Raw genomic sequence first — 144179 nt, forward strand, 5'->3', positions numbered from 1 at the left:
ATGGAAGTTAGGGGTCTATGCAGTGTTGTCTGGTGCAAATGCTCTTGCACAAGCAGACTGCTGAGTTTTAATATTGCACAGCGGGGAAATCCAGAACAACAGTTGCTGTGCAACAGGTAGCAGCACCTGCCTGCCTATGAGTTGAGGCAAGGCAGCAACAAAGTTGGGGGAATTCCAGGTTGGCAGCAGACCTGCAGCTGCCTACACATCTGCATAGCCACACTGCCACAAATCTGGAGCTCCCCTGATCTCATCTCTGCCCTATGGCAACCAATCCCCATCCTGGGAAGTAATAGAACCATTTTTGGAGGGTGTCTCTGCTCCTGCTCTGCCATTCCACCCACCCCTCTCACTGCTGATTTCTTGCAAATTTATTCCGAAAAGGGACAAAACTGAGTTATAGGTGAACACATGAGGAAATGAAAGATATATATAAAAAACTAATTCTCCCATCAGTTTTCTAGAGAATGGGTTCTCTATTTTGGACTACAATTTGCAGCATGATACAAACTGTAGAATTGGAAGAGATCCTACTCTAACCCACTGTAATGCAGGAATCTCAATGGCAATATCCGTGACAGATGGCCATCCAACCTCTGCTTAAAAACCTCAGCTGAAGGAGAGTCCACCACCTTCTGGTTGAGTCTGTTCCACTGTCAAACAGCTCTCACCATCATAAAGTTCTTCCTGATGTTTAGCCAGAATATCCTTCCTTGTAACCTGAAGCCAATGTTTGGGTCCTACCCTGTGAGGCAACTTCTTATGTGCAACCTCTTGTTGTAAAGCAACTTCTTATGTGCCTGAGGGAAAAGAACAAAAAGAACAAAAAAGAACAAAAGCTGTCCTCCTCCAGTTATGGTGCATGGGACCCAAGACTGACATCCAGGGCAGAAAATCCCACAAATACCCCTCTCTAGAAGTATTATAAATTGGGAAAGGAGTACGGCAAGGCTGTATATTGTCTCCCTGCTTATTTAACTTATATGCAGAATTCATCATGCGAAAGGCTGGGCTGGATGAATCCCTAGCCGGAATTAAGATTACCGGAAGAAATATCAACAACCTCAGATATGCAGATGACACAACCTTGATGGCAGAAAGTGAGGAGGAATTAAAGAACCTTTTATTGAGGGTTAAAGAGGAGAGCGCAAAATATGGTCTGAATCTCAACATCAAAAAAATGAAGATCATGGCCACTGGGCCCATCACCTCCTGGCAAATAGAAGGAGAAGAAATGGAGGCAGTGAGAGATTTTACTTTCTTGGGTTCCATGATCACTGCAGATGGTGACAGCAGTCACGAAATTAAAAGACTCTTGCTCCTTGGGAGAAAGGCAATGGCAAACCTAGACCGCATCTTAAAAAGCAGAGATATCACCTTGCCAACAAAGGTCCGTATAGTTAAAGCCATGGTTTTCCCAGTAGTGATGTATGGAAGTGAGAGCTGGACCATCAAGAAGGCTGATTGCCGAAGAATTGATGCTTTTGAATTATGGTGCTGGAGGAGACTCTTGAGAGTCCCATGGACTGCAAGAAGATCAAACCTATCCATTCTGAAGGAAATCAGCCCTGAATGCTCACTGGAAGGACAGATCGTGAAGCTGAGGCTCCAATACTTTGGCCACCTCATGAGAAGAGAAGACTCCCTGGAAAAGACCCTGATGTTGGGAAAGATGGAGGGTACAAGGAGAAGGGGACGACAGAGGAAAGATGGTTGGACAGTGTTCTCGAAGCTACTAGCATGAGTTTGACCAAACTGTGGGAGGCAGTGGAAGACAGAAGTGTCTGGCGTGCTCTGGTCCATGGGGTCACGAAGAGTCGGATACGACTAAACGACTAAACAACAAAAGAAGTATTATTGATACAAGAATAATAAATTCAATAACTAGTCATTTGCTGTTGTTTTATGACACCAATTGTCAGCTGCCTGAAACAGGTGCCTCACCATACCTCATAGTAGGGCTGGACCTGTGCCTAGGTTTTCCCACCCACCCCCAGCCCTCTTGGTATCACTATGCAGCTAGCAAGAAAGAAAGAAACACTAAAGAACATATTCCCATTCATCCCTTAATTAAACTGCAGTAGCACATATGTAAATGTGACAGAGTGAAAGGAGTTTGGTAAATTATTAAGACAAGCATATTTTCAGCTCTGGTAATTGGGATACATGTTCGTTAATAATGATCTAATTGCCATAAAGTCAACAAATCATGCCCAAGTACTACTTTTGTTTGCTTTGCTTTTCTGTTTTATGGGGTTTGTTTATTAAGATCACTGGCTGTTATCAGGCTTGCCCTTCATTTGCTCGTTGGGTCATTCATAGACATTGCAGTTCTCTGTGGAAGCCCAAACTCCACCCAGCAGAGATTAACACACAGTCACTTTCAGATCTAGTTGCAAGCCGGGGAAGCATCTGAACTAGGCCTAAGGATATAGCAATAACAAGGAACTCCTATGTGTAGCAAGCCAACCAGCATTCATTAGGGCAGGGCTGAGGAACATTCTTCACAAATAAGTTAACTGAGTTAGATTTCTAGGAATTGCAACTACTTTCCCAAGTTCATACAAAAGCACATTGTGAATACTTTGTTCCCATGGGGACCTGGGGCATATAGCTCCCCCATGTGCATCATCAAGAGAATTCTGACTCCCTAGGTCCTGTTTTGGCTCCAGTCTCAGAATGAGCAGGAGGTAAGTGAGCTTAGTTCAGAGATGCAACGGTGTTAGCTCAAGAGTTGGATTGGGTTCCTGCTACGGAACCTCTAACTTGCAGTCAGAAGAATGTGGAATCCAAGTCAGGACCATTTTGTAGGCCTTCCCAAGCCTAGTTAGTGTGTGGAGTCAAATAGCTTCTGTGCCACTGCAGCTGGCATGTGAGTCACCACCAAAAGGAGGCAAAGCACTTGCTCACAGACTAGGAATTTAGTCTTTTAAGTCAGGGGTGGGGAACCTGTGGTTCTCCATCCACTCCCAGACTACTGCACCCATGATCACTTCCCATTGGCCATGTTGGTTGGGGGCTGATGGGAGTTGCAGTCCAATAGCATATGGAAAGCCACAGGCCCCATCCTGGTTTTACACATTCACACTCTTCATCATCATCATTTATTTATTTATACCCCACCCATCTGGCTGGTTTTCCCCAGCCACTCTGGGCAGCTTCCAAAAAAGATTAAAAATACATTAAAACATCAGTCATTAAAAACTTCCCTAAACAAGGCTGCCTTCAGATGTCTTCTAAACATCAGATAGTTGTTTATTTCTTTGACATCTGATGGCAGGGCGTCCCACAGGGCGGGTGCCACTTCAGGCAGGGAAGTGAAGCTTAGGAGATGGGGTCTGTAGTAAAGTTGGTACTGTTTAGAAATTATTCTTTGGTCAAGTGAAAGGAGTGAAGCCTTGTGGGAATTTCATCGGCCACAAGGACCCTGGGAAAGAGGTTGTGTATCTTTAAACTCCAGACTAGCAGGCTCCTTGGCGTGAAAGGTTTATTGGGATGCAGGAAGCCTTGATTTAATGAAAGGACTGACACCTGGGTCTGAGAGTGTGAACATCCCCCCCCCCCAACGATGTTATCTGTCCTTGAATTGCTTGGGAATGTGTATCTGGATCATTTCCGCGGAAGGGAGGAACCCCTTTGATTTGAGTTCTGAATTCTAAATTGACCCAGCTGCCAAGGGGTAGATTGATTGACTAGCAAGCCGGTCATTGGTGAATTCAAATATTAATTAAGACTTATGATTGGCTTGAGAGTTACGACGCCAAATGCGAAATGTGAATAAAAGATCAGGGGATTGTCTGAGAAGTTGCTCTTTGCCATTGCTCACTGCAATCCGCATGGATGCCCGGCTGTCGTCACCTAATAGCCGTCGTTTCGTCTTTTGAAATGGAGATCTACAAAAGCCTTTAATTTGCGGATTCTTGAAAGGACTTCAACTATCCTATTTGTGTTAGGCTTTGTGAGTATCTAAGTTAGCTATACTATGCAACGTCTGTGTCTTTCAAAAGATGTGCCTGCTGTTTTAGCATGTTCTTTATGTTATTTTAAAATAAACTTTTAAGAAAGAAACTGTTTCAGTTTGTGTGCCTTCCCGGGGGAATAGCTAAGTCCTAGCCTTACGTTTGGTTACGCTTTACCGTAGAATTTCTGTCTGCAAGTCTGTGGAAACAACTTGTGGAGTGGGGGATAGCCAGGATAACGGGTCACAGCCTTCTCCCTGGGTTGTGATTCTGGGTCCCCTGGAACAGAGGGAGTGGTGGTAGCCCTACCGGGTCGTTTTCGTTCTGTTTTGCAAAAAGTAATGTACCTGCCAACCCTGCCCTAGGAGGTCTGGTCTGGCCGGAGAGCAGAGACAGGCAAGGGAGGGGCAAGCGGTTGGGGGACCACACGTTACTATAGGGTCCAAATGGATGGACACTTAAAGCTTCAGCCCACATCCAATCTCTATTGCAGTATGTTACTCACTTGGAACAATCCATGGTGTCACCTTGCCTCATGGGTATCTGCTGCAGATGGATCAGAACAGGTCTATTCAGCTTGGATGGCATACCAGATGACAGGCTGTCACCCCAGTCAACAGTACTTTAAACAGTTGTGCCATTTATTCATTGCTGTTAGAGACTTGGATGCAAATGTCACCAAGAGCAACACTGAATTATGCAGATTTCAACAGGCTAAAGTTGGTACTATACAGATGTATTCAGAAGTCATTCCAATCTAGTTCGTTGGTACGTTTGCATTGGACTATAAGCTCTCTCCTTTAGCACAGTGCTACATTTTTGAAAGATATTCATTGGTACAGTATGGGCAGGAAGACAACAGCCGTTCTTACAAATGGCACCAATGTGGGGCTAATTATCATTGCTAATTACGATTAACAATGCCACTGATTTTGATGGCATGGCACGTATGCATAAAACATCTCTGCAAATATGCCCTTCGTTCTCAAGACATAAAGCTTGATTGGGCAATTCATACTTGTCACTTTGTCCACTAAAAACCAAGTCCCTGGATAAAAATGAAACAGAGGCTCGAAGGATCATGGATTCTGGAAGGAACAAAACCCTACAGAGTGGAGGGTGAAAAGAGGCTTCATGGAGCAAAGGATATGTCCATTAAATGGATAGCAGCAAACTGTAGTTTCATCCTCTGTAGTTAGCAAAGTATTTTATAGTATTGGGTATAGTTAAATGTTTTTTCAATGCTCTGAGAAAATCGACACCATCCAGATTGCTATGAGAAAAGTTACATAAGGGCAGCACATTTTGTAATGTATGCAAAGGCAAGGGCAGCAGTACACAATCCAAACTGTGTGAATTTGAATCTTCTCTCCCCCATACACACATTTGTCTCCCTTGCCTGTCACAGTCAAGTCCTACATTTTCAGGCAACTGTGTTTGTGCCCTGCATGATGATGAAATACTTATCACATATGGTTATAGACTTGCATACAATGCAGTGTTAAGTAAATGTCCCATCCATGCAAGAACTTCCACTTGTGCAATAGGACTTTCTCCCCTCTCCTCCCCCTATGCGACCTCTAAAACTGTTCTGGGGGTTCTCACAGCCCTCCAGAGCAGATTTGGGAAGGGTGTGGGGTGTGCATGGGAGGTAGAAGAGGAAGAAAGTCCCATAACATAAGCAGAAATTATTGTGCTAGCAGGACGCTTACTTAGTACTTCATTGGATGCATGCCTTGAATTCTAATACAGCTTTTTGGCCCAGCTCTTTGCAATCAGGTGCATTTTCAGCTTACTGCGTAGTTTTCTTGTTATGTAAAGTTGCCATATTCTGAAGAACAAAAAATAGGACAAATTTGCCAACTTCTACTGTTCCCTTAACAGCAGTTTAAGAGCACAAGAACAGCCTTCCAGGTCAGGGCAGCAGCCCAACTAGTCCAGCATCCCGTTCTCACAGCAGCCAACAAAATGCCCCAAAGCAAAGCCCACAAGCAGGATCTGAGGAGGAGAGCCCTCTCCGCTCTTGCACTTTCCAGCAACTAGTGATCACCATTACGCTGCCATCATGGCTGGTAGCCATTGAGCACCTTCTCCTCCATGAATTAGTCCATGAATGCCAGCTTGGAAAGTCCCATATATATCTGTACAGTTTGAATGTCCCATGCATGGGTATTTTTAGAAGAGTTTCTTTAATAGACAATAATCAGAAAATGCTTTTATTTCTAACCATATTTTTCTAGCGTAAAATCATAAACTGAATTCTTCTCAAGCCATCTATATACAACAGTAGGAAGAATGGAAAATTATTCTGTAAAACACTGTCCCAAAACATGGCACTATAAAACCTATCAATGTGCACAAATGTTCTCATACCACTATTATTTGACCAGTTGATGCTAGAGAGAATCTAGATAAGATTTCCAGGTCTTCCATGACAAGACCAATATAAGTAGTTCTAGCTCTTGTCTGTCATATTGACCTTCCTCTCTCAATTTGCATTTATCAATACCTAACAGCCGTCTTCCATGTAGCTACAGGTTCTTTTTTCATCCAGGAATATAAAGATCACAGAAGTAAGCATGCAGTTTGAAGATGCAATTCTTCTGCATACTAGGGCAACAGCCTGTCATCTGGTATGACATCCAAGCATAATGGATCGAGAGGCTGCAATGTGTTCTTTTCTGATGCATGGTGAGTTACCATATGTGCCAAGTACACATGGGAATGTATAGTGTCCAACATGCTACAGTCTGAAATCTGAAGAGTAAACGTTTCCCAATCACAGTGAACTGAAGTAGCGCAGTTCAAGAAATACAGTGTAACATTCTGTTCTGGTTCTAAGGAATTTATGGTGTCCAATTAATTTCTGTTAGAGTTCAGATAAAGAAATATGAGCACACAGTTTAACTTAAGTCCTTGCAAATTAACATGACACAATTTGCAAGTGAAAAGTTTACAATAATACATACTTACTAATGACACTGTAGAAGAGGGTCAGATTCTCCAAAAGTATACAATCAGAGAGACATGGGAAGATGGCTTATACTGACTATTGGTCTATCCTTCTCTGATTGGCAGTAGCTCTAAACTAACCTCACAAGCCCTGGGGTTTGAACCAGGAAACCCAACAAAAGGCTGTATCCTTGCCTTCTGTGGTAGGTGGGACAGTGAGAGAATGTGTGCAACATCAGTGTGTTACTGGCAAACTATATACATAAACTTTGGGTTTGGCTTTCCTAGTACAGTATAAATACTTAGATATTGGCCTTAAGACTTTGTCTGATCAATAGAACAGTACTTTCTTCCTGCTGTACTTAAGCATATTCAAAATAGATGGAATGCATCACCAAAAGAAGACAAAAAAGAACAGGTTTTCAAAAGATTTGCATGTGCCAATTTGCATGTATAGCTGATTTTTTTGAAATAATTACTATATTGTAAATAAAAAATATAATCCATAGCACTGTAATGGGGGGAGGGGTACATGACTAGGTGACCTGTGTGGGCTGCAGTCCAGGTGCTAACTATGGATAGACAACATCAGGCCTCTGCTCTCCCTTCTTACAAGGGAAAGTCATAGCTCAGTGGTAGAGCATCCTGCTTTCCATGCAGAAGGTCCTAGATTCAATCCCCAGCATCTCCAGGTAGTGCTGGGAAAGGTGTCTACTGGAAACCCCAGCAAGCTGCTGCCAGTCAGTGTACTGAGTGAGCCAAATGGACCATTTGGTCTGGCTCAGTACAAGGCATCTTTCTATGTTCTGGATGACTGTTCTTGAACCAGAATTCTTCAAGCAAAGAATTATCCTTGTAATGTGGAACATCTTAGACAGCATCTTAAAAAGTAGAGACATCACCTTGCCAACAAAGGTCCATATAGTAAAAGCTATGGTTTTCCCAGTAGTGATGTATGGAAGTGAGAGCTGGACCATCAAGAAGGCTGATTGCCGAAGAATTGATGCTTTTGAATTATGGTGCTGGAGGAGACTCTTGAGAGTCCCATGGACTGCAAGAAGAACAAACCTACCCATTCTGAAGGAAATCAGCCCTGAGTGCTCACTGGAAGGACTGACCATGAAGCTGAGGCTCCAATATTTTGGCCACCTCATGAGAAGAGAACACTCCCTGGAAAAGACCCTGATGTTGGGAAAGATAGAGGGCACAAGGAGAAGAGGACGATAGAGGACGAGATGGTTGGATAGTGTTCTCGAAGCTACTAGCATGAGTTTGACCAAACTGCGGGAGGCAGTGGAAGACAGGAGTGCCTGGCGTGCTCTGGTCCATGGGGTCACGAAGAGTCGGACACGACTAAAGGACTAAACAACAACAATGTGGAATATGTGGAACATCTGATCAGGCTTGAAGAAAAATGTGCACTCTGTAGGTTTGCCACCCACAGCTCAGGCACTGCCCAAACACACTGCACCATATCATAAGGATAATCGGAGGGCAGCCAACAACAGAGCACCATCAATAAATGGTTATGATTTGGGAACTGGTGGCACTCCACTATAATTAGTATATACTTAGCATCTCTTTGAGTCTAAAGCTTGCCAACCTTTTAGCTCTGAGGTGTAGACTGTTAGCCAAGACGGACTTTATTTTTTTGGGGATAGTCAATTGATCCATTCTTGCGAGATCCCACCAGAAATCAGCACCAATGCCAATGCTGCTTCTCCACCAGTGGCAGAGGCAGCAGAGTGGGTGGGGCACCCGCAGGGCCACTGCCTCAAAGTGGCTGCTTACCCGGCCTCATTGGAGGACATTATCTCAGTATAACTGACATCTTTCAACTACTTCCCAAAGTTTTTGGTGTGATACCCACCTAGGATATCTTTTCTATTTCTTCTTTCTTCTGCAGTTTTTTTTTTTTGTGTGTGTGTGTGTGTGTGTGGTCTTTCAGACTGATGGAAACTTAATCCCCAAATAGCTTTAATTAGGAGTTTACATATGCAATTTTTGCAGAGATTTTGAACCACTAGTGGAAGAGTTCTACCATGGAAAGCAGACAGAACAGTGAGAATAACCTCATAATTTCGAAAGGCCACAAGGTTTTTTAAATCATTTCAGATTGTTTCCCATGTTTATATATAGATTTATACACACAGTGTTGCATGTCTGCACATTATCCTAAAATAGGATAATCCTCCTCATTATGCTAAAATAGTTTTATTAACATTTCCAACAAATCAATTGGAGCACACACACACATAAACAAACAGAAAAAGAGACATCTTTTTTTAAAAAAAAATAAGGTAGTCAATGTTATACACACTTCAGAACATGCAGCATAATAATTTGGATTATTGCTTGCAAGCCTGAGGATCTTTGAAAAGCTCAAAGGCACTGATGGGCCTCAGAAAACAACCTCTAGAGTTTGGTCAGGTTATTATTGCAATTACTTTTTTCTGATCACCTGGGCACTTCAGACAGCTCAAGCAAAACTAGAAATCTGTTACACATTTCTATATGCTGGATACTTAATAAGTGGGGTTTTTTTTGTTTTGTTTTTTAAAGCAAACACCCAAGAGAACTGAATTGCGTGATTTACTAAATTGCAAAATTCGTCTCCCCCCCCCCAAACTCTTTAGTATCTCAGGTACAGCTTTTTAAAACTTACTATAATTTATTTTTTTAATATGCTTATGTCCTACTTTTCAAGTGACCTCCATAATTAAACTCAGCAAGCCTACCCAGGCATGTAATCTGAGCATGCAGTAATTTTAACGTGTTAGTTTAGTAAATATAATAGCTTTAAAATAACTAACACACACACACACACACACACACACACACACACACGTTTTAAATATTTGTTTTCATTGGTAATTTTAAACTCTAAAGACTGTCTTTTGATAAAAGCCTGGAAGTAGTTCTTCAGCTATTTGGGACCTAAGTCATTTGCCTGGGAGCAGTGAAACACAGTTACAACTGCAAAATAGAACAAAAATCTAGGAAATAACAGCTGAAACCATAAAACTAGGAAATGACTCATATGTTCTTCCTAATGAAGGAGAAGGGCTTCGTGGTAGGTCACATGCTTTTCATGCAAAAGATCCAAATTTCAAATCCTGGCATCATCTGGTAGAGTAGGAATTGGGGTTGATGGGAGTTGCAGACCAGACCATATGGAGGGCACTAGGTTGATGAAGGTTGTTTATTGTACCTACTGTGGAATCAAGTGCCACCTTGCCAAAGCCTCCAGATGCAGGAATGAGGTCAGGTCTGTAAAAGTGGGAGGGAGTAAAAGGCAAAGGTATGTGTGGAAAGGAGAGCTGCAGGAGGAAGCAGCAGCAGGCCTGAAAGATAGGAAACTCCACTCTACCAATCAATCCATTCCCTTGACCCTGAGAGAGACTTCTTGAGTAAATAGCCTACCGAAGAGTGAGGGGTGGGTCATGGTAAGGGTCCACTGAAGAGCAGGTAAATGTGCTTGGGTAACAACATATAACAGACCAGTAGTGAGGAACCTTTTTCCATTTGAGAGCTGCATTCCCCCTTGGACAGTTTTCCAGGGACCACATGCCAGTAGGTAATATGCCAGAAGTGGGTGTGGTCAAACACACATCACTCTCTATCCTCCATCAAGGCAGGATACTTCACACATTCCAACCAACTGCTCAAGAGTTAAGGTTGGCAGAGGGAATTCTCTTGGTAGTTCCATAATCTTTGGGAGTTCAGGGGTGGAAGTCTGAAAAAGGGGTTTTTTTTCTGCAGCAAGTCTTAAGCTGTGAAAGTGCCTCCCCACAAAGTTGTATCTGCCCTAGAAAGAGGAGGGGTTCCATTAGGAAAGGAAAAGGAGTGCTTTTGGGGACGCGGGTGGCTCTATGGGTTAAACCACAGAGCCTAGGACTTGCTGATCAGAATGTCGGTGGTTCGAATCCCTGCAATGGGGCGAGCTCCCGTTGCTCGGTCCCTGCTCCTGCCAACCTAGCAGTTCGAAAGCATGTCAAAGTGCAAGTAGATAAATAGGTACCACTCCGGCGGGAAGGTAAATGGCTTTTCCGTGTGCTGCTCTGGTTCACCAGAAGCAGCTTAGTCATGCTGGCCACATGACCCAGAAGCTGTACGCCGGCTCCCTCGGCCAGTAAAGTGAGATGAGCGCTGCAATCCAGAGTCGGCCACAACTGGACCTAATGGTCAGGTGTCCCTTTACCTTTTATCTAGGGTTTTGAAAACTAAATATTGTTGAGCTGAGATGTTCAAATGTAGTCTGTGGTTATCCTCTACCTAGGAAACTGAACTAGGAAACTTTCTGCTCCACTTTCCCCCATTCCAAATCTAAACTGCATCACTTGCTTTCTAGTCAATTCTGGCCAGTATGTATTGAATTCAAACAATTCATTGTGTAGGATTATATGCACTTGGGTTGGTGCAACAGAAAACTACCTGTTGTACTCTATGCAGTATTTTATAAAACATTTTTTTAAAAAAACGATGACCAGGTAAAGGACAAAGACAAGCTCCTCTTGAAAGAAGCTGACTTTTTATATTTTTTCCTTAACCATCAGATCTTTACAGCCTTTTATATCAGAGCAAATACAACCTTAAAAGGAGAGATGGAAACCTTGCATTGTCTGTTGATGCACCATACAAGTGGTCCCAGACGTGCCACTACCAGTTCTGAGGAGTCCTGCAAGCAAGAAAAGAAAAGTCTCTTCTTTCAGCAATTCCTTCAGTATAACAGGTACTTAGGGGGTTATTTTATCCCTTCTTCTTCTTTAAAGCCACAAAGGGATTGTTCTCTGGGACATTTGTCCTGCTTAGTTTGTGCCAGCAGCATTAAAATAGGTGGCTGTTGTACATTATTTTGCATTCGTTGGGACACGTGCTTTTCTTGACACAGCTGTGTCGTATTTAATACATTAACTGTTCTCTGACATCCCGATTAAGGCATTATATTAAACATCAATCCAGGACTTCAGAAGGGAAAGAAGAATTGCTGGCCACTGTTTGCACACCACTTCATCCAGTTAAAGCCTATTGCTTCTCCAGATTTAGTGATTGCCACACACTCAGAGCCTGAACCCTAAAAGCCTCACTTCTCTACTTGACTGTTGTGTTTTAGATGTCCTGAAAATAGGAGTCCGTTTCTCCATATTGGGTTCAGTTGGCTCCCTCCTTCAGTTCACATTGGCTCACTCGGCCTTCCTCCAAAGGAGCCCAAGGTGGCAAATATGCCCATATTAAAACTATATAATTAGAACTTTTTTAAAAAAAGTTTGAAAACTGCAAAAAGCAATCACCTGCTCTCAAAGCTAATGATTTCTGAGTGGTCAGCCATCAAATAGAAATTCTCCTGATAGTTAATAATGAGTGCAAATGATGCACTGGCCAAGGGATAATGTTCCACAAACAAGGAACCACCAGCAAGAAGCCTCTGTTGTGAATTACCACAAGCCAGGCAACTCCCAGTGGTGTCACCACAAACACTGCCTCCCCTGCTGATCATAGAAGCCCAATATGGTTGATACTGGGGAACATGTGTTGTTGTTTTTTAGGTACTTGTATCCCAAGTACCTGGGGACATGGGTGGCGCTGTGGGTAAAACCTCAGTGCCTAGGGCTTGCCGATCACATGGTCGGCGGTTCGAATCCCCGCGGCGGGGTGAGCTCCCTTCGTTCAGTCCCAGCTCCTGCCCACCTAGCAGTTCGAAAGCACCCCTAAGTGCAAGTAGATAAATAGCTACCGCTTTATAGCGGGAAGGTAAACGGCGTTTCCGTGTGCTGCGCTGGTGCTGGCTTGCCAGAGCAGCTTCGTCACGCTGGCCACGTGACCCGGAAATGTCTCCGGACAGTGCTGGCCCCCGGCCTCTTAAGTGAGATGGGTGCACAACCCTAGAGTCGGACACGACTGGCCCGTACGGGCAGGGGTACCTTTACCTTTACCTTTTATCCCAAGTACCTAAAAAAGCATACTCCTCCTCCTGAGAATCAGCTGACTGGGAGCTTCTCCAGATTTACTTTCATAGCATTGTCCTATTCATTTTGGGTTTATAATTTGTATTTATTTTATTTTTTTACTGAGGGCAATGTGACATTGTCATTGTTGTGTTGTTCTTCTAGTTTCTTTCCCATACAATCCTATTTTTCCTCCTACCACAAAAGAATCTGACATTTCTGAATTATCTGTATTCATGGTATGTAACTGTCCTGCTGTAGATGTTATTTGATTTTTCCACAATACTGTTGTTGTGGGAGGGCTGCATGCCTGAGTCCCTTCCAATTCCTGAACCCAACAAGGATTCAATTGCTGGACTAGCCAGGCCAGCTTCTTGATAATGGCATAAGTATGGGTCATTAAGGTAAAAAACCCAGAAGCTACTCTGCCAGAGGACAAATGGGTGGACCCCTCTCCCTCACCTGGCTGTTAGTTAGAAGAACAAAATCCAGAGTTGTGTGAGAGAGTTAGAAGCTAGAAGCAGGCTGCAGGCTGGGCACATGAGAGAGTCAGGCCTGATTTCGACTGGAACACAAGGCTGTGGCTATGGAAAAAGCAAGACCTTCTTAGGCCATTAATGTTATGAGTCTTCCACTGTAGGCTCAGGTTGCATATGTGTGTAAATAAACCATATAACAGAAAACAGTCTCCACTGTCGCTCATTCCAAGGAAACTGATTCCTAGGTAAGCACCTGGAACCCCTGAAATCTCACACTACTTGGGGTAGCATGCAACAATCCTCTACATTTAGTGATCTAGTGTTTGAGTCACTGTGGTGATAGGTGACATTTTCTGCAAGATCCAGTAGGTGCCTTTTTCCAGGGTGATACTGAGGTCCCTCTGCAGCAGTTGTCACAACTGTGTCCCAATCATTGCCTACTCATCAATCAGCAACTCCAGGTAGAATCTGAGTAGAACAAATCCTCCACTGTTCAGTATGGTGAATGCTTCTTTCTTCCATCTGATCTTCGGGAGGACCTGGTGGGACAGATTTTCAGAATAAAACTCTGAGTAAAACTTAGTTGGATATGACCCCTTTTTTTAAATAAAGTGGTATCTCGGTTGTTGAATATAATCCATTCCAGAAGACCATTTGACTTCTGAAACGTTCAACAACCGAGGCACAATGGGCAGTCAGCAAATTCCATTGAGAAAATGGAGAAACACGCTTCAGAAGCCATTTGACTTCTGAGGCATGTTCGAAAACAGAAGCATTCACTTCTAGGTTTTTGGCATTCAAAAACTGAAACGTTCAGCTTCCGAGATGCTAAAAAACCAAGGTTCCACTGGCAGAGGAGGGGGGTGCGGCCCGCCCCAGGTGTCATCCGTGAGGGGGGGGTGACATTGCTCCCCCACCCGTATGGGCAGATCACCCCACCCCTGGGTGCACAGCATGTGCATCGCTCTGGGTGCCAGAGCAGCTAGCTCTGCCTCTGCGAGGTTCCACTCTAAATGCAAATATCTGTCAATAACTCAGGTGCACACCAGTAAATATGAATTTTACTAGTGGAAGGAAAATACAGTGGGAGAGGTGTGATGTAAGAAGCCTCATTCCAGACACATTCCATCACTAGTATGAACAAGAAGGAGTGCAATCACACCCTCAAAAAACAATTAAAGATCTCTAGAGCAAGCATGGGAAACCTTGGACCCAGAGGCTGAATGTGATCTTCCAGACCTCTACACCTGGCTATCAAACATTTGCTCAGGCCACACCCCTCAATGTCCCTGCTTCACATGTCATTGAACTCTGATAATGCCTCTTGCTTGTCAGGATGGTGACAGACAGGGCTGGGTGAACATGTGTGGAATCTAGACTACCTGCCAATGGTAATTTTACATTTGTTGCTCTGTCCAGTTTTGGCCCAGCACCGCCCAGATGGTTAGGTTGCATATTGAAAGCAAGTATCTCAAAGAACCATTTCATACATTTCAAACCATTAGCTCAGGTTGCCTTTAACACATTGAAATTCTCACTAGCCAATAGAATTCCCTCCTGGCACTTTAATTTGCTAATCCGTTCGGAGCTGCAGAGAGGCAGAAGTCACGAATCAGGTCTATTTTTGTGCAGTGTTCCTGCTGCCAGTACAGGGCAGAGAGCAGACTTTCCTGTAATTTCACACTGATTAATTCTGCATGGGATCCAAGAACCTTAATCAAGGGAATTGCCTTGAGTTCCCTGGGAGAATAATTTTCACCAAGACAAACATGGCTGTGTCCCCAACCCTAAAATATAGTGGAGTTCTCTTTGGAGGGTAGAATTTCAATAAACGTTATTTTGGAATATACAAGCTGCCTTTCCATATCCCAAAAAATCATCTTTTTTTAGCTTGTTTCTAGATGAGATGTTTATTGTTGTGAGAAGCTCAGTTAACACTGTTTCTGATTTGTTACCTGGGAGGTTACACAATGTTGCATCAAGCAATTGTTTTTCACCACTTTCTACTGCATTTTCCTGTAACTTTCCTTCTTGCAAAAATTCTTATTTCTTTTCATGGGCATGTGGCATAGCTGTCAAGTGTCCCTTATTTGAAGGGACAGTCCCTTATTCCAGCGCCATGTCCCGCTGCTGTCCCTCATTGATGGATGTCCCTTAAATGTCTCTTAAATGATGTCCCTTAAATTTCAAAGGAAGCACTCTCCCTCCCTCCCTGCCGGCCAGGGAGGAGGGAGGCTCCAACTGTGTTGCTTGGCTGTGTTGCTCACCCAATAAGAAGTCTAAGAATGACTGGGGGGGTGGAGCTTGCATGCCTTGTGTGTGGCTAGTTAATGCAAGCTGAGGGGGTTTTTGAATGCTGGACGCCATTTTGTTGCACATGCTGCTGCAAACTTTGCAGTGCAAAGCCAGGCCATCTTAAGTTGAGGCTGCATAGGCCTTGTAGTGCATGTGATTCAGATTCTATTGAACCTCTGGTTACAAAGTTGGTTGGACAGTGTTCTCGAAGCTACCAGCATGAGTTTGACCAGAGTGCAGGAGGACAGGAAGACTGGAGTGCCTGGAACAGGTGAGGCTGCAGGTCCCTTATTTTGGCTGCTGGTCCCTTATTTTCAAGGCTGCTGGTCCCTTATTTTCAAATCTGTAAGTTGACAGCTATGGCATGTGGAGCAGGCTCATTGTGCAAGAACACATATTTGAGCATATTATGCCACTACTGGCCTGACTCCACTGGCTGCCAATTAGTTGCCAGGCCCAATTCAAAGTTCTGGATTTGATCTATTAAGCCTTATATGGCTCAGGACTGCAATACCTCAAGGGCTGCTTCTCCCCACATGATACAACCCAGACTGTGATCATCATCTGATTCCCTTCATTGTGTGCCCCCTCCATGAGAGGTCCAGAGGGTGGCAATACGAGAACAGTGGCTCCCCATTTGTGGACTGCTCTCCCTAGGGAGCCTCACCTGGCGCCTTCGCTAAACATCTTTAGGCACCAGACAAAAACCTTCTTCTTCTCCCAGACCTTTGGCTTATTAAACAATCTAAGGCCTTTTAAACTGTTGAGGGGTATTGTTTTGGTTTGTTCCTATGTTTATGCAGTGGTGTGCGGGGAACAGGAGAACAGTTAGGGGCAGAGGACCAGCTTGCAAGGGAGATTGTGTGGTGGGGATGATGATGTTGCATGCATGAGAATTGTACCTCCCTCCTTAAGCCAGGCAGAAACTTCACGGGCTTTGGGAAGGAGAACCCAGACCTCTGACAGGATGCTGCAGCCCCCCTGCCTCCTTCCCAAAACCAGAAGGAAGCTTCCTTGGCTTTGGGAAGGAGATGTCAGGCGAACATTTAGGGGCCTAGTGGACCCCAGTGTACTGACCACACGCCACTGATGTTATGTATGTTTGTGCTTTTAAATTGTAAATTGTAAACTGCCCTGTATCCTTGGATGAAGAGCAGAATAGAAATTGTTGCCATTGTTGTTGCTGCTGCTGCTGTTGTCATGTGGAAGGAGGGAGTATTGGTTTGCACAACTCCCTCTCTCCTCACCCCCTGCCCATGGCTGGGGAGGGAGAGCTTGCTTTAGGTATCTCTCTGCTTTAGATATCTCCCTGGTTGTGGGCGTGCAGCCCACTTTGAGGTTGTCCATGGTGGAAAGGCACAAGTGTAGAGGAAATATGAAGTGGTGGTGGCTGGGGCGGTGGCCAGAACATGTTGCCCTTGTCAGCTCTAGCTCTTAGCAAAAGTATTGCAGGAATGCAATGGAAACAAATGCCTTTTCTTCCTTTGTATTCTGAGAGCAGAGTGATTTCTGGAATACCTTTATGCTGACACTATACACACACACACACACACACACACACATGCACACACACGCACACGCACACGCACACACACACCTCTTCTGCTTTTTTGTGGGGGTGGGGTTGCTTTTGCTTCACAAGTTAGATCTTTCATTTCCCCTGACTTTCTCAGTAATGGAGTGCACAATCAAGTTCATGCTGTGGGCAACGCAGGAGACATGAACAGTGCTATTCCTCCATGCTGGAGCCTTTATCGACAACAATAAAACAGACATGCCCAGCAAAATAATCCAATACTGTATCTCACAGCTGAAATCATCCAGGAATTTGTATTAGGTAAGATCCACAGGGAAGTGCTGTATTCAAAGGGAAAGCCATTTGGAAGGGTTTTTCATCTGTGTCCAATACCGAGCTACAGAGGCTCAATGTGCTGCTAATAGCATATTCAGCGCTTGCCTCTGATGCAGAGAGAAATCTGGCGTGATTGTTCAGTCCAGCTGCCTGTGGTCAGCTATGTAACACTTAGCAAATGAATTTTTAAAGTCATTTGCAGTAGGGGACAAAAAGCAGAATTAATTCAAAGCTTCGCAGGCTCAGCGAGCTGATGTTTATCATTATTTGTAAAATGTGTTATAAGTTGCCTCTTCCACTACAGCAACAACATGAAAAGTGCCTGAAGCAATGTATAAACTATTAAAGGCAAGTTTGAAAGTTTATTTGGGCAAGGGGAAGGGGTGTCATGCAAATGCAGGCGCTTGTAATTACACTACTTGTTTCATACACAAACATTGGCACGTTTATTTATTACATTTCTATAGCTCATGTTGCGCTATGTATACATGTACTGGGAAGCCAGAATAGGCTTGAGTATGCTACAAGTGTGTGTATAAATGTGTGTGTGTACACACACACACATGTTGTGGTGCAATGGGTTAGTGTGCCTGGCTGTTAACCAGAAAGTTGGTGGTTTGAGCCCAGGGACAGCTATGGGCAGGATTTCTGCATTGCAGATGGTTGGACCAGATGATCCCCAGGGTCCCTTCCAACTATACATTTCTATGATTCACACACACACACACACACACACAGAGAGAGAGAGAGAGAGAGAGAGAGAGAGAGAGATGTGATTGTGAATCATGATTGCCTGCAAGTGAGTGACTTTTGACCTATTCAGGCTCCCAAGGCCAAATACCATGTTGTGTGAAGCTGCCTTCGTAATGTCCTCCTTGGAATTATTATTTTTTCATACATGCAAACCTATTCCATGTTTACTAAGAATTATTTCCCAGGGATTTCAAGAGGACGTACTCCCAAGTAAGTGTGCATGGTCAGTGCAAGCATTATTTAAGAAGAATTACAATGCAGATTTCTAACTTAAGACCTTGGCTTCATGTTGAGTGTTCCCTCAGGTGGGAAGGCTATCTTCTATACAACTCCTAGGTCTCAGTTCCCTCTAGGAAATCACAAAGCTGCCCTTCTCTACATACAACCAGTCTGCCCCCTTTCTAACCACCTTGCTGGTTGATTCTCTCATCTACCCTAGAGGATCCACAAGGCTGTGCCAGATTTGCAGTGCTGAGCTGCTCCTATGTTTGGGCTCAAAACACCAACTGGGTCCATTTCTTTGTGTTCCAGATACTTGCAGCCTCTGCAGCCATTGGAATTTGAACTCAAAACTGGGCAACTGCCATTCAGATTTTAAAAAACACACAAAACCCTAAATGACTGGAAACAAAGTCTAGCATGCTTGCCACTGTCCCTTGAAAATTCATTCATTCATTTGTTCATTCTTTGAATTTCTATACCACCTTTCATCCAAGGATCACAGGGTGGTTTACAATATAAATACACAAAAATTCACAATATAGAAACAAGCAGAAATACACACACACACACATACACACACAGTTTAAAAGGCCATAGATTATTTAATTAGCCTAAAATTACCTAATTTTGCTAAAGATTATAAGATCAGCAATCTTTTCAAAGGAGGAAGCAAAAAGAATAAGTGAGCAACAGAAAAGATTGTGGAGCAGATTAAATCTGCTGAAAGATCTGCAACGCACACAAGAGTGGTGGATATAATTAATTCCATAAGGAAGCAGAGGAAAACATATAAGAGAAATGCCCTACATTTTTCACGGTCAATTGCTGTGAGAGACAGGTGTTGTCTTTTGGCTACTTTAAGGAAGGAAAGTTAACACAACTGGGGGTTATTATGTATGAGAGAGGATTTATTTTAGGACAAAATGGAGCCTTACATGGTGACAGCAGGATTGGAAACTTTGAAAACAAACGAAAAGACACACATAAGCCAACCTAGAATTCACCTCTTATTATCTTAAAGAAATTCCAAGGTTTTTGGTTTTCAAAGTTAAATTAGTGGGTAGGAAGTCTCACTAGCCGGGTGTGTGGTGTATTCTTCAACATATTGATGCAATAATACTGCATTAGTGATGCATTTATACTGGACTGTCCAAACATCATTCCACTTTACAAGTTGTTCTGCAATGGTTCCCCAATGTTACCACATTATTTCCATCTGCAGAGGCAATCTAGCAGTATAGAACAACAAAGGAAGGATCAAGATTAATGACTGAGCTGGAACATTTGTGACATGAAGAGTTACAGAATTTCAGCAGGAAGATATGGAAAATGAACTAATTGGAAACAAAGCAGTATGTTCGCCCCAAAACCTATGCAGTTGCAAACAGTATTAATAGCAGGGGCCATGCCATTATATCAGCACGTCATCATGAATGGACAATAAAAAGAACATTTGGAGGGACCCTAGAATATTGAATTAATGACCACCCCGTACATAAAAGAGCCAGTTTCTAGTGCCACACTCTCATATAAATGAATGTCCATCATTCATTAATATTGGTAACAAGCTCGTAGCCAGCAGTTTTGTGATAACAGAGCCAGAGGGAACACAGGGAAGGTGGAATAAGTGCATGAGATCAAAGAACCTGAATACAGGAGGTCTGAACAGGATGCTGAACTAAATGTCCCTTTGGAATGATCCATCAAGGCTTTACTTATGTTCCTATTGCAGTTAACAGAGCTGTAGAACCAGGATGAGGTGGTTGGAAACAAGGGTCATGTCCTAAAAAGAATTCAGTTTTAGAGCTAGGTTCTGAACCTATTCCGCGTGGTTGTTGTGACAGAGCAACTATATATGGCACCCTGAGTTCCTTGGAAGAATGGTGGTATAAAATTGCAAAGAATATATAAAAAAAAAAAAGCCCTTCCACCGTTTCTCTCTCTATATAAAACTCAGAACAATGCTTTTTCTAAAGAGTAATTAATAGAGCTGTAAAATTTACAAAGGAAAGAGGCTGTTGGTTGGGTGAAAACCCACGTTGCTTATGTAAACGCATTCATAGTTTAAAATCATAATTAAGAAAACAAATTTGTGAAGAGCATTTTAACGATTTCATACCTTGCTGTGCTACTTTCTACTATATTTTGTATGCACTGCTTCATTCTCTTATTCAGTGGCTTTTATTCCACAGAGCTTTTTCTCTCCCCCCCCCCCATTTGTTTCAAATTCCTAATGAGCAGCTATGACAACAAGGAACCAGCACATGAAAGTTAAATAGGATTTAAAATTGACAGGTTTTTTTTATTAATACCTGACATTTAAACAGTTCTTATTTTTAAGAGGCCCTTCTTCCAAGCAAGATTTGTAATTGGTTTAAAGTTTTCCTTTGCTTGCATAAGACTGCTGTAATTCCTAGGCACGTTTTAAGGGAGTTCGGCAGCCTGGCTTCCCCTTACATCATATTTTAAGCATCCCTGCTAACAAATGACAGTGCTGCGTGAATGTGCATATTTTCTGAACATCAGCTCTGCATGATTTGGGGCCTCAGCAATTTTAGCGACGTTCTCTCTCTTGCACGTTGTAATCTATGTGACTGATTTTCAGAAAGGAATTAAAGGGAAGTGGAAAGCCACAGTGCCATGGAAACTGCATGCAGCCAGGTCCGGGTGAAAGGAGATGGGATCTATCCCTTGAATGGAGTAGAATGGTGCAATCTGTACCCTTTTACTTTGCTTACATTGAACTGTGGGTTCCATTTTACTGCCCATTCACCCAGTTTGGAGCAATCCTCTTGGAGATCATTTTGTTTTAACTGACTGGACAATCTGGTATCATCAGAAAGCATGGCTGCCACACTGCTCATCCCAAACTATATTATTTATGAACAAGTTAATGTTTTGTATGTGGGTGCTGTGAATGAGTACCTCTGGTTACATACTTAATTCGTTCTGGAGGTCCGTTCCTTACCTGAAACTGTTTTTAACCTGAAGCACCACTTTAGCTAATGGGGCCTCCTGCTGCTGCCGCGCCACCACCGCACGATTTCTGTTCTCATCCTGAAGCAAAGTTCTTAACCCGAGGTACTATTTCTGGGTTAGCGGAGTCTGTAACCTGAAGCGTATGTAACCCAAGGTACCACTGTACAAACACACACAAACACATTATATGTAAGTGGCTACAATTATTGCTAGGAGATATGGCTAGCAAGGCCGATCTTACACTTTAATAACTGTAGATATGTACTACTGTTGTACTGTGTATTTTGGGTCTATGGACTGCAATAAAGCTCTCTCTGTGTGTGTGTGTGCATAGCAGAGAAAGGGGCCATGGAGGAGATGATGGGAGCTGGAAGGAAGCAGGTTTTCAGCAGTCCGTACAGAGATTCAGCAGGCCTACAGCCCACAGCCCACCTATTCAGAAAAGGGACAGAACAATACAATACAAGGACTTTGCTGCGCCAAAAAGGGATTTGAACAAAATACAGGTAAAATTTCCAGGGAAAATCAAAAGCACACTGGCCAACAGAGCGCGCATTTTTTGTTTTCGGCAATAACAAAAGTGGAATCAAAAGATAAAAGACTGAAAACGGGCAAGTGGTCTAAAAGGAGTAAAAGTTGAAGAAGCCTAAGATTCTAAGACAGAATTGGTCCTCCAGATGTGGCTGGGATACAAGTCACATCATCCCTGGCATGGACTGATGAGAGTTGTAGTTCAGTACCATCGTGGGGGGGGGGACTGGCTCCCCTCCCCTCCTCTAAGAGGAGCAGATGATAAAGAGGAAAGGAGCCACAGCAGTAGCAGCCCAAAGGTCCCCTCCAGGTGTCCTTTCTATTGAAGAATCATGATTATTTGTGCTCAGGATGTTATCATTAAATTTACAGTGGTACCTCGGGATGCAAACGGGATCCATTCCGGAGCCCCGTTCGCATCCCGAATGGAATGCAAGACTTGACGGTGCGTCTACGTGTGCGCGTGACGCCATTTTGATGGTCTGCGCATGCGCGCGTGACGAAACCCGGAAGTAACGCGCTCCATTACTTCCGGGTCGCCGCAGAGCGCAACCCGAATTTGCCTAACCCGAAGCATATTCTTCCTGAGGTATGACTGTATAGGCGATCATACTTTGCTCTTGTAAAAAAATGAAGCTCTTGCTTCATTTGCATCAGATGCATGTCTTATAATTTCTTGCTAAAATCCTGTAACTTTTTAGACTACAAACCACTTTTTTGTTCCACTTTTGTTGTGCTATAGTACAAGAGTACCCCTCCAAATGGGGGATAATATGGTAACATAGGGGAACCATCGCAGAACAACTAAGAAAGTGAAATGATGTGTGGACAATCCAGTATAAATCCACCATTAATGCACTATTATTGCGTGAGTGGCATGTTGCATCATACACCTACATTGTCTGTCCATCCGCCGCGCCCCCCCCCCAAAAAAACCAGTCTGGACGGACCCTAATGAAGAATTCCCAAAGCTGGCATGCCCAGTGGCAGAGCTTCATGCTCCGGCACTGGGGGGCGGAGAGCAGGCGGGGCCAGGGCTGGCACGCATCCTGGGGGTGTGAGGCACTGCCCATAGGGGCATGGTGTGTGTCCTGGGGGCATGGTGCCCAGCGCGGGCAGGGGGGCAGCCACGATGGCACCCCACCGGGATCGTGCTTCTAGGGGTGGTGCACTCCCCCTGCACTCCTCTTCCTCTGCCAGTGGGCATGCCACCACAGGGGGAGGGGAAAGTAATCATTTACTCATATACTCTGGAGGTAGAGAAGACTTGAAAAGATACTCTGACGATAACCTTAACTGACAAACAGGTTCATGACAGAAAGAGTAAGCAAATGAAGGGGGGAATACATTTTCAAACTGTCAAATTATATTGCTGTAACCTTTTCCTTTCTAAACTTGTTGCTGAAGTTAGTAAATATTTGGACTCTTGCTTTCTGGCCCAGCTTCCATCTGCTTCAAGGCAAAAGGAAATGAGTTTCATTCCAACATATTAATTGCAGCTGACATTAATATTCGCCATGAACTTTCAATTTGATTAATTTCACAATTTGCGCAACACCAGTTCAAACTGAGGTATTTGTCCAGGAAAATAAAATAATTGAACTTGGTTTGCAAACAAGAAAAGTACTGTTAATTCCGATGGTTTTTACATGCTTTAATTAAATTTAATAATAATGTTCTTCACTGAGAGTTGTGTGACCAAAGAATGATGCTTATTTACTGCTGAATGTGATGATTCTGTTCTGAAGACAATCACATCTCTTGCATTAGCTGCAGAAGAAATTGGCAGCAGTTTTGACAAGTTTTCCTTGAAAGTATTTGTGGCAGAATGACTGCACTCCGATGCACCAGTGTCTACATCTGCCAAAATTTGTGAGAATTAGAGTTTGTCTGTATGATCTATTGAGACAGCATATTTTTCAAGGTGGTTTTGATTCACCCTTCATGATTGTCAGCAGCCAAACAAGCCACAACTCTTTTGACTCCAGATTGAAAATATTCAAGCAACATTCCAAAGAGAACTTAAAGAAAAATACAACTGTATCCTAATCGTAACACTTTCAGCTGTAATTATTGTTATCATTATTTGAGCTTACAGCCGCTTGCTATATAGAAATGTATCCAAGAGACTTATAACATATTTAAATCCACAAGCATAAGTAAAATCATAATTACTCCAACAGCTCTCCAAAAATTCAGGCAGCAGACATTCCCATCCCTGTCTGGAGGTGTCAGAAATTGGACCTGTGACCTTCTGTATAACAAGCAGGTATTCTACCACTAAGCTCTGGCCTTCCCCATTTGTAACATCTCAAAGTTGCACTGAGGAAAGCAGTGACATGCCAATTGATTAAGTCACCAGTTGGCATCCAAATTTCAAAATGAATGCAGCTTCAAGACACAACATAGGTGATGCAGATATAGATTTAGATTGATAATGGATTATTTAAAAAAAAACAACTTGATAAAACAAACAAGCAAGAAAACATTTCCTTTATTGATTGTGAATATTCCAGTACCTCTTGGCTGTTTGGCCTGCAGTAGAGCTGTTTCAATGATGGCACCATCTCTTCAGTTGTTGTTCAAGTATGGTTCCTATAATCTCTGACTATTTGGCCATGCTGGCTGCAACTGATATAAGTTAGAGTCTTGCAACATTTGCTGGGCCACAGATTCCTTCTCCCTTTTTAAACTTGTTTCCAATGGTGATCTGCTGTGAAGGTCTTTAGACATATACTTAAAGCAATCATCTATCCTGAACCTTTTTCATTCAATATGAACCACCATTGCCAGACCCAAAATACAAAATTTGAGGGAGTCAATAACAAAGGAATTAGGGATGCTTTACTTCAGAGGCTCAGATATCATTGCTATTACCCTAGTTCATAATAGACTGCCAAATGATTGGTAAAGATTCATTGTTTAGATCTTGAAAAGATTCATTGTTCCCTATCTCTGTGAAAATAATGATAAAATAAAAGGGCATGTATAAGGCAATACAGAGTTGAAGATCACAGTGTAACTTACTTATACGACAGAAACACCTTCAGTGGTTATCATTATTTTGAATTCAAAAACCTGCTTGAAAAGCCAAACACGTACATCATTTCCAGAGCACCATATGGATACTGTCAAAGATTAGACTAATAGTACAATCATCTATCTAGTATTATGCCCATTAAAGCTTTGGAATATGAAATTAAGTGGCTCAAAGTGTTACATTAAATATTAGGCATTAAACTGCTTCAACTGAATTACAAAGCCTGAATATTTAAGAGGTCTAAGAAAAGAAGCCAGATTTATGTGTGTGAGAGAGTGTGTGCATTGTGTGTGTGTGTGTGTGTGTGCATGCGCGCATGCGCCTAGGTCATAATCCCTTAATGTGTTTTTTCCTTCTTTCTGTGTGTTCTTTTACCTATTAATTGCAGTACTGAACGACATCTAATTTACAGCAGGAGATAAATGTGTATAATATCATGGCAGCCTAGGTTCCTTCTTTTTTACTACTCCCTTTTATCACTTATTCACACAATAAGAAGTGCAGCTTATTCAAGGTATGATATAAAGATGGCTGTTAAAACACTCCACTGACATAGACATTATGCACACACTGAACAATTTATTTCTACCATGAAAAAGTATATCAAGAAGAGTGCCCCCTGCACCAGCAGCCCTCTGGGAACTAGGACTTAACAGAAGGATGGAAAAACTCAGGCCCAGGTGCAAAATGCAGCTCCTCCAGTATCTGGTCCTCAGGACTCTCCTCAAATCACCCCTCCTCTGCCTTGCATGCTCTTTGAGTGTTTTTGCCTGGCTTGAATATGTTCATGAACTATGGTCATGCTTTTCTTGCTTGCCTGGCTGTAAGGCAGAACAGAGTATGTGAGTTTGTGTGCAAGCTAGTCTTCTATACAAAGGAAGAATCATAGAATTATAGAGTTGGAAAGGACCACGAGGGCCATTTATAGTCCAGCCCCCTGCAATGCAGGAATATTTTGCCCAACATGGGGCTCACACCCAAGACCCTGATATTAAGAGTCTGAGCTACACACATCAAGATTCATATTTTCTTGCTACGGCCTTATTTACCACAGGCATGTGTGTCCGGCCTGGCCCTGCCCCCCCCCATAGGCGGCCCAGAAGTGAATGTGATTCTCAAGCAGAAAAAGCTTCTCCACACCTTTTCTTTTTCATGAATTTTTATTAAGGCTTTTTCATAATACAATAAGAAACAAAGTAATCTAAATGAAAACAGAAAGAGTGAGAAAAGGAAAAAATGCACTTGGGCAAAGTCCTCTCTCAAAGATAGAGCTGAACCCTTGCCTCACACAGAAGGGGGACGCAGGTGGTGCTGTGGTCTAAACCACTGAGCCTAGGGCTTGCCGATCAGAAGGTCGGCAGTTCAAATCCCCGCAACGGGGTGAGTGCCCGTTGCTTGGTCCCTGCTCCTGCCAACCTAGCAGTTCAAAAGCACATCAAAGTGCAAGTAGATAAATAGGTACCGCTACGGCGGGAAGGTAAACGGCATTTCCATGCGCTACTCTGGTTTCACCAGAAGCGGCTTAGTCATGCTGGCCACATGACCCCAAAAAACTGTATGCAGACAAACGTCGGCTCCCTCGGCCAGAAAAGTGAGATGAGCGCTGCAACCCCAGAGTCGTTTGTGACTGGACTTAACTTCAGGGGTCATTTACCTTTAAAATAGGGTTTTAAAACAGGGTTGAGAGGGGGTGATGAACAGGAACTGGGTTCTTCTGCTTAAGGTGGAGAATCTGATTCTATGCAGTGCTGGTCACTGTTCCTTCATGAAAAGCTTCCCTTGTGTTTTGGTCTGTTTATGGTCCATATGATTGCAATAGGATAGACAGGGATGGGAACATGTGGGCCTCCAGGCGCACTAAATCATGACCTATGAATCTCCCATTCTAATATAGGTGGAGTCAGAGAAAAAATAAATTGAAACACTCAATGGTACACATCTATGTGAAACAATTCTAAAAATTCAGATGCGATAACCATAGTAAGTGTGGTTCAATAATGTAATGATATAAAAATAGTAGATGCAGGCTTATTATGATATGCATTCCTCATCTGGCAAATCAAAGCAGCATTAGGACTTTAAGAAGCCGTTTCCTTTAGTATGGATTATTTTCTCCCCAAGTAAAACATACAGTGATGCATTCTCATTGCATGGAAATCAGGTACCAATGTTTAACATCCTCAAACCCACTTTCAACTCCCCCATTACATTGACTATTCTGCCACTGCAATTCATTTCCACCAATGTGCCTCCCAGGAGTCTTGCAAGATTCTTTCTCAAGTGCCACCAAGCATGTATTTTGGTCTCCATTCCTTCATTCATGAACTGTTTTCAATGTAACACAGAAAGCTAAAAAGGAATACTCTTTATACGGAACATACATTTCAATCAAGGCACCTCAGTCATTCGATTTATAAATGTTGCAAATTCCAATGCAGTCCTCTTGAAAAAATACCACGTGGAGCTAAAGCAACCATTTCAGCAGCAATTCAGGAAGTTAAAAAAATTTATGTTACTCCTGGATTCTGCTACGTGTGGGCAGAGTTGTTCATGTGGCATTCGGCATAGCTGGCTAGACTGCCATACTATTCTCTGAATGAAAAGTGGCATATAAATTATTCAAATAAAATAAATGATGGAAGTTGTATTCCAGCAACACTAGTCATGGGTCAGCCAGAAGAGCCACATAGGCTTGAAGTGGAGAGGAGCAACTCCTAGGGGAATATTGGATAGCTTAAAGCAGCCTTCCTCAACCCTGCAGTCATTTTGGACAACAGCAAGGATTAGGGTTAATTGCAGCAATAAAACTACCAGCATATTTGCAAAGCTAAGCAGCGTCCGGTATGGTTTCAAATTGTAAGGGGGACTGTGTGTTAAGAGATTCCTGCATTTCAGGGAGTTGGACTAGCTGACCCTTCCAACTTTATTATTCTATGATTCCAACTCCCATCAGCCTCAGTCAGAATAGCCAATGCCCAGTGATGATGGGTATCACAGCCCAAAACATCTGTAGGGCACCAAGTTGAGACTTAAGGAAACAGAATATCCAGGGAAGAGTTTATCAAGCTCATTGAGAGTTTTGCACAAGCCTCTGCAAGGCATCTGGTAAGCATAGCAAAGCAAATGTTTCATGCAGTGTAGATTGCATTATCAGCTTTTGATTATGATTGGGATGATTTATCACTGCCGCCACCACTAACACAATGTATTTCTAACATACCTTTTAGGTTATACACCTTCCCAAAGTGGGTTACAAATAATTAATAAAATACAACATTAAAATGTCAAGATTTGAAATAACAGTCGAAGCAATTAACAACATGAAAACAGTAACTAGATAAAATTTACCGGTAAGTTCTTAAGAGGAAACAACAATAACCATAAAGCTACCCAAATGTAAACCAGAATAAAAAAGTCTTTTTTCCAATCTTCTAAGGGACAGTGGTACCTCGGGTTACATACGCTTCAGGTTACATACGCTTCAGGTTACAGACTTTGCTAACCCAGAAATAGTGCTTCAGGTTAAGAACTTTGCTTCAGGATGAGAACAGAAATCGGGCTCCGGTGGCGCGGCAGCAGCAGGAGGCCCCATTAGCTAAAGTGGTGCTTCAGGTTAAGAACAGTATCAGGTTAAGTACGGACCTCCGGAACAAATTAAGTACTTAACCCAAGGTACCACTGTATATGGATATTCCAAGGGAGGGTATTATAGAGGTATAGGGCCACCACTGAAAAGGGGGCCGAGAACAACTGCCACAGGTTAACTATGCCTACTAGCGACAATGACTATGTTTTATGGTTGGAGGAAGTATGCCTCTGAATAATCCTTGCTGGGAATACCAAGTGGGGAAAGAGCTATTAGACCGAGGTCCTGCTTTCAGAATTCCAGTGAGCATTTGGTTGGCAACAGAGTAAATAGGATGATGGATTAGATCCAGCCTGGCCTTGTCCAGCAGACTTTTATTTTGTTCTTGTGATCATTCAGCAACTGTGGCTTAACCGGCATTTTGCAGTTCTCAGAAATGGAGACCTACCTTAACCATAAAAGCTTTTTAAAAAATATATTAACTTCAGAAATCGTTTTTTTTCCCTTAAAAAAATCAAAGGTTAAGAATAGGTCACCCCCTGCTTTGAGATACAACCCACCGTTCAGTCTGTGGGCATGACTCTCAATGAGTGAGGCAGACAAATATGTAAGGAACAAGCTAACTTCCCTTCTTGATCATTTAGGACAGAGGTTACTCCTTGTCAAGAAGCTTTTAAAGGTGGGTGGGCTGTAGTTCAGCAGCTGAGTATGTACTTTGACTGTATAGGAAGCCAGATTCGCTAGCCAGTACATATAGTTTAAAAGATCTCTGGTAGAGGAGCTAGAAAATTCCCCCTGGATTGTTGCTGCAAGCCAGAACAGACCATAGATGGACCAATGGCTTGAATATATGTCTGTGCCTTGTCACATAATCTGCTCTGGCCAATTGATGCTCAAGAGATTTTTTGTGGAGAGGCCAAACTTGATACCTTGTAGCTCCCATTTTTGGCCAGAGCATGGCAAGGATTCTGGATCCCTGCCTGACATCCTCCCAAGGTCATGACCTGTAGTAAGCTTGACCCTTTGTCCTACAAGAATAATGCTTATGCCTAAAGCATTCCTGGACAGGTCTGCTGAAACTCTTCTGGATCCTGCAAGTAAAGAGGCTCTTCTCTCTGGGCGTCTTGTTTTATTTTTGAATTGCTGTAAGGATTTCCCTCCACCCACCCTAACTACCTCCTTGAGGAGTTATTGCAGCTTTTAGAGGGTGATAAATTAGATACAGCCCTTTAAAGCCTACAACTGGCAGTGGAATTTTTCTTTCATCTCCTAAAGTTGAAAATCATCTGCCTTCAGATTTCCAGTCTTTTGGCAACGGGCTGTGGTAAATTAATATGCTGAGTCAACAAGCCATCTTCCAATTCTGGTTGCTCTGCACTTGGGAAAATGCTGGTGTGTGTGTGTGGTCTTGCATGCATGCATGCGCGCACGCACGTGCACACGCGCACACACACACACACACACAAACTGCTTTGTGACAGATCTGGCTGGCTTTCTCCACTAATGAAAGTCATTGTTTTGGATCCAATGGTTTAGAAATTCTTTCACCAAGGACAATCTGTCCCCATTAGATAGACATAACTTGCTTAGGCTGCCTGCCTGCCTGCCAGGCTATTACTTTTCCATTGTTATCTGACTACAGCCATCAACTGTATAGACACTGGAGTGATAAAAATGTGTCCAGCTGACACACAAGCTGATATCCAGCTGCCTGCAAGCTCCATAAATCTCTCTCCCCCTCGTTTTTTATAAGCAAAGCTAGCACTCAGATTCCAGGGGCCTTTGGACAAGTATCCTGTTTCTGCCAACCCTGAGTGGTGTGGCTTAAGTTCCTCTTTATTAACAAGTCGGGTTGGGGAGCTGTCCAGCACTGTAAGGGGCAGCTCCTTGGGAAGTTTTGCTGTAGCAGGAAAGGAGCTGTCCAGTCAAGAAGCCACGTTGTACCAGCTGAGCTGGGAATTCAAGCTGAGTTTCTCCACCCGACATCCAACATTTTCTCACTAGAAAACACTATCAATTCCTATAGACTTGGGGGAGTGCACATGTCAATAAAACTTCTGCCGAGATTGCCATCAACTCCCGTATGCTGTCACAGCCATATTCTGCGAAGAGCCATAATGCTTCTACATGCAGAGTCATAGAAAAATAGGGTTGGCAAGGGTCCAGAAGCCCATCTGCTTGATGCCAGTAATTCAGAGCTACAGCATCCCACAACAGATGGCTGTCCAGCCTCTACTTGAAAACCTCTGTTGTGGGAGAGTGAACACACACAGTAACTGGTTCCATTGCTGAACTGCTTGGACAGTTCCAAGCTTAGTCAGTATCATAGATAAGCTAGCTCTCTGGACTAGCTCCAGAAGGTGGGCCCCACTCAGCCATGAAGCTCACTAGATGACCTTGGGGAGGTCACCATCTCTCAGATTAACCTACTTCATGGGGTTGCCATGAAGATGGAAGAAAATGGAAGAGGGGTGGAGTAAAAAGTTAGTTTCACAAATAGGAGGTAGATTTTTCAGGACTGTGTTTATAATTTGAATCTGTGGCAGGTAAGAAACTGCATAAAATGTGACCTTGGGCACATAATTCAGTTACCCAAGAGCACCATATTTCAGTTTCCTTTAAATGAAGTTTAAAATAAAGGCATACAGGTAGGTGGTGGGTTCAATGCTTCATCTCAGAAGCCAAAAGACTTGTTGAATATGGTATCTGGGGGTTGGGGAAGGGGCTTAGTGTTCTTAAAAAATATTATTTTCCCTGCCAGTGAATAACAGTAGAATATGCTATTCATTCAGATTGGCTTTGAGCATGCCACTACCTCAGGTGTGTATCCTTCATAAGAGAAGAAAAGCTACAGTCTTCCACCTTCTACCTGGTCCCCTCTCTCAGAGCAAAGCAATTGGCTGGCTGCCTCCCTCTCTTACATTTGCACAACTAGCAGGGCAGGTGAAACAGAGATTCTGTATCCTGAAAGGAATCTAGATCTTGTAGGAGAGCTAGCTGAATCACCATAACTGAATGAAGAAATCTGAAGCTTGCATCAGAAGCTGGGACGTGGGATGACAGTTGCATGGTCCAGAATCTAGGAGGGAACATGGGCATTTTCTCATTTCACATGGATCTGTCATGACTCCAGCAATGACTCCAGCATTGAATCCAAGGCTACAGTGTTGCCAGCTAAGGAATGAGCTCCTGGGTCTCACCCTAAGGCTGCCAATCAGAGGGCCATTCAACCTGGTAGGCAGGAGTCTGCTGAACCACATATCATAGTATAGTGGTACCTCTGGTTGCGAACGGGATCCATTCCAGAGCCCCATTCGCAACCTGAGCAGAATGCAACCTGCGTCTGTGTGTTTGCAGGTCGCGACTTGCTGCTTCTGTGCATGCGCGTGATGTCATTTTGAGCATCTGTGTATGCGCGAGTGGCGAAACCCGGAAGTAACCCATTCCGTTACTTCCAGGTCGCCATGGGACACAACCTGAAAAGATTTAACCTGAAGCAAATGTAACAAGAGGTATGACTGTATTTCTGGTATGCTGACCGTAATAAATTGATGAGACGCTAGTGATAATGATATCTCATACCCCAAGGCCTATAGATATGGAGCCAGGAGCCTCTTGAGCATCTTCTTCTTGGCCCAATGAATCAAGTGCCTTACATGCTACCTTATCACTTCAGTGGTGCAGAGAGCACACCAGGTAAGAAGTCATAGAGCACAGGAGCAATACAATATTCAGACCAGAGAGCTGGCTCTTTAAGAGACACCATTTCTCCCATAAGGGGGTACAGCATGTTGCTTACTAGGACCTCTCCTTGCTTTTGTAGCACCCAACTTGCATTGCCCTAGGCTGTCCTCAGCAGGATAAGACCAGACCAGACAGCAACAGGACAGAATAGATCAAATTGCAGCTTTCAGTTTTTCGTCTCGTGATTTAGATTGCCTGGGTACAAATATTTCATGTGCTTTTCTACAGCACACTTGCCTAAAAGAACAAAGATGGATAATCTTATGCTTGATTGTCCCTAGGAATGTGATACATTCTTTGCCCCCTTTTCCCACCCTCCCTTCTATTACGGTTTCATTACATCTTCCTTCAAGTGCTGCAAGCTTCACTACATAACTGATTTATTTCTTAAAAACAAAATATAGATGATTTCTTCCCCAGCACCGCTTGGCAATATTGTTATTTTCTGTACATCTGGCTTATCATTTGCTTGGCTTGTTATCATAAACAGCTCTAATTCCCATCTAAATCTTTCTCAATCCTCAGCAGCATAATTTGCTAAATTCCACATGCAAGGAGCTTTTTAAATACTCAAGCTGCTTAGAATTCTTTATATTGTTCTTTAATCTCTTCAGCATACTTTTCACTCCTGATATCATGCTCTAAAACTCTGGCTCCGTTCTGCCATATCAATAGAGGGGTGGGGGACCTGTGGCCCTCCAGACATCTTTGGACTACAACTCCCATTATCTCTTGCCATTGGTTATGCTCTCTGGGATTGATGGGAGGCAAATTCTAACAACATCTGGACGGCCACAGGTTTCCCATCCCCAAAGTAATAGGAAAGCCAAGATAAATTAATTCATCCTGCAGTAAGAGATTTCCATCATGTATACTTCTTACCTTATTACATGTCTAATCTGGAACTCCTAAACACCAATTCCAGCAAATACTACAAGATGTAAGTTCTGAAGTGCACCCAGATGCAAATGGAAAAGAATGTGGGGAAAGTTGTGAAAAAGGAGAGGTGGAGAAGTTGCTATCAAATCCACTGCTGGTAAATTTAGGGGCATAGAAAATTACAGTTGTCCACCAGTCATACCCGTGGTCCATCAAGCTCAGTGTATTTTACACAGACTGACAACCACTTTCCAGGTTTCAGGAAGAATGCTCACCTAGCACTACTTGGAGATGTCAGGGATTGAACCTAGGATCTTCTGCATGCAAAGCAGATACTATTCAACTATGTTATGTCTTTCCCTTTTCCCTGGAAACAGGGGGCGTCCTACTTTTTGGAATCAATCAGTATTAGAATCTACGGAATCAAAAACATGGCCTGCAGGGTCTGATCCACTAGCCAGATCCAATTCCCCACCCCTGCCATAACTATACCTGGGGAAACCTCCAGTATCAAGGACTCCCTCCATATCCTCAATGTTACCTTTTGGATAGGAACCTATTCACAGTTCAACTTGCTCTCCCTGGACAAATGCACACTCTATCTTAGGGTGCAGCTTGATCTACATGTAACCTAATAGGGAGAAAGCCCCACAGAATATAGTGCATCTTCAAATAAGACACAGCTAATATTCAAATAAGACAATGAAAAATGATTCAAAAACTGGCACTTTATTCCAGGAGTAAGGAACCTTTGAACTGTTGTGAGAATACAACTCTCATTATCCCTGACTATTGACCAGGCTGTGACTGATGGGAGTTCAGAGTCGAACAATATCTGAAGGGCCACAGGTTCCCCATCATTTATTTATTCCATTAAAAAACTAAAAACCTGTACAGTGGTACCTCGGGTTAAGTACTTAATTCGTTCTGGAGGTCCGTTCTTAACCTGAAACTGTTCTTAACCTGAAGCACCACTTTAGCTAATGGGGCCTCCTGCTGCTGCCACGCTGCTGGAGCACAATTTCTGTTCTCATCCTGAAGCAAAGTTCTTAACCTGAAGCACTATTTCTGGGTTAGCAGAGTCTGTAACCTGAAGCGTATGTAACCTGAAGCATATGTAACCTGAGGTACAACTGTACAAACAAACAAAATAGATTAGCTTAGCTCTCTATTACACAGTACCTGTTAAACTCACAAAAGGGAGGTGAAAGAGTAAAGTAAAAAACAGAACCAGGGGGTGTTAGATTATTCTGAATTAATAATAATCATGGATCCTGGGTATTTGGCTGAAAATAGGCATATAGGGTTTTTTCTTCCATGTTGGCCCCATTTCAGAAGAAAACATAATTAGGGAAGAAAAAATAGAAGGTAGACATTTTCTCCCTCTTTTAAGGTGTTTGAAAAAGCAAATTTTATTGCACATGAGGAGAATGAAAAATTAAGTAAGATTAAAAATGTTAAACGAAAATGTGTTAAAAGAACCAATTACATCCAATTATTTCACACAGGTAAAAAGGCACCCACTTGTCTGTAATCACTCTTTAGAGGGGAGGGTTTTTTGTAGCTTGTTTTACTCATTTAAATCCTAAAATAAACAAGTTATAGCTAATATATTTATTTATTTTACAGTCCATTTTATTATTAGGAAATTTTATTTATCATTTTTATTTCATTTATTAAGAAAATGGCTCAGCATCTCAAGTCTGATTCATATATTACCAGCAATGCCACATTACACAGCAACATCATTGCCAGTGTCTGAAGAGAGCTGATTGTGTGGTTACAGTGTGGTTCCCAGGCCAATGTCAGTTGCCTCCAGATGCTGGTATATTTCTGTTGTGTCCCACCATCTTCCTGGTAGTACCAGTCCTGAATTAAACAAAACCTCGGAAGAAGAGAGGGACTATATGGGTAGCCTTGGTACATATGGGACACAAGAAGCATAAACTGCTCAAGGAAGCCATGAGTTCAAAAGAAAAAAACAGAACCCACCCAGTGCAGAAGCAGCACCTTATCTTACCGGGATCCCTGCAAGATAGCTATCTGAGACTGCTCTGTAAACAGTGCCAGATTTATGTATAAGCTAAACAAGTTATAGCTTCGGGTCCCACTCCCTTGGGGCCTCCCAAAAAATTTAAAGGAAAAAACCTGGATGTACATTTCCAAAATATAAGATAAAGAATAAATAAAGTGTACATACAGCAACAGTGTTTTGTGTTGTGTAGGCTCCTATGATGTAAGTAATGTGCCTGGCCTGCTAGCCTGCTCCCTAAAATATCACATATTTTGTTACATGCAAATGGCTTTAGATACCTATTAGGTCCATAAATTACCATATAGCATATATTCAACACACAAAAAACTGCAACAAGTTGTTGTTGACAAAGGACAGCTGGACATATAAAGGGCCCCATTACGTTCAGTAGCTTAGGGCCTCACCTCATCAGACCTAAATCTGGTCCTGTCTGTAAACCCACCAAACAGTTCCATGGCCTCTCTAGAAAGGCATAATAATGAACCATGTGGCAGATTCAGCACTAATACAGAGAAATGTATATAGAAACCAAGTTTCTGGCTTAAGACTGTGGGAGGGGACCTGTATTAAGAGTAACAACCTAACAGGCAGGGAAGAATTGCAAAGGAGAATAATTAACCCTCTATTTTCCTCCCTTTAGTTCTGTCAGCAGTGGTGGCAGAGGGGGCAAATAGGTTCCATGATTTTTGCCCCAAGAATAATGAAGTGAAAGACATTCTCACACTGAGATATGCTCTGCAATATTGATATTTTAGTGGCCTGCAAAAAAAAAAAAAAAAAATCCATGTCAATTCGCTTGCTGTAGAAATCACCTTTCCCTCCAGTATCTTGTAGCTGCCAGAAAATTTCAAGGTGAAACTAACAAAAAAACAAAAAAACACCAGTCCACAATTCCCTAGATATCTTATGTGGTGTGGCAACAGCAGATGATATTATCAGATCCAGGAACAACTCAGTTAAGCCCATTCTCAGCTGAAACCCCAACTTTATAGCATATAGTAATAAAATATGTTCCTGTTACCACTGAGAATCTTTTTTTATTATTATTCTTTCAAGCATTTTGAGTAAAATATGTACAATTCCGCTCTTTAGAAGGGAGATATATGTAAGTAACCAATGAGTGAGAGCACAGTGTTCTCCTTGTGCTGCTCCTCCACAAATCATTTCCCTAACTTGATAACTCTCTTGCAATCAATATTAAAGCATGCTTCCTGATTGAAGATCAAGGTTACAATTCAATCTTACATTTCCATTACACAACCAAGTTCTCTATGATTTATGAGTGGAATGGATAAACCTGATTGGAGTATATATTATTATTTTATACACTGCTGACAACAAGATATTGAAGTTTATATGGCTAATGCTGAGGACTGAATTAAATCATAATATTGTGTATAAGGCTATATTAATTCAGGTCACAGTCCTAAACATATTTACTAGGGAGTGCCGATCAGAAGGTTGGCGGTTCAAATCCCCATGAGCTCCCGTTGCTCGGTCCCTGCTCCTGCCAACCTAGCAGTTCGAAAGCACGTCAAAGTGCAAGTAGATAAATAGGTACCACTCCGACGGGAAGGTAAACGGCATTTCCGTGCGCTGCTCTGGTTTGCCAGAAGCGGCTTAGTCATGCTGGCCACATGACCCAGAAGCTGTACGCCAGCCCCCTTGGCCAATAAAGCGAGATGAGTGCCGCAACCCCAGAGTCGGCCAAGACTGGACCTAACGGTCAGGGGTCCCTTTACCTTTAAGGCCCACAGTGAGATTTACTTCTGAGTAAATGTACACAGAATTGTACTCTTCATTCTCAGCATTAGCTTTAGAATGCTTTCTTCTCCATTCCCCACAAAAGTTAAGTATTGTTCTCCACCACACAACTACTGGTTTTATGCAATGTGGTCTGCAAACAAGTTGGCAAGATGCAGTCTGATTTCAGCACCACAGCATTCTGGATAGCTCCCTACACTCAAATCTTTAAAGGAAAACATACTCTGTTATTCTTCTTGCATCTACTTTCCTTATTTATGCTTAAAAACAAACAACTTGCTTTTATCCTGTCTACAAGCAGGCCACACATCCTTCCTGAGTTGAGAAGGGCATAACCTGCTTATCTTTTTCAGACCTAGTGCTGTCTCATAGACTCTTACTGCATGTGATCTTTCTTGCTTTGTTAAGAATTTCACCCTCCTAACTACTTGGACCATGGAACCATAACCTGACCCTAAGTTTATCTCTGATCTCAGTGCTGTGGTGCTTAGCACTAAGATCAAAGAGAACTGTCTCTTATTTTAGCACTGAGATTTGAGATAGCAGATCTCTGCCTCCTGATGTCCTAGAATGTCAGGTGATTGACAGGTGGGCATGGTTTGCCTAAAATGGCCTCACCGGGGCCAACAATATGGCAACACTGCTTTACAGCAGCTATATGAAGATGTGCGGCTGAGGACCCCCCCCCCCCCGAAAATGTTAAGCTGTGGAATAAGTCCTAGTCTTAAGAAACCACATGATATCCCTCGCCATGTTGAGGGGGTTAACTGCTATGAATCTATTTCGGTCAAAAAAAAAAATATCTGCATGTCAATCTGTCACTTTTCCAAATGGGGTGATCAAAGACTGGCATTTCCTTGTGAGCTTGTGATGAATCCCATTGCTAACCAAGACTATCATATGCATACCTAACAATTATCTTCAGGTGCCAACTGCCAAAAATAGTTGAAAGGAAATGGAGACAGAGAGTCAAAGTAAGTCAGCAAACAAGAAAATCTGCTACATTCAGATTCCTTCAAACAATACCAAGTCTGCTTTGTAGCCTGTGATTACAGGTAATGAGGCTATATTAGGCAGCCGTGTATGAAATTCAGTATAGAAGTAGAAGGACAGGTAATGGAAGCAGAATCATAAGGCCAGGTAACATGACTTTCCCTTTGATACTCAGAATTTTTCATTATCATTCTATGTACCACCACATCAGAGAGCATTTTAATAACTAGCATTTTCTCTGATGTGGTAACTTGCCATTCTCACATGTTGTTGGCATCCATCTGTCTCGAGAGAAAATGGGAGAGTGTGCCATTGGGGTAAAGTCACACCATTGGAGAGTTGCAGAGCATGCTGTGGCTATAGAGACCAATATGGGAGAGATAGGCTTTGTTGCAGCAGAGGCAGTTAGGCATCTGTTTTTGCTGTTACAGATGCACCATGGCATTTTTTTTCTCTGCGCTCCTTCCAGAGGGCATTCCTCCTCTGGTCACAGCTGTGGATACTGACTGTATGTCCCCAGGCACTGCTGTCATCTGCAAGGGATTCCCACATGGTGGGGGTTATTGTTGCCAGCCTTCACGTCACATTTGCAGAGATCTTTGTAGCGCAAACAGGCCTGGTGCCTCAAGCCAGCTCGTGGGGATCCTGCCGTCTTCCATTCTGTGTACATGACCAAGCCAGCATAGACATTGCAGAGGCAGAAGTGCAAGCATGCTGAGAATGTGGACTTGGAAGAGCACATCTTTTTTTGAAACTTTGTCCTGCCATGTGATGGCCAAAAGCCTCCTGACACATAGCATATGGAAGGCATTGAGGCATCAAAAGCTTGGTAGAAAGGAAAGAGAAAAATTGTTAGGATATCTTTGTTGCTTCTGTTCAGTTCTGAGCTACCTGCCCTGCTCCTGAATTCCTGAATCATGACTCCTGAGCACTCTGCTGCTGAGGCTGTAGCATTTGACTGAATAAAAATCTCTTATGTACAAGTTGCTCTGACTACATGTTTTGGGTAGGAGGAAAGATGAGCACAACCTTTTTTCTAAGCCCATACTTTCTATTCCTAACTCCATTAAAATTGGAAACATGTTCCCATAGCTTCTGGCTGTATTAATACATGTGCAAAGTAAAAATGAATAATAATAAAATGTTGATTTTTGTGGAATTTAGGCTCAGAATGGACAATGTGTTTTGAAAATGGGTTAAATCACACTAAGTCCTACTCAGAGTAGACATGCTGGGTTGCATCCAATGCTAGTCCCACCCAGAGTCAACCCATTGAAGAAGAAGAAGAGTTTGGATTTGATATCCCGCCTTTCACTCCCTTTAAGGAGTCTCAAAGCGGCTAACATTCTCCTTTCCCTTCCTCCCCCACAACACACACTCTGTGAGGTGAGTGGGGCTGAGAGACTTCAAAGAAGTGTGACAGGCCCAAGGTCACCCAGCAGCTGCATGTGGAGGAGCGGAGACGCAAACCCGGTTCCCCAGATTACGATACTACCGCTCTTAACCACTACACCACACTGGCTCTCCAGTTAATAGACACAACTAACTCCAGTTAATAGACACAACTAACTATATCAGTTGGTCAACTTTATGAAAAACTTAGCTGGATACAACCCAATGAATTGGATGGGCTTACATTTATGTTAATTTAATTTAAGGGAATCTCTTCGGAGTATGACTAGCATTGGATATATCTCTATCTCTATCATCTATCTATCTATCTATCTATCTATCTATCTATCTATCTATCTATCATCTATCTATCTATCATCTTAGGCCTTTAAAAGAAAAAGCAGCCATAGACAAGGGGAAAGAGATATGAATCAGGACCATGGAGAGACACACTGTTTCTGCCCTAAACATACACAAATATGTCATTTCAACAAATAGCACTTTCAGGAGTGAAGGTAAATGGAAACTTCAGGGGGATATTTAATTGGGAATAATTGCATAGAGGAAGGGTTTTTTAAAAAGCTACTCATACTCCATGGTTTCAATCTGGATCAGTCCTTCCTTCACCCCTCAAATGTAAAGTGGAAAAGAGACAATCACGTGATAGATGTCCTGCCTATTCATAGCTGTATTCTCAAGAAAGCATGCTTAGGAATGGGCTACAAGACTCAAAGAGGAAAGTTCTTTTAACTTCCTCATGAGTTTTAATACCAGGATGATTATCAAGTCAAGCAGGATGGCATATTAGAATATCATTGTTTAACTTTTTAAAAGCCACTCAAATCCCCATAGATAAAGAAGTAGCTCAAACACTGAGAACCGTGCAAATCTGTGTTCCAGTTGTTGTTTTTGTGCTGCCCTTGGTCCATCAAGAATCTCCCTTGCTGTATTATGACACTGATGCTTTAAGATGGCCAAAATTGATTCTGCCAGACAGCAAAAGCTAAATAAAGCTCACAATGCTATCAAATGGCTTCATAAACTTTGAAATACAGCTATAATGTCACAAGTGACTAGTTTATACAAAGATAAAAAGAGAGAAGACAAACATGTAATGCTCTTAATCCGAGCAGAAATCAATGTATTGATTTAGGGGGGGGTGATTTAAATAATATTGAAATAGTAAACAGGGCAAGGTTCCAAAGCACTATTGAATGAAGCCCTATGGGACTTCCAGTTGCAATTCTATACCCACTGGCCTAGGAGTAAGTTAACTGAAGTCAATAGGACTTATGTCTGAGTAGGCATGTATAGGATTGGGCTGTTAGACCTGTTTTTTCATAGTTATGCTTTTTTAAAAAAGGAAGGAAGGAAGGAAGGAAGGGAGGGAGGGAGGGAGGGAGGGAGGGAGGAAAGTAGTATTTGATATGACATTCCAAATATAGAATTCAATATGCCATCAGGTTCAGCTATTCAAAGGAGAAGGGAGAATGTGGCTCCTTAAGTCAGCTAGACAACTCTTCAGCTCTCAAAATGGTTTGCAACCTAATTTATAATGTTACGTGCAATGGAATTATTCATTGTTTTGCACCATCTGTATATTCCATAAAGACTTTAAAAAACAATAATAATTCAAGATTTATCCCTGCAGAGAGTTCCTGATCGTGTTGTGTTGAAATGAAGGGAAAGGAAGCTATCTTATTATTTTCCCTCGTGGCTTTTAGGAGGATGTTGGTGCAATAGGAGGAATGCATTAAGAAAAAGGCCCAGTAATAGGTATCTCTCTCTCTCTCTCTCTTTCTCCTCTAAGCCTCCATAAGCTAGCAAATCAAGACCGGTACATTAAATCAATTGTTAGAAATATTTGTAGAGACATCTTTCCTATCATCCCTTTGACCGCCCAGTGTTCGCTAATGTCCTCATTTAATACCACAGAAGCCCCTTTTGAGGATAGTTTTGCATTTATCCAGAATACACATTACTTTTAACAACATGCATTTCCACTGAGACCAATTCTTCCACTGCAGTTTTCACATAAGCAGTCTGGCACTGACATAGATATACACTTATTAACATATCATGCTCCATTTTGCCACAAATACTCTGTCACTCATGATAAAATGACACTACTACCAACCTACAGACACAGATGCGCACACACACACACACACACACACACAGAGAGAGTTTTCTCCCAGAGCTTGTTTTGAAACCTAAACGCATTAAGCAGGCCTGGAAAGAGATGCTGTTTTGAAAGATGACCCATGAACTGGGATTCTGAGCATGATGTTTCTGTTACCACTAAATGGGCATTTATCAAATGTTTATTAAGATGACTGCAGAACAAGGTGGGAAATGATAAATCCCTCATGAAGAAGGATTGCGTTTTGGCTTCCTCTAACGAAGCAGCATTCATCATTCCTCTCCACTCCTGCCACCCTCCCATTTCCTGTTGAAAAGATGCTTCTGAAAGTAGTTTTCTGCTTAGTCATACTATCTATCAGAGGAGATGTAAGAAATCAATACACCTGCAGGAGAAAATGAGCTCACCATTTACATTTGTTCCCTCTCCTGCCTTTTCTCTCTGCTTCTATCCATACAGATACTGAGTACTCCTAGCAGTAATGTATCTGAAAAATCGCTGGCCATTAACTTTCATTGCCAGGTTGGGTGTTTAACCTGGACCTTCAGCTGAAAAGCAAGCAAAAGAAAAGAAGGTGACGTTTGCTTTGATTATGAAGCTATCTGGAACATTGGCTTGCCATTTATATTCATTTTTATAGCAACAACTGGGGGGGGGGGTGCTCACATAATTGGCCATAGCACATGACCGTCAATATTATTTAGTACAGCAGTGAAACTCATGGGATGGATTGTGCCCTTCACTTCAAAGCAACTTTAGCCAGTAGGATCAACCTAGACCAAAGGACAATATGGTGCCCCCCTTCCATACACACATACATTTGCTTGCCTGCTTGCTTGCTTGCTTGCTTGCTTGCTTGCTTGCTTGCTTGCTTGATTTCCTGCCCTTCCACCCAAAGGCACCCAGGGCAGTGAACACACAAACAATAAAGTAATGAAAACATCTAAAAACAATTATAATACAGCTGCAGACTGGGAAATATATCTACTTGAAAGGTTTGTTGGAGGAGGAAGGCCTTCAGTAGAAGTCAAAAAGACAACAGAAGTGGCACCTGCCTAATATATAATGGGAGGGGGAATCCAAAGGGTAGGTGTCACCATTCCTGTACCATGTGAAATGGGGTTCCTGATAAGATGGGTGGAATCTACACACATACAAAAACCGTTCTGAGATATATATTTTTAAAAGCGTTTTTAAAAATACATTGAATTTTCCATATAGGCTCACCATCTCAGTCTAGTGCCACATTGTATACTACACTAAAAACACACTTAAAACATTTTATTAGCAGCTGTATAACTGTGTCCATGGTTTCTGCAGGTCACCCTCACCTGCAGAGCACAGCGATCAACTGGGTGGAATGTCTAGACATGGCTGGCAGTTGAATTTTACTTTAGCCCAGTGACGGAGCTTCATGCTCTGGCACCGGGGTGAAGAGCAGGCAGGGGCAGGGCTGGAAAGACTGCTGTCACTGCCCCCCCAACCCCCTGGCATCTGCTGCCTGAGGCTGCTGTCTCACTCGGCCTAATGATAGAGCCAGCCCTGTTAGTACAGACTGATAAAAGTTTAGTTCATTGTGGGCAGATTTTCACCATATATTCTGAGGATATCCAATGCTTCCAGTTTTTTGGAATGAGATATATGATATACCCCACCTGCAAACCTAGCAGTTTGAAAGTACGTCAAAGTGCAACTAGATAAATAGGTACCGCTCTGGTGGGAAGGTAAACGGCATTTCCGTGCACTGCTCTAGTTCACCAGAAACAGCTTAGTCATGCTGGCCACATGTACGCCGGCTCCCTTGGCCAATAAAGCGTGCTGAGCGCTGCAACCCCAGAGTCCCTTTACCTTTTTACTATATGATATACCCACTTTCTTTAGATCCGTTAGATCCTTTCTTTAGAATAGCCACTTTCTTTAGATCCTTAACTAGTATTATTGGTATGTTTCAAAGATATAGTCCCAAAGGTGCTCACAAATTAGCCATAAAGGTATGTTTATAAAGAAGTATACACTTAGATGATAGATGATAGATAGATGATAGATAGATGATGGATAGATGGATAGATAGATATAGATAGATAGATAGATAGATAGATAGATAGATAGATAGATGATACATAGATGATAGATAGATAGAGCAGGGGGGGCCGGCCGCACTGGGCGCAACATCTGGGGGTTAGGGTTAGGGGGCGCAAATCCACGGGTTAGGGGGCGCAAATAACTTGCCTTGCCCCGGGTGCTGATAACCCACGCTACGCCACTGAGATGATAGATAGATGATAGATAGATAGATAGATAGATAGATAGATAGATAGATATAGATAGATAGATAGATAGATAGATAGATAGATAGATGATAGATAGATAGATAGATAGATGATAGATAGATAGATGATAGGTAGATAGATAGATAGATGATAGATAGATAGATAGATAGATAGATAGATAGATAGATAGATAGATGATATAGATAGATAGATGATGATAGATGATAGATATAGATAGATGATAGATATAGATAGATGATAGATAGATAGATAGATAGATAGATAGATAGATAGATAGATAGATAGATAGATATAGATAGATAGATGATAGATAGATAGACAGATGATAGATAGATTGAGATAGATACAGATAGATATAGACACACACACACACAGAGAGAGAGAGAGAGAGAGAGAGAGAGAGAGAGAGAGAAGCTTCCAAGAAGACCCAAGGATTAAGCTACTCTTATACTGAAATCCTAGCACTTTCTGGAACTCCATTTCACCCAACTTTTTTACTTTTAATTAGCCATCACTTTTTAATATCTCTAACATTTTTATGATGTGGATTTTTATGGTACAATTACATTTATTTTTATATCTATAGTTGCAGATTAAAATGTTAAGACTTTTACAAAGCGCAAAACAATATTGCAGAACCAGCCTTGCTGGCAGAATACTTTGTGATTAATTCATTTGAAGGTTTTAGACAGATTAACATGATGAAGGCAAATAATTCCCCCCTTAATTTTATCCTTTTATTATAGAAATAAAAGCTGTGGTGCTTTAGGATTGCCTGAATCACCAATGCGATCCTGCAGACTTTAAAAATTGCACCACTTAGGGGTTACCTTATTTAGAAAAATACAACGACACGCATCATTTTTCAGAAATCTACTCACTGTAGTGCAGCCTTCTAAATGTCTCATAGTCAATATGCATGCCTCTTCAAACAATATTTGCCTCTGTGAGGATGCCAATTGGACAAGCCAAGGTTGATCAGGCAAAGTTGGCATCATCTGGAGAGAAGGAAGGGGAAAAGACAAATAAAATCTAGCTGAAAACAATCGAAGTTTTCAAGATGCTTTGGAAAGTAGTACAGATAAATCTATGAATCTCAAAAGCATCAAGGATCTTCAGCCAGAGCCTCTAGGTGCAGGACTAAGGCACCTTACATCTTTCACCACCAGACGTTTTCTGCCTCCCCCCCAAAAAAAAGCCCAGGTAACAAGATGTATATTCAAATAGCATCAAACCCTAGTAGCAAAGGTGTTGTATGCACCTCTGAGGGGAGGAAATTCCATAATCAAAGTGTTACTACAGAGGATGTCCTCTCTCACATCACTTTAGGAAATGTAAATTGAATATTCAGCCACTTATTATTGAGGGGAAGTGCGTGGAACAGGTCTCAGTGTTTCGATTTCTGGGAATGGAGTTGAGAGACGACCTAACCTGGGGAGAGAACAGCAAAGACCTGGTGAAGAGAGCACAGCAGAGGTTATATTTTCTGAGAATCCTCCGGAAAAACGATCTCTCAAAGGACCTGTTGATGGCATTCTACCATTGCACTGTGGAGAGCGTACTAACTTATGGTCTGTCCGTGTGGTTTGGGAACTGCACGGCCAGGGAAAAAACAATGCTATCCAGGGTTGTAAAGACTGCAGAGAGAATTATTGGGTGCACTCTTCCCACCTTAGATCAAATCTATGCTGCCAGGTGCCATAAGAAAGCGGCAAAGATAGCACATGATAGTACACACCCCGGAAATGATCTCTTTCAGCTTCTGCCTTCTGGAAGAAGGTATAGGGTTATAAAGGCCAGGACTCGCCGCCTGAAAAACAGTTTCTACACTAATGCAATTCTGGTTCTAAACGCAGCATAAGGGGTCTCTGTAGTATAGTGTATTTTAAAATGGGGTTTTAGAGTTTTTAAGGGGTTTTTGAATGTTTTATGTAGTTTTATGTAGTTTTGTGGTAGTTTTATGTAGTTTTTCAATTTCATTGTTCCGCAAGGGACAATGACAATAAAGATATCATATCATATCATATCATATCATATCATATCATATCATATCATATCATCTCATCTCATCTCATCTCATCATCAATGAATGAGTTAAGAAGCAGACCAGGGAACGCCTCAAGAATCAGACCTGAACAGACTGATATAGGGAGAGACACACCTATAGGTATTTGGGTCACATGTTATTTAGGGCTTTGTAAGCTAACATAGGCACACTGAATTAAGCCCAGTAGCATATAGGCAACCAATGCAATTCTCACACTATTATAGGTTATTTCCCACAGTAATCCTATTGAAGTTGACGACTTGTTTAATTTAAGTCCATTTATTTCAATGGGTCTATTCGGAGTAGAATACAGCTGGATATAACCCTTTGTTTTCTGCTTGAACCTAAAGAATGAACACTTTCCTGGCTCTCAATGGTGCAGTGGTAATGTTGAAGTGCAGGTGTACATCATGACAGCACCGGAGGAAAACCCATAGCTATGCCCCAATTGACTAGGTTGAACATGACTGTGGTTCTCCAAATAGCTACATGGTCATAAGCTCTCTTAAACTTGTAAGCAATAGTGAGCATTAGCAAAATATCTTCATATAGAAAAATTGCAACCTTTCAGCTTCATTAGTGTGAAGTAGGAACCCAATCAAAGGAAAGAAGTATATGGCCTCAACTTGATTCCCCCCCCCCCCATTCACTGGCTTCTTCTATGCAAATCTGTCATAAGCAAACATAAAAGCTTCATATCACTTCATTCACTTGCCAAAGCAAGTAATATCCATAAATTGCCCTAGTGCTCCTTCAGATGGCTGTTATCACTCCTGCTCTGAAAAAAATTATGAACTGCACTTCCCCACTGTTCCCCCCAACACACACACACACACATACACACTACACCCCTGCTGACTCAAATTGGTTGAATACTGGTGATTAAAAGCAGTCTACTGAAGGCAGAATAGAACCTATTGTGGTGGCAGCAGGGAGTTCTTGGGCTTGGATTCCTAGTATGAGAACTGAAATGTTACAAGCATGTCCCTATTTTAGGCTGCAATCATAACCCCACTTACCTGGGAGTAAGCCCTTTGAATTAGATGGAACTCTGAGTAGACATGGTTAGAACCATGTGCTTGGTCTCTGAAATGCCAGAGGAATATGCAGTGGACTCCTGAGTCCCTTCTACTTTTCATCTACTTTGCACAATGACAGCATTCCCTAAATAATGCATTCCACAACCTCTGTGTTTCTGAAAAGACCCAATCCCATCAGACAAAGTTTGTATTTATTTCAAGAAAATATTTACAATGCAGTTCACGGACAGCAAATGTAGTGCCCCTCAGATGTTATTGGGCTCACACCAGTCCCAGCAGCCTGGCCAATGGTCAAGGGTGGTGGGAAGGGCACCATTTTGGCTGTGTCTTCTAGCTAATGCCTCTTCTAGCTATTGCAATGGACACCCAAGTTCAACATGGTGAAGCAATTATAATTGGTCTGTGAATACCCATTAGGTTCAGGTGAAAACACTGAAACTTTTTAATCCCAATTTGGGAATCCCAAACAGAACTGCTCTCTTCTACAAGTCTGCTGCACTCCCCAATCCCCCCTCCCAAAAAAACTCTACCTTGAGATTAATGAAATCAGGTTCACCTCTGAAATCATTATTGGATTATATCCCCCAAAGATATCTATGTATCCAGATGACATGTTGCTTTTTTATATCAGCATCCTATATTTCTTTCCAGAACTCCTGTAAGGAAAGTAATTGATAGATTTCCATATCAGGATTCAAAGCTAATATGCATAAATCAACACAGCTACAGTCTTTAGGAGTAAAGACAGCACTGAGGAGGCTGCCTCAAACATATGTCCCTTTGAGTTATCTTTCTTTGGATTTTGATATTTGGATTGAATATTACCCCCCAAAGCCTGTGATCTGTACAAAGCTAATTATATGCAGCTATTAAAGCAGATTGCAGGAGACACTGACAGTTGGAAAGGCCTAATGACCAGCTGGGATGGAAAATTTCTCTGTTGTCAAAGGGTAATTCTGCCAAGATTTTTGTGCTATTTTATTTGCTACTAACATGAATACTTAAGTCCCAGTAGTTGGTTGGTTTGTCTTGGTTTATTTATTTATTTAAAGTATAACAAGCAATCATTTGGGATTGAGTGTTTGGCAGGGGGTGGGCAGGCAGAGCAATGCCATAATTCCCACTTTAATTATGATTTGTCTGTTTTAGAACTCTTGCAGAAGTTGTGAAATTTTATTTCTCGCACTCCTCCCCTTGGCGGCCCAGGAAGCCTACATCTTTCTGAGATGTGTTGTTCTGTGTGTAGCATAAAGTTCCATGAAATGAGAGCAGAGTGGGTATTTTTGACCATCAGTGGTACAGATGGAAAATGCTTCCCGTTCTTCTCCAAATGTTATCTTTCAATAAGATTTGCAATGTGTGAGACCAGTCTGACAGCCAGTCTTGAGAGTCTCTCTCTCTCTCTCTCTCTCTCTCTCTCTCTCTCTCTCTCTCTCTCTCTCTGTGTGTGTGTGTGTGTGTGTGTGTGTGTTTAGCCAACCAGACTTGGAGTGGAGGGTTCAAATCAGCTACTCAGCCACAATACTCAACCACATAGTACCTCCTCAGGCATTTGGTGTCACTGGAGCTCTGCTGTGGAATGCACTTCCAGCAGAGATTCAGCAGGCTTTTGATTTTCAGGAGTGTCTTGAATATCTTTTTATATAGACAAGCTTATGCAACTGTTTAATTGTATAAACTCAGCCAATCATTTCAATGATTTAGTATTGTTTCTATTGTGTCTTATATTGCATATACTACAGACCACTGTTGAGGGTCTTGGCAAACTACTTGATTTTTCTGGCTGTGGTAGCAATTGTAATGTGCTAGGTGCTATATGATTTTTAATTGTGCCCCTTTTACTTCTTTTATCCTCACATTGCCTTTTATTCTATTCCAATTTGCATTTCCTAGAATTTGAATTGCAATTCAATATAAGAAATAAAAGAAGCGATAAAAATGCAATTCCAATCAATATGAATATTTAACATAGACAAGGTACTGGCCACCTAAACGAACCTCATAGACCACTGGTGGTCTACTCCATGCTTCTGTAAGTAGTAGAAGAAGGTGCCAGTACTCCATGCTGGTGTGTACATTTGTGTGTGTGTGTGTGTGTGTGTGTGTGTGTGTGTGTGTGTGTACTTAAAAACTGAAAGTTCATGCAAAAAAGAATATCAAGAAATGGAATATAACAGCTTTTCAAGAAATACCTTGCTATTTTGGAAGCTGAAAACTTGGCTTTCTGCCGTTGTCCATCAAGGCATGAGTACCATCTGTCTACCTCTTCTTTTTAAAGACCTTGGCAAGTCTCATATCCAGACACTTGGTATGAGACACAAGAGAAAATATTTCAATTAAGTTTTGCCATCCAGACTGTTTAAGCCACTGATTGACAGCAGTTGAAATCCAGGCTGGCTAGCCAAAACATTTTTCTAAAAGTAACACCTATATTGTTATAACAGTTCCACCCTGGAGGAGGAAGTTATTTCCGATTGCAAACTATTTCAATACTGTTGATCATTTTACTGCAACTGTTGCTGCTAGTTGAACAAACTGGCTTATCCTGGCTGTAAATACAGTGAGTGTGAATGTTTTCATAGTACAGTATAGGGCTTAACAAAGAGCTCGTAGGATCTTATTCATTCACCTTCAGTGTATGTGTCCCTCAGCACTGGTACTTGTTTACTTTGCTCTTTGGTTTTTTTGTGGGTGTTTTCTGCAACATGCCATTGACACAATAATGGTGCATTAGTGGTGGATTCATACTAGACCATCCAGATATCATTTCACTTTATTAACTGTTCTGTGGTGCTTTCTCAGTATTATCTCATTATTGCCAGCTGGAGGGGCATTCTTGCACTGTAGTACAACAAAAGCAGGAGGAAAGAATAACCTGGAACATTTATTTATTTTTTTAATGATATTTATTAAAGTTTCCAATAATGCACATAAACACAAACAACATCACAAACATACAAACATACACAAACAAAAACAAGTATAATTTCCATCCTTTTTTTTCTTAACCCTTATTTCCCCGACCTCCTCATACCTCCCCCTTCTGTATTATAATTTCATTATCCAATCAGCAAATCCTCTCCCTTATTTCCCATAGTTTTTGATCTTTCTTTTCCTTTTCCTTAATAAGCACCGCTGAAAACCATTAATTTTTAAACCCATGTCATTCTAGCCTTCATTAATTTTACAATATTTGTTGAGATAGTCTTTAAATTTCTCCCAATCTTCTTCCACTGTCTCTTTCTCCTGGTCCCGGATTCTGCCAGTCATCTCTGCCAGTCCCATGTAGTCTGCCATCTTCATCTGCCATTCTTCCAGGGTGGGTAGATCTTGTGTCTTCCAATACTTTGCAATAAGTATCCTTGCTGCTGTTGTAGCATACATAAAAAAAGTTCTGTCCTTCTTTAACACCACATGGCTAACCATACCCAGGAGAAAGGCCTCTGGTTTCTTCAGAAAGGCATATTTAAATACCTTTTTCATTTCATTATAGATCATTTCCCAGAAAGCCTTAATCCTTGGGCATGTCCACCAGAGGTGAAAGAATGTACCTTCATTTTCTTTACATTTCCAACATTTATTGTCTGATAAGTGATAAATTTTTGCAAGCTTGACTGGGGTCATGTACCACCTATAAATCATTTTCATAATATTCTCTCTCAAGGCATTACATGCTGTGAATTTCATGCCGGTGGTCCACAACCTTTCCCAGTCAGCAAACATAATGTTATGTCCAATATCTTGCGCCCACTTAATCATGGCTGATTTAACCGTTTCATCCTGCGTATTCCATTTCAGCAGCAAGTTATACATTTTTGACAAATTCTTAGTTTTGGATTCTAACAATTCTGTTTCCAATTTTGATTTTTCCACCTGGAAGCCAATTTTCCTGTCCAACTTGTAAGCCTCCATTATTTGATAATAGTGAAGCCAGTCTCGCACTTTATCTTTTAAGTTCTCAAAACTCTGCAGTTTCCACTTGTTACCCTCCTGTTCTAAAATTTCCCAGTATTTCGGCCATTTAGACTCCATATTAAGTTTTTTCACTGCCTTTGCCTCCATTGGTGACAACCACCTTGGAGTTTTGTTCTCCAGCAGGTCTTTATATTTAATCCAAACATTATACAATGCTTTCCTGACAATATGATTTTTAAAGCCTTTATGAGCCTTAACCTTGTCATACCACAAATATGCATGCCACCCAAAGAAATTGTTGAAACCTTCCAAATCTAAAATGTCTGTGTTCTCGAGAAGCAGCCAATCTTTCAACCAGCAGAAAGCTGCTGATTCGTAGTAAAGTTTTAAGTCTGGCAGGGCAAATCCCCCCCTTTCCTTTGCATCAGTTAAAATCTTAAATTTTATTCTGGGTTTTTTGCCCTGCCAGATAAATTTAGAAATATCTTGCTGCCATCCCTTGAAACATTCCATCTTGTCCACAATTTGTAACCTGGAACATTTATGACACAACAAGTCACATTATTTTAGCAGGAACCTATTGGGCATGCACTGATTGGAAATAAAGCATTGCTTACTCTGCAGTGATTTTTTGCAGCCACTTTCCCTTCTGGGCTCCCTATGGATCAGCTTCTCTTCTTCAAACCAATGGATCAAATTAATATATTAGCTTCTTCTAAAACTGAAAGGTTGAGGGAGAAAGGTGTGCTATGGAGAGAGGAATGGAATGAGTAAGGATCTGGCAATCTATGTTCAGGAGTGGCTGGTGGCCACTGAGATTAGTAGGCCAGAAGGCTGATAGCCCAACAGGAGTTGATGCAGAGCCAATGACAGGCAGAGCCAACTAGTTTTTGTGGGAGATTACAGTCAAACATAACTATGCATGACTGCTAGTTAGTGCACGAAGGGGTTAAAGACTACAGAGTTGTAATTCTAGATAGACTCAGGTTATGCTCCCTCTCAACTGGAGAATAATTGAAACCTTTCCTCTTCATCTCTCCCTCGGCATCATGTAACAAGAATGACATGTTTAAACTTGCTCCCAAGCTTACAGCATGTGTTTGGAACTATATTCTGTACTTTCTACCCAAGAGTGTCCTGCCTGTGTTTCTCCTTACAGCTGCATGGAACAACACATGTATCAGACCTACATATCTGTAAGTAAAGCATTTTTAACTTACTTAGCGGTGTGTGTTCTGTTCCTTGCAAAAGGGCTAAATGCAGCTAAGGGAGATAAAGAGGTCTAACAACCTATATTCCTAGTGCTATACTACTGCTCAACTTTTGTGAGTTTAATACTCTGCTACTGGGGCTCTCTGTATGCAAAGCCCATGTTTTGAATCCAGGCACACACTTCTTTTGTTGTTCACCCACACATGTGGGTCCAAGTTTTGACCTCAGCCTACTTGCTGCTAAGTTCTATAATGGCAACATTGAGACTAAGACAGAGAAAGCTTGTGCCCTATTACCACCCTCACCAGACTGGTAGTAAATAAAAAGACAGACAAGTGATGGCTGGCTAAGGGCATACTGAGGCTGGTCAGTTACCACCCTGCTTGCCCTAATGGACCAGCATCCACTGAAATATAATAGCAATTGATATTGACATTTATTATAGACCTCAATATATCATCCCAGCATAAATGTATCTCTGCCATTATAAACAATAACCCCCCCACACACACACATTCAATTGGAATAATAACAATCTCACTTTCTTTTAAAGATAAGTAACAGCACAACCCAACCCAAACCAAATCATGTCTACTCAGAAGCAGATCCTATTGAACTCAGTAGGGCTTACTCCCAGGTAAGCAGTTAGGACTGCAGTCTTAATTAGACTCTATTAGTAAAATGTTGTTTGTATTTGTGTGTTTAGACACATATAAAGGCTTGAATGAGGGAACAACACATCAAGACCCATCACACTGCTCAAATTATTTTCTAGTGAACTTAGGGCATCCAGTGAAAATAGCCCATCATGCCTTATGTCCGTACAACGTAAGAGAAGGAGACTAGTAAAGAAGTGCATTTAAAATATATAGTTACGATCCATTTAATGAAGTCATCCTGCAAAACCAAAAGCCCATCAAACTTTCAACATAAAATCCATGCCTGCTTAAATCAAATGAGTTTCAGCACTCATTGTTAAAGGCTGTCTTTGCAATCCCCAAGTAATGTAAATTCATTTAAGCGAGAGAGAGAACAAATGGTCATTTAATGAAACAGCTCCAATTTGAATGTATAAAAGGAAATAAGAAGGGCTCTGCATTAGCCTTACTGTGGTAAGATTTTTAGCAGTTGTCAAAGGTCAATGAGTACATAGGCTTTTCCAAAGAAACAAGGGAAGTGATACATTATTTGTTACTCTCAGACACTTGCTATTTTACTCAAATGTAGGTGGATTCCATATTGTTACAAGAAATTAGTACCACCACCTCTGCTTCTCTAAGTAGAAAGACACAATGTTCACCTTTTTTCAGTCTTGCCATGTGATGAGAGAGTGAGTGTGTGTATTCACTGGAGACAGGAAAACATCCAGGCAGAAAATGCCAGCTTGCAAAGCAGTATCTTTTCCCTGAAGCAAACAGTCAGGGCTGGCTGATGCCCATTGCAACTGATAGCACAGATGGCAAGAAGCCCAACAGTGGAGCACCATCTTGTGGGCAGAAGAGCAAGAAAAGTAAACACTTTAGTAAATGTCATTCCTGCTTAACTATAGTCAGCTACTCCCGTTTTGGGTTGATCCTGATGCCACTGGGATTACCATGGAGGGCTGACACTATGAAGTGCCACTGCCTCTTGCTCTTCTCATTCATTTCTTGTGTAAAGTAAAAGTAAAGGTATCCCTGACCATTAGGTCTAGTCACGGACGACTCTGGGGTCGCGCGCTCATCTCGCTCTATAGGCCAAGGGAGCCGGCGTTTGTCCGCAAACAGCTTCCAGGTCATGTGGCCAGCATGACTAAGCCATTTCTGGTGAACCAGAGCAGAACACGGAAATGCTGTTTACCTTCCCGCCAGAGCGGCACCTATTTATCTACTTGCACTTTGATGTGCTTTCGAACTGCTAGGTTGGCAGAAGCAGGGACCAAGCAACAGGAGTTCACCCCATAATGGGGATTCGAACCGCCGACCTTCTGATCGGCAAGCCCTAGGCACCCATATCCCAAGCTTCCTTTGCTTTGGCATTGGAGTAAACCTTCATCTTACAGCAAGCCAGCAAAAATTAGACAATGTGTCTGGCTCTGTGTTGTTGTTGTTGTTCATTGAAGCTTGTAAGCTGCCTCACAGGCTGCTGCAGAGGGGTAAACGAGCTATAACTTTAAAACTAAGCCATGCCTTTGAGTGATGCTTTCAGCCAGACATCAGTGCTCTGAGTTCCAACTGACATCACCCCAGCTGTTGCTTTTCATTTATAACAACTAGCTTGCAACTGGGTTGCAGATAGCATTTATCTAGGCACTGTATTTACAGACAGGGTTAATGTTTACTTCCTTTATACCTGCTTATTGGCATCCGTCCAGCATGAGATACAATGCAAGAGGGCCACATCGGGGGTGGGGGTGGGCATGAAGTGAAGCCACTGGAGAGTTACGGCACCTGCTGTGGCTGTAGAGACCTATACAGAAGAGGCATGTTTTGTTGCAGCTGAGGCAGATGAAGCCACCCAGTTTCATTGTTACAGATGCACCATGGTGTTTCTTCCCTGTGTGCTCTTCCCAGAAGGCATACCAACAGTTGTACAGCTAAATACTGTACCTTAGGGAGTTATTAATTATAAAGTGTCTGCATAGATGATACAGAAAAGCATTTAGGGAAATCTGGATTCTCAGTCCTGCTAACACACAATCTGCCCACCAGCTCACTTGACCTTTTGTACTTTCCCTAACATCTGTGCTTTCTGGGGATGCCCCTATGATGCTTGCTGCAGTTCATATCCTGTTTGCTGGTCAGGTACTTCCTCCATCACCCCCAAGACACACACAAATAATGCCCAGCCTCCAGCATCCCTTGCTTTGCATCCAATTATCAGCAAACCAGGTAAAATTCCTGTCTACTGGTTGGATTTTTTTTTATAAAAAAAAAGTGTAAGAGGCCTTCTCTGCTCTTGTAGCAGAAAAGCAGCACGTGCATTTAAAATAAATACTTGTGTTAACTGTGTACGGTCACAACAATGCTTGCAAAACGATGTTCTGGTCTGGAGCTGATGTCACCAAGCAGTTGTTGCTTGGATGTTTGCTAAGGAAATGGTTAATTTTGAAATAATTACCTGCTTCATTCATTTACTTTGGTTATATATTTTGAATTAGTTAAATTTATATGTAGCTCATTACTAATTTTGTTCACAGGTGGAGTTTAGTTTGATGTATATACTGTACTCAGAGCAAATATGGAAGGAACAACAGATATCACACAATCCTATTTCTAAATGAGCTAAAGGTACAGCTGGGGAGCATACTGGGCTACAGACCTGTTAGATATTTAAATCCATTAGCTAGTTAACTTCATTGTTAGTTTAGCTATATATTATATTTAGATTTTGGATTTATATTCTCTCTATATATATTCACAGCTATGCTTAGTGGTCTGGCATTTAAAACATTAGTACTTTATGTAAAGAGATTTGGTGAGTATGAAGGTTAAATTTGACTGTGTTTCTTCATGCAAGAAAAGCCACAATAGTCATACTTTTTATTGCAGGTTTTCTTCATAAACAGTGAATAAATGCAGGAAGCAGTCTTTGGCAGGTTAACGTTTAGAGATGGAGAGCTGTGAGAAGTTAGTATATTTTCCAGGCCTTCAAAAAAAGGAAACTAGAATAAATTTGATCTTAATAGAGTTTTAAGGACCTTACTTTTAAAGGGTTGTCCTTCAGATTTCCATCTGTAAATCTTGTTAGCTGGTTTAATAGGTAGGTTGACAGATTAGATTTGTCTGCACTCTTTTGTTATACAGGCAAAAGCATTTATCACGTAAAATATTGATACTGTTTTTGGTTTTTGGTTTTGTTTTGTTTTTTGTAGGTTTCTGGCATAAATGATAAGTATATGCATTTGAGGAAACTTGGGATTCACATCCCAGCCCAGTCCATGCACACTCAAGCACACACCCATCCTTCCCCATGGTCAGGAAACCGTAAGCCACCACCCCTGTCCATCTCGTACATAGACACACACAGCTCCCCCTATCTATATACATAAACACATATCTCCCATTTATGCACACACACAAAACCACCCCTGTCCATATACACACACCAAGCCCTCACCACAACTCACACATTCCCCATCCATAAGCACATAGCATATGCATGCACACACATCACAAATGCACACCCAGAGACAACCCCCCTAGTCCATACACACACACCACTAATCTATGCACACAGACATGCCACCATCCCCTCATCCACAACACAACATGCCCTCATCCCAGTACACGCATCTCCCAAACCAACTACACATGCACACACATCCTCCAGTCCATACATATATACAGTCGCATCCATCCATGCATCCATCTGTAGACACCATCCCCTCATCCCAACACAGACATCCACCCCATCTAACCACACAAATCCCTTCATACACACCCATCCCCACCCATCCACAGACATCTCCTCCTTCTGTCCACACATTCCCATCTATTTAAATACATATACACATTGACACACACTAATTATTGTTTACTCCAATGCCAAAATAAAACGAAAGCTGCAGATGAAAACAGATAGAGGCAGAGATGGGATTTTGCATTTCATAGTGTCAGCCTACATGGGGACTGTTGCTGCTTAATTATCAGCTTAAACCTTGAATGGTTTAACAGCAAGTCCCTTTTCCCAGGGAACTCTAGCCCTGTGAGGGCAACAGTGGTCTCCTAACAACACTCAGCACCATTACTGAGGTGCTGGACACTGAGGTCCAGAGCCAAGGGCCTTCTGGCGGTTCCCTCACTGTGAGAAGCAAAGCTACAGGGAACCAGGCAGAGGGCCTTCTTGGTAGTGGCGCCCTCCCTGTGGAACACCCTCCCATCAGATGTCAAAGAGATAAACAACTACCTGACATTTAGAAGACATCTGAAGGCAGCCCTGTTTAGGCAAGTTTTTAATGTGTGACATTTTAGTGTATTTTTAATCTTTGTTGGAAGCCGCCCAGAGTGGCTGGGGAGACCCAGCCAGATGGGCAGGGTACAAATAATAAATTATTATTACTATTATTTATTACTAATAAGCTACAGTGTCCAGGATTCTTTGGGAGAAGCCAAGACCATTTAAAGTGGTGTGATACTGCTTTAAGTGTGTAGTGCAGATAAGGCCTTGGTTATGTCAATAATCCAGTCACCAGTTGTACGCAGACATGGTGACTTGAAATCCTTCTAATTACTGATAGAAAGATCTGTGGGCAAGGTTCCCTGAAAGACAGGTTTATTTTATATCTGAAAGAGATGGAAAGCACAACAACTGAAAGGGCAAATAAAACAAAACATGAAGATGCTTTAGACACATAAATGCAAGGTATGGAATTGACGTTTTAGTGCTCTTCTACATATTTGAAAAAAAATACACATTTTAAGTAACCAGTCCATATCAGATGATATTAATCTTTGTGGAGCTTTAACTCCAAAGCCCATCAAATGTGTTTTGCACCGTTAGGTTTTGCTCCCTCACATCTTTCATGAGATAGTGATGACCATCCTTTACAATGAAGTATTTCTTATCCTTATTGTTATACTTTGCAAATATTATGTAGATTACTATTATGTCCCCTGGAAAAGCATCTCTGCAATTTCACTGCAGCTCTGGCCCGCTATCTATAATCTATATTGCTTTGCAGTAAACTCACAAGAAGCAAGTTTAGTGATTGATTAAATGCCTCGGCTTTGTGGTGATTGCTACTCAATCGCAGAAACTGTTTATTGTACACTACAAACAAATAGATAACATCTTTTAATTATTGATTACAGTCCTACCAACCAATGCTGCCCTTATTAAAGGACAGATAACATCAAATTCAGCAGTTTTAATGTGTGCCCCTGCAAGATTAATTTAATGAAGCCCTAAAGAGATTGATCAACTTTTCATGTCTATTGACCAAGGCTAGCTAATTTCTTGGAATGTATGTTGTGATGAACTCATATGTTTAGCTAACATATTGGTGAATTATGCAATTCAGCCAGGCAATCAGCTGATCTACAGGAGCATCACATGAGGCAGTTACTCTGACATACAGAGGTATCAGGTAGTTAAGCTTTTAATGTGGTCTGGGGACAGAGTTGGATAAGTGATATTAAAACAAACAAACAAAGAAAAACAGTGAAAGTCACATATAGCCAAGAAGGACATGCAACTCTGATTTTACAGAATAAGAGTTTAGGCCAGGAAAGTGAGCATCCAGTGTGGAAATGAATGGTTCCAGTAGCCTTGACTGCAGATTTGCTAAGCAATGATAATAATACTAAGTAATATATATTTATTTATACTCTGCCTTTTTCCTTTTTCAAGGCAGCTTACACATAAAAACAAGAATTGCTAAAAACATAGAAAAAGCAATCATTAAAAATACAGCTGAACATTAATAGAATTAAAACAATATACATATATAAGCTCTTTTTAAAACATACAAATAATTACAATAAAATCATGTCACCAGCCCTTTCATTAAAAGCAGTCAATTTCCAAAAGCCTGCTAGAACAAGGCTTCTTCCCCTGTTGGCAGAAGGACAACAAGGAAGGAGCCAGTCTAGCTTCCCCAGGGAGGGAGCAGCCACCAAGGAGAGCTTTTCCTGCGTCCCCTCCAAGCATGCCTGTGAGGGTGGCAGGACTGAGAGAAGGGTCTCCCTTGAAGGTCTCAAAACTGGAGCAGGTTCATATAAGGAAATATCATATTTCAGATAGTGTGGACATAAGCAATGTAGGGTTTCATAGGTCATAATCAGCACTTTGAATTGTGCCCAGGAACACACCAGTGTCAGTGGAGCTCCCTGTAACCAGCCCCAGTTAACAATCTGGCTGCAGTTTTTTGAGCCAGCTGAATTTCCCAAGCACTTTTCAAAGGCAGCCCCACGTAGAGCGCATTTACAGTAATCCAGATAGGATTGTAACCAAGAAGCTTTCCAGGAAGGTAATCTCAACTTCAGACATATGTTCCAAGTTCCATTTAGTATCTGGCACAGAATTTAGCTTCCTGGTGTTCTCACTGTAAAAGTTGTTAAGAGATATAGAGTTTTGAGGGCATATATAATTTTTTTTACACAAATGAACATCCTCTTTTGTCCTCTTTCTTTCAGCGATGCATTTCCTCTCTTCTTTCAGCTGTTTGTAAGTGGCCATTCTAGTCGGAACTACCATGCGGGCTCTTTGTGAACAATCTTACTTTGTGTGACCAGGCAGTGACCGCCCCAGCCCCCAGGGACCACCAGAAAGGAATAATGACTTGTGACAACGTGTTATGGAATTAAAATTTGGCCACAAACTTTATTAAACTTTCAAATGTAGGAAGACCTTGGCTGGGGCTCCTCAGGGTAAATAGGATATGGGGGTGCCCTGCAAGACACACATGTAAGCAGGCAACCCACCCCATATCCCCATACACAGGGTAGTTCACTGACAACCTTTCAGTGTATGACCAGTGACACTCATATTACAACCCCTTTTAAGAAAGGACCTTAGAATCGCTGCCGCCATGAGGGGGGGCACCACTTCAGGCCCCCTCCCCCAATTTTAGGGAAGAAAAGACTAAAGGATTCCGCCCAAGGCCTTAAACCGCCAAAGTTGTGACGAATTGCTACAGATAAGACAAAACCTGCCAATGCAGGAAAAATTATTCCCGGTTCTTCAACAGCAACCAGTCAAAGACCGTAGCAGCGCCCGCTAAACAGAAAGAAAAAAGGTTAATTTGCAAACAAGAAACATTAAACTAAGGGAGGGTTGGGTGGGTGAAGCTCCTGAGACAACTGCCTGGCTGCTGCCGGCTCCATCCCCTATTTATGTGACTGGCTTCACCTCCCAGCAGTGTAATTTGACTTAACTGAGGCTGGGCGTGAACCTCCAAAGAATAACCCTGAGAGGCAGGCCAGCCCACACAACTGGTAAGTTTCCTGGGGTCCGAAGTGCCGCACGCGATCCTGCAAAGGGCACCCATGATGTAAAGTGTGAGTGCTCATTCCCCCGGAGATGCTGGAAAGAACAATCCTGCTATAGCTACCACACCACGTGTATTACATGGGCACTAGGCTTAAGTTCCACTTCTGGGAGTTGAGCCTGGACAGAGGAACCAAACCTAGAGTTTGATGGGGAAACCCATCATAGCCAGCAAGAGCATAGGTGGTTAGGCAAAATCCCAACCCAAACAGGAAGCCCTTTATTGTCCTTCCTGCCTAGGGAGACCCAATGGTCTGTGTGTGTGTGTGTGTGTGTGTGTGTGTGTGTGTGTGTGTGTGCGCGGCCACAAAATCCTCTAAGCTGCCATTCTGGATAGCTCACCACAGGGCCATCTTAAGCATACCTAGCGCCATGGTGCAAAGATCCCTCCTGCGGGCCCCCCCCCCCCCGTTTCCCAGAGTTGTTGACCTTTTCCCAGGCCTCTGCAGAGATCACTCTCCTCCTGCAGGGGGCATGGGAACGAAGCTGCACGTCTGCAGCTGGCGTGGCGTAGCTTCCATCCTAAGCCTCTGCGGGGATCGCTCTCCTCCTGCAGAGGCTTGGGAGGCAAGCTGCACGCCCGCCAACCATATGGTTGATGGGGCGCAGCTGGCAGGCATGCAGGAGGGAAAGGGGAGGCCGCCGGCAAAGCTGCGCAGCTCCCCCACTCACTGGAGCGCCCATGAGAGGCCGGCGCCCTGGCGCAACACACCACTAAGCCCTATGGGAAAGACGGCTCCGGCTCACCACATGGGGCTGCTGCCCACAGAAACAATGCCTCCTGCTTTTAGTGCTGGCACTTCTTGCTACCTTCCAGCTCTATCATTCCTCTTTTTCCCCCAGATGCAGTTTTGAACCAGTTTCATAGGCAGAGCAGAGGGTCAAACTGTTGACTGCTTTTCCCATCCCCACCCCCACCTAATCCCCAAGCAAGGAGACACGGATGGCTGTCCAGCTTGCTCAGTTGACAGCCTTGACAGTGTTGAGCAACATTTCCAAGTTCTTGTTGGAAGATTAGTAGCTTCTAATGGCTCTCATTAGTTTATATGGCTACAGTCAGAGACCATTAAGCTTCTGTTTCAGAATATAAAAGGAGCTCATAAAATGTAGGGGAAGTATTATTTAACTTAGCTTTATTTTTCATTATGGAAACACTGCAAACAAATTAATGCATAAAACTTATAGAGGTCACCCAAAAGCTAAATTAAAGACAAAGAGGATGTGATGCTGTCAAAAGTTAGGCAATTCAAATTGCCGTTGATGTTAAACAGGTGCTTTGAACTTTTCCTGTTAAAACCAATGGGATTTTTTTTATTTTATTTTTTAAAAAGACTTCACTTGGACTAGATCATGTCATCTGCCATTTGCAGTCCTTTTCCTTTTTCCCCTTTTTGAAAAAAGGAGAAGGACCATGGCTTAATTTGCAGAAGGTTCTAGATTCAATCTCTAGCATTTTGAGTAAGGGAGGGCTAGAAAAGAATCCTGCCTGAAACCTGGAGACCTGCTGTCAGTGTAAACCACATTGCAGTGATAGATGGTGCCCATTGCACCTGGCAGAGTGGAAGGCAAGGAGACCAGAACTACGTGAAGCCACAGCCAATGACAGGCAAAGTCAAATAATACAAGTTTTATCCCATTCCATCTCCCTCCTGAGTTCTACATGGGCAACACTGAGACTAAAAAGGAGGCAGCTGACAGCTAAGGATACCCCCCTGGATGATGGGGAATAAATCAAGTACAGTCATTGGATCCCGAACGCCTTGGGAGTTGAATATTTTGGCTCCCGAAAGCCACAAACCTGGAAGTGAGTGTTCCGGTTTGTGAACATTCTTTGGAACCCGAACGTCCGATGCTTCCTGCAGCCAATCAGAAGTTGCGCTTTGGTTTCCAAATGTTTTGGAAGTCAAATGGACTTCCGGAACAGATTCCATTCGACTTCCGAGGTACGACTGCAATATTTAATCCTAGATACCCACAGTATATATGCAAATGTTTTAGCGGTTTTTATATATGCAGTTGTTCCATGGGGGGGGGGGCGTTTACTGTGCTATAGATTTCTTCAGGTTGCTTTATGGAAAGCAATTCATCAATGAAAAACAAATACAAATAATAAAAACTATGGCGCAATATATGCTTTGCTTGTAGACAATCCCAGGTTCAATCCTGCTAGTTCCAGTTAAGAGGATCAGGTAACCGGTGCTGGCTGTGAATTTAATGATCTTATGGGAAGCCCTTTAGAGACCCTTTAGCTATTGCTGGGGACGCGGGTGGCGCTGTGGGTAAAACCTCAGCGCCTAGGACTTGCCGATCGTATGGTCGGCAGTTCGAATCCCCGCGGCGGGGTGAGCTCCCGTTGTTCGGTCCCAGCTCCTGCCCACCTAGCATTTCGAAAGCACTCCTAAGTGCAAGTAGATAAATAGGTACCACTTTATAGCGGGAAGGTAAACGGCGTTTCCGTGTGCTGCGCTGGTGCAGGCTTGCCAGAGCAGCTTCGCCACGCTGGCCACGTGTCCCGGAAGTGTCTCCGGACAGCGCTGGCCCCCGGCCTCTTAAGCGAGATGGGCGCGCAACCCCAGAGTCGGTCACGACTGGCCCGTACGGGCAGGGGTACCTTTACCTTTACCTTTTAGCTATTGCTGGACTACTACTCTATTGACACCTGACCAGTACCATGCTGGCTAGGGCTGTGGTGAGTTGGAATCCAACAGCACCTGGAGGGCCACAGGCCGGCCAGCCCTACCATTAGTTAGAATGAGGCAATCAGTTTAGGAGGTGAATGCTGGGGCGGGGAGGCAAGTATTTCCTTCTACTGGGAACTGAGCCATATGTTTAGCCTGCCCAAAACTAGCCGGCTGCGCTGCATATTCACTAGATGGAAATGAAGCAGTATGACTGCAGTGTGACTATCCCAATACTTTTGCAGGCACAAACAATATTGAAAGCAGGAAACATATGTCTGCCCCAATAGCACCATGAGCATGAATAATCATGAATGCACAATAAAAAGGATGTCTTCAAGGGCCCAGGTCTACAATTCCCAAAATTAAATGTATGATGTGGGTGTGACCTTAAAAAACAAAACAAAACACTAGATCTGAAGGATTTAACCTTGTTTGTCATAAAGCAAAGTTATGCCTTTAAAACATCATAGGTGTGCACTTAAAAATAAGGTGTGAACTTTGCCCCAGGGGTGATATCCGTGCTGGAGGAAAAGGCTACAGCAGGTTTGCAATGACCATGGTCTGCCAAGGGGTGGAGTGGGTGGGTTTAAAGGCAGCTGAAAGAGTTTCTTTTCAGACAAACAAACAAACAAAAAAATCCCTCTTTTATTTTTAAACGTGCAAGCTTTCAGCGATGTAACCTCTGCTGCACAAACTTCAAGGGGGGAAAATGAAAGGTAACACATTCACCAATACGTTTGGTGCTGGAAAGATTAAAGTTCAACACTTCAGAGAAATCTCTTACACAGAGAAAGCGTAACCTTTAAGTTTAATGCATGCAGCTACCCTGGCAACTGACATCAACAGGGAAGGAAAACGTTACTTAACTCCACAATGTTACAGACTTGACAATGGGACTAAATTGTGGCAGAAAACCGGTAAGAGTAATTGCAACTGGCTGTAGTAATGGAGGGCATCAATAGGATATTGCCATAATTAGACACCAAGTGAGAGAGGATTATGATTATGATTATTATCATTATCATTACTATGTTCCTTTTGTTCGGGGTTAGCCCCCTAGGCACAGGTGTCTCAGCCCACCACTAACTCCACATTGGGTTTGCATTTTGCATTTCTTGGCCACTGATGGATTCATGAATGAGTCATCAACCTGGCTCAACCTGTGCACACTATCACCCAGAGGAAGAATGGCATGGATATAAAGGTGACAAAAAAGAGTGGCTAAAATAGGTGTCCATTAGTGAGATTCTGATGCCTGTTCTAGCAAATTTTGCAAGTATGGGAAACCTACAATTAGGTTTTCACCTGGCAATGAAGAGATAACAGTAGATGTTGAGTGAACGTCCTCAAAGAGAGAATTCCACAAATGGCACCAGAACTTTAAAATGTCCTCTTCCATAAAAAGGTAAAGGAAAGGGGACCCCTGGCAGTTAAGTCCAGTCGTGGACGACTCTGGGGTTGCGGCGCTCATTTTGCTTTACTGGCCGAGGGAGCCGGCGTTTGTCCGCAGACAGCTTCCGGGTCATGTGGCCAGCATGACTAAGCCACTTCTGGTGAACCAGAGCAGTGCAAGAAAACACCATTTACCTTCCCGCCGGAGCGGTACCTATTTATCTACTTGCACTGCATGCTTTTGAACTGCTAGGTTGGCAGGAGCTGGGACTGAACAACGGGAGCTCACCCCGTTGTGGGGATTCGAACCACTGACCTTCTGATCAGCAAGCCCTAGGCTCTGTGGTTTAACCCACAGCGCCACCCACATCCCGTCCTCTTCCATAGGAACCTCCTATTTAAGTGAGGCCCACGTTCAGATTCCAGAAGCCAGATTCCAATCTATTACAAGGCCTTTCCATGGGATACGTACAGTGCTGGTGCCCAGTGGCAGAGCTTCATGCTCCGGCACCAAGGGGGCGGAGAGCAGGCGGGGTGGGGCGGGGCGGGGGGCACTGCCTGCGGGGGCATGGCACCCAGTGCGGGGGAGCAGCCGCGATGGCACCCCACCAGGATCACGCTACCAGGGGTGATGCGCTCCCCCGCACTCCTCTTCATCCGCCAGTGCCGGTGCCAGTCTATTTTGCACCTTAGGTAAGGCGCGCGCATGCGCACACACACACACAGTTAACTTCAATTTTCAAAACATATGTCTTGTAGAAAAAATGAAACTGCAGAAACTTGAAACTTGAAACTGCTAAATTTATTTAAAATTGCGAGAATAAGTAATACAACCATCTTTGATTACCTTTCTCAAATACAAAAGAAAATGTTTTAGCATACAAATAATTTTGAATAATCTTGTGGATTTTGATGTTAACATTTAAGTTTCAGTTTCAGGCACATCAAAATCTTACTTTCCATACCTTTTCCTCTGCAAAATTTGTCACCAATTCTTTCGGCTCAAGTGCTGGTGCTTGGGCATGTTCAACTGATATAGCAGCCAAGCCAATTAGTCTCTTTTGCAACATCGTTCAGCGTATGTAAGTTATTATAAGTTTGAGCTTTAAGAACCTCCATTCACTGCTTGCCACAGACACTGGAAATGTGAGGATAATCCTTAGAGTAACAGAAACATTAGGCATATTATCCAGGTGTTTTTGTTGTAGTATGAAGAGAAGTACTCCTCGAAGCAGCATAGACTTTGGAAGTCTTCGAGCTATTGCTATAAGTTCACAGCAAAGATCTTCAGAATCAATATAGTTGTTTCCATTGTTCATCAAGTGCTTTTTCCAAATTCATGTAGGCCTTAAGTACATCTTCAGTAGATTTTATTTTTATTTTATTTGTAACTGATGGAATCTCTCTTCAACAGAATGTATGGCTATGTCTAATATAGCACAGTAGAAACCTACCGTCACAAAGTTTGGTAGATTCCTTGCTCCTTTGCAATCTGACTACCATCTATCAAAAAAACACACAAAAAACTCACATATTTTGAGGTTGAATATATCACACTTCATGTGATACTATCTGCTGTGGTTCGTGTTGTGTCATAATCTGTCGAAAATTATCACTGCAATAGTTAGGCCAGTTAGCAGGGCCCCTGTAATTCAAGTCAAGCACAACACAATCTTCCTTTGCAGACTTTGCAGTATTTTCACTTTTCTTGACATCCTCCTTTTTCTCTGTGTGTTTTCTAGAAATATCTCCAATTTGTGAAACTTCTGTCTTAGAGTTTACATCATTGGTAGTAGGAGCACTACATTCAGCTCCCTCTATGTTAGTTTCAACAAAAGTATAGTTGTGCTGTTCTTCAATGGCTTTCTGTGTTCAAAGGCATTGCAGGAAGAACCCCTCTTGCTTTGCTTGCTCTTTAGCTTTTTCTGCCTTTCTTTTCCAGTACCGAGCTCCAGATAGTCTTTTTTTAAAAAAAACTCACCCATAGCTCATAGAAAAATGAATGCATTTTCTAAATAAGATTAAGATTTGACTGCAAGATTTAAAAGTAAGTGCATTTTCACTATATTGCATTGACCTCCAATCAGCTCTACAAGTTCTCTATTTCATATATAATTTAAAAAACAACAATTCTAATGTATGATTTACTGCAAAAATGATAAAATCCTTCAAAATATAAAAGTAAAATATTATTGGAAATTTATAAGATATAACAAAAACTAATCTGAATAAAACTGTGCCCCTCAAAGATCAGCACTGTGCTCCTCTGATGTCTGCATCCTAGCTAGCCTGGTGTTAGCATCACCCTGCTTACACCAAGGAAATAGCCATGTTGCCTGTGTGTTTTAGCACACACATACCACAAACTGCACCGCCTTCCTGCAAAAACCATGTGTTGTCTGCAGAGATATTCTGAAATGTGATCTTCTACATGCAACTAGGTGCTGGGGCTCATGCACTAAGATTTCTCTGCAGATAACCATACACAGTGTGCGGTTGTTACAGGACATGGGGCTAAAAGTGCATCCCCACTCTGCAGAGCATTGGCCCTTTTGGGTGGTGGCTCCAAGTCTGTGGAATGTGTATCTTTTGTTGTTGTTGTTTAGTTGTTTAGTCGTGTCCGACTCTTCGTGACCCCCTGGACCAGAGCACGCCAGGCACTCCTGTCTTCCACTGCCTCCCGCAGTTTGATCAGACTCATATTTGTAGTTTCGAGAACACTGTCCAACCATCTCATCCTCTGTCGTCCCCTTCTCCTTCTGCCCTCCATCCTTCCCAACATCAGGGTCTTTTCCAGGGAGTCTTCTCTTCTCATGAGGTGGCCAAAGTATTGGAGCCTCAGCTTCACGATCTGTCCTTCCAGTGAGCACTCAGGGCTGATTTCCTTCAGAATGGATAGGTTTGATCTTCTTGCAGTCCATGGGACTCTCAAGAGTCTCCTCCAGCACCATAATTCAAAAGCATCAATTCTTCGGCGATCAGCCTTCTTGATGGTCCAGCTCTCACTTCCATACATCACTACTGGGAAAACCATGGCTTTAACTATACAGACCTTTGTTGGCAAGGTGATGTCTCTGCTTCTTAAGACGCTGTCTAGGTTTGCCATCGCCTTTCTCCCAAGGAGCAGGCGTCTTTTAATTTCGTAACTGCTGTCACCATCTGCAGTGATCATGGAGCCCAAGAAAGTAAAATCTCTCACTGCCTCCATTTCTTCTCCTTCTATTTGCCAGGAGGTGATGGGACCAGTGGCCATGATCTTCGTTTTTTTGATGTTGTGTATCTTACCCCAGCCTTATATTCTGCAGGATGAGGTGTTTAGAGCCTTTCTTCCCATGCCATTTCCCTAGTCTCCCCACTTCCTATGAGCTTCATAACAGAATGGGATTTCCAATTCAGTCCTAGTCTACTACTCTTACCCCATGCTGACTTTTTCCATAACAACCACCTATCTTGCATTAATAAGCTGTGCCATATTATGAGTTGCCTAGCAAGCTTATGGAGCTAAGTGGGCATTAGGATGTAAATCTGAAAAGAAAAGAAAAAATATATATAAACAGCAACAAGGATAGATTTAGTGCCTTCTAAATCTTTGCTTTGAATCACCTCTGGCTTGTCAATGTCTTTCTTGAATTGATGCCCAGAAGTGAATACACCCAGCATCTTCACACATGGTTGTTTTGCACATCCATCCATTTAAACAAAGAAGCAATGCTCAACCTAGGTGTCGGAGCTGCCCGAGGTCCCAGCTCACAAAGGACCAACGCCAGTTCGTTGTTATATACAAAAGTCTTTATTGAAGTCCAGTTTCGATTTCAAAGCCGTGGCGCGCAGCTCTACGTCTCAAACTCTAGACCGCTGAAGCTCCGTCTGAATCTCCTCCCCCCAGACACCAGTTTAAGACTCTAGCCCTGCTCCACCTCTTCCTCTGCTCTTTCCTCCTCTGGGTCCGCCTGTCCGCTGGAGTCTTGCCCTTTCTGGACTCTTCTGACGCTGAGTCCCCTGAGTCTTCCCCCTGCCTCCGGCGTGCTTTAGGACCTGGTTCCCAATCCGGGTTTTCTGCTGTCCCACGCGCCTGTACATTCGAACTTGGCGCCCGCGCCCAGCCGGCAACCTTCCTCCTGACCGTTACACTGCTCCTGTCACTGCTTCCCCCTTCGGGGGGGCTAGCTGGACCTGACCTCCCCTCCGTTCCCTCACTCTCCAACAGAGGCGTGGTCAGCCCTGACTCATCTTCTCTCCCTGCAGGAGGAGACGCTGGCCCTGATGCATGGGACTCTTCCCCCCCACTACGCTCTGGTGGGGGAACTGGTCCTGATCTTCCGCTGCTGCTTTGGGAGTCCCCACTGGCCCCTTGCTTCTGGTGCGTCCCCCCTGGGACCCCCCTTGCCCTGGCCATCGGCGCCCCCCTCTGGGAATCTTCTGAATCGCTGGAGAAACTCATGGAATCTCTCGGGCCACTGTCATACTCCCCTACGCTGCCCTCAGATTCTTCCCCTTCGCTCTCCGTTTCCTCTCTCCCCTGTGCCTCTGCTCCTGAGCCCCTGACACTAGGTAATCAAGGAAGACACTGTAATGAAAAAGCTGCTTCCAGCTGAGGAGGAGGAGGCGTGTCATAACCACATCCAACCATTTCAGCAGAGGCTGGAGACATGTTTGGCAAACACACCCCTTTCCAGAAATTCTTTTTGAGATGGTGCCAACACATGCATATCTGAGACCAAAGAGATGGAACGTAAGAGTCCAAAATTGTGACTGTCCCTCAACATCGTCTTAGAAGCATAGAATTGTAGAATTGTAAGGTACAGAGAGGGTCCTCTAGTCCAGCTCCCTGCAATTGAGGGATATTTTGCCCAAATGTATTCAGATACATTTTTATGCCTTTTGACAGTAGCTCCTGGGAAGGCTATTATTTCAGCAGCCAAGAAAATCAGCTTGCTTTGTCACCATTTCAAAGAGCGATGTCACTCTTTAGGGTCCAAGAGGAAACACAACCTCTAGAGAAACTGTCAGGTGCAGTGGGGCAAACAGGGAAGAAGAAGGCAATAGCTGTAAATAACCAACTTTCATGCACCAAGAATAACTGGATCATCCTCACATCTTTTGCAGCCATCCTCCCCTCCCCTTAGCCTATTTTTGGCATGTGAGAGACCAACAATTCGTATCACCAAGTGCCTTTGGAATCAAATTAACAGCTTCAAGTCATTTTGTCTAGATATGTCTGAGCCCGCTTGCATGCGCATATGTGCACATTTATGTTTTTAATCCCCCCGCTGTCCCCCGCTCCCTAAAACACAAAACTAGAGAAAATTTATCATGCAGATTATATATTCATCATGGAGGTACTCTCTGCTGCCTCAGTTCCACAATGTCAATTGTCACTCTCAATGCAGGAGATGAAATGATGCCATCTGTGAGAGGAAACTAATGCAGGGAAATGAGTCATAGCCAGCTCTGGTGAAATAGCATATTCAGTCTGGGGCTGCAGAGAAAATTACTCAGGCAGGGCAATCAGAAAGGTGGCACACTAGCAAATTGGTTCTTAATTTATACACAGCCAGTGTCTTTTTAACGTAGAGGAGCATGTCACCTGACAGGCATGCTATGCGCATCTGCACTTTTTATGATAGTTTTATGATACCTGCTAAGCACACCTGCACTTCAATGGGGGGGGGGGGGTTCTGCCTGAGGGTGAACAGAGCAGGAGGGCCAAAAATGCCTTGGCAAAAGCAAGAGAGAGGGAGAGGGAGAGAGAGAGAATGCCACAAGTTGTTGGACAGGTTCAGACTGAATGTAAACAATTAACAGATCATTAAAAAAGACTTAGCAGTCTTTTGGATATCTTATCCTTTCAAAAAGATTTTGAGCCAGCCTGATCAAAGTGCAGCTTTATCAACTTAAAGGATCAAGGATGTCAGAGAGAGACAAGAGACTTCTCAAATGCCAATTCCCTTTATAGAATTTCCCCTTTTGCAAAATACAGCATTCAGTGATGAAGTTGGGTAAATTTAGACTGGAAGGGTAGATGGTAGGTGAGGATTTACCAGTAGATATCTGTGTAATTTGCAGTAAAAAGGTAAAGGGACCCCTGACCATTAGGTCCAGTCATGGCCAACTCTGGCGTTGCGGCGCTCATCTTGCTTTACTGGCCGAGGGAGCCAGTGTACAGCTTCCGGGTCATGTGGCCAGCATGACTAAGCCGCTTCTGGAGAACCAGAGCAGTCACGGAAATGCCGTTTACCTTCCCGCCGGAGCGGTACCTATTTATCTACTTGCACTTTGACATGCTTTCAAACTGCTAGGTGGGCAGGAGCAGGGACCGAGCAACGGGAGCTCACCCCATCACAGGGATTCGAACCACTGACCTTCTCATCAGCAAGTCCTAGGCTCTGTGGTTTAACCCACAGTGCCACCTGCGTCCCTTTAGGTCACCACAAAAATGGCAACTCTCAATTCTTTAACAGCACTTTCCCTCCCCTCCCCCTCCCCCAAAAATAATGTTTTCCCTTCTAAATTAGGCTATGGAGTCCAAGGACAGTCCAATACATTTTGCTTGCATAGGTGAAGAACAACATACTGCAGCCCCCCCCCCCCCAGTTTACATACAAGCCGCACGTTACTTCCAGGTTTCGCCACTCGTGCATGCGCAGACGCTCAAAATGACGTCACACACATACGCGGAAGTGGCGAATCGCAACCCGTACAGACGCAGGTTGCTTTCGCTTCAGGATGCGAATGAGGCTCCAGAACGGATCCTGTTCACATCCAGAGGTACCACTGTACAGTCTTACCTTGGTTTTCGAACAGCTTAGTTCTCAAACGTCTTGGCTTCTGAACATCGCAAACCCAGAAGTGACTGTTCTGGTTTGCAAACTATTTTTGGAAGCCAAATGTCTAATGGTGCTTCTGTGGCTTCTGATTGCCTGCAGGAGCTGCGCTTTGGTTTCCGAACATTTTGGAAGATGAACGGACTTCCAGAACGGATTCTGTTCAACTTCCAAGGTATGATTGTATAGGATCTGTCTAGACAGGCAGTTTCCACTTGACCACTTTAGTCTGTGGAACTGGCACTTTCACAAGTGCCACATAATTTTTGTTCCATGCTTGCAAGGAATTGTTCCTTCAGAGTGGCACCACCTAGCCTCTGGAACTTCCTGCTTATCAATGTTAAGCAGGTGATTTCATTGTACTATTTCCAATGCCTGATAAAACATTTGCTTGTTGTTATTAATAAAATGTCTATCCTACCATTCTTCCCAAATGTACCTAGTGCAGCAAACACACAAATTCAACATCTACTGATATTAGGCAGGCAGCTTCACAGTACTGTTTCCCACACCTGCTAAAAACTTCCTTTTTAAGCTAGGCTACCCAGCCATATAATTTTAGCATGTAATTCTTAAGGTATATTTGTTTTAAAACAGTTGATTTTACTTACATTTATATAAAATTCATGTCAACTTGTTTTTAACAAGTTTTTAACAATATTTTTATGGGTAAATGAAAAGCGCCACACTCTAAAGCCTTGTTATCAACTCATTCACTTGTTAGAGTAAGCAAGGATCCTGAAAGAGGATCCTGAGATGCATTCCCTTGCAATCAACTAGATCACAGTTCCAAGTAACTCTTCTTTGTTTTAATTTAATTTGTTTTAATTAATTTCATTTCATTTAAAAATATATTATAAGCAGCCTCAAGAACTTTGATTAATAGGCAGGGTATAAATATTCCAAATAAATAAAGAAGAAAAATATTGGGCTGGGCTGACCAAGTTAGTTGCAGTTCGGTCCCATTTAATCAACAGAAAGTATAACTGCTCATATATGCCATACCCTCCAACATTTCTACAATGAAAATATGGACATCCTAAGGAAAAGGGATGCAGGTGGTGCTGTGGGTTAAACCACAAAGCCAAGGACTTGCCGATCATAAGGCTGGCAGTTCAAATCCCCGTGACGGGGTGAGCTCCTGTTGCTCGGTCCCTGCTCCTGCCAACCTAGCAGTTCAAAAGCACATCAAAGTGCAAGTAGATAAATAGGTACCGCTCTGGTGGGAAGGTAAACAACGTTTCCAGGCGCTGCTCTGGTTCACCAGAAGTGGCTTAGTCATGCTGGCCACATGACCTGGAAGCTGTCTGCAGACAAACGCCGGCTCTCTCGGCCAATAAAGCGAGATGAGTGCCGCAACCCCAGAGTTGTTCACGACTGGACCTAATGGTCAGGGGTCCCCTTTACCTTTACCTTTAAGGAAAAGCAGGACATTCCGGGATCAAACCAGAAACTGGAATGGCTTCTGTTGTGATGTGGGGTTTGTGATTTCAGCTCTCTTGACATATTATGCTGGAGACAGTTCTCTAGTAACACTTCTTTATTAAAAGCAACAAGACTAAAACCTGAGGAGGGGAGAGCTACATTTATAGGGACAGGGAACTAGCTAGAAAGGATACATTTTGGAGGGAACAATATCAGGCAATCACAGTCCTGCCTTTTGGAGGCAACCAATAAGACAGAGGATCCAAATACAGCAGCTTAAATGAACCAATAGTAGCTGTACCCTCTGAAACCAAAAGGCAGTTACTTTACCCTAATGCAATTATAGACAATAATAATACAGATATAAAATCCTTTGACTCAATACACAACACCCCTCCCCCCCCCTAGTGAGCACAGCAGACGTAATCTCTCAGGTACTGTGGGGTCCTACAACTTCTACTTGATCTCCTGACAACAGGTGTTGCCGGTTCTGGATTGGGTGTCACCTGTGGTAGGGGGGTTGCTATAGGGGTTTCGTCAGGATGGAGTCCCAGACATCTCAGGGTCCCCTACCTGTACCTCGTCATCCTGAGGACTAGCAGACCCTGGTTCATTTGCTGAAGCCCCTGGTGATTGCACCTCTGGGCCATTTTCACTCTGGTCTTGCAGCTCTGCGTCGTTAGCCAGGGATGAATTATCAGACTCCTCCCTGCTGAGCGCCCGGCGCCTCAGCTGATCTATATGTCTCTTCCAAACTTGCCCATTTTCCAAGGTCACATAATAGGACACAGGTCCACTAGCCTGGGTGACCACACCAGCCACCCACCGCGAACCTCGTGAATAGTTCCTCACCCAGACCACATCTTCAGGGGTGAAATACCTTGTTGTATCAGTCTCAGCCTGGGGGTTTGCTCTTGAATTACGGTTTGGCATTTTATCTGGGTGGACATAATCCAGCACCGTTACCAATCTTCTACCCAAGAGCAGCTCAGCTGGCGACTTGCCCGTCGCAGTACACGGCGTCGCATGCTGCAAAAATAACATTCGCGCGATGCGAGCTGACCAGTTACCCTCCATTAAGCGCGCAATGGATTCTTTGGCTGTTCTTACCATGCGCTCCGCCTGCCCATTGGAGGATGGGTGAAAGGGCGCGGATGTGACCCCCCTTATAAAGTTATCAGCCAAGAATGCTCTGAATTCTTGGGATACAAAAGCTGCCCCATTATCTGATACAATGGTCTCAGGTAACCCGTGGGTTGCAAACAGCTGCCTCAACACCTTGATTACGGCAGCTGATGCCATGCTAGGGACCATCGCCACTTCTAACCATTTGGAATATGCATCGACGATAACCAAAAAGACCTTCCCCTGGAATGGCCCAGCAAAATCTAAGTGCAGCCGGCTCCAGGGAGATCTGGACTGCTCCCACCAGTGAACTGGTGCTCTGGCCACTTCTGGCCGCACCTCTTGGCATGCCTTGCATGTTCGTACCCATTGTTCTATGTTCTGGTCCATTCCAGGCCACCACACATAACATCGGGCTAGCGACTTCATCCTGACCATTCCCGGGTGTCCCATGTGAAGCGTCTCAAGAACCCTGTTTCTCAGTGGTGCTGGGATGATCACCCTATCTCCCCACAGGAGACAACCCTTATGCATGGATAACTCGTGCTGCCTTGTCACATAAGGCCTGAATTTGTCTTCATGCGGACCACCTGGCCACCCCCTCCCCACCCAAGTGAGCACACGGGAGAGAACAGCATCTTTCCTCATTTTCTCAGCAATATCAGTAGCCGTTACAGGAGCCCCCGGAAGTGTTTCCAGCATCATTATGTGCTCCGCTGGAGCAGGATCCTCATTGCTCCCACCAGGAAGGGGCAATCGACTCAGCGCATCAGCATGGCACAACCGTTTTCCCGGCACATGGGTCAAGGTGTACTGGAACCCGTTCAGGAATATAGACCAACGCAACATTCTGGGGGAGAGAATTTGTGGCGTTTGTTGGTTCGGGTTGAACAACCCCAACAGTGGTTTGTGGTCCGTTTCAATGGAGAAATGGCGACCGTACACATAATCATGGAACTTTTTGATTCCTGCCACAATTGCAAGCGCCTCTTTGTCAATTTGAGCATAGTTGCGCTCCGTGGGCGACAACGTACGGGAATAGAAAGAGATGGGCTTTTCCGACCCATCCGGTTCCCTATGACTCAGCACCGCCCCCAGGCCGTATTGAGAGGCATCACATGCCAGGACCAGCGGCTTCGATTCATCATAATGAGCAAGGACGCTCTTGCTACTCAGCATTCCTCGCAAGGAGTCAAAAGCCTTCTGCTGCTCCTGCCCCCATCACCACACATTCTTTTTCTGCAACAGTCTATGTAATGGTTCAGCTACCGAAGCTTTCTGGGGTAAGAACGAATGATAAAAGTTAATAAGTCCCAGGAATGACTGCAACTCCGTCTTGTTCTGTGGTCGTGGTGCCTTGACGATGGCCTTAACCTTAGCATCTGTGGGGTGGATGCCTGATGCATCAATTTTAAACCCCAAGAATTCCACAGTTGGCACCCCAAAACTGCATTTTTCCTTTTTTAGTTGCAACCCTGCCTCCTTGAACTTGAGCAACACTGCACGGACACGCGCAACCAGTTCCTGTGGGTCTTTTCCAGCAATCAAAACGTCATCAAAAAATGGCAAGACCCCCGGCAGACCTCTTAACAGGCGTTCCATGAGCCCTTGAAAAATCCCTGGGGCCACACAAATGCCAAATTGTAATCTGTTTACTCTGAACGCCCCTTTATGTGTGACAATAGTCTGTGCTTCCGCTGATTGTGGGGTTACTGGCAGCTGTTGGTAAGCTTGTGCCAGGTCAATTTTGGCAAACACCTTGCCCCCAGCCAGTTTAGCCAACAGATGTGATACGACTGGAATGGGGTATGAGTTTCCCCTGAGTGCCTTATTGATAGTACATTTGTAATCAGCACAGATCCTGACTTCCCCATTTGCTTTAAGGGGCGTGACGATTGGAGTCTCCCACTTAGCGGAGTCAACGGGTGAGAGAACTCCCTGCTTGACCAATTTATCCAGCTCTGCTTCAATCTTGGGTTGCAGTGCAAATGGCACTCGCCTTGGTTTGAGTCGGATTGGGGCCACCCCAGGGTCCAATTCGAAGTCAACTGGGGGCCCTTTATAACAACCCAGTTTTCCATTAAAGAGACCAGCAAATTCTTTGCATAATGCCTTGCTCATCTCAGGGCAGGTTTGGATTGAATTAAGCCCTGATATACTCAGTCCCAGGGCGGGGAACCAGTCAGTGCCCAGGAGACTGGGGCGACTGCCCTTCGCAATCACCAGTTTCAGTACCACCTGTTTGTCCTGGAACTGTACTCTCACGGCACACATTCCCATGACATGGATGCGGCCCGCTGAGTATGACTGCAAAGTTGCCGGGAAGGGCTCCAGAGGGGGCAACTTACCCCTGGGGAAGAATGTCCTCGCGGTCTGGTCCGACACGATAGTGAATCCAGATCCAGAGTCCACCTCCATGTCGCACAGCTGACCCGCAATCTTCACCTTGACATGTGCCTTGCATTGCGCTGGAAACTGCACGACCCTCCCGTTGATCTCCGTTACGTAGTGGCAGTCCTTTAGAACATGGTTTGCTGTGGGCGATCTGCGATGCTTCAGTCTAGGTGCTCCTGTCGCTCCCAACGCCGCCGATCTACAGACCCTGGCGATGTGACCTGTCTTTCCGCACGTCCAGCACATAGCATCCCGGAAACGACAACTCTTCCGCTCATGGTTTCCGCCACAACCAGGGCACCTGCCTCGGTGATCTTTGTGCACTGTGCAGGCCTGACACACTGACTCGACCCCACGGACTGGGCTCTGGCTCGGAGTAGCCTCTAGCTCGTCCATGGCATGCGCAACTTCTATCTGTGGCTTAGGGGCCCTGCGACTGGCATCAAGCTCCTCTCTTTCATAATTCTCCGTGGCAGTGGCCTCCTTCAAGGCTGAAGCAAGGGTAACCTCTTCTTTAGCCACGATGCGTCTTCTGGCTTTCTTGCTGCTCAGACCACCGACAAACCGATCCAGGAGAGTCTCTTCCAGATCTTGGAAGTCGCAGTGCTGAGCGAGCTTCCGCAGTTCAGCTAGAAATGCAGATACAGACTCCCCAGCACGCTGCTGCCTCTTATGAAACTCCATCCGCCGTGCCATCTTGGTCTCAGTAGGCGCCAAATGGCTTGTTAGGCAGGCAAGAATATCTTTGAGAGATGTCTCACTTAGCTTCGCTGGGGCAAGCAATGCCTTGGCTAGCTTGAAGGTCTCAGGCCCACAGTAGCTCAGGAATGTGGCCCTTCTTTTGCTGGCATCGGTGATCCCTTGAGCCACTGCGAAGAACTCGAAGCGTTCGACGTAGTCTTCCCACATGTGGGGCTCTGATGGCTGGAAGGGCTCCAATAACCTTGGACTCTCCATTGTCCTGTGGGCAGGGTCGTCTTCTCAGCCGGCCAGTGAGTCTTGTTCTTAGCTACAATCCGGACTCTGAGGCAGGGCTGCGTTTAACCGCTCCTCAGCATTCCTGATCCCATCCTCGTCGCCAGTTGTTGTGACGTGGGGTTTGTGATTTCAGCTCTCTTGACATATTATGCTGGAGACAGTTCTCTAGTAACACTTCTTTATTAAAAGCAACAAGACTAAAACCTGAGGAGGGGAGAGCTACATTTATAGGGACAGGGAACTAGCTAGAAAGGATACATTTTGGAGGGAACAATATCAGGCAATCACAGTCCTGCCTTTTGGAGGCAACCAATAAGACAGAGGATCCAAATACAGCAGCTTAAATGAACCAATAGTAGCTGTACCCTCTGAAACCAAAAGGCAGTTACTTTACCCTAATGCAATTACAGACAATAATAATACAGATATAAAATCCTTTGACTCAATATACAACAGCTTCTGTAAATCCAGGTCTGTCCCTGGAAAATAGGGACATTTGGAAGGTCTGATATATTCATGTCAATAGTTCAGACAATAACCTCTCAGAGCTGCTATAAGTAGCCAAAAAACTTTGTACCCTGTGGTTAAGGAAGGAACAAATTTTCTACACTTCTAAAGTGCTTTCAAGCTAGATCATAAAGCAGCTTGCCTCTACCGATTTTCAATCTCAGGTGCCTGCTAAATCCTTTCCTGTAACTTTCCAATTGATTGGCTTTTCTTCACAACAGAATTGCTGAGTGTTTGTTTCTTTTAAAGTACTTAAATTCTACTTAACAGCTCTTTCAAAAGCATCTCTCGTTAAGTAGGTTCTCTGTACTATTCCCCCTCCCCCACTGGGCATATGCAGACAAAAGAATTTCCTTATTCGGGGGGGGGGGGTGTAGACTTTCCAATTTTGTGGGGTGGGGAGTGGAATGACCTATGCATGAGTGAAGAATCAGACACAATATAGATATAGAGTCGTCGGCTCAACTTCCTGGTCATCCAATTACAGATCATAAAGTAATTAATCTCATGAACCAAATAATTTAAGTACAAAACAATCTCAGGCTGGCACAACAAAACAATAATAACCCCACCACACATGGATACAAAATTGTGGTTGTTTTCTTTGTTATAAGTTCTGTTGTAATTATTTTAACCTCAATAAAATCATTCAGAGATAGAGATAGAGATAGAGATGGTATATGGTGTGTGTGTGTGTGTGTGTGTGTGTGTGTGTGTGTGTGTGTGTAGGATTTGACCTACACAACCTTATACCCTGTTGTTGTTTAGTCATTTAGTCGTGTCTGACTCTTCATGACCCCATGGACCAGAGCACGCCAGGCACTCCTGTCTTCCACTGCTTCCTGCTGGTAGCTTCGAGAACACTGTCCAACCAGCACATCCTCTGTCGTCCCCTTCTCCTTGTGCCCTCCATCTTTCCCAGCATCAGGGTCTTTTCCAGGGAGTCTTCTCTTCTCATGAGGTGGCCAAAGTATTGGAGCCTCAGCTTCACGATCTGTCCTTCCAGTGAGCACTCAGGGCTGATTTCCTTTAGAATAGCTAGGTTTGATCTTCTTGCAATCCATGGGACTCTCAAGAGTCTCCTCCAGCACCATAATTCAAAAGCATCAATTCTTCGGCGATCAGCCTTCTTTATGGTCCAGCTCTCACTTATACCCTAATAAAAGCAATTATTACAAGCCCAACAGACACTGTTGTTGTTTTTCATGGTGACTAACACACACACACACCTGTGACAAAATGGTTATTGTCCCTGTAAAATACGTTGGAGATTTTATTTATGTATTTAGGAGGCTCTTTGACTTTCTTGATTCAGTCTTCTTTGCAGTCTCTTGGGACCAGCTGGGGTCTTGCAAACTATGCTCGAAATAGAGTGGGTTAAGGACTAAGCCATCTCAGGTTTCCAGCGTCGTCACGAGTCAGTAGTGGTCACTCCTCACTGCCCTCCACAGGCAGCGAGGAGGTTCAGGCAAGGAAAAGCCAGGATTCATGAGGCAAAAATCCTGGCAATGTTACCCAGTGTGGTCAGGGGAGCTCAGTGAATCCCACTGTGCCTCTCAAGCCTGCCAACTTGAAAGGCAGAGCAAGTGCAACCTAGGAGTGTGTCCCTGCCACAGACAAGCCTCCATCTCCGGCATGATTTGTCATTGATTCCTCTATAATTCAGACAATTGGCATTAATCAAGAGGCGCTCCTGGACCAACATATGCTAATTGGCTGCAATCAGTCAGCTGCCAAAAGAACTGGGCTTGGCTATTTGAAACTGAAGTATAACACAATGTAGGACCACATATCCTCCCCAACCCATCTTAAAGAGGCAAACCATGGTCTCATATTTCCCAAACGTGATTACAGTAAGGCCATAACTTATGCACATTTAACTTGTGAACATTCAGCTTTATGCACATGACAAAAATAAAAGGGGGAGATGGAAAGGGGGCCAGGTCCTGAGATAAATGACATTAACAATCCCATCTGCCTTTGAACCAAATGCGCAACTTCTGTGTAAGTTGTGAGTTTACTGCATTACAATTGCAAATTGTCAGAAATACCTTTTTCAGTCTTGCTACCCAAAATCCTACTAAATAAAGTTGCAAAAGTAGAAACTGGGAACTTCTCTGCAGAACAAGGTCATTACATATGTGTCAGCCTTCGCTAACCTAGTGCCCTACAGATGTTGGACAACAGATGTTGGAGTTGCATTGTAACAGCTTCTGGAGGGCACCTGGATGGCAAATGCTGGTAATGTAATCTGTGGCTCAAAATTCTTTATTCTGAAATATTCTGGAAAATTGCCTTCTTTTTCTGGGTTGGGTGGTGTTGAGAAAAAAGAAAACCTGAAACTTTGTCAGTGAAATATCTTCTGAGAAATGTTGGCTCATCTTTAATTTGTATCTACTTAGCAAGCATAGCATGCCCAAGAAGAGCCCTGCTAAATCAGTTCAAAGATCTATCTGGCCTGCCATTCTGTTTTCCATAGTAAACAACCTGGTATCTCTGGGAAGCCAACAGACCTCTCCTGTTGCTCCACAGCATCTTGTATTCAATGATATACTGCTGTTGAATCTAGAGGTTTCATATAGCAACTTATTGGAAAACCTATATGAATTTTTCTAGCCCCTTTTAAAGCTTGAAAAGTGAAATACATTTTATTATTGTTTTTGTTTTTTATAAAATTTGTATAGCGCCCTAATCCATAGATCCCAGGGAGGTTCATTTATTTTCTCTGCCTTCAGAGTAGTTATTTTACCCACCTTCATTGTCACATCTGATATTTTAATCATGGGCAGAATGCTTCAGTTCCCACTTGCAGGGCTGAATTTTGCAATTCTATATTGTGGTGCACTGAAGGGCACTAGCTTAATCTACTGATTGTCTGCCTGACAGGCAGACACAGAGCCTCCATTAAGGGAGGAGGCGGGGAGTGGCAGCGCTTGTCCAGCATACAGCAGTGCATATTAAATTTTGGTTTAGTATAATGTGTCTTTTGAATGAAGTCTATTATGCAGGCTAAATGTCATGCCAAGTAGTGGTTGGATTGCACCCACAGGTCCCTAGCAGGTCTGTGGAGTCATAAATGGCATCTATGGCACCGTGCCGTGCTATGCCTTTATGAATGCCAAATGTTTTGCAAATTCTACACTGTGCACTTAACTCCAGACAAAAATAACTGTCAACAGATTTCCGCACAAGGTTATGGTCAACAGGGGAAGCCTACAGGAAGCTCAAGAGCAAAACCTGAGCATTACAGCACTCTCCCCACTTGTGATTTCTAGCAACTGTCATTCAGAGGCCTCCAATATGTGTTGTCCTTCTACTTTCTTCCTTGGGCTGAGCTGCATCATACATTTAAAAGCACATCCAATGCACATTCAAAGGACATGACGTCCACCAAAGAACCTTAGAAATGTAGTCTGAGAACTGTATCTATGTGAGGGAGAAACAACAGTGCTTGGTATTCTTTGGGGGAACTAATGTGCTTTAAAGGCACATTGAATGTGCTTTTAAACATATGGTGTGGATCTGCTCCAGGTATTCCTGAGATGCTCAGTTTACCTATCACAGGGATAGGGATCCTTAATCCCACAATTGACACATTCCTTCATGAGCAAGATTTTGGAGGCTGAATTCTAGTGGTGGGCAGGGACAGTGGCCAAAAGGGTGGAGCAATGGATGCAACCCTGACCTTTGTACAGTAGGTTTCAATTCAGCCACACAAAAGTCAGAAGGTTCTGTGAATGAACACCCAGCCTCTTCATCAAAAGAAGCAAGAGGCAGTATCACAATTCAGGGACACGTTCTTCTACCCAGGTAAACATGCTTAGCATTGGGAATAAAGCAACAGCCCTTGCAATACGTTACCTGAACTAGGGAGTGGTGGGGAGAAGCAGCCTATTCCTCTTTTGCTGATTCTTCATTAAATACCTGTTGGTAGATTGTTTTATCAGGCTTTACTTCCTTCTGGCTTCTCCAAGTTAAGTTACCCGTAACCTTTGTTTGTCTGTGCTAGTATTAACTGCTCCATATTGACCACATGTAAATGGCTTTGTCTGTCAGGAGTATTATACTATCAGTGTTCTTTATTCTTTCAACCAGTAGTTTTATCACACTATTTATTTCTGCATGCCACTGCAATATATGTACCAAACTGGTACTGAGGTTCTGAGGTTCCTCACCCCTAACTTATAGCATTCATACTGAGCTTGTGAGTCGCCTCCCCAAAATAAAATCATTTGCTCTCAAATGGACCTTTCGTACAATCTTCTGCTACCATTCTTTTTACAAATCCTGCTTTGCTGCTATACAGGTTTTGTTTTCTTTTTCCGTCCCTACCTAAGCTTTGGTTTCAGTCCTTTTTTTCTAACAGATGGTTGCTGCTGTTAAGCAGATAAATTATAGCCTTGAACAAAGAGCGAAGCGGTGGATTACTGTCAGGGGAAGGAACTGAATCCTTTCAACAAAGAGTTATATCAAATTCACATTTGTACCTAAAAATGAAAGATAGAATCCAAAGGCCAGAGAGCTCCACATCCAAAAGCCCCAATATTGTAGTCTCATCTCATGGCTGTACCTTTGCCATCCTCATATTTGCAGTGTATTTGCTAAGTAATGGATTATTTCCAAACGGAATATTGCTTGGCAGCAATGGAAGCTAAAAGCATTTATTGCCTTATTTCTGGGTACAGCAGCAGCCAGCTACACAAATAAAGGGACGCAAAGCAGAGGCTTTCCTTCTGAGCGAATCTGGAAATTATGGCAACTGATAATTAGGCTTTGCATAGACCCAGCAGACACACAGAGAGAGAAACCAGGGGGGAAAACACACAATCCTTTTATCTGGATCACAGTAGTCCATACCAGATTTTAATGAAAGCAAAATATAGGGGGAAGTAGATCAAGTTAAAAGACCAAACAAATTCCCACTGTTTCATGTGTCAGGTCAATGAGAGCCAGCTTACATTTAATAGAAATCTGCATCTAAAATATTAGTAATGGCAAGCCACCCGTTAGGTTCCTAAGGCAGCTCAGCAATCATAAAACAAAGCAACATGATAAACATAAAAACAAAACAAGTGACAGCCAACAAGCTGAACATCACCAGGTTGGGCTTTAGGGTCACAAAATTATCTATTACCCCAAATTCCCCCTGAAACAGTTCCATTCTATGTGGCAGCACTTAAAAGGCCCTATCTACACAGACTCGTCACATTATGACCAAGCAAGTTCATATATAACAAGGGTGGGCCACTGGGTCTTGACCAGTGAGCCATATTCTTATCTTTCCTACCCACTGTGGGCCAAGTTCATCAGGTGAGTAGGGCTACCGACCTGTCAGTCACCTGTTGACACAGCACTAGGAAGTCCGAACACACCTCTGATTGCCCGGGCTTCATTGTGCAATTCAGGGCTCTTCAAAAGGGGCTTTAACGAACCCTGTGCTGTTCTTTGAAGTTTCTTTTGGTACAGCCCACATGTGATATCATATCAACAGGTGATTGATAGGTGGGCATGGCTTGGCCAAAATGGCCTGCCAGACTGAATGGGGAGGGCTGGCTTACCTAATTAGGCTCAGGGCCCGGAGGTTTCCTATCCAGGTATATAGGTAGATAGTTACTGGTCCTTAAGGTGTCCTGGTCACAGACAATTTGGAGCATTTAAAGTTCAAAACCAGCACTTGAAATTGGCCAAAGAAACAAACCCGAAGCATATCACTAGAGTAACATGCAGAGAAATGTTATTGCATTGTTTGATCCTATGAATTTGAGGAAGGTGGAACACCTTAGTCAGCTTGGTCCTTGTAAAAGAGGATGGTCCATTAGGGCAAAGGGGTCCCTGACTCACCATTTTCAGTCTGTCCTCAGTCAGCCGCCAGTTACCTGCCATCTTTTTTTATAGTCTGCCAGTGGGTGGCACAGCTAGTCAGTTTCTTCCTCCTTAGTTTCAGTGTTGCCAACTGCTGAAGTCAACAGGTATAAGGATGGGGACAAAGCTAAAAATAGTTGGCTCTACCTGCCATTTGCTCTGCCTCCACAGACTTCCTACAGCCTCAGTGGCCTCTGAGTACGGGGAGGGGGGTTGTTTCTAGGATCATGCTAGTTTTTCAGTTGTAACCTCAACATCTCATGCATATAACTCAGTTCGTAGAGCCTGAGACTCTTAATCTCAAGGCTGTGGGTTCAAGGCACATGCTGGACAAAAGCATAGGTAAAGGTAAAGAGACCCCTGACCATTAGGTCCAGTCGTGGCCAACACTGGGGTTGCAGTGCTCATCTCGCTTTATTGGCCGAGGGAGCCAGTGTACAGCTTCTGAGTCATGTGGCCAGCATGACTAAGCCACTTCTGGCAAACCAGAGCAGTGCACGGAAACGTCGTTTACCTCCCCATCGGAGTGGTACCTATTTATCTACTTGCACTTTGACGTGCTTTTGAACTGCTAGGTTGGCAGGAGCAGGGACTGAGCAACGGGAGCTCACCCCGTCGCGGGGATTTGAACCGCCAACCTTCTGATCGGCAAATCCTAGGCTCAGTGATTTAACCCACAGCGCCACCCGCGTCCCTTGGACAAAAGCATACCCTCCAACATTTCTCGGATTAAAAAAGGGAAGCGTGACATTCTGGAATCAAATCAGAAACTGGGGTGGCTTCTGCAAATCCAGGACTTGTCCCTGGAAAATAGGGACACTTGGAAGGTCTGCAAAATGTTCCTGCATTGCAGGGGGTTGGATTAGATGATCTTCGTGGTTCCTTCCAACTTTATGATTCTGTGATGACCTGTGATGACCTTGTAGTGTAGCACCTGATAGCTTCTGCTCCAAAGAGACAAAGCCAAACAAAACAGCAGCTACACATATCTTGAAGCAGTCACTAGCTTCTCCAGTTCCAATTTGGAATGCTGTATATGAATATTGCCACCCACACCCAGACTTCCTCTTCAAGGATGAGTAAATGCATGAAAATGGGGTACTAACAACATCAAAAAATCACTTCCGTAAATTCAACCTCTTAAGGATGCTCATGGCCAGCTTTAGTAGATGCAGCTCAACTCACCCATAAAATTCTCACTGTTCCATGTGAATAAATCATTCATTACAATTCTCAAATCGCCTGAAAAGCAGTGATGTGGGTTTCAGGGCAGGTGGAACTCCTATGCAAATTAGGACAATTTGTATAGGGCAATTTGCAGCAGGGAAAAAAGAAAGAAATCAGTTTGCATCAGAAAATTTCCTGATACCCCAGAGAGTGATCAAAGTCATCAAGCTTACTTTACTTGTGTTTATTAAGCACAGCTAAAAACTTTGAAACTGCCAAATTTGCCATCCATTCATTGTTACTAATGAATTTATGAAACAGTTTTCCTGTGGAAAAATAAATCACTGGAAAATTTTCTGCACCACATAGCTGCTGAATAGGAGGATAAAAAACACAGTGAATAAATAAATCACAGTCATAAGCAGTTCTAGGGAGCTTAAAAGAAAATCAAGAGCACTCGTGTATCTTTCCAACTTCAACAATAAGCTCTAGGTATCTTTCCATCACAGATACACGCACATACTTTAGTTCCAGAAAGGAAACCTAACTCTCCCCCCCCCCACCTCACCTGACTTTTTGATTGTCCTTGAAGTAGGAAAGCTACTAAACCAATATACATTTTCAATAAGTCAATCCTCAACTGACACCGAGACATCTCAGGTTTTACGCTCCCAAGGCTGATGTCACAGCTGTTTCTTTCATTTTCACACATCTGCAATAACTTTGGAAACATTTGCTTGTTTGCCATTTGGAATTAAAAATAAATAAAGCACCAGATATTGCTACAACCTTAATTCAAGGCTCACTTTGTGGCGTGTGTGTGTGTGTAAATACAGCATGCAACAATTCATCCACACCCCAAATTATTAAAGCCTCTCATCTTCGTTGTGACTAGGGATGGGCAAATCTGTCAGCTATGATTTCTCTCAGTTTTCTCATTTTTACAGACTTCAGTTATGTTCTTCACATTTCCATATCAGTTTACTAATTTCTTTCTTTAGAATCCTTCTGAAAATTTATCAGCATTTTAGTGTGAATTTTTCTCCTCATATACCTATTTGCATACAATTCTTCCTAATATGCAAAAAAAATATTAAAAAATATTAAAAATATAAAAATCTGATGCACTTTCCCCTAAACAAAATGCATTTTTGTATGTTATTGTCATTCATACATGCATTTTTATAGATGTTTTAGAAAGCATAAATTAGGTTGTTGTTGTTGTTTAGTCATTTAGTCGTGTCCGACTCTACGTGACCCCATGGACCAGAGCACGCCAGGCACTCCTGTCTTCCACTGCCTCCCGCAGTTTGGTCAGACTCATGTTTGTAGCTTCGAGAACACTGTCTAACCATCTCATCCTCTGTCGTCCCCTTCTCCTTGTGCCAACATCCTCTTTGCCAACATCAGGGTCTTTTCCAGGGATTTTTCTCTTCTCATGAGGTGGCCAAAGTATTGGAGCCTCAGCTTCACGATCTGTCCTTCCAGTGAGCACTCAGGGCTGATTTCCTTAAGAATGGATACGTTTGATCTTTTTTGCAGTCCATGGGACTCTCAAGAGACTCCTCCAGCACCATAATTCAAAAGCATCAATTCTTCAGCGATCAGCCTTCTTGATGGTCCAGCTCTCACTTCCATACATCACTACTGGGAAAACCATGGCTTTAACTATACGGACCTTTGTTGGCAAGGTGATGTCTCTGCTTCTTAAGATGCTGTCTAGGTTTGCCATCGCCTTTCTCACCATCTGCAGTGATCATGGAGCCCAAGAAAGTAAAATCTCTCACTGCCTCCATTTCTTCCGCTTCTATTTGCCAGGAGGTGATGGGCCCAGTGGCCATGATCTTCGGTTTTTTTGATGTTGAGCTTCAGACCATATTTTGCGCTCTCCTCTTTCACCCTCATTAAAAGGTTCTTTAATTCCTCCTCACTTTCTGCCATCAAGGTTGTGTCATCTGCATATCTGAGGATGCTGATATTTCTTCCAGCGATCTTAATTCCGGCTTGGGATTCATCCAGCCCAGCCTTTCGCATGATGAATTCTGCATATAAGTTAAATAAGCAGCGAGACAATATACAGCCTTGCCGTACTCCTTTCCCAATTTTGGACCAATCAGTTGTTCCATATCCAGTTCTAACTGTAGCTTCTTGTCCCGCATAGAGATTTCTCAGGAGACAGATTCTTTGAGAACTTGCCATAGTTTGCTGTGGTCGACACAGTCAAAGGCTTTTGCTTAGTCAATGAAGCAGAAGTAGATGTCTTTCTGGAACTCTGTAGCTTTCTCCATAATCCAGCGCATGTTTGAAATTTGGTCTCTGGTTCCTCTGCCCCTTCGAAATCCAGCTTGCACTTCTGGGAGTTCTCGGTCCACATACTGCTTAAACCTGCCTTGTAGAATTTTAAGCATAACCTTGCTGGCATGTGAAATGAGTGCAATTGTGCGGTAGTTGGAGCATTCTTCGGCACTGCCCTTCTTTGGGATTGGGATGTAGACTGATCTTCTCCAATCCTCTGGCCACTGCTGAGTTTTCCAAACTTGCTGGCATATTGAGTGTAGCACCTTAACAGCATCATCTTTTAAAATTTTAAATAGTTCAGCTGGAATATCATCACTTCCACTGGCCTTGTTATTAGCAGTGCTTTCTAAGGCCCATTTGACTTCACTCTCCAGGATGTCTGGCTCAAGGTCAGCAACCACACTACCTGGGTTATATGAGTCATCCATTTCTTTCTGGTATAGTTCCTCTGTGTATTCTTGCCACCTCTTCTTGATGTCTTCTGCTTCTGTTAGGTCCTTTCCGCTTTTGTCTTTTATTATGGTAATCTTTGTACAAAATGTTCCTTTTATATCTCCAATTTTCTTGAACAGATCTCTGGTTTTTCCCATTCTATTGTTTTCCTCTATTTCTTTGCATTGCTCGTTTAAGAAGGCCTTCTTGTCTTTCCTTGCTGTTTTTTGGAATTCTGCATTCAATTTCCTGTATCTTTCACTATCTCCCTCGCATTTTGCTTGCCTTCTCTCCCTCGCTATTTGTAAGGCCTCGTTGGACAGCCACTTTGCTTTCTTGCATTTCCTTTTCATTGGGATGGTTTTAGTTGCTGCCTCCTGTATAATGTTACGAGCCTCCATCCATAGTTCTTCAGGCACTCTGTCCACCAAATCTAAATCCTTAAACCTGTTCCTCACTTCCACTGTATATTCATATGGGATTTGACTTAGATTGTATCTTACCGGCCTAGTGGTTTTTCCTACTTTTTTCAGTTTAAGCTTGAATTTTGCTATAAGAAGCTGATGATCTGAGCCACAGTCAGCTCCAGGTCTTGTTTTTGCTGACTGTATAGAGCTTCTCCATCTTTGGCTGCAGAGAATATAATCAATCTGGTTCTATGCATCCCAGTACAGCTTTTGCCACTCTTTTGTTGACTATGAGGGCCACTCCATTTATTTTACGGGATTCTTGCCCACAGTAGTAGACATGATGGTCATCCGAACTGAATTCGCCCATTCCCGTCCATTTTAGTTCGCTGATGCCCAGGATGTCAATATTTATTCTTGCCATCTCATTTTTGACCACATCCAACTTACCAAGGTTCATGGTTCTTACATTCCAGGTTCCTATGCAATATTTTTCTTTACAGCATTGGACTTTCCTTTCGCTTCCAGGCACATCCACAACTGAGCGTCCTTTCGGCTTTGGCCCAGCCGCTTCATCAGCTCTGGATCTACTTGTACTGTACTTGTCTTCCGCTCTTCCTCAGTAGCGTGTTGGACGCCTTCCGACCTGAGGGGCTCATCTTCCAGTGTCATAACTTTTATATGCCTGTTGTCTTTGTCCATGGAGTTTTCTTGGCAGGGATACTGGAGTGGCTTGCCGGTTCCTGCTCCAAGTGGATCACTTTTGGTCAAAACTCTCCACTATGACCTGTCCATCTTGGGTGGCCCTGCACGGCATAGCTCATAGCTTCTCTGAGTTATTCAAGCCCCTTCGCCACGGCAAGGCAGTGGTCCATGAAGGGGATAAATTAGGTAGGTTTGCCTTTAAATGCGAAGTGGCGTGAGTTTCTCTACCATCCCTGCTTCTGACTCCATTACATCTAAGTAATCCCTTCCTTTTCCCACTCCATTTGACACCTATCTAATGATACAGCTTGGGGCATTATTGGAATGGGAGACAAAGGATGAGCAAGTAAAATCCTCAGCAATACATTGGTCAATAGATATTGTTTAAAATATAGAATCATAGAATCATAGAGTTGGAAGAGACCACAAGGGCCATCGAGTCCAACCCCCTGCCAAGCAGGAAACACCATCAGAGCACTCCTGACATATGGTTGTCAAGCCTCTGTTTAAAGACCTCCAAAGAAGGAGACTCCACCACACTCCTTGGCAGCAAATTCCACTGTCGAACAGCTCTTATAGATATGGAAGCATGGGAATGATTGTAGAATACGAATATAAAATTCACAGCATGCTATGGTTTAAGAGAAAACTATATGAAAATGTTATATCAATGGTATCTAACACAAAGTAAATTGGCAAAAATGTGTAAATCAAAATCAAACAAGTGTTGGAAATGCAAAGAGAAAGAAGGTACTTTTAATGATATGTGGTGATTTTGTAGCAAGGTTAAAGCTTACTGGGAAATGATATATAATGAATTGAAAAAGATGTTTAAAACAATATTTGTACAAAAACAAACACACCAGAAGCTTTCCTTTTGGTAATTATTGGGGCAGAGAACTACCCAAACTGTATATAAATGTATTCATATATGCGACTGCAATGGCAAGCATTTTATTTGCCCAAAAATGGAAAGAAGAAGTCCTGACGAAAGAAGAATGGATCCCAAAAAATATGGAATATGCAGAAATGGCAAAACTTACTGGAAAAACAAGAAATCAAGATAACAATTTTTTATAAAAGAATGGAAATGGTTTATTGAATATTTACAAACAAACAATAAACAGATAAGAACATTGGCAGGATTATTGTCATAACCTGCAGTTTTATAAGAGTATATATTAAAAGAAAATGAATAAATGAATAAGTTAAGTTAATCTGGAATATGCAGGAAACATAAAAAAAATTAAAGGAACTGCAGAAAGAGGGGGAAGGAAGTCAAGTTTGATTTTTTAAAAATGATTGTAAAACTATTGAAATGTATATAACTGAAAATCATAACAAAATTTTAAAAGAAAAGATATGATACAGCTTGTGGGCTTCCTGTAGGCATCTGATTGGCCGCTGAAAAAACTGGATGTTGTGGATCGAGGGCCCGACCCCCGATATGTGAAATAAACACACAAGGACACGCGATATAAGGTTAATGGGCAAGAAAAGGCCACAACTTTATTGATTACAGCAGTGAAAAGGTATTGGCTTAGGCATTGGATGACTATAGGAGGTGGGTTTATTCAACAGTAGGTGGAGCCTGTTGATGCTAATACAACTATAGGCTCACCCCCTGATGTCACTGAGGGTCGTGCCATGGCCTCCCGCCAAGCAGGCATCGGACGGAATACACGACCGCCAGATTCCTTTAACGGAATAACCCACGGTAGATAGCATAGGCGATGGCCACACCTAGCCCTTGACACACATGAATCCAATGCCTAACCGCCACCCGAGCCACAAAGGGGCTCGCCGCCAATACCCTCACAGCTGCAACCAATCCCTAATGCTACTAATGACGCTGTCCAACCAGATGTCACTCCCAATGTCTGTTAGATGAACTCCGTCATTCCGGTACATGGCTTTGTCGCCGATCCGGATACGGTCATGATAAATGACTCGGCCATTCATAAAGTGCACCCGACGGGCTACCGCCCGGTTCAAGAGTTTCCTGGTTTTTCAATGGCCATTCAGCTCTGCGCACCGCGCCAGACAATTCTTTTCAAGAAGGAGGACCAGAACACCATTGTTCCGGGGCACAAGGCCACGATTGCCACGATTACCTCTTTTTATGCTCCGAAACAAGTCCACGCTTCTCCTATTGGCCAGGTCATTCTCTCCCAAGTGAATGATAAGGATGTCAGGAGGGCCAAACATGGCAACTCTGTCAATCAGCAATGGCATAAGCTCTTCCCACCGCATGCCGCGTCGTGAAAACCAGGAAACTCGTATCCCAGGAGGCAAACTAAGATGATGGGTAAGGCCGCAGCTGACCGCCCGAACGCGGGCCCAATGGACTATACTGTGGCCGCAAATCCACACACTGCCCCTGGAAACAGCTGAGAACGAGAGGAAAGGAGAAATGGGTAAGTAGATTCAGTGTCGCAGATCGGATACTAACGTATATAACCCTTGTAAGCATTGGATTTCCAACGACCCATTTCCTTAATCCTATCTGCCGGCAAGCCCAAACTGTTGAGGCAGCACCGATCCTAAAGGAGTGAGCGGCGTAATCCCGAGAAGCTAAACCGCAAGCCTCAATCGCTTTGCGGAGAACCCTTGTCAATTGGTGTCTCAATAAGGGTGACCTGTCTTCGTGAACCAACAGTGGACCCTGACCTGCCGGTCTGAGGCAAAGATACCGCCTAGTGTCCTTTACCGGGCATGGGCCCTGCCCACCGGACGCTGTGAGTTTGAGAAGGGCACCTCTACCAGCTTGGTCAGTTTTGGATTGACGTATGCACACCATCATGCTCGTCTCAGACAGCTGCACATCTTCCAATAGGAGGCCACGCATCAAGCCGTTTGCGCCATCTTCAACTACCACCTCGCCCACTCTCAGGGCAGCAAAAAAGGCAATAGCATATGCCGCGGAAAAAAGGCGGGCCTCAAACTTGGACCAACAGATTGACCTAAGTTTATTGCGTATCTGAGAGAGCAACCCATAGGAAATCGGCTTACGGCCCTCGGCCCTAGGGGGTTGCAACCTGCTCCAGCCCTCAATAGCTCTGCGGATCAGGAAGTCACTGCAGGGATCGCGGGAGAACGTGGCCTTAGTGAAGAAGCTAATGGCAGCTACATGTATTTTTAAGGTTTTAGGCGCGCGGCCCAAGTCATCGAGGTGTGAAAGGTATTGTAGAACGTCGTCAGTGGTGGGAGGTACATTAGGTGAAAGCCCCGATGACCCCGACCTGAAGCCCAAGAAATCGCACCAGGCCTTCTTGTAAGACCTGAGAGTGGAGGGTGCAACAGACGCTAATACTCCCTTAATCACTTTGCGCCTCCAACGTTCCACAGGTGCTCCGGAAAGGGTTCGGGTAACAGCTGTGCTCCAGGTGCCAGGGACCGGAAGCGAGACATCTGAAAGCGAGATAAGGCATCTGCTATATCGTTATTGACCCCCGGTATGAATTTGGCTGAGAAAACTATATTGTACTCAAGGCACCGGAGGACAAACGACCGCAGAAGGGAGGAGACCCTCTCAGACCGGGAAGACTGCCTCGCCAGTATGTTCACCACTGCCAGGTTGTCGGTTCTGAAGCACACCCTGCGATTTAGAAACTCTTCCGTCCAAATGTACACGGCCACTACTATCGGAAAAAACTCGAGAAAAGTGAGATCCCGCGTGATGCCCTTGCCCTGCCCCCGGCCAGGAGGTGGAGCTCGGGCTCCCGCCCACAACCACTCCCCTCTCTTCCAGGGAGGAGAGTCTCTGGAGTAATAAGGTCTTTGGCCTGATCCAGTAAAGCTCTTCTTACAATCTTATGCCTTTAGTGCAAATCCAGTCCACTGCACTTAAAAAATAATAATGTTCTGATTAAAACACACCAGAGTACAATAATATTATGACTAACAATCATAGTTTATGACAGAGTGAATGTAATTAAATTCAGCATTATCACCCAGCCTACAACCTTTAGAACTGTATTAAATAGCTATCACTTTCTTGCCCATTCATTTCCTGTTCCAGAGTTTTACTGCATCATTAAAACTAAGTTATATAATACAGCATCAGCAATGTGTGGCACAAAAATAAAACTGATGGAATCCTTATACGGCTGGGCCAGATAGCAACTCTTCTTTCAAAGCCCACAGGAGCATTTTGCCCCAGAGGATTATAGAACTATGCACACGGCTGACCTCAATCGAAAAGCAAGGCACACTGTGCAACTCATAAGAAAATGACAAACCTGGGCTTCTTTTTTTGCTTTAGTTTCCTTCTATACAACTCCTAATGGTTCCTGCTTCGTTCTATTGCTACTACTGTACAGTCAAAAGAGCACCACTGTGTTAACCTTCTGGAGTGAAGGTGATCTGATCATCACAGCCAGGTCAATGCTATGGGAAGGTCTAACCAAATTTGAAATAGTCATAGCAACTGAAAACCATAGCAGCAGATATTGCAAGCCAGCAGAATCATGGACCCCTCCAGATTCGCCAACATGTCAATGACAGGATTTTTACCGGACCCTCAATACATCATTTCACTTTAGTAGTTGTTCTGCAATGCTTCCCCAATGTCAGTGCATCATTGCCATCTGGAGAAATACTGTTGTTGTTGGAATCTGTCTGTCTCGGGAGACAATGGAGTGCGCCTCTGGGGGTGAAGACAAACCGCTGCATTAGCAGCACTGAAATGACTTCCCTGGAGTGCAAGCCTGGGCAGTGTGTAGGGAGGTCCTGAGCTGCCCAGATGACCAAGATCCCAGTCTTAGCCATGCTGATGTGGTCCAAAGGAAAGCAGAGCAATCCATTTGGCTGCAGGAGTTGCCAGAAGGAGGTGTAGAAGGTGCCATCCAATCATCTTAGGGACTCCCCTCTGGACTGTGCAGGGTTTAGCCTTTTCTTCTCCTGAAGATGTCCCTTAAGGCAGAGGAGGTTTAGGATCAGAGTTGTCTTTTTCCTAGATTGGCTACCTGCCTAGGTTGATGAGCCTCATCTGCCCCTCGCTCCAAACTGCCTTCTGAATCATTGGACCCCCTATTGGTCTTGTCTGCTCACATGTAAGGGAAGTCCCTAACTCACCAAAGGTTTGAGACCCATTGGCTACCCTCACCTGGTTTAGCCAGCCAATCAAAACCCTTTCGTGGGGTGTTGCCAGTGCCGCATGCTGACAGCTTCTAGGAGCCCCAGCTGTGAGCTAAGTGCAGAGTGGAGACCAGAGGTAGGAAACATGTCCCCCACCAGAGGTACTACCCCTTCCCTAACACCAAAGACAAAAACCAAACAAACCTGGAGCTTTTCATAGAATCATAGAATTGTAGAGTTGGAAGGGATGCCAAAACTCATCTAGTTCAACCCTCTACAATGAAGGAATCACAGCTAAAGAATCCCTAACAGATGGCTATCCAACATATGTTTAACAACCTCCAATGAAGGAGAGTCCACCATCTTCCAAACCAATCCATTCCAATGTCAAACAGGCCAACAGTACCTTCTGTTGCACCTGAGAAAGGTCTTAATAAATATTTCCGCAAAATCCACAATGTACGGTACATGAGACTGTTTGTGCTTCCTGCTCAGTTTCTGTTTGCTCTAGTTTGGCTATCCCTACACTTAACATGCCCCTTAAATATGCCCACATTTCTTTGTATTCAAGGATTAGACACCCACCCACCTTTCCATTTTGAGGTGCAAATAGCTTGTCTCTGTGCAGTAGTGGCTGATGTAGGTGTCTTTCTCTTTCCCCCAGGGACATGCCTACACCATTTTGTTTCCCTGTCTCTTTTTCTGTTCTTTTCGATGTGGCAGCCATTTTGTGTTTTGCCACACACACACTCCACATCAGATATTTTGTGGCAAGCACCCATGACACTCACAAAATTCCAAATGTGCCCCCAGTCTCTAAAAAGATTAGCAATCTCTCACCTTCAGTGCAAATGAACTGCCAATAGTGGATATTGACCACTCTTCTTCTATCGATTCCATGTTTCATTGACTGCATGGGAAGGTTTGGAATGCAAAATACTTTTGCTCTATTCAGTTCTATAATAGAAATCATTCTGAAAAGCAACAAACTTAACTGGAAAGCTCTAGGTGCCAGCCCTACCAGCCATTGTTGATCAGCAGTTAAACTTGGGAATGATCAACAGTTATTCTAACTTGCCTAGAATGACCATATTTTACATTGTACCACTCTTAAAATGAAAATGTACAGTTTGCATATTATTTTCAGTTAATGCTGGAACAATCTATCGTTTCTGAAAGGCACAAAAGCAAAGGCTTCATAGTGAAAAATATGCAAAGAGATTGTGGTGGAAAGTCGAGAGATAAGCTAATATTTTTCCTCCTCTCTCTTCAGAGCAGCAAATAATTTGCACCATACAGCAACTTAAGTAACAGACAGGAATGGTAAAAATAAATAAATATGAATGTTAAGTCAACAGATGCATTATTATGCAGACTTTTATGAACCATTAAGGGCACCCACATGAAAAGAAATGCCTCTCTGTTCACTAGAGATAACTACTTCAGGCTCCATTGTCAATACTTTTAGTACAAGGGGGATGGAAAGAAATGCTTTAGATGCCAACAGAATGGCCTGTGCTTTTCTCTCCATACATCATGAAATGCCAAACAATTAGCAGCATCAATTGCTGACGGATTCTGCCATTAAGAGTCAGTGTGGTATAACTGAGTGTTGAGCAAGCGCAGCCCATCCATTAGGCAAAGTGAAGCCCATTGCTTCAAGCGGCAGATCCTGCCCCTGCCATTGTGCTGCCAGCCACACTGGAGCATCACCCATGCCAACAACACAGCCCCATTGCCCTTGCTACTGCTAATGCAGCATGGTGGCAGCATGGGCACAGTGCCGGAGGAAGAGGAATGTGGGGGGAGTGCACCACCCCCGGCAGCGCGATCCCGGTGGGGTGCCATAGTGGCTGCCCCTCTGCCTGCGCTAGGAGCCATGTCCCCACAGGCAGCCGTCCACACCCCCAGGACGCGCAAGCCCCACCCCCGCCTGCTCTCTGCCACTGCATGGGCGCAGCTGCAGGTGAGAGTACAATTGTGATGATGGGGCATGATGTGTCGCGCAGCAGTAAATTAATCAACGCAGAGTCTTCTTCATAAACAGAATGAAACTTTACTGAAGAAAATAAACTTGCTCAGAAACAGCATAGTCAAAGAGCATACACAGAGTGCTCATAATAACTAGTTGACTCTTCCCAGAGGCACAGATCTGAATTAATGATTAACTGGAGTCTTGCAGCCGCTCTGTCTGCAAACAACACAACATACTGGCTAAGGCACACACACACACACACTCTCTCTCTCTCTCTCTCTCTCTCTCTCTCCACTGAGGCCCACAGAGATGGCTGGTTACATTTATAGGGAACCCAAGATGAGTCACGAGTCACAGTGGCACAGCATTTTACTGCTAACAGTTAGGCTTGAAAGACTTGTGTAGGCCTCATAGGCTGCACTGCCTAGGCCTTTCCTGCTTCTGCTCTCAAAAACCTTTGTCATGACTTGATGGTGGGGTCGGGAGGGGGGCAGAGGTACCCAGATTTGCAAGGGGGGTGAGGGTAGCACTGGGGCATTTTGCCTACTGTGGCAAAACTTCTTGGACCAGCCCTGGTGTTGAGATATGACCTAGGAGGTCAGGATTAGAATCTCAACTTATGCATGAAGCTCACTGGGTAACCTTGTGAGGAGTAACTTTGAAGGTGAGAGCCATGTACATGAGCTTGAACTCACTGGAGGAAAAGGTGATATATAAATGCAATAAATACATTTTTTGTAAGTCCCCCCCCCAAACAGAACACAGAGGGACAGCACATTTTTGCACTTCTGCAATCCCTTGATATGCTCAAGCATTTTTTCCCCTCACCCCAACCCCTGTTAACACATCACAATTCCATCAGGAGACTGACCTTTCCTGGGATTTGTAGTGCAAATTCCAATTTCCTGTTCAGGAATACTCTGCTGTTTTGCACACATCTGTCCAATTATTTAGAAACTTTTCACTTCTTTACAGGGTGCGTGTTTTAAGTTCAGGAAAGAGGCATCTCAGGAAACAGCCGCCGCCTGACACCAGGAATAGATTCAAGAAACTTTACGAATAATGAAAATGAAATACACCAAGGACATAATCCACTGGGAGGCTATCCAATACAAACCTATTTGAAACTAACGGAAGCAGTTCCCTGCTCTTGTACACAGTTCCCATTTACTTCATAGGGCTTGCACATCAGAAAATCTCAGAGGACAGCTCCCTGACTCTACAATAGAGATAATAGTTCATTGATGCAGTATTGCTGGCATGCCTATTGTAGAGATGAGCCCAAAATATAGTAGGGGTCACATTTCACAAAACAAAAACACTTCCTGCAAAATGCACTCCACATTTTGACAATAATTGTGAGGACCTAGGAAATGGAGTGAAATGTTTCTCCCATTCAGAGTGCAAACAAGAAGCTTGCCCTCTATTTAATTTGGCTTCATGCTGCTAGCACCAAGCCAAATATGACTGATTACATAATGCTGTGATCTCAACATGATAGCTACATGATCCTTCAATGGCTAGCAAGAAATCCCTTTTTTTGCTTTGGAAATGATTTGAGATCCAGAGGGTGGCAACACAAGAATGTTTTCTCCAGGAATGTTTTCTCCAGGGAGGCTCGCCAGGTGCCTTCGTTGAGTATCTTTAGTTGCCAGGTGAAAATATTCCTTTTTGGCTACTATTCATTCTATGGCCTTTTAAAGTGTTTGGGGAGTATTTGTCTTTTTTTCCATGTACTATTATTATATTATATATTTTGTGTTTTATGTTGTAAACTGCCCTATGGTCTCTTGGTGAAGGGCAGTATAGAAAATTTATAAATTCTACCACTACTAATATTTAGAGTAGCTTTCCCCAATCTGGTGCCCTCTAGATGTTTCGGCCTACAACTCCTATAACGTATCTAGGCCATAGCTGTCAACGTTTCCCTTTTTTTAAGGGAAATTCCCTTATTCCGAATAGAATTCCTCGCAAGACAAGGGAAAAGTTGACAGCTATGATCTAGGCTACAGCAGTAACAAGAGCAATAGCTGGTTTGATTTCTGTTATGCAGCTTTTAGTCTGGCATCCATCTTGGAACCACTCCCAAGAACATAGGCCTCGAGCACACTCATTTCCAACTTTTTCTCAAAAAACAATTCTGCCTTTTGGCGATTGGTGGCAAACATACAAACATACAGTTGTACCTTGGAAGTTGAACAGAATCCATTCCGGAAGTCCGTTTGACTTCCAAAATGTCCGGAAACCAAAGCACAGCTTCTGATTGGCTGCAGAAGCCTCGTCGGATGTTTGGGTTCCAAAGAACATTCGCAAACCGGAACACTCACTTCTGGGTTTGCAGCGTTCAGGAGCCAAAATGTCCAGGTACCAAGGCGTTTGGGAACTGTATCTTTCCTCAACCCTTGCCACCACAGGCTGGGGCTGATGGGAACTGCAGTCCAAGACATCTGGAGGGCTCCTGGTTGGGGAAAGCTACTCTAAATTAATACATAGAAAATGGAGCAGAGTCAGAAGTTTCAGAAGTTATGCAAACCATCAGATCCAATGGATATGACAGGCATTAGAAGTAGTGAAGAGTGGCCAACTTCTATTCAAGTTGCCTTCATCCTGTGCCAAAGTGAGGAAATTCATCAAGGGAAGCTTTTCTTGGCAAAAAGAAATGGAGAAAGACACGTAGCATCGTGCTACTGTTAAAAGCATGGGAGCAGGGCCAGTAAAAGGGAGCTGGCAACTCTACACAGAACGCCCAACCTCCCTTCCCAAGGATTAAAATGAGAATCATACTCCCTTTGATTGTAAGAACAAGCAGGATATTAGTCAAACGATGGTTTGAACATACCAGTTGGTGAACTGCCTTTCTCCAGAGGCACTAAACAGCTCACAACCTTTAAAAATGCAATAATCAAAAAAATGATTACATACCAAAAGGGAAGAAAGGTGACTGGTTCTTTATGGATTGCATGTGTGTGTGCCTCCACGGTTCTGAGTAATTGCTCAGTAGGCAACAATTAGAAGAACAGGGTGGAGTAAGAGGGCAAAGTTGGGGTCTTGTCCAGAAGCAAGAAATTAGAAGGGGGCCAAGACTGATGCTGCTCATGCCAATGTTGCCCTTTCTGAAGCACAGAGGAATAATTTCACCTGAAATGAGTTTTTACAGGAAGATGAAATTAGATGTGATAGCTTGATTAAGCTCAATAACAAATTAGTTAGGATTGCATTTGTGCCAGGAATGTTAATTAGGCTCACCTGGGACTTTGGAGAAAGATTCCAGGCATCCCTGGTGTCCTACCTGACATTTGAAAAATGAATAAAATATGAGGCGTAAATAACTACTGCAAAAGGCAATTAAATTTGAAATTTATAGCAAAAAAAAGGGCCATAGTTCTTCACAGGTATAAACCAGAGAGAGTGAGGAAAGACTTAAAATAGAATACCCTATTTGAACTTGACATCAAGAAAACCATGGGCTCCTTCACACATTTGTTGCTTGTTCTCTTGCCTGATGATTGTGCACATGGTGACCAGTGGCTGGATGTGGGAACATGACTCTTTTGAAAAGCATGACTTCTGAAATTAGGTGATGCAACATGAACATTCTCTCCATGGTGTTCTACCTGTGCTGTTGCATTCATACATGACAGCCCTCGTCATCGCACAGTGATCATTTGACATTGCTGTCTTTTAATGATGGGTGTGCATGTGTTGATCCGATGAATGTGAAGGAGGATCATTTCCCTTCAGTTACTAGAGTATAGGAAAAGATCCAAGGACGACTCTGGCTGGCTCTAGACACATCAAAAAAAGTCATTCAGTTAAACGCGTTGTAAATAGGATTTGGCGGCCCAGGAGAGGGCATTCTCTGTGGTACCTCGGTTTTAGAACATCTTTGTTGACAAACATTTCAGTTCAATAGCTGTTGGCTATTGAGTTTTTTGTTTTCGAACGTTTCAGAGCTCAGTCTGTCTTCTGGAACGGATTACGTTCGAAAAGTGAGGTACCACTATAGGCAATTAGTACAAAGCAGCCTAGGAAACAGCTCTCCTTGAGAGAATAATAAATAAAGTATGGTTTACACATGGACAGCATTAGGCTCAGTTTGGTTTATCTAAATTTAAATTTAAACATACATTACAGTGGTACCTTGGTTTACAAGCATAATCTGTTCCAGAGGTCCGGTTGTAAACCAAAACAGGTTGTAACCCAAGGCACGCTTTCGCCAATGGGGCCTCCCCCCCAAATTTGGTTGTAATCCAAAAAAGGGACACGCACTTCCGGGTTTGATGTGGTTGTAATCCAAAACGGTTGTAATGCAATCCAAAGTGGTTGCAAACCAAGGTACCACTGTATTATAATCACTTTGGAACACCTACCCCACCCTATGTTCATCAACAGAGCAACAATTTATATTATTTCATTGGTAACGTAAGAGGAAAAATTACTATTATTCATACTTAATCTAAGCACAACGACAAGGGCTCTATTTTGGGTATTTGGCTATGCAATGTCGGGTGTTATTTCTGCTCTATTCTGTTTCTCCCCTGATGTTTTGGTTTAAACCAATTTATGAGGCAAGAACTTATACACTGACACTATGTCTTAGATACTATTGCAAATTTATTGTGCTATTTTTGTAATATACAAATGATATGTGAATACTCTGTGTATTTAATTGTATCATTCATTACCATTATGATTCTTGTTTACAAAACCCAATAAAAATTGTTGTTTTTAAGCAAAAACTGGATATTGTTGGATGTGGTAGCAGACATCGTCATGCTGATTCGAACTGCTTACCTTCTGATCGGCAAGCCCAATCTTTCTGTTCTCTGTAACCACACAGGGGTGGGGGGGTGTATAGGTATTGACTAGCAGTCAGGCTAGATGGCATGATATTTACTGATGTAGCATGTGGTCTGATTGGCTGTGTAGTTCTGAGAAAGTTTTTCTCTGTATGTTTGACTGAATGTCTCGCTTCTATGTACAAGGCCCGAAGTAAGAAAGACAAAATCTATGTTTATTGCTCCTCAAATGATACAGTGTTTTCGTTAAGTTTCCTCAGCCAAGGTTACCAGGATTTCTTTTCTAGCTGAACTCCATCTGTATTATTTAAGTGTCTTTGCTATCAAACATGACCTTCAAAATTCCTAACAACAACAACAGAAGTTTTGAAGTCACATGGATTTAGGTTCATACATTTTCAGAGACTTTTCTTCAGGTCTGTCAGCATAGGTTTCATGAACCAATTAATTATTCCTTTTCTTTTGCTGCAAATTCAGGCATAGAGAGATTGTTCAAAGTGCCAACACAAAAAAAGGTTAAAACAAATTTGTCAGCAAGCCTCCTGCCTTTGTCTTTTACATAATTGCAACATAACTAAAAAGATCAAGTGGCACACATTGCAAAGGACTCAGAAATGCCACATTGCCAAAAAAATATCATTTTAAAAGAGTTATTTTGAATCTATACCTTGCACAAGCAGCACATTATTAATACATATTGAGAAATTAAACCTGTGTTCCAAAGGAACACCATTGCTTAGGGAGGTTAAATATATGGCATGTGCATTGAGTGAGTTGGGTGTACCATGGAATATGTACCATTTTCTGGCTCTTGAATGTGCATCAAAAGATCTGCCCACAGAACTTGGAAATGTGATTCAGATCTCTACATGGATTCTGCTAAGCAAAGCCTCCAAAGCAGCCTTCCCAAAGCTAGTATCTTCCAGATGCTTTGGACTACAGCATCCACTGGCCCCCATCACCATGGTTGTGCTAGCTGGGACTGATGGGAACTGAAGTCCAAAACATCTGGAGGGCACTGTCCTGCTGCAGGGGGGAGGCCCACCACCAATGATAGGTAATAGGCCAAGCAAGGGAGATATCAATAGTCCAGGGTTCTAGGCAGAAAGGTGATGAAAGGTATGTCTATGTGTCAACAAGCTCATGGTGCCTTGGAGAAGGACCATGATATGGGTTTTCAGGAATTTGAAACCTAGCAATAAAACAAAAAAGAGAACATGAGAAAAGCTTTCCCTGTCATGGCCCCTGTATCCAGCAGCAATCAGGACAAAGTCTGAGGATGAAGAGACACCAACTAAGGAGCTGGATCAAATTCAAGGCTCTGACAGACCTGCTGGATATCAAAAAACCACTGCACTCAAGGCTGTAAAACAGGACCCCCAGAAGAACATCCTGGACCATCACATCCAGAGCCCATTCTGCCATGGGCGCCTTCCCCTGAGGAACCAGATACTTCCAAACACACTGGTCCAGCATTAAAGGGAGGGAAGCTGTAGAACAGAGAGGAAGTGACCATCTTCAGATCCAAGGGTTGGCCCTTTAAAGCTCTGAGGTTCTGAGGTTCTCTGCAGTGGGGTAAAATCTAAAACAGGAGGCAGAAGTTTAAAATGCCCCCATCTGCCCTCAATGTTTGTCAAAGCAAATTGATCACATGAAGCTTTATGTGGTCCTGCAACTTCTGACCAGCCTGAGTCTCCATAGGATCTGGCATTGGACCAGAACACGACATAAAACATGACATACCACTATCCTACTATTATTGTTCCATCCTCAGGGTCCCAACCAACCCTACAGTTCTATTATTCTGGAGCTAGGGCACATGTAAGCTTTCTATTCATCACTGGATTTTAATCATGTACAGGGGAATCCAAGGAAGTGCATGATGGCTCTGCATTGTGTCCCTGTTGCCCGGCCACAGGACCCACTGGCAGAGGAAGAGGGAGGCGGGGGGGCTTACCGCCCCCAGCACCACGATCCTGGTGGGGTGCCATCATGGCTGCCCACCCCCCGCACTGGGCACCACGCCCCTGCAGGTGGTGGTCAACGCCCCTGGGATGCACGCCATGCCCCTGCCTGCTCTCTGTCCCCGGTGCCGGAGCATGAAGCTCCGCCACTGACAGGACCTTCTGTCCATCAGACAGGAGGTAACTGAAGCAGGGAGCCTACTCTGTGCACAAATTCCCTATGTGCTATGTGGAATCCTGTACAATCACAGGGACAGCCAACATGCAGAGACAAATCTCCCTTCAATAATTATATTGTGTATTATCAGCATTCATCATTATTCTCGTGTGTACATGAAGGAGCTCTGACAAAATCAATAGTTAAAGGGCTTTTAAAATGTATTTATGACCTCATGCTGCCCTTACAACTCAAGTGGTTTACCCTATGGTCCAACATTAAGTAAAGCTTGTACATTCAGCTGTTAACATTTTAATTTGCTCCTCACTAGGTTAAAGGTCATTAAGGAGTTGTTGTTTTTTTAAAGAAGAAGAAGAAGAAGAAGAAGAAGAAGAAGAAGAAGAAGAAGAAGAAGAGGAAGAAGGAGGAAGTTACAAACATCTCTAGCTCAGCCAAGCGGATTCAACAAAAGCCCATAAAACCCTCATATAAACAAAGTCATCCTAATGCCATACTCAGATGCTCTGAACACAGTAGCCTATTACTTGTTTGCATTACACAGGCTGCTAAATCCTTCACAAAATATTGCCACACTTAAGGAAACAGTTCATTGTGTATTCTGCCCCAATTATGTGTATTAAAAGGAGCAGTTAGGCAGTTTAGTGAAAAGAATGAAATTAATGAGGTGTAATCATTGAGTTGCAAAATGAGTTTATTTTCCATTTATTTTAAGGTGGTTTTATCCCACTCATTAAGAGACAAATGTTTCAAGTGATTCCGGTGTTATTTAAGTGCCTAAAAGCTGTTGTCAGGTTGAAAGGAACATTTTAGAGAATGGAATCCTCTTGTCTGAACGCAGCAAGGGTTCGTGTGTTTTTAATGGCAACTCTTCCGCTTAGGGGCATGGGAGGGGAATGCAGATGTGGATCAGTATGATCTGCATGGTGGGTTAACAGGCTGATAAAGCAGAGGTTATGTGGTTTCAGTGCACCACATGCTTAGGATGCCACAGGAAAGTTTGCAAAACACCCAGAGGTTCACACAATATTTATTTATCATTCAATATAAACATTTCCAAGGCAGATAGCAAACCAAAGAGTTAACTGTCCCTTCAAAGCTGCCGTAAATCCCAGCAAGTGGTGTGATACTGCTTTAAATGTATAGTGCAGACCTTGGGGGACTACTGACAACTCAGAGGACAATGGCTGATTATTGTAGGTGTGGGCCTGGCTGAGCCTCCAGGGCCCCTCCAGGGCTGAGCCTCCAGGGCCTCCAGGGTTCAAGGCAGCACCGGCAGCTGCTGGAGGGGGGTTGCAATTCTTCTGTACTCCCCCAATGAACTATAACCCCCAGGTTCCTCACTTTCATGTTATATTTGTTGCTTGCCTGGTTACATTAACATTGTTCCTCATGCTCTTTTAAATGAATTCTTTACTTTTCCAGAAATGTTCTCCCTTTTTGACCTGCTCCCCTCCATTACAGCACCATTGCTGTTTGGGGCTGATAGGAGTTGGCCACGGCTGCTCTATGACACCCAGCATATGAGCCAACTCCTAGGGGCCAAGGTCCCTTCAGCCCCCAATAAAATGTTTGGTGGGCCCACCCGCCCACCAGCTGATGGGCATTGTCATTCAAATGATGTGTATTAGTCATGCCTTGTGATTAAGTATGCGGCATGGGGCATACCTGGGCTCGCCCTAATATTTTATTCAAGTTGGCATCCCTAGCACGCAGGAGGATCCAATGGGCAGCCTGGATAGGCAGGGTCAGTCCAGGGACTTCACTGAGAAGCTGTCCTCTGCAGCTCAGTGAGTCACCACAAGAGGCGGCTGTCCATCAATCCCAGCGGCTCTCCAGGCAGATTCAGCATATTGTGACTTCCAAAGCTCACATTGCCTTACAACCTCTGTAAAGGGAATTGTCCCTATTCCCTGCCCAGCTGGGAGCCAATAAGCCTCCCTTGCAGGTTCAGCTAATTGGTACATCATACTGTCATTGTGAGTATTTCTCCCCACACCTCCACAGCCAGGATCTCTCTCTTCTTCTTTTTTTCTTCCTTCCTATACTTATCACACATACTCAAATTCCCAGCCTCTGATCTTTGCTAACTATCTCACAGACAACAAATGCAGATCACAGGATAGCTGACTTAGCTCTACGCAATGATAGAGACACAGGAGGAGTAAAGGGCACTTGGCTCCCATTTCTAAGCTTAACTGCCCATCTTTTTCTTGATAAAATGACATCCGGTGGGGTTGTTCGTCAGCATCTCACCAGCCTGAAACACTTCTACCGATACATGCTTTTGCAGCAGCTGCTACAGCAGGCAGTATACATCCAGCCTGCCCTGCCTGCTAAAAGCCACCATTATTTGGCTTTGAGCAATTCATACTGCAGAAGACAGTAAACAAGGAAAAGCACACACACAATCAATAGATTTGACCTCTGATGGGCAGGGGCTATGAAGACTTTCCACATGCTTGTCAATAGGCAACCTGAGAGATTTCCTTAGAATTGGATTGCAGGGATAATAGTCTTTAAAATGATGGCTGTGAACGAATGAAAGAAAAACCCAAATGCTCATCTGGAGAGAGAGAAAGGGGAAAAAATATTTTCAATGCCTTTTACTAGACCTGAATTCCAGGAACAATTTAAAAGTGTTTGAAGCTGAAATTACATGTAGCAGGGCGTACTTTGAACCCCGTCATGCTGAATCCAGAGCCATATTTAAGGGTAGGTGGATCCAGGTGACTATCTTGGGTGTTGGTTTCAGAGAGCCTGTCACAGGCCACCTGCTCGACAGCTGAAATAAATATAGTACAAACAGTTCACATGGCTTGAATAAATGCAGGTTTACAGACCCAAGCAAAGCAAAGTTATCATCTTCTATGACAGGAATAAATCATGCATGCCAATTGTGCATCAAAGGCATGAAATGCTCTTACTATACTTAGCCTTACTGTGGTATATGGAAGGGATAGTCATTATTCACACTGGTGTCTGCAACGCCAACAGGTAATAAAGTAAACATGCAACTCATTGCATCCCCTTTCTAGCTCTTTACCATTAGTATAGAACTTCCCTAATAACAGGGCCAATCACACCATTAGGGGGAGTGATGTAGCTGCCTGGATGTGGTGACAGGAGCTGATGGGACAATGTTGCCTGCCAAGTTAGCATGCTATGTTCAGTCATGATGGAGGATGTTGTCCCATTACCAGTGCTGGTTTAAGACTCCACTGCCAGTCCTTCCATTTTGGTATGTGGAATAGCAGGGATGCCACTTTTGTCCTTCACCTCAAGCAGCAAAATCTCTAGGGCTGGTCCACTTCAAATGGACCAGGTCTGCTCCAATGGCAGACTTGGAGTCAATTTTCAAGGGTACCAGATGCAAACTTGGTGCCAGACCTTGCGAGACGGAGCAGCCTCAGGAGTATACTTAGCACAGCATCCTCAGAGGGCTCATGGAATTGTTTATCCAGGCTTTACAGAAATAGTCATTAAACTCCATAGCAACATATCTGGAAAGAGCAGGAGAAATGCTCCCTTTCTTTATTTGTTAAGTATGTTTTTTTCCAGGAGTACATTAGCTGCAGCATTTGCTTAATAATAATGAAAGAAGATTAACCAAAGGATAGTGTTTCCATAGGCCACTTACGGGTCTTATTCATTTCCAGTATAATAAGCAGCAGTGAGGCAATGCAGATTTTCTGTGATTTCAGATCTAAATGCAGTGTATGCAAACACCTAGATGCATGAAAGAAAAACTAAAGAATCTACAAGAACAAGGAAGTGGTGTCGTGCTGTTTAACATTCAGATATTATTAAGGACAATTCTTCACATTACTTTATGGTAAACCTGGATTTGCTACTGTGTATCAGAATCTGTAACTAATTCCAGCTACTGGATGAGTGTACCAAGATTATCATTTTCCTGAAGTGTCTGAAAGGGGGTGCAGGTTGTGGGTAGGGATGAAGAAAAAAATAAGCTTGAGTCAGATTTTAATTCGAAACCCCTGAATTTGCACTTCCTGAAACAACACACAAAGTGAAACAGCTATCTTTCCAAATCTGCACTTCACTTCATATTTTGCGGTACAGTCCTCCAGACAAATAATGTGTATATTAAATGAGAGCATATATAAAAATGTATATATTCATTGAAATACAAAAAATATATATTATATTAGGGGATTTTACATGCAAAAATGTATAAAATTAGGGGAAACTGCATGCAAAAAAATTGTGTATCTTAGGAGAAATCCAAACTAAAACAGTAATGAATTTTCATGAGGATGAGACATTTTAAAAAAACAAATGTTGCAAACTGATGTGGAAATGTGAATGGATTGCAAGATTGGCAAAATGAAAAATTTGTAGAAACTAAAATTGACAGATTTGTCCATTCCAAATGGACAGTCCCTGTCCCATAAAGTTTCCTGCTGCTAGTGCTGTATGTACTTTTGCCATAGATGTAATTCTCTTCACAACTTTTACTAACAGATTGGCCACAGAGAGGCTAGTCACCAAGGCCAGATTTGCCCCATGAGACTCTGGATGATGATGTCATATCTAAGCTTTTGAGTCACACAGCACTTCACATCCTTGTCTTCTGAAAAAACCTACATCCTCAATTGTTATCAGGTTTGTTTGTTTGTTTTTTAAACCACCTAAGAGTTGTTATTATAGAATCCTATAATATTATCGAATCCTGTAGAGTTGTAAGGAACCACATGGGTCATTTAGTCCAACCCCCTGCAATGCAGGAAACTTTTGCCCAACGTGGGGCTCAAACCCACAACCCTGAGATTAAGAGTTTCATGTTCTTTTTTTTTTAAAAAATGATATTTATTAGAAGTTTCAAAAATTACAAAAAAAAAGCAAAAGAGAGAACAACAAAAAATTAACAAAACATACATAACAGTACAGTGGTGCCTCGCAAGACGAAAAGAATCCGTTCCGCGAGTCTCCGTCTAGCGGTTTTTTTGTCTTGCGAAGCAAGCCCATTGCCGGCTTAGCGGATTAGCGCTATTAGCGGCTTTTAGCAGCTTTTAGCGGCTTATCGGCTTAGCGGATAAGTGGATAAGCAGCTTAGCAGCTTAGTAAAAGGGGGGGAGGGGGGAAAAACCGCAGAAACTCGCAAGACATTTTTGTCTTGCGAAGCAAGCCCATAGGAAATTTGTTTTGTGAAGCACCTCCAAAACAGAAAACTCTTTCGTCTAGCGAGTTTTCTGTCTTGCGAGGCATTCGTCTTGCGGGGCACCACTGTACATCAAAAAAGAAAAAGAAAAAAAACACATAAAAACCAATACACCAATAACAATTAAAAAAAAGAAACACACATCCAATATTCCATATCTCCATCCTTCATTTACTTGTTTCATCAACCTCCTCACACCTCCCTTTTTGTATTCTAGTTTAGTTATTTGTTTCAGCAAATTCTTTCCATCTTTCTCAATTTTTATTGAGTAATTTGTCTTAACAGTCTAACCTATTAGTTAACTCAGCAAATCCTTTCCATCTTTCACTATATTCTGTCATTCAATTTACCTTAATTTATTTTAACCTTATCTTTCTATAAAATACCTTAAAGCTTAAAACTTAATATTTATTTGTACATAATTCCTTATATCATTTCTACTAAAGCCAAATATTTTCATTCCAACATTTTCCTAATGCTCATTAATTTTACACTAATTCCCAATATAAGTTTTTTTTTTTTTTTAAATAAATCTTCCAATCTTCCTCCAGCGTCTCTTCTTCCTGGTCTCGGGTTATGTCAGTCCTTACTGTCCGTTCCATCTAGTCCATCAACCTGGTAGTCTTATGTCCGAGGCTCTTAAGTCTTTTCCATGTCCCTTCTGCAGATCTTCCTTTTGTTTGTACTTGCACTTTACCTTATCTTTTTTTGATCTCTTTCTTAATTCCTTTCCTTTCTCATTGAGGGGTAGGTCTCGGGGATGTTCCAACTCAAAGATATCTCCGTCTCTCCTCAGCAGACCGGCCCATTCCCCACAGTCCCATTCCCCACAATCAACAGTGTAGTCCATAAAATATTTAAAGGCATGTTTCAAAGTCCCTCCAAACTTAAGGGCCCCCACAACTCCAGACCCCCCCTGGCCCACTCCAGATTCAACCTTTGACAACAACGGCTTATGCTCCTGTAGGGCCTTGGGCTTCTCCATTTGTGTTACTTGGGGTTCAACAGCAGCCTCCTCCATTATCTTCTGCGTTTGCACTTGCTCTGTCAAAGCAGGTTCTTGAGTTGGCTCCTGGATGGTTTCTGTATTCACTGTTTGTCCAAAAATTTTAACTGCAACAGTCATCAAGTCCATCTTCTCATGCATCTGCTCCAACAAAGCGCTTGTCTTGCAAAAGGCAAGCACCAAAACTTCTTCCAAACACATTTTTGTTCAAGGTCACAGTCTGATCCCACGATCCTTATCACCGCAGCTGTAGAGTCCCCAGATCGACTCCAGCAACAATTTAACAAGCTCCTTCTAGAGGAGACAATTTCTATTTGTATCCATCTTTTGAAAGCAGATCCAACAAAAAAAGTTACTTTCATTTTTCAGATTTCTTGTTTCTTTTAAATGCAAAAGGCAACACTGGAGACAATTTGTTTCTCTTCTTTAACTATCTGTCAAAGGATGCTCCTTTCACAGTCAATGAACTTCACCAAAAATCTCTGTCTCTGACACCCCGTTCCCAGGTTTGAGACAGTGGAAATTTATCTTTCTTTGCTCTCTCTCTCCTGCAGGCTTAAACAGTCAAAATTCCCCCTCTTTACTCCTGCTTCCAAGAGGGGTTTAGATGGTTAAAACAGGAGGAATTTTAAACGTTTATATACAACTTTCCAGACTTTAGCTTGCACAATTTTTGCTTCAGGCTATTTACAAAAGCGGAAGGCGGGCTTCCTGTTTAGAACCTTCCCGCTTGAGTGCCAAATTAAAATGTTTCTTAGCCCAATTTTCCGTTCTACTCACGGGTACTTGTTTAGAGTCCAATTGTCCACAGGAAAAAGTCAGCGCTCTCCGGCAACGGCTGTGCGGCTTCACTCCACAAAAATAGCGGTCGATTCAAAACACCGTGCCACTCACCCCACGTCACTTCGGATCCCCGAAAAAGGGGTTTCCTTGCGTGTAGGGGGGGGGCACTCCTGGTGTCAGCCGAATCCCACGTTCCCAGGCTTCCTCCGCCTGGGATTTTTAAAGGGTCTCCGCCTTCGCCGCAGCGGCAAGACCCGATTTTCGCGGAGCGGGTTCCTCTGGATCATAGGAATTCCGCCATTGCCGATGGCGCTAACCCGGAAGTCTAAGAGTTTCATGTTCTAGCTAATGAGCTATCCCATAATTACTTCCTTTAATAGCAAACTCAGATGATGAGTGCCCATGAGGAAATTCTTCCTACAGAGTCAAGCTTCCAAGAGCTTTGGAGGGCATTTTTGAAACTCTTCACCAAGCAATACCCACAGACTAGAAGTGTAGGGATGGAGACGTCTTGGCAATCCCTTATCTTGGCAACACAGCCTTGGCAATCCCTTATCTGAGCATGTGGACCTCAACACTGTCTATCATGCCAAATAACTGAACAGCATAAATAAAATGCTGTAAGAAAAAGGGGAACACACACTGAACAGGGGGGAATATGGGGACTGTACTGTTTTATTGTAATAATGTGACAGCCAAAATAAAACTGTAGATAACAACAGCCACAAAAGCACTCACACCTTTCACTCTCCTTCAAACAGGAGGTGGATTCAGCTGCTAGCAGTTGCCTCAACTACTGAAGGAGGCACATAGTCAGTGGGAAGAACCAACCTCTGCAACACTCGCAATGAGTGGTTAGGGCTTAAAAGACCAGCATCTCTTTTCAGTTCAGTTGTTGCAGGCTCCCACTTATATGACCTGTTTTGTATCTTTGTAAACATACCAGGCCTTTTACATATTCAAATTATTAGCCTGATTCTCTTTGTTCCTGCCACCCACCCCCTCAACCCTCCTCTTGCCCCTGGTGGTGAGACAAACCTCTTTTTGCAGGTACTCTTCATACATATTAAACAGAGAAAACTCTCCATTTCTGCGACATGAAGGATACTTTGCTCATAATGCTTTTATAAAATGCAAAGGCATTTCAAGCATGCTCGATTTTGGGTAAATGCAAATTCCAAACATTTATGCATACTTTATTTCCATTTAGATAACATATCAACATAGCTGCAGAGCCCTCACACAGCACTACAAACGGTTAAAAGGAAAAGCCAAACAAACCACAAATCCTAAACTGAAATACCCAACTCCATTAAAACACAGATAAACAAAGGCCATAGTTCAGTGGCAGCAAACTGCATTCAAGTTCAATTCCAGACATCTCCAAGTAAAAGTGGGTGAAATGCCCTGCCTGAAATCATGCAGAGCCACTTCTAGTCGTTGTATACAGTCCTGAACTAGCGGGACCCATGAATCATCATGCCCACTACAAGACAGCTTCCTATGTTTCTAGACTGGAACTGCAAAGTGTGAAGCAAATCAGCTACTGGGGCCACATGGCAAATCAGCAGATGGGAGCACAGAGCAAGCCAGGAGTCAGAAATGATTATCAACTAAGAAACAGAGCACAAGCTAGGAGGTAGGTCCAAAGCAGAAGGGACATAGCTCAGAGGTACAGCAACCACCTTGCATGCAGAATGGCCCAGGATCAATCTCTAGGTAGGGCTGCTGCTACCTAACCATGTAGACCAGTAGTCTTAAACCTTCTCAGTCCCAGAACCTACTTTTTACCCAAACATGCATTTGTGGTCTCATTTCTTAATCGTTTACCATGTACAGTGGTACCTTGGGTTAAGAACTTAATTCGTTCTAGAGGTCTGTTCTTAACCTGAAACTGTTCTTAACCTGAGGTACCACTTTAGCTAATGGGGCCTCCTGCTGCAGCCACGCAGCTGCCGTGCAATTTCTGTTCTCATCCTGAGGTACTACTTCCAGGTCAGTGGAGTTTGTAACCTGAAGTGTTCGTAACCCGAGGTGTTTGTAACCCAAGGTACCACTGTATTTGCAAGGTTGAGATCTTCTAGAGCAGTGGTTCTCAACCTGTGGGTCCCCAGATGTTGTTGGGCTACAAACTCCGATCATCCCTGAGTTCTGGCCTTGCTAGTTAGGGGTGATGGGAGTTGTAGTTCAAAAACATCTGGAGACCCACAGGTTGAGAAAGGCTATTCTAGAGGGTCACAGACTAATCTGAGGTGGGTCACCATCTTCCATTGTGACCCATCTCCGATCAGCCTGTAACCTGCTAGGGGATCTCAACCCACCAGCTGAAGACTAGTAGTGTAGACAATACTAAGCTAGATGAACTTGTGGTCTGATTAGGTAAAAGGCAGTAATCACATTTGGATCTCCCAGAAGTGAAGGAGAATGGTACAGAACCTTTGTGACTTTCATTATGTGCTGAGCTTTCTAGGCAATGTAAAGTAGACTGAGAACATGGGAGGTATATTTTAAGTTTAATGTAAGAGCATAAGGATGGGCACTCTGGAGGGATGAAGAAAAGAGCACCAGTCATTTTTAAAAAATCAATACTCCATTTCTTTGTAGTGTGGCAGACATATTTCTTAATGACTGACTGTAGTATTTAAAATGTTGAGAGCATGCAAGAGCTGGGGGAAACCAGCATAATCTCAATCCACACCAGTACCAGACACAGAAAATAAGGTCTGCTTAGTGGACACCTTTTGCTTACCTGGACAGAGGTAGAAATGAGCCTACTGTACTAAAGTAAATTTTACATTTGTGATTCCACCCATTTATGCTTCTGGCCCCACCCATCCCTGGCATGTGGCCCCCAGAAGGGAATGTGGCCCTTGGTCTGTAAAAGGATTCCCCATGCTTGCCTTGGTACTTTTGTTTTGTGCAAGGCATGGCAGCCAGATTTGTATTCAAAGTTTCTAATCTTAAACTCACAGTCTTCCTGCTGCTTGGTATAATGATGGAGGAAAACACATTGGAACACAAGGACCTACAAAACTTCTTTGGACATTTTTTTATTATTATTATTTTTTGGCTGGGAGAAAGATACTGTTGGGTCTATCAGGTTTGAAGAGACCCTTATGCCAGCTAGCTCACTACAGGAGGCAGCAAATACAAATTGAGAAGCTTTGTCCAAAGAAGTTCAAACCCTTTCTAGGTTGGAAGAGACAAGATGTCATTCCTGTTGAAGGACATTTCACTGACCTATTTGAAACCCAGCCGAAGCTTGTCTGAGTCCCACTGTCACTTATGGCATTAATTGGCACTCTTTGTGGCATGTTCAAGTAGGTCAGTAATTTTTTGGGGGGGAGGTTAAAGCTCAAAAAGTGAATACACTCCACACATTCACTAAAATAGAATTATAGTTTTGAGCACTATCAGTCTGAGAAATTGACAAGCCATAAGACTTGTTAAGGTACTCAAAAGCCACAGAGGGTCTTTTGCTACAGAGTGAGGCAATCTCTGTGTGAGAGACAGAAAGGGAGGGAGCTGCCACAAGTGAAAGACAGAGGTGGGAAATTCTTGGTTTGTGTATTCTTTTTGAATGTATTGTGCTTGCTATTACCTTGGTATTTACTTAAACTGGAAAATACTGGGTTTTGATATTGTAGCTTTGCTTATTTACCTTATGAGGAATCATCAATTTATTGTCTAATTGGACCTGCTTATATGGTTTTGTAGGTTTTGTATACTGTACTGTTGTTTTGTTTTGCTTATTTTTATTGCTTTGTTTCCCACTCTGGGGTTGAACATATTCAGTGAAGAGCAGACTATAAATGGTGGAGATAAATAAATAGCACAAGCACTACTTTGACAAGACTTTGGCACAAGGATGGATTTTGGCCAACCCAACCCAATTGAGCTTTTCTCACATTAGACCCCCTTTTAGTATAGAGTGACTACTTATGTCAAAATTGCACATGCATTGCTTTTTTTTAAAGGCCTAATTTCATGCAAAAATATGTGCAAAGTTCAAGCCCCATGGAGTACTATATTTCTTCAACATAATTTTATGAGTTATTAATACATAAGTGTTTTTATGCTGTTACCAGTGCTTTTTTTCTGGGGAATGCTGGGGTACACATACCCCTAAACATTTTGTGAATCTAAATTTGTTTGTTTTTTGTTTTTTTAATTTAATAATAATTTTTATTAATTTTCAACACAAATATACAATCTTATCCAAATTTTCACAAATTTAACTCTGTTTGGACTTCCTTCAGCTTCTCTGACAATCATCCGTATTTATTGCCATTAGTCTTCCCTCCCAATATCTGTTTCTTTTTAAGAATATATCTCAACTTTCACAGTGCTTCTTGAAACCCCACTAGCGTTGTTTGCACATCACATATACTTTTCAGATATTCAACAAATTTTCCCCAGTCCTCGATGAACTTTTGGTCTCGAAGATATCTGATTTTCCCAGTTAGTTTGTCCAGTTCTGCATAGTCTGTCAATTTCATTCTCCATTCTTCAATCGTCGGTATTTCCTTTTGTTTCCATTTCTGGGCCAGTAGAATTCTTGCTGCTGTAACTGCGTATTGGAAAAGTTTGCAGTCCTTTCTTCTTATTTCCTTTCCTGTAATCCCTAAAAGAAAGGCCTCTGGTTTTTTACAAATGTGAATCTAAGTTTGGCCTCATTGAGAGGCAGTATTTAATTTAAGTAGGAAAATGAGAGTACCCCTAAACATTCTTTAGAAAAAAAGCACTGGTTGTTACTGTATATGCCTTGTTGTATGTACCAGTGTGTTGGTTACATTAGGAAACCTAGGTATATAATATGCATACAATCCTGTTTGCAAATATAATAATGCTTATAATAAGGTGTATAATAATGCCATTTTTTTGCAAATTTAGCAGAACCAGGGTGGGGAAGAAACATACTTCTCATCACAATTCAGGAATGAGACAGGGAGTGGGGGGGGGGGGAATACATGCGGATGACTTCAACATAAATATTTTCATAAAATTCCATCCCTACATAGCTGTCACAGTTCTAATACCTCATACCAAATCCATGGGACAAGGCAGGTCAGAAGTTGCGGGATCACAGACAGGGTGGTGTAGTCAACTTTGTCTGACAACAGTTAAAAGCTGAGTGAAGCCTTTAAACCTCTTTCTCCATACCAACTCATCTAGACGCCACAGCGTGAAGATAGGTATTCCTCCTCTCTTGCTTAGTCTCCTGCCTGGACTGGTGAAGTCATCTGATACATCAGGGGAAGAAGGCCATGAAGAACCAGACTCTAACCCTACAGCCTGTGGTGGTTCAGGAGGTTCTTCTGGGGGTCTTGACTGACAGACTCTGTGTGGGATTCAGGGGTCATGCTGACACTGGTGATGCTCCCCCAACCCAAAAGGTCCTGCTGACATCTTCCCTGACGGCATATAAAATCTGTTTTATTTTTGACAAATTTATGGGCTTGTTTATCATCTGGTTCAGAGTCTCCTGAACTGGGTTTTTGTTGCAAATTTTCGACTGTGTTTTCTTGTAATCTGTTTTAAATTATGTTGATTGTGATCCCTCTTGGGCATTGCTACATGGCACCCAAAAAGCAAGCTGCAAATAATTTACATAAATTATTTTCTTAATGTATGTTCTATTTTCCTTTCTTTAAAGAAAATTGGGGGGGGGCAAAGTAGTTTGCAAAATAAGAAGGAAAATAACAGTCTCCAAAACTGAAAAACAGAAATTAAAAAGGCAGTCAGTACGATATATAAATAAAAGTGGGAAAGTAATGCAAAGCAGATAAAAGAGGCAGGGATAAAACACTTTCAGGGCAGAGAGTAGCTTTTATCCTTCTTGAAAGACAAATGCTAGAAGAAGAGGAAGAAGAAAACAGTCCTTTCCCATTCCTTTTTGGAGGTTTCTTGGAGGTGGCACCTACAATGCTTCCTGAAACATGACATTATACTTGACCTGGTGGCTAATTTCAAAAACAGCACTCCTCTGTCAAGTTTTCACACCTTTCCCTTTAATGTTTAAGGACACTTGCCTATGCCACAAGGTCATCACAATATGTGCCCTGCCCACCCACAGGATAAGAGGTAAGGATAAGATGACACAAGGAAATGTGCCTAACTACTAACTAATTAAGCCATTTATATGCCAATTAATGACAATAGTATCTAAGCAGTTTACAAAAATGCAACCAGAAAACAGAAATCAGTCAAAACTATAAAATCAAAGTGCCTTCTGGAATTAAAACAACAACAACAATTATTTAGTCGGCACTGGAAGTTCAAGAGGGAGAAGCATGCTGTCAGAAAGCTCCACTCCAAGATTAAAAAATGAAAATTGTTCCCCTTGAAATTTCATTCAATATTTTTTTATATTTGTATCTTACTTTCTGATTGGAGTTTCCAGAGTGGTTCTAGTATTCAGAAGATGCAGACATTTAATTATAAACCTCAACATTAAGGGGGAAAAACCTAATTTGTAAATGAAACAGAGGCAGAGGCAGCTTAATGCTAAAAAAAAAAGTTTCTAAGCAGTTTACAAGTGTAAAAACCAATTACACAAGCATTAAATAGATAAATACCCATAATTAAAATGCACAATGAAACAATCCCACTAAAACAGCATGGTAATTAAAGCAGGAGACTCAAGTCAAGGGAGCATTAGACTTGATAACAAGATCATAGAATCATAGAGTTGGAAGAGACCACAAGCGCCACTGAGTCCAACCCCCTGCCAAGCAGAAAACACCATCAGAGCACTCCTGACATATGGTTGTCAAGCCTCTGCTTAAAGACCTCCAAAGAAGGAGACTCCACCACACTCATTGGCAGCAAATTCCACTGTCGAACAGCTCTTACTGTCAGGAAGTTCTTCCTAATGTTTAGGTGGAATCTTTTTTCTTGTAGTTTGGAACCATTGCTCCGTGTCCGCTTCTCTGGAGCAGCAGAAAACAACCTTTCTCCCTCCTCTATGTGACATCCTTTTATATATTTGAACATGGCTATCATATCACCCCTTAACCTCCTCTTCTCCAGGCTAAACATGCCCAGCTCCCTTAGCCGTTCTTCATAAGGCATCGTTTCCAGGCCTTTGACCATTTTGGTTGCCCTCCTCTGGACATGTTCCACTTTGTCAGTGTCCTTCTTGAACTGTGGTGCCCAGAACTGGACACAGTACTCCAGGTGAGGTCTGACCAGAGCAGAATACAGTGGCACTATTACTTCCCTTGATCTAGATGCTATACTCCTATTGATGTTGCCCAGAATTGCATTGGCTTTTTTAGCTGCCACGTCACACTGTTAGCACATGTCAAGTTTGTGGTCAACCAAGACTTCTAGATCCTTTTCACATGTACTGCTCTCAAGCCAGGTGTCACCCATCTTGTATTTGTGCCTCTCATTTTTTTTGCCCAAGTGCAATACTTTACATTTCTCCCTGTTAAAATTCATCTTGTTTGTTTTGGCCCAGTTCTCTAATCTGTCAAGGTCGTTTTGAAGTGTGATCCTGTCCTCTGGGGTGTTAGCCACCCCTCCCAGTTTGGTGTCATCTGCAAATTTGATCAGGATGCCCTTGAGTCCATCATCCAAGTTGTTGATAAAGATGTTAAATAAGACCGGGCCCAAGACAGAACCCTGTGGCACCCCACTAGTCACTCTTCTCCAGGATGAAGAGGAACCATTGATGAGCACCCTTTGGGTTCGGTCAGTCAGCCAGTTACAAATCCACTGAGTGGTAGCATAGTCAAGACTGCATTTTACCAGCTTCTTTACAAGAATATCATGGGGCACCCTGTCAAATGCCTTGCTGAAATTAAGGTAGGCTACATCCACTCCGTTCCCTTCATCTACCAGGCTTGTAATTCTGTCAAAAAACGAGATCAGGTTAGTCTGACATGACTTATTTTTCAGAAATCCATGCTGACTATTGGTGATCACAGCATTCCTTTCTAGGTGCTCACAGACCGGTTGCTTAATGATCTGCTCCAGAATCTTCCCTGGTATTGATGTCAGACTGACTGGGCGGTAATTATTTGGGTCCTCTCTTTCCCCCTTTTTGAAAATAGGGACAACATTTTTTGTTATTTTTTATAATAATATTTATTCAGGTTTTTTAAAGATTACAAAGAGAACATGAAAAAACAAAAAAAAACACACAATACAACACAAAACAGAAAAATACAAAGAAAAAATACAATCATTATAAAAGAAAAAAGAAAAAAGCAATTTAAATCCTTTGCATGACAACTCCCCTTTTACTTATTTTCTTGACCTCCCCACACCTCCCCTTTCTGTATTCAGATTCAGATTTTTATTTCAGCAAGTCCTTTCACCTTATTTTCATTTGATTTAATTCATCTTAAAAACCACTTTTACTTTATTCAATCTTAACTCTCATCCAAACTTATACATCAATACTTATTCTTAAACCATTTCTCTAAGGTCGACCAAAATTCCCTTCCATGAATTTTCCCAATTTTCATACAGATAACAAGACAAAAAGAAAAACAAATTATAATTATATACCCTTTGAGTTCCCAATTTCTATTCCACCCACTCCCCCTTCCTGGTTCCAGTCCCCCACATGTGTCCATCAGTCTCAGTATACAATCAGCCTGGAGATCTTAAGTCCGAGGCTCTTAATTCTCTCTCACTTCCTCTCTGCCGGTCTTTTTGATAGTCCTTAATATTGAAAACCAAATCTCGGGGAAGCTCCGGCCCAACAGGATCCACTTTTCTTCCATCCAGGCCTTCATACTTAAAGATGAAGCCTATGGGGTATTCCAGATCTTGTTTCATACTCCTTTCAAATCCAAATGTCCCCAAAGCTCCAACTTCCACCTTGATCAAGTTTGTAATCCTTAGGTCTTCAGATCTCCACATAAGGAGATCTCTCCATTTTTCACTCTCCAATTCAGGCCAGACTTTCCACATCAAGTTTTTATTTTCCTTTATTGCCATCATGTCAGGCCTCAAATTACAGCTCTCCTTTAACATCTGCAAAATTACAGATCCCCCTTCAAAAATAGGGACAACATTTGCCCTCCTCCAGTCTGCCGGGACTTCGCCTGTTCTCCAGGAATTCTCAAAGATGACTGCCAGTGGTTCTGAGATCACATCTGCCAGTTCTTTTAATACTCTTGGATGCAGTTCATCTGGCCCTGGAGACTTGAATACATCTAAACTAGCCAAGTATTCTTGTACTATCTCCTTAGTTATTCTGGGCTGTGTTTCCTCTGCTGAATCATTTGCTCCAAATTCTTCAGGTCGGGCATTGTTTTCTTTATCGGAGAAGACTGAGGCAAAGAAGGCATCGAGGAGTTCAGCCCTTTCTGTGTCCCCTGTTTGCATTTCACCATCTTCTCCTCTGAGTGACCCCACTGTTTCTTTATTCTTCCTTTTGCTACGAACATACCCATAAAAGCCTTTTTTGTTGCTTTTAACCTCTCTAGCAAGCCTGAGTTCATTCTGTGCTTTAGCTTTTCTGACTTTGTGTCTACACGTGCTGGCTATTTGTTTGAATTCCTCTTTGGTGGTTTCCCCCCTTTTCCATTTTTTGTACACATCCTTTTTTAATCTTAACTCAGTTAAAAGTTCTTTAGATAGCCACCCTGGCTTCTTTAAGCACCTTCCATGTTTCCGTCTCATTAGTATTGCCTGAAATTGTGCTTTTACTATCTCCCTCTTAACAAACTCCCAGATGTGTTTGTTTCAACAACTGTGAGGATCAAAATACTCCTTCCCCCTTATCCCTTTTGCAATTCTTGTGTTAGTTTGGAGGGAGAGGGAGAAGAGCAGAAGAAACCTCTTTTTGAGTAGAAATTCCCTCCTGACTGCCCTCTTTTTAGCAGCCACCAAGTTCACTTACTTGCTGCTTGTAACCATTGCCCTTTGTATGCTATACTTTGGGCGGCTTTCTCTCTTCATCTCTTCTTTTGCACCCTCAAGGCTGGCAAAAGGTCCCCTCAAGTTCTTTTCTCCCCTTACGGGGGGAGGGACCCCACACTTCAGCTCTGTGTGTCATTCTTCTATATGCCCTTTTCTGTACCTTCACTATTTCTGTCACTGCTTTTTATAGAGTACATTGACCTGAAATGAGGGCTCGTTACTGAATACGGCCTCAGTGTCTCTTTAGTTGAGGCCACAGAAGGGGGTAGGAGCATATATTTTACCAGATATTCAGTGCTTCTCTTCATACTTCTGAAGATGGCTGTCTTCTTCAAAACACTGATTGTACTACCAACACCTGTTTCAGAGTCAAGTGTTCCTGCAGTTCTTTGCTCAGAAAGTATTGTTAACAGATAATTCATTTCTTAAATATTGTTATGGGTTTGCGGAGAGCAAGGATCCATTAAAATTACTGGGTGCCAGGTTCCCCCCATAATTTCTGAAATTAGTAAATGTGGGGTTGATCAATGGATTTGGCAAGGCCTAAAAAATAAGTCATGCCAGCTACCTCAGGAGATTGGCTGAGGCAGGTACCATCAAAAAACAAAGACAGGTGATGACAGAGTCATTCAGTCCTATTCAAGGTGGGACATTCATTCTCAGGTGAGAAGGGGGGTGGAGCCCCTCCCCCACCTGTGTGCCAGCTTTTTGTTGTTTAGTCATTTAGTCGTGTCCGACTCTTCGTGACCCCATGGACCAGAGCACGCCAGGCACTCCTGTCTTCCACTGCCTCCCACAGTTTGGTCAAACTCATGTCAGTAGCTTCGAGAACACTGTCCAACCATCTCATCCTCTGTTGTCCCTTTCTCCTTGTGCCCTCAATCTTTCCCAACATCAGGGTCTTTTCCAGGGAGTCTTCTCTTCTCATGAGGTGGCCAAAGTATTGGAGCCTCAGCTTCACGATCTGTCCCTCCAGTGAGCACTCAGGGCTGATTTCCTTAAGAATGGATAAGTTTGATCTTCTTGCAGTCCATGGGACTCTCAAGAGTCTCCTCCAGCACCATGATTCAAAAGCATCCATTCTTCAGCGATCAGCCTTCTTTATGGTCCAGCTCTCACTTCCATGAATCACTGCTGGGAAAGCCATATCTTTAACTATACGGACCTTTGTCGGCAAGGTGATGTCTCTGCTTTTTAAGATGCTATCTAGGTTTGTCATCACTTTTCTCCCAAGAAGCAGGCATCTTTTAATTTCGTGACTGCTGTCACCATCTGCAGTGATCATGGAACCCAAGAAAGTTGGGAAGCAGAGGTTGCCAGTGCCTTTTGCAGAAGATTTTTGAAACTGAGGTTGCCAGGGGAGAGGGGAGATTATTTAAATGGAAGGGGGAGTTGGCAGGGGGTTCTGGGAAGGAGGAACAGGAATGGAGCAAAATTTCATGTATGCTGACTGGGAGAGGCTTCTTCAAGAGACTGAGTGGCTTGGCTGGCTTCTGCTCTGGACGCAAGCCTGCTGAAATTATGGGAGAAGCAACAAGAGACACTCTTGAGGCCCCTGTGCTTGGTATGACGCATGTCTATCCCATCCTTCTGTGAACTGCGTATAATTTCAGTGAACAGCAAAAAATATTAAATGATTCACTAGGTGACGAGAGACATATCATTACAAAGCTTTGAACACTGAAATAATTTTCAAGTCACATAAGACACTGCAAGAGTTATAAGCTAAATTGCCTAGGGAAATAAAAAAGGTATGAACCTTCCTGGGGTTTTTTTAGATCACCATCAGAGGTCCTTCTCCAGGCATGTTTTCCTTTGGAGGTGGTGACCATTGCTACAGACTAAGAACCATGGCAATCCTATCAGTTACCTGCTTTTATTTGTTTATAGAAACCAAGTCAAAGCCATTTTATTTTCATGCTTTTGGTAATAGCAGCCCTGTTGCTTTTTAACAAATTCTGCTTCTGCTACTGTTTAGCAGGATTGAAAATATATATGCATACAGCAGCTTCTTTTTTACAATGCTTTCAGCAACATGATGCTGGTGAGGCATGTTATAATGGCAGGGCCCCTCTCTCCACTTCCACAGTCAAAATAGTGCAGAGAATAACACCCAACTAGTAGAGTTGTGCAGCAACCCAAAAGGTTTGCCTTCCATCAGGTATCTGTAGCATCTGAAAACAGCCAAGCTTGTTTCAGTTCCACTCTGTGTTGTTCCAATGCAATTAAGATCTGATCTGCTAAATAAGAATGTAAGAAGCGCCCTTCTGCATCAGGGCAATGGCTCATTTAATGCAACATCCTGTCCTCAAACTGGCCAACTATACTGCCTATGGGAAGCCAGTTGTGCTAGTCAAGGGGGGAGGTTACCGTGGGGCCAGGTCCAGGACCTGAGTTGAGGGTCGGCAGAAAGTCCTCCACGGGCGAAGCGGGGTCCACAGCGAGAAGCCGGGCAAGGACAGGAACTCTGGGGGAACAGGACTGGATGCTGGCCGAAACAGCTCTTCAACGACATTGCTCCCACAACCTGGGACCGGGCTGACTGGCCTTTATCTTCTCTGAGGCCAGGGGCAGTCCCGGCCCCCAGGAGACCCACCTCTCCTGGCCTTAAGGCAAGCACTCCTCCTGGGAGAAACCAGTTCCCTTCGCCTCTCTGCCCTGAGCCTCTGCAGTTCAAGAGAGGCTGAAGGGTTACTGGACCCAGGGGGAGACTCACCTGTAGGCACTGAGTCCTCAACCACCTCCGGAGCCAGAGTGGATTCACCTGCTGCCTGCTCTTGAGGATCCGGCACAGGTGCAGGCGCTTCAGAATCAAGGCCCTGCCCCTGTTCAGCCGGCCCTGGAGGCGGGGACTCCTGTGCAGGCTGGGATTCCTCCGGTTCAGCCTCTGAATCAGATTCCCAGGCCATCACACCAGTAAACAGAACCTGAATGCAACAGTACCGTATTTTTCGCTCTATAACACGCACCTGACCATAACACGCACATCATTTTTAGAGGAGGAAAACAAGGGAAAAAACATTCTGAATGAAACAGTGGATGTATCATTTTTGGGCTTCATGCTGTGGCCACAGACATGTGATCTGATGGTGAATTTGGGGTGACCCAATGCCAAAATCCTGAGAATTCCTGTGGATCCATGCTTTGTAACCACGTGTTTGCACCATTGCAGCCCCAGGCAACAGTGGGTGCGTGATTTTTTTGGTGCAGGCTGTAGCCATGGACATGCTATGTGATCTGATGGTGAATTTGGGGTGACCCAATGCAAAGATCCTGAGAATCCCTGTGGATCCATGCTTTGTAACCACGTTTTTGCACCATTGCAGCCCCAGGCAACAGTGGGTGCGTGATTTTTTGGGTGCAGGCTGTAGCCATGGACATGCTATGTGATCTGATGGTGAATTTGGGGTGACCCAATGCAAGGATCCTGAGAATCCCTGTGGATCCATGCTTTTTAACCACATTTTTGCACCATTGCAGCCCCAGGCAACAGTGGGTGCATGATTTTTTTGGTGCAGGCTGTAGCCATGGACATGCTATGTGATCTGATAGTGAATTTGGGGTGACCCAATGCAAAGATCCTGAGGATCCATGTGGATCCATGTTTTTTAACCACATTTTTGCACCATTGCAGCCCCAGGCAACAGTGGGTGCGTGATTTGGGGGGGGCAGGCTGTAGCCATGGACATGCTATGTGATCTGATGGTGAATTTGGGGTGACCCAATGCAAAGATCCTGAGGATCCATGTGGATCTATGCTTTGTAACCACATTTTAAGTGGGGAGCGAAGGAAAAACAAAGAAGGGACATGAGAGGGGTGTGCAGAGAAGCAGCTGGCTAAGAATGCAGGAGAGGGATTTAACGGGTTGGAGGAAAGAAAGGCAAAAGTTTCCCCCCACCCAAGCCAGCCATCTCTCTCTCTCTCTCTCTCTCTCTCTCTCTCTCTCTCCCTCCCTCCCTCCCTCCCTCCCTCCCTCCCCCTCTCTCTCCCTCCCCCCTCTCTCTCTCCCTCCCCCCCTCTCTCTCTCCCTTCCCCCCTCTCTCTCCCTCTCCCCCAGCAGCACCGGAGCTTGCCTGGAGGGGAGGGGCTTTCCCTGCTCTTTGTTCTGTTTCAGCAAACACAGCAACGAAACAGAGAAGGGTGGGCAGTAAGACCCTGAGGCAGAATGCAGGAAAGCAGCCGCTTCCTCTTTTCAGTTTTCCCTTTTCCTTGAAGCGTCGCGATTTGATTTTTGCCTGGTTTTTCGGCTCCAGGGACCACACATTCGCTCTATAACACGCACAGACATTTCCCCTTCCTTTTTAGGAGAAAAAATCTGCGTGTTATAGAGGGAAAAATACGGTATTTTCCACATTTGTGACCCAGCAACTGGCATTCAGTGGCATACAGAATCCATGCTTTGTTTTGCTCTCAGTGACTAAAAATGGGGCATCTAAAAATGGCACTAACTTCCCCCCTTTACATAACTGAGTGAAATTTGCAGGCAAATGAGCCCCTCGAGCATGGATCAATACTGCCAAATTTCAGGATGATAGGTAGAGCAAGTCTCCTGCCATTACAAACTCTGAGAGAATATTGAAATAATGCTCTCTCCACTGTTTTTTTCTTTTTCTTTTTAGGGGGGGAAATCAGTTTGAAAACAGGGGGCATGGGGGAGAAAACTGCAAAAATTACCTCTGGGTAAGAAAACTGTAGAAGTTAAGATAAATAAGTTATGGGGCCTGTCATACTAGGTGATTATATTTCTTTAAAAAACTGGAGAAGTTACCATTTCCCCTCATCTCTTTGCAGTTATAAGGTCTATGATGAAGAAGAGAGAGGGAGAGCTGTGATTGTCAATTGTTTGTTACGAAAAAGAAAGACTGGGGAAGGAGCAGGCTGCCTCTATTGTCTACCTGTGCTGCTTATGCCCTAGGCTCACAGTCAAAACCCGGATGAAACTCATGTGAAGCATGAATCTGTCAATCACCCTTTCCCAAATCACTGTGATTGGAGTGCTCCAAGAAAATAATTCACTGTGATTAAAAGCTAGATCTGTCAAAATGAAAGAGCCCTCCCCCTCCCTCCCTGCTCTTCACACCTTCCTCTTGAGCACCAGGCATTTCCACAGTCATCTTGGCTTGGTTTCTCGAAAAAAAGAGGGAGGGAACAACGATGCATTTAACTTTAAAGGTGGGGGAACAAGGCAATAAAGGAACTTGGACACACTCAGACCTGCCATGACATGCCTTTTTAATGGTGTCATCCATAACATGAAAGACTGTATTGAACCAGCCCAGTCTGCCTTGTTATTTAGGGTATACACACAAAGCTGATGCAAATGCCTACCAAATTGGGCTACATTCAGAATAGAATGTCTTATCCAAAGCATTTGTTGTTGTTTAGTCGTTTAGTCGTGTCCGACTCTTCGTGACCCCCTGGACCAGAGCACGCCAGGCACTCCTGTCTTCCACTGCCTCCCGCAGTTTGGTCAGGCTCATGTTTGTAGCTTCGAGAACACTGTCCAACCATCTCGTCCTCTGTCGTCCCCTCCTCCTTGTGCCCTCCATCTTTCCCAACATCAGGGTCTTTTCCAGGGAACCTTCTCTTCTCATGAGGTGGCCAAAGTATTGGAGCCTCAACTTCACGATCTGTCCTTCCAGTGAGCACTCAGAGCTGATTTTCTTAAGAATGGATACGTTTGATCTTCTTGCAGTCCATGGGACTCTTAAGAGTCTCCTCCAGCACCATAATTCAAAAGCATCAATTCTTTGGCGATCAACCTTCTTGATGGTCCAGCTCCCACTTCCATACATCACAACTGGGAAAACCATGGCTTTAACTATATGGACCTTTGTTGGCAAGGTGATGTCTCTGCTTTTTAAGATGCTGATCCAAAGCATAATGTATGACATATACAATCTAGTGTGCTATCCATTGTTTCTGAGGGCCAGGTAGAAATGGCTGGAGCAAAGTGTTTGGCCCCCAAACCTGAGGTTCGCCACCCCTAATTCAGCATTTGGCTCTTCAGGCAAAAGGATTTTCAGAGAGGCTTACATGCAATCAAGTAAAGTGCTCTTGCCTTTAGGTATGCAATCTAAAAGGTACAACACAAAAGGGAAAAGGGAAAGGGGGGAAAGTAAACTTAGACTCCAGTCCTTAAACTTAAGCAGAAAGTCTCAGAATGCAAATATTTTTAGGGGCAGGAGCAGGTCTTTCAGTAAAGCTGATGGAATGAGCTCTGCTTCCCCTCTCTCCCACTGAAGTCACCCAGTTTGACAGTTACTTTCTGGGGAAAGAGAAACAAATTGAAATGTATATTCATATTCTGCTTGGGATATGAAACTATATTTTCAGCAATCCTCCCATATGCACATATTCCTCATGTTTCTGTCGTCTTTCTCACCTTCTCTCTCTGGCCCTGATAATCTATCTGCTAATGCTTCTCATTTGTCCATCTGAAATGTATCCCCTTATTATCCCCCAACTTAATTCACAAGATGCAAGTTAACAATGCGGAGATTTGGATCTCATATCTTTTATTCCTTTCTCCTGCATGTGGGAGGGTGAATTATCCTAAGTGATTTCGGTTTAGTTTAATCAAATGCAAACACAGATTAATGAGGTTCTTCAAATCAAGATCTATGTAATATATTTTCTTTAATTTAAGCTTCTGTGGCCTTATAATATCAAGTGGCAGTGATTAAATGCAGTGTAGAAGCACTTCATCATAGCACAGTCTCTAAACCCCTAAACTACAAAAAAAAGTCAAGCCTAGTCTAAAGCTCACATGAGCTCCCTTCTTGCAAACTCCCTTCTTGACTTGCAGGGAGACAAAAGGTTGACAGAGCTCTCAAAATCTAGCACAAATGTGCAGCCAGCGGCAACAAGAAATTTGTTTTTATGTGCCATTCGACTTTCTGGATAAAACAGATTGTATGACCTGAGGGATGAAGCAGAAGTCGTAGCAGCACACTACGCAAAATTCAAAAAGGAGAACAACATTGCTATCCTGTGTCCATCACATTCATAACTTTTGTTCTATGATTTTTGCTTTCCTGATTAGAGTAGCAAATTGAAGCACTGGCATGAAGTGCAGATTAGCTATAGGATTCCTGTGTAACCGCTGGTTACTGAGCCACCCCATGTTCTTCCTATAACAGGGATGGTAAAGCTGTGCTTCTCTAGATGTTATTGTACTCCAACTCCCATCTGCCCCCACAAGCATGGTCAAGAATGAGATGAGGCGTAGATGGCCTTAGATCCAGCAGGGCTTTCCCCATGTACTGCTCCCCATTTGGGCTTACTGGCATGATAATGTCTAATCAGGTTAAATGGTGGCAGCCCTAGTTGTATACCATCTAGCCTTTCATGACACAGAAAGTGTGGAAGTAGATGTCAAAAGTAGGGTTGTCCTCTTTTTCCAGGACATGTCCTCTTTTTCATGGGTAGAGTCGTCGTAGCAATCCATAGTTAAAAGTCAGCAAATGTGTCCTCTTTTTTGCTCTTCAAAATATGACAACCCTATCAATCGTAGCTTCTAGGATGGAAGACAGAAGGTGGAATCAGAGCCAATGGCTGACAGAGCCCAATAATTCTAGTTGTGTCCCCTATCCCCTCACAGAGTTACAGTTCCTAGAGTTTCCTGGTCATTGGCTCTGATTCTGCCCACTGTTGGTCTCCCTGCCTTCCACCCTACAAGCCACCGTAACATCGACTTCCACTCTTCTAATCATCCTGCTTTTAATGTCACTTGTGCTGGTAGTTATTGCCATATCCTCTGACAGCAAAATCATATGTTGTGTGATATCATATTCTTTTAGTGGTCTGCCTTGACCCGACTCCCAGTCAATTTTACAGTATTTGGTGATCCTGTGTTATAAAGCAAGCATAGTAGCCTCAGGCTTGAAGGCCAAATGTTGCACTTGAAGCTTCTCTTGGTACTCTTCCCTTGCCATGCAACTGCTCCCCAGGCCACACACATCCCTCAGACCAGGCCGAAGGCTAGCACCACATGGGGTGCATTGCAACCATTAAGCCTTGAGTCTGATGCATGAATCACTGTGACCAGACTATCCCTGTCCAATAATGTCTGCAGCTGGTGTACCAGCTTTAGTTGCTAAAAGGCATTGCTAGCCTAAAAGGCTACCTGAGCCTCTAGTGACAAAGATGGATCTAGGAGCACCCCGAAGCTTTGAACCTGTTCCTTGAGAGGGAGTGCAACCCCATTCAGAACATGCAAGTAACTGGCCAGTCTTCTGGACACAGGAATCATCAACCCATAGTGGAATAGGCTTTGGGGATTCAGGAAGAACAGAGAGCTCCAGACAGCCCCATTGTGTACGAGAGAGGGAGGTCTGCTGCAGGAAAAGGTGCCCTACATAAACTGGTGCCAATTCTGAGTCTAAGCAGCTCCTCCACCAGCAAACCTGATTGGAAATCCTATTAGATTTAGGTTCCCATGAGCAAACAGGGCAAAGTCCTCCCTTTTGGGAGAGGCTGTTCCTTGCTTTTAAGCTGTACAGCTAATGCCAGTCAGTGCAAACCAGGAGTGGGAAAGCTGCGGCCTCTGGGCATTGCTCGACTGCAACTCCCATCATTCCTGACCATTGGCCATGCTGGCTGAGGCTGATGGGGGTTGGAGTCCAGCAACATCTGGAGGGCCACAGATTCCCCTTCCCTGACACAGACAGTGCTGACCTAGAAAGACCAATGGTTTAATTCAGTATAAGGCTTCCTAAGTTCTGTATTCCATTACTTTTGGGTTATTTCCATATGCCTGAGACCTAAAAGCTGCTACGTGCATCTAATGTTGGATTAAAGCACTCTGTTCACTATTCTACTCCACATTGGGTTATGGATCAGTGTGCTTCCAAGTCATTAGACACAAGCATTAAACTCTGCAACACGTTTCTGGGGAGGTGGGGGGGACTTCTCTCCTGAAGTGCTGAACCCAAATTGGATGATCTTTATTGAAGGAGATTAATGCATCGGAGGAAAGGAGATTAACTCATGCAAACAAAGAATTTCCTCTGCTCTGTCAATAAATCCCCACAGCTTATTCCTAGCTGCATCTCTAAAGAGGCTCAAAGTAAGAGGAAGACATGGGCTGTCATGCTGCTTTGATGCTGCACAGATGACCAGCGCCAGGGCAGGTGGCAGAGGTGCTGAAAGGAAACTGCACTCTGGGGTTTTTGTTTTTGTTTTTAATGAAGAGCAGTGCATAAACGAAATAACAAATAACTTTAAAATCCAGGTTAAAATTGCCCACTAAATCTTTCTAGAGAGGAGAGATTTTTGCATGCATCAGAGAAAATGAAAAGTTACATAGGAAAGAATAGCATGATTCTGCTCAGGCTGGTAAAGCCAAGCTTGAAAGAGTGTATCCAGTTCTGATTGCCAAGGAACAAATGATGCTCTCTGCTGTCTAGGCTCAAGCCAAACTTTTCAGATTAGCCCCAGAACTAGACAGGGCATTAATTGCATAAATGCAATTAACTTGCCTGGTTCTTGTCATGCAAACAGCAGCTACGGGAACTATGGGGATTGAGAGAAGGGGTTTAACTCTTTCCCTGCTAAATGTCGCCCCTGTGAAACTGATATTTGGATTTCAAGTGAAGTTTGCATTGCACCAATAGACGCTTCCCTTGAAATTGAAAAATAGGAGCTTTGGAGAGTCCATCTTTGTTGGGACCATGACAAGGCTGGGATCCAGCAGTATCTGGAGAGCTACAGTTTCCCCATCCTTGCATCTCTTTCTTAACACCAGCAAAATAAACCTTTTCTTATGTCCCAGGACTTCTGCTAATTATGGGCAGTTCTTCGGCTGTGAGCAGGCCTTTACACCTTGCAACAATCAACATGCTTCACAGGATGTGCTCTAAAATTAACTAGCTTACGTAAATTGCTCTGTGAAGATGGTGATGAGAATAATAGATTTGCCCTTTAGGAAGTTAATTGTTTGGTATTCACCATTAGGCTTGGAAGGTGTGCAGTAATAAGACATGGGACCACTCACGGAATCATGAGAATGAGAAAAAATTATTGAATAATTACCCCCTCAGTGAACACAGCCCAATCTCTGCTCTTAATGAGGCAGGCATCCTGAAGAATAAGAAAACTATTGCGCTTAATTATATGATCAAATGCTTTCACAATACTCATGCATTAGGGGGCCAATTAAGTTTTATATGGGCAACTTTAGCTACAGTATTTTGTAACACTTGAGAGTTTGACTTTGCAACCTTAATAGCTTTCAGCATCTTATTAAGAAGATATAACTTTAAAAGATAGATGGCTGGTGCCGAATAGCTATCCATGACATGGACTTGGTTAAAAACTTGAGCAAAATTCACCCTGGCATACCACCTGGCCATGTTACTGTAAGGAACAAGGTATGTATCATGCACTCCATTCACACTTTCTCTGCTTCATTTGGGAAGTGGCTCACAGCAGCTTTGGACAGTAATAATAGCAAGTGCAACTCTTTTTGCATTCATGTACCAGTACATATGAAGCCAAAACTCACACAGAGGCATTAGATTCAGGTAGGTAGCCGTGTTAGTCTGATGTAGTTGAAATAAATTAAAAAATTGTTTAGTAGCACCTTAGAGACCAACTAAGTTTGATCTGGGTATAAGCTTTCGTATGCATGCACACTTCTTCAGATACACTGAAACAGAAGTCACCAGACCATTATAGTGGGAGGGTGGGGTGGGGTTTTTCTCAGAAGGAGAAGTAGGAGATGGGTGGTTGACTAAATGGGTATGGTAAACCTGTTGACAACTGTTAATGACTGCAATTAGTCCTATAGGAAAAAGCAAGGGATAGTATGCAGATGACCAAAAAGCTTTAGCATATGTAATGAGACAAGAATCCAATATCTCTATCCAGACCAGGTCTCTCCATAGTTTTCAGTTTAGTAATAAGATGTAATTCAGCCATTTCTCTTTCAAGTCTTTCAAGGGTCTGGTGACTTCTGTTTCAGTGTACCTGATTAAGAGTGCATGCACAAGAAAGCTTATACCCAGAACAGACTTAGTTGGTATCTAAATTTTATTTATTTTGACAGAGGCATTACAGAGAGTAAAGTTCAATTTTGGCTATTATTAATCATATGCACAGATATAGGAAGTGCAACTAAGACTTCCTGTGGTTGCATAACCAAACATACTATATGGTTTGTCTTGTTCTTAGTACATCAGGCCTACTTCAACTCCTTTCCAGTGTAATCCTTATAAATGACTATTCAGAAGTAGGGATGGACAAATCCATCAATTCTGGTTTCTCTCTGTTTTGCATTTTTCCCAATCTTAAGTTCCGTTCTCAATATTTCCATTTGCAAAATAAATAAAATTTATTCCTCCGGAAAAAATATAAGCAGTTTAATGTGAATCTCTTCTGGTTCACATATAGCTTCAGAAAGTGTATGTTATGCAAGTTTGCCTTTAAATGAAAAATGAACTGAATTTCTCCCCCATCCCTACACAGCAGTAAGCCCCAATGAGTACATTCAGACAGTTAAGTGGTTCTAAACTGTCAGCTTAATTTACTTTTACTTGCAACCAGACCCTGGGAACCAAATTATGGGCAGGTCTGAGGCTATACTATTGCAGGAATCAGCTTGATTTCACCAGGGACTCTATGGGTAGATTCCTGCTCTCCTGCTTTGCAATACGAACCCTGAGGACACTGGGGAGATTACTGTTGAGATGAACCTTAATCCCTCCATTCTGGCTGGTGTGACATGTTTTTCAGTTGTATGCCAGCGAAACTTGGACAAACCTTAAAACCAGTTGTGTGAATGAGTAAGCAGGGTGAGATTGACCAAGAAATGGCGGGGGGTGGGGGTGGGAACGGACCCTACCTGAAATATATAGATAGGATAAGCTTACGCAGTTCAATGAGTCATACCTGTAATGAACAAAAAGCATAAGAAGCTATTTTAGCTCCTTTGGAAACACAAGTAATATGTTTATTAGGGCCAACAGAAATATCAGAAAAGAAGAAGCAAGCTTTGTGTTTTGTTAAGCAAAAAGAGGAAGGAAAGAAAGAAAGAAAAGTCTGGCTAGAGGACAAAGCCACAAAGCCTGAAATTAGACACAGAAGGCCAAAAGCACAAAGGTATTGCCCAACTGTGGGTCTATGTCATCCTTCGCCAATCTGGTGCCCTTCAGATTCTTTGGACTTACAAATCCCATTAGTCCCAACCAGCACACCTGGTGGCAGATGTAATCCAAAACAACTGGAGGGCAGCTGGTTGGCAACAACATATCTATGATGTTGAGAAGCTGAAACAGTGGCTACATGTGTGATTGTCCAGCTGCGATGTTGGTGATCGTACACTGGTAATTCTTAAGTATAAAGTCTAGCATTCTTTAGAAGCAAGCTCACATTGAAGACATCAGCCACTAGATGTCACCAGAACTAATAGAGTACTGTACTGTGCAGCCCTGCAAGGCATGTATTATTTCACAGATTTTTTTTTTTTTTTACTGGCTCTGCTGTATCTCTGCTGCATGCAAAGCTTCTTTGATAAATATGACAACAAACTGCAATCCCTGTGGTTGGTGGTATCCTTGAAACGAGGAAGGCAAAAGTCACGTCATGATCAGAGTGATGCCCTCTCAAAAACCTACAAGAATAATGAAAAACAATTTGCCATACTATCTAATATAGCTAAATGCATCTATAATTTTAGTAAATCAAAGGTGTAGGAGAAAATCCATTTATCTGATCGATAGCTCATTTCACAACAACTAGGATACCAGAGATTGACAGCTGAATCAATGGCAATGTTGGTGTGCAGATCAAAGTTTTAAAATGAAAACTACGGATAGTATAACTGATATTCAAGAATATTTTCATACAGAAGCAAAGACATGGGAGGGCAGCTGATGGCAGCAAAATCTAAAATTTAAAGGTAATAAAATCTTTAATGTTTAAGTACATGCCACACAGAGTTACAGAGAAAACAAAGGGAGCACTTTGACTGCTAATTTCCCTAGTATAGTCAAGTCATTATAGAAATGAGTTACATTGCATGTTATTTTCTCTGCCAATGCATCCTATACAACTTCCACCATCTACTTTATATTTGGAAAAGTAGTTTGTCTGTCCATCTGTCCTTTCTAGGTTTGGCCACCTCTCATTATATCATCACCAAATTCAACACACTGTCAATTGATTTCCAATAAGGCAGCTTACCATTGAAAGGTACCGGTATATATTGAGAGCTACTTGAGTGCTTTGTAGGATTAGGTCCCTACTTTCACTATTGTTATTTTTACTATTTGTAGTCTCTCGGTTATGAAGTCTAGACCGGTTACACCCCTGTACACAATGGTCATGGGAGAGGGCAACACTGTGGTCGGCCTCTTTAGAATTGAGGGAGCTATTTCTGGTTGCCAGAAGCACCAACTCAGTCAAAAGAGATGTTACCTTTTCTAATTTGCTGTTAATTTCCTCCACTGTGCTTGCAGTCAGCAGACAGTGGTCCACGAGTATTTCCGCATAGAGTGGCGCCCCCTCTGATAGTAGTTCATGAGATAGTTCATGGGCGCTCATCTCAGCATTCTCCCCTGGGTCATCTTCACCCATTAAAGCATCCCCACCTATCTGGGAATGTGCTCTGTTGGATGTGGTAGGTTCTGAATTCTGCGCTCTTACAAAATCGTCCAGTTTACTCTGCTTGCACTTCTACTGTGGGCTCACTTGTGGAGATGAGACTGGTCACTTCTTTTTCCTAGTCAATTTCCTGGAGATGCAGCTCAGGAGCTCACCAAGTTAGTGGCTAAATATCTTTATCTGGTTTTTTGTCATGGAAACACATTGCAGCCGTCTGATCTCCCTGGAGACCTAGAGATGTAATGTTAGACTGCTTTGCCTCTTTCATTTGAAAAATGTTTTGTGTCACTGGGAAGGCGGTAATTCTGTATTGATTTGCTATGGATGTTTGTATGTGATGCCAATAAAAGGTTTGAGAATTGAAAAATTCAACACAATGGCCCCCAAGGTTCAGGTGGCAGTTTCATTGATATTGGGCCACTGGGTGCCATTTTTAATCACAATGGTGAACCAAAACATCACTTTTGTGTGACTTTGGCCATTTTTTGCCACCTGTCAAAGTACCTTCACACAGAGCTACAATTCTCAGAGTGGTTTAAGAGTCATTCCCTCTTCCTATGGAACTCTGGGAAATGCAACTCTATGAAAGAACTAGGGGTCTCAGCATCCTTATAAACTACAGTTCCCATAATGCTTTGGGTTATTTAAAGTTGCATTATACATATTTGAAGGTACATTGCAAACAACAGAGCTGAGAGGAGGCAAACTTTCTGATTTCATTTCTGAAGTACCCAGAGAGCCACGTAGCTGGTTCATGTTTCTCTTATTTGTTCTAGCATTAGAGTTATTAATATTTGCTGTGCATCAGACAAAGCAGTCAAGAAATAAAGTTTGGGCCTGGGGAATCTAAATTACTTTTGTACACTGATGACATTTTGTTCGGTGAACAAATTTCTTCCCTCAATTTATCCACTCAGTCCTTTAACAGATCACTTTGGCAGCATCCTTGGATATGAAATTAATTGGCCCATGACAGTGTTCTTCCCCATTTCACAGGGTGACTGGCATTTCTATCTTGTTTTGTCTTAGAGATTGCCTCAGATAAGATTAAATATCCAGCAATACAGTTAACCCCCAGGTTGAACTATTTAGTTCCAAAAAAACACTTTGAACTCCTAATTATTCCCATAATATTGAACACAGGGAAGATTGCATTTATCATTACTCAGGGAAGTTAATCTAGTAAAAACAGGGCTGGATAACACAATTTGATTATCTTACACATATTACCATTCCCACTTGATTTGCCAAATATCTCCTGTGGGGGGAAAAGAGGAAGTTGCTCAAGTAGCATAAATAACATTCGCTTTCCATGCAACAAACTGTAGATGATCACATGAAAAATGCTTGAAGATCACATGATGTCTACCACAGGCATCGGCTGCAGAACTCAACAACTATAGATCACATGAAGATTACGTTTCATGAAATCAGTTATATACGGAGGATCACATGAAGAGCTTGTGCACCCTCCCCAACATATTTTTAGATTTTACAGTATGGGCTTGTAATAGCCCCCTCCTATAGCAAAGCTGTGAGAAGTTCAGAAGTTTTGTGTCCAATAACAGTTAACCATAGTTTAGTGTTACATCAGAACACACTAAACTGTGTTTAATCAGTTTGCTGAAACAAATGAACTTCATCATTCATGGTTTGAAATCCAGCTAAGCCACAGTGAAAACTTCCAAACTATTCCTTCCAGTTGCAATGGAAAAAAAGAGAAGAAGGTGAGGTTCATCTAGACTCATTCCTGTCTTCATACATCATAGCTTAATTTCAGACATTATTTTTACACAATCACTTATACTACTTAAAAGAGGTGTCTTGTTTATTTACTCTATTTTTAACAGTTGATCTGATTATTTTGAATTATCAATGAATTCATTAATCATTTTACACCGAGACCTCTATGGAACGTACAGAAATTAGTGTAAAAGTTTCAATAGAATCAAGTCTTGCTATGAAATAAGTTAAACAGAAACAGCATAGATGCCATAAAAGTAAAACTGCTGTGAAGTCCCCACCACCACCTACAAGCACAATCACCATCAAATTGCTCAAAGCAAGAGATGCTGGCATTAGCTGAAGAGCACATGAAAGGATATGCATATGCTACTCCAACCACAAAACTAGGCTCAAAAACAAAGGCCTCTCTGCACTATATATTTAAAGCACTACCAAACCACTTTAAAGAATCATGGCTTTCCTTAAAGAATCCCGGGAACTATAGTTTCAGACCTTCCAAGTGTCCCTATTTTCCAAGGACGACCCTGATTTAGAGAAGACTTCCTGGTTTCTGATTTGTTTTTTTTTTATAATATTTATTAAAGTTTTTTAAACAATAAACAAAAAACATACATAATAACATAGTCTTTTCAAATTTCCACATTTCATTCTCCTCTTTGGACTTCCTCACATCTCTTGTTCCTGCATTCTGAACTCACAAATTTTGCTAGCAAATTATTTACTTGTTTCCATTCATATCATATAATTATCCAATATTAAATCTCAAATTTTAGAATTTGAATCACACTTTTGAGATCTTAATTTGAAATATTGTTTATCCAAAATTTGTCTTTTCTTTCAATTACATTCAAATTTATATTCCTTATTACTAATTTGTTGGAGCCGTGTTATTACAAATCTTACATCTTTCTTAGCATTCATACAATTTACAATGTTTTTGTAGATAATCCTTAAATTTCTTCCAGTCCTCCTCCACCAGTTCCTCTCCCAGGTCTCGGATTCTGCCAGTCATCTCAGCCAGTTCCATATAATCCATCAGTTGCATCTGCCATTCTTCCAGCGTGGGCAAATCTTGAGTTTTCCAGCATTTAGCAATGAGTATCCTTGCTGCTGTTGTAGCATACATAAAAAAAGTTCGATCCTTCTTTTGCACACTCTGGCCGACAATGCCTAAAAGAAAGGCCTCTGGTTTCTTAGGGAAGGTATACTTAAATACCTTTTTCAGCTCATTGTATATCATTTCCCAGAAAGCCTTCACTCTAGGGCAAGTCCACCAGAGGTGAAAGAATGTTCCTTCAGCTTCTTTACACTTCCAACATTTATTGTCAGACTGATGGTATATCTTTGCGAGCTTGACTGGAGTCATGTACCACCTATATATCATTTTCATAATGTTTTCTTTCAAGGCATTACATGCCGTGAACTTCATACCGGTGGTCCATAACTTTTCCCAGTCAGCAAACATAATATTGTACCCTATGACCTGTGCCCATCTTATCATAGCTGATTTGACCGTTTCATCCTGTGTATTCCATTTTAGCAGCAAGTTATACATTCTCGAAAGTGTCTTAGAGCTGGGTTCTAACAATTCTGTTTCTAACTTTGATTTTTCCACCTGGAATCCTAATTTTTTATCTGACTTAAAGGCTTCTTTAATCTGAGCATAATGTAGCCAATCTCGCACTTTCCCCTTTAGTTTCTCCATACTCTGCAACCTCCAATTGTCTCCATCTTTTTCTATTATTTCCCAATATTTCGGCCATTTGGCCTCCATATTGAGTCTTTTCGGGGCCTTAGCCTCCATTGGTGATAACCACCTTGGGGTCTTGTTTTCCAATAAGTCCTTGTATTTTGACCAGACATTGAACACTGCTTTTCTGACAACATGATTCTTAAAAGCCTTGTGTATTTTAACCTTGTCATACCACAGATATGCATGCCAACCAAAAGCATTGTTAAATCCTTCCAAATCTAAAACATCAGTGTTTTCAAGAAGCAGCCAATCTTTCAACCAGCAGAAAGCTGCTGATTCATAGTAGAGCTTTAAGTCTGGCAGGGCAAAGCCCCCTCTTTCTTTAGCATCAGTTAGTATCTTAAACTTAATTCTGGGCTTTTTGCCCTGCCAGACAAATTTTGAGATATCTCTTTGCCACCTCCCAAAACACTCCATTTTATCCACAATCTGCAAGGTTTGAAACAAAAACAAGATTTTTGGCAATACATTCATCTTAATAGCAGCAATGCGTCCTGACAAGGAAAGTTTCAGTCTTGACCAAACATCTAGATCCCTTTTAATTTCAGACCAACATTTTTCATAATTATCTTTAAATAAATTCATGTTCTTCGCTGTTATGTTTACCCCTAGGTATTTTACTTTTTTAACCACATTTAATTCTGTCTCTTTCTGAAACCTTTCTGATTCTGAAGAGGTCATATTTTTTCCCAAAACCTTGGTTTTTTGCTTGTTAAGTTTAAATCCCGCCACCCGACCAAACTCATAAATCAATTGCAGTACCCTTTTGGTGCTGGGCTCTGGCTCCTGTAAGGTCAATACTAGGTCATCTGCAAATGCTTTAAGTTTATATTGTTTCGCTCCGACCTGAATACCCTCTACCAACCGGTCTCCTCTGATCATATTTAAGAGCACTTCCAGGACCGATATAAATAACAAAGGGGAGATAGGACAACCTTGTCGTGTTCCTTTTTCAATATTAAACTCTTCTGTCACCACATTGTTCACTATCAGTTTTGCCTTCTGCTCCGAATAAATTGCCTCTATCCCATTCTCAAACCCCCGCCCCACTCCCATTCCTTCCAAATTTTTCTTCATAAACGTCCAAGAAATATTATCAAAGGCTTTCTCCGCATCTATAAATATCAAAACTGCTTTTGTGTTGATATTTGTCTGCAAGAGTTCCAAGATATCAATAATGTTTCTTGTGTTTGCAAACAAATGTCTACCTGGGAGAAAGCCTGCTTGGTCCTTATGGATCACTTCATTTAAGACTTTTTTAAATCTGCTTGCTAAAATGTCTGCAAATATTTTGTAATCCACATTCAGGAGGGAGATGGGGCGGTAATTCTTGAGTTGTGTCTTTTCGGTTTCTAGTTTAGGTATTAATGTGATGAAGGCCTCTTTCCACGACTCTGGTGCCTTCTTCCCTTCCATAATTTCATTGCAAACCTCCATTAGTGGGTGCATCAAATAGTCTTTCAATGTCTTATAATACTTGGAGGTGAGACCATCTGGTCCTGGAGATTTGCCCAATTGCATGTTCTGAATGGCTTCTTCAATCTCTTGTTGTGTTATTTTGTAATTCAGGATAGTTCTATTTCGCAGAGACAACCTTGGTAGACCATTGTTCTTTAAAAATTGTTCTATCTCCGATTCATCTTGTGGCCCTTGTGTATATAATTGCTTGAAGTATCTCTGGAAGCACTTTCTAATTTCCACTGGGTTCTGAATATTTCTTCCTTCAATTTCTAAATTTGTTACTGTGTTCAATTTTTGTCTCTTTTTCAGCTGCCATGCTAGCAGCTTTCCACATTTATTTGCTGATTCAAAGGATCTCTGTTTCATTAGCTTGATTTTCCATTCCAGTTCCTGATTTATCAGTTTGGAATATTGCGCTTGATAAAGTTTGATTTCTCTTAAAATCTCCTTTGATTTCGGTTTAGATCTTAATTTCTTCTCACCTTCTTTAATTTTCTCCAAAATCTTATCTTTTTTCTCATTCTGTGCTTTTTTCCTTATATTGTTCTGTTGTATCAGAAACCCCCTCATAACCGCCTTGCTTGCATCCCAGACAGTTCTTTTTTCCACCGTAGTGTTCAGGTTAATCTCAAAATAGTCCTTCAAAGCTTTTGAGGCCTTTTTAATAGTCTCCTGATCTCTAAACAAGTTGTCATTCATCCTCCATCTGAAGGAGCCGGTTGGAGTTAGTCTCATATCCATCTTTACAGCGCTATGGTCGGAGCAGGTCTTTGGGCAGATTTCCACTTTTTTTATCTTAGGTGCCAGGCCTCTAGTTGTCCAAATTTGGTCGATTCTTGTCCATGTCAGTTGGGCTTCAGAAAAAAAAGTTCCCTCTCTTCCTAGGGGGTTCTTTGTTCTCCAAATATCGATCAAGTCCATGTTGTCAGTAAGTTCAAAGAATGTTTTAGGTAGTCTGCCTTCTTTTGTTACGTTTTGGCTGTGTGACTTATCCATGTTAGTTGATACCACGCCGTTCATATCTCCCATCATAATGATGTTGTTGTAGTTCAGATAGTCCAGTATTGTCTCATGCAGCTTCTTGTAGAATTCCGATTTTCCGTCATTTGGCGCATAAACTCCTAATATCAAAAACTTTTCTCCTTGGTTCTGAATCTCAATTGCCAGGATTCTTCCTTGTTCATCTATGAATAAAAATTTTGGTGACAGGCTCTCTTTTGCATATATCACCACACCTCTTTTCTTGACTCGGTCTGAAGAAATAAATTCTTGGCCTAATCTTTTATTTATTAGCACTTTTCTATGAAGCCTAGTCACATGTGTTTCTTGTAAACAAATAATGTCCAATTGTTCTTTTTTCAAAATGTGAAATATCCTTCTCCTTTTTTCCGGGAGAATGTTCCAACTCAAAAAGTTGCAGAGACATCCTGAATAAATCTGTTATTGCTCTGGTGGTGGTATCTTTTTGTCCTGGTCTTCAGGCCCCAAAGGTGTAGGTATAGATGCAGAGGATGGTCCAGCCCCTGAGGGTTCTCCAATCCCTTTCTGAAGGTCCTCTCCGTAAATATTCAAGAATTTGTCTCTGTCTTCAGCTGTTTTTATTTTCACCTTCTTCCCTCTAAACGTAAACGATAGTCCTTGTGGAAATTCCCACCTAAAAATAATTGAGTTGCTCCTCAGCAACCTTGTTAGTTCAAGGTAGGTGGATCTAAGGTCCAGAAGTTGTCTAGGAATATCCTTGTAAATCTCTGCTCTTTTGTCCAAAATTTCAAGTGACTTTCCGTAGTGTAGTCCTAATATCTTATCTCTTTCCTCCTTGGATCTCAAAGTAATCAAACAGTCTCTGGGCTTGTCCTTCCTTGTCAATTTCCCAAGTCTAAAGGCTGTCACAATTTTAAAGTCCTCTTCTTCCTTCAAAGGCCACCACTTAGAAAATTCCTTTGTCAGAAAGTCAGTTAAATTTCCTTGTTCAGGTTCAAGTTCTGGCACGCACCTCAATCTTAGGTTGTTTTCCCGGGCCCGAAGTTCGATCATAGACAAGTAGGCCTGCTGTTCCCCGACCTGCTTGTGGAGTGGTCTTACCTCCTGCTCCAGTGCCTCAGTTTTCTGAATAGCTTCCTCTGCCAATTTCCGGTTTTCTGCAGTGGATTCAGTTAATTTGCCAATTGCTTGTGCATTTGATGCAACTTGCTCAGTTAATTTGTTGACAGAATCTCTGGTCTGATCAATCTTAGCCGTTTGTTCATCCACTTTTTTATCTAGGCCTTCCAATTTTTCAAGTATTTTGTCTAATACTGAAGCAGATCCCCCTGATGCCATTTCTTCTACCGGCAGCTGTTCAGCTCCCTCTAGTTCCAAAACATTGGGGGCAGATGATCTTCATGGCTGCGAAACTAAAGTCAAGGTTGCTTGCTTTTCTCCTCTAGCCGCTCTTGTTTGTCTCGCAGTGCCACTCATTCCAATTTTATCTGCAAGTCAAGGTCAAATTGAGTATATTCCCATGGGAATCCACAAGCCCATAAAGTAAACTTTTAGGAGGAAAAGAAACCAAAAGGAAAGTCAAGTGTAGTTGTAAATCCAAAATCCTCTAGAGGGAGCCCACCTTTAAAATCGGGGATAAATCAAATTTATAAATCTCCTTGTTTAAATCTTTAAAGTTTTCCCCGGTTTTTGCACAGTCCAAACAGCCTTTAGTTTCCCAAAAGACCTTCAGTTTAGTTGTATTTAGCAGAGTTGGTCTCAAAAGTAACAGTGTCTCAGTAAGTGCAAAATGTAACAGTTCAGTATAACAGTTCCACTAGAGCTCAGTTAATAATACCTTCAGCAACAAAATATCAAAGTCTTGCAATCTGACAGCTCTATTGTCCAGGCAGTCCGACTACCAGGGATTCTTTATCAATTTGTAAATCCAACGGAACAGGTATCAAACAGTTTGCATTCCAAAGTAAACTTTTAGCAAGTTAAATCCTAAAGCAGCTTAAATGGATGTAGGATGTGAGAATTGCTTGCCTTTTAACGCCTCTTCAAAGGCTCCAAGCTTCAAAGTCTTTGCTTTATATCTTTAAGCAGTGGCAAGAGACGGACTTCCTGGTTTCGTCTCTCGTTTTTAGCCGAATTAACAAAAATTTAGCATCCAAATCTTTCTTTCCTTCTTACTCACGAGTTGTTGATTTCCAGCCGAATGGTTCCAGGAAAAGAGGACAGCGCTCACCGACAGCAGCTTCGCGGCTTCACTCCACAGAAAGAGCGATTGACTCACAGCAACGCACCCCCTTCCACGTTCTGAGACCTCTTACGAGGTCCCTTCTACGTTTCGGGGAGCGCTCCTGGTGCCCGCCGAGTCCCACGGCCACAGGCTTACGCTGCCTGTGGTTTTCCGATGTGGGTCTCCGCTGCGCCATAGCGGACGACCCGTTTCTGTGGAGCTCCCTCCTCGCAGTTAGAGAAGGGCAGCCATTGCCGGACGCGCCGCCTCCGGAAGTCCCTGGTTTCTGATTTGATCCCGGAATGTCCCACTTATCCTTAGGATGTCCCTATTTCCATTGGAGAAATGTTGGAGGGTATGGAGTTATCCAACCCCTGAGCCATCTGAAGGTGTTTTTGTTGGAATTCTGCCTCGGTCAGAGGTATGTGCCTATCTGTCCAGGCACCGGCTGAATTCCTTTGACCTCCCTCCGGCGACTCCCGGCAGGAAAAACACACGAGGTCCGTTCCGGCGATTTTCCTCAGGCTGTGAGAAAAACACACCACTGCATCTCCTGCTTCTCCTCCTCCCTGCATATCCCCAGGGAGGGGAATCAGACTCAGACAGAAATGTATCTACATGCTTTTATTCCTGTCTTTAGCAGCCATACAGTCAAAGATGTCTGCCCTCTTCAACAAACAGAGAGAAACTCCAAACTCCACCCATGTACATCCTGTACAGGTCATATGACACACACTGAGCTCACATCCTGTGCTCAATAAGGAGAATGGACTGCCCCTTTGTTTCCATGGCAACAGTCACAAACATCCTGTTTGGCTTTGCAGCCACAAGCAGCTGACTGAGCTGCTAGAGCCTTTGCTTGCTGCAGCATTGCTGCTTTAGAATAACAGTTTTTTTTAATGTTTTATGTTTTATGTATTTATATAAGGGACGTGGGTGGCGCTGTGGGTTAAACCAAAGAGCCTAGGACTTGCTGATCAGAAGGTCGACGGTTTGAATCCCTGCTACGGGGTGAGCTCCTGTTCCTCGGTCCCTGCTCCTGCCAATTTAGCAGTTCGAAAGCACGTCAAAGTGCAAGTAGATGAATAGGTACCACTCTGGCGGGAAGGTAAACGGCGTTTCCGTGCGCTTCTCTGGTTCACCAGAAGCGGCTTAGTCATGCTGGCCACATGACCCGGAAGCTGTACGCCAGCTCCCTCGACCAATAAAGCGAGATGAGCGCCGCAACCCCAGAGTCGGTCACAACTGGACCTAATGGTCAGGGGTCCCTTTACCTTTATATAAGTTGGAAGCTGCCCAGAGTGGCTGGGGCAACTCAGTAATATGTGTGGCATATAAATAGTAAAATTGTTGGGGCGTCCCTATTTTCATCAGAGAAATGTTGGAGGGTATGTAGTTGGATGGTATGTAGCTGCTGAGAGTTGTTAGAAGACCCTTATTCCCTCTCACAGAGCTACAGTTCTCAGTGGCCATCCTTCTTCCCATAGGCTACTGCAAGCTATCTCTATTCAGATATGCATATAGCTGGGCTACTAGACTGACAGAAGGCATTCCACAAAATGGAGGCCATTGTGCTTTCAATGGATCCAAGAAGATCCCCCAAGTTACAAACATGATCAATTAGGGGGACTCCAGCCCCCTCCAGAACAAATTTAAATTTCAGGCACAATGTCTACAGCATAGGCTGCAGGTGATTCTACCAGTTTTTCCTACTTCCCAGGAAACCCTGCGAACTGCAGCCCTCCAAGGGAGGCGAAAGATCTCTAACAGAAAATCAGCACCTTTGCCAAACTATAATTCCTAGAATTCTTTGGGGAATGCCATCATAATTAAAGCTTGTAGTGTAGATACCAGAAAATTCACATGGCATGTTAATGTTTTAGATAAGAAAAAGTCGACACAATGGCAACAATAGATGTTTTATTTCTTTGAGGTTAAGACAAATACTATAACGTGCATGACATTGAAATTAATCTGGACATTTCATTCATTATTTGTGTTAGAAAAATCTACTCTGTGCCCCAGAAGAGCTTAAACTCCTATTTCTTGTTTCTTATCATGAACCAGCTAGTTCTTTGAGATTCAGAATGCGCTGGCAGAATCTCTTTTTTCTCTCCCTTTGCACCATAGCACATGGTGGCAGCTTCATTTTCAATTATGCTTCTCATTTTTTCATGCAAGAAGCCTGTTTGAGGCACCAGGAATTCAGTACTGTTTCCCAGAAATATAAATAAGGCATTCAGGACTTCCAGAGATGGACAACTTCAAGGCTGCAGCCTCATTTCATGGAGGTAGCATAGAGGGGGGGGGGAAATAAAGAGAAACATTCTCTCTTGAAATCCTCAAGAGAGAAGAAGAGTGATGAGTGCTGATCTTAAGAGAGAAACAACCTATTCCCAAGAAAGCAACGTTTGTTAGCTTTTTGGCACCAGGGAAAGACATTTAAAAAGTGATGTTTAACACCTTTTAGTTGTGCTACTATCTTATACTGCTTTTATCTTGTACTGCTTTTAAAGTTATATACAGTGGTACCTCGGGTTACAGACGCTTCAGGTTACAGACGTTTCAGGTAACAGACTCCGCTAACCCAAAAATAGTACCTCGGGTTAAGAACTTTACTTCAGGATGAGAACAGAAATTGTGTTCTGGCGGTGTGGTGGCAGTGGGAGGCCCCATTAGCTAAAGTGGTCTTGAGGTTAAGAACAGTTTCAGGTTCAGAATGGACCTCCGGAACAAATTAAGTTCTTAACCCAAGGTACCACTGTAGTGTAAATTTCCCCACCACAAAAAATGTTCCCATACCTCCCCAATCTCCAAGCAGTGTGAGATTCCAAGGGTTCCAGGCACTTACCCAGGGTCCAGTTTCTTCAGAATGAGGGACAGTGGAGACTGTGGAGTCTTTATGATATATGGTTTATTTACACATATATAGAACCGGAGGTCTTGTTTCTCCCATAGTCTCAATCTCCATCTTGGAATCCAGCCAAAGTCAAGCATGGCTCCGACTCCCAGCTTGTGCCTGTTTCTAACCCAGCACACACAACTCTATTCCAGGTTTTGGCTTTTTTTACTACCAGCCAGGTGAGGGAATAGGGCAGGAGCCCAACCATTTGCCCTCTGGCAAAGAGCAGCTTCCCTTGTCAGACTAACAACCAGGGGTGTAAGAAGTGGGGGACAGAAGGTGCCACTCGGGGGGGGGTGACAAGATGGCCCCTGCCTCCCCCCCCCAGCTGTAGAGTGGCTGAGGGTGCATGCAATCCGTATGAGCTCTGCTCACGGTGCGTCCATATGGGCTACCTCTCGCATGCGGCATCCATACAGGGTGCCTCTTGCACAGCAACCATACAGGC

General features: G+C 42.9%; 2 long non-coding RNA genes across 5 annotated transcripts; both read right to left on the reverse strand.

Annotated features, from left to right (window-relative positions):
* Window positions 1-11423: 11423 nt before the first annotated feature.
* LOC309334079 lies at window positions 11424-98491 on the reverse strand. 4 transcript variants are annotated; one of them, XR_014152846.1, is made up of 8 exons: window positions 97454-98491; window positions 96385-96486; window positions 96139-96292; window positions 44716-44832; window positions 41951-42091; window positions 33945-34105; window positions 12861-13874; window positions 11424-12476 (listed from the first exon to the last, which is right to left on the reverse strand). It is a non-coding gene; the product is annotated as an uncharacterized lncRNA (long non-coding RNA). The 4 variants fall into 4 exon arrangements; XR_014152847.1 differs by having other exon boundaries at window positions 96139-96486; XR_014152849.1 differs by lacking the exon at window positions 97454-98491 and having other exon boundaries at window positions 96139-96820.
* Window positions 46935-52141, reverse strand: LOC309334122. The gene is made up of 4 exons (XR_014152897.1): window positions 51454-52141; window positions 49114-49225; window positions 47478-47577; window positions 46935-47076 (listed from the first exon to the last, which is right to left on the reverse strand). It is a non-coding gene; the product is annotated as an uncharacterized lncRNA (long non-coding RNA).
* Window positions 98492-144179: the final 45688 nt, after the last annotated feature.

The sequence above is a fragment of the Podarcis erhardii genome (genome assembly GCF_964252035.2).
Source record: "Podarcis erhardii genome assembly, chromosome: Z".
In the NCBI taxonomy this organism is placed as follows: Eukaryota; Metazoa; Chordata; class Lepidosauria; order Squamata; family Lacertidae; genus Podarcis; species Podarcis erhardii.